Source organism: Pseudonaja textilis, chromosome 2, assembly GCF_049901715.1.
Source record: "Pseudonaja textilis isolate UNSWEBS1 chromosome 2, rPseTex1.2, whole genome shotgun sequence".
NCBI lineage: Eukaryota > Metazoa > Chordata > Lepidosauria > Squamata > Elapidae > Pseudonaja > Pseudonaja textilis.
Genome location: NC_141991.1, coordinates 198,683,589 through 198,827,767, shown reverse-complemented (window position 1 = coordinate 198,827,767; position 144,179 = coordinate 198,683,589). Strand labels below are relative to the sequence as shown.

Sequence of the window (144,179 nt, the reverse complement as noted above, 5' to 3'; positions counted from 1 at the left end):
TTTTTGAACTTAGATGTGACTGCAAAGGAAATTCTACAAACATGACAGAATTTCCCCTGAAATTGTCAAGTGGACAATTTCCCACTGCTGGGAACTCTGGTCCTACGTCCAGTTCCTCAGATCTTCCTCTTCTAGGCTCAGTGGCCTTTTTCTCTCTTGCTTTTTATTCTCTGCACAGACAATCACAATGAAATAAAAAGTAAGACAGGGTGGAGTGCTTATTTTCTGCCAATATTTGTACCTTGCCATGGGACTGCTGGAGGAAGAGCGGTCCGTGAAGAACTCCATGTGTCACAGGGACAGCAGTAGTGAGTAAGTGGAGATGGCTTCAAAAGATTTACAGATTCAAGCTGGTGGCAATGTAGAAGTTCCTTATATAATGTCTTCTTAATTGAGCTAGATGTCTTTCAAAGATAATGCAACATATTCATGTGGGAGAAATTACAAATGGCAACTAGTCCTCACAACCATGAGCACTTCCATTCTTAAACATATTAAAGGTGTCAGACACAGCAAGCCACTAACTGCTAGTTCCACCCGTAAAAAGTCTCAAATGAAGTCACAGTATGAAGTATGAAACATTAGATACATCTACTAAAGTTCCTATTTTATGTGGTTTTCATATTACTATAGCCTCCTTTCCAAAAAGCAGAAAATCAGCAAAAGGCAATAGTGAAATTTTACAAAATGTAGAAAACATTTTCACTGAACGAACATCAGAGTTGAACACTGCTATTTCATTTTAGTGGATTTTTAAAATGTTCCATTTAAATGAGTATGTGACAGTTTGATGGATATTTACTAGTATTTCATCATCTTGTAAAGACAGTATTCGTTTTGCTGTACATTTTAAAAACAGAACACTGGCAAATATGTTACAGGTAAATCCATACAAGAGTGATGAAATTGTTTTACAAAGTTGATGCTAGAATATACACAATTATATGATTCCAATTTATATTATTATGTTGTTCTACCTAAGCTAATCTGATGTCTTCAGGAGCAGAGAGCAAGCTGGCCCTCACCTGTGCTGAAGTGAAATCCCACTGCCCATGCAAGATAGGTACAATCTTGTTCTTTGGTTTACGTAGGCGAGGACCAAAAAGGTCACAATGGCGGGTGTTTCTGGACAGTACAATATCTCAGGCAACTCCTAATAATCAGCCAAAGCTCAGTGCCCTAAGGCATGGCTGAAAGAAAGATAGATGTAAATTAGCAATTTCCTTGGTATGAAGTAAATTCAGACTGAATATGAAATTCAAATGAGACAAAAATAAGGTTCAAGCACGGAGAGGTAACAGACTTCAAAGACAATAGGAATTTAGTGGGTGAAGAGAATCAACAATTGGTAAGTAAAGGAATTAAGTGCATGGGGAAGAGCCAAAGGCTGGTATGCATAGATATTGTTTGGATGAAAAAGAAATTAAAGCTAGGTATGCCAGTTTAATGGGTCTGTTTCAGCTGAACAACAGAAAATCTAGTTTATTTTAAAAGAAAAAAATTCTCAGAAAACACCGCAACAACCCTAATGTTTGTCTGCAGGGGTAGGCAACTATGGCCACTTTGTAACCTATGGACTCCAATTCACAGAAGTCCTGAGCCAGCTGTGCTCGAGATCGTAAAGTGGTCATAGCTGCCCACCCCTGTATTAGTGCTTTCCACCATATTCTGATGAAGTGGTGTCTTCTCTCTTCTCCTACTGCCCATGGTAGCTCAAACCCCAAGGTTTATTGTCCACCGTGGCTCTCTACCCTAAAGAAAAAGATGCAAGTAAATCACAAAAGATGTGATAGACCTCTACATGAAATCCTCGCTATTGCAGGCAGAGAGGGCAGACTAGTCTCTGTTGACATAAGGGAACTTTCCATGTTCCCCTACCACAGAAGTGCCTGTTGAATCAGGAACATAACTTGGAATCCATAATCTGTTTTAAAAAGTATTGTCTTGTCTATTTTAACTTGAGCTACTTTTAACAGTAGCATTGATTAATTTATTTTCACATTCCTTTTTTCACTTAATTAAGTATCCCTGAAGGGGAAAGAGGAAAAATAAATCTAACAGAAAAATAAGAATAGAATAAAATTTAATATTATTCTGTACCTGAGGAAAGTAGTACACAATTCCAGAAAACTCTCTTATTATCTCAAAGAAACATGTAGTTTGCCTTATTATAGATTATAGCATGTTTCAGATCTCCTGAAAAATAGCTGTATGATCTGGAAAGAAAACCCCCAGTTATCAAAAATTGGAAAATAAATAATTGCAGTCAACCTTAAAGTAGGGCACTAAAATAGAAAAATTGATAGCAAAATAAAAAATATATGAATTTTTGCATGGAATGATAATGGACCTCTGATTCTTAATAGAAATCTTTGGATTTACTCTACAATGGCTCAGATTCAATGACTCTTGGAGATCTATCAAAATTAAGTCTATATTTGTCTTCCTCTGGATTAAAAATATTAATGCAAAACAAATGTGGTAGACTGTGTGATGGGAATGGTAAAGACAAGATATCAGAATAAAACCTGCTGTTCCTTACTGTAAAAATATTAGTTTGAAGTCTTCTCAGAGGAAAGGCCATCAACATGTATATGGAACTATGGGGCATTGATCACACCACACAATTTTTCTATCAATTGTCTCCAGCTGTTCTAAAGCCATGCATTCCCCATGGGTCTCTTTCTAGCACGACTTATGCTAACTGATAAAACACAGGATAGCTAGTTCAGTGGTGGGATTCAAAAAATTTTAATACCTGTTCTGTGGGCATGGCTTGGTGGGGAAGGATGCTGTAAAATCTCCAGTCAGAGGTTGTATTTTCCGGTTTTTTGAACTACTCAAAATTTCCACTACCGGTTCTGCAAAACTAGTCAGAATCTGCTGAATACCACCTCTGAGCTAGTTGTTTTATGATCGCTATGGCAAGATTACTATATGTACAAAGATGGAATGATTTGACATTACCTACTATGGAAGAATGGTTGAGGAAGCTAATAGATTTTACTGAAACTGATAAATTGACTCATTGATTACAGAAAAGATTTTATCCAAATTTATTGGTGACTGGAATCCTTTTATGGACTTTTTTTGGTAAAAAATTAAAAGACACTGATTTACATTTTTGATGACTTCATCAAAAATGTAAATCAGTGTCTTTTAATTTTTAACCCCCCCCCCGAAATCTTCCTATTATTATAAAAAGAGGGATATAACTTTAGAGAGAGATGTATGTATAATGTGTATTTGCACTTATAATTGCTGTGAAGAATATTGGAAGCCATTTCTATATATCTTTTTTCTTTAATATTTTTCCCTTTTTTCCCTACCCTTTTTTCCTTTGATTTTTTTTCTTCCTTATTTTATAGGGAAATAAGGAGTTTTTATTAGTTTTTTTCATTAAAAATTTCAATAAAATTATATTAAAAGAGGATAACTTGTTATTATTTTTCTCATTTTTGATTTTATTATTGGCAGTTATCCTGTCTTTTCCTTTTTCTGAGGATCTTGGGAAACCAAATTGTAACTGAATCAGCTTCACAAAGTGTTGCCAAAAGGCTTCCATCTGATTTCCCAACAATCACACAAATGGCTACAATTTATTCTGGCACAATCCACTGCTTCTCCCAGCTTCACAAGTCAGGCATAGATGATAGCAAATGAGGTGATGGTCGGTAAGAAAAATAGAGGTAACTAAATACTTACATTTTACATTCTTAATGTTGTTTGGATAAGAATAAAGTGAAAAGCCTGTAGTCTAACTGGCACTTGTACATAGAAATAAACCATCAAATAGTTTGGCCCAATTCTGCATGATTTCCCCCACCTTTACCCCAGAATAAGACTAGGCAGTAATGCCTCAAGGGGGTTCTAAGAAATTTTACAGTATAATAGTTACTTTAGTGCAACAGAGCCAGACCTACCACCGGGCTGAAGGAAACAAGTGCCTCAAGCAATGCAACAGCCTGGGGAGAGTGGCTGATATAGTGAGTGGCTATATCATTCTGGTCAACTATTCTGTTCATGTTCCTATGAGGGTCACTGCCCCATAATTTAAGAATCAATTGACTTTTGTGCATGAGGGAAGGACGATTCTGTAATTTGCTTCAGGCAAGAAATATATTGGCCCAGCCTTACCAATCCCCATTTTGAAATGTTGGTAGTCTGTGGTCTGAAAAAAGGAATCCAAGTATTTTCACCTAGTTGTGATCACGGCACTGCTTAAAGCAATAGATTTCCTTGGATTTAAATTTTGGATACAGCTATGAAGCTACATGATGAATAATTAATTGCTATATTATTTACATGCTCCCAGATCTGTATTCAGATACAATTAGTCAAACATATGATCCAGGATGTACACATTAAATAAAACTGCAATGAGATATAGCATGATGTTATGGTTAAGGTGTCAAGAAAGGATTGGGGAGACCCATCCTCAGCTCTGACATCAGCCATTGGAATTAACTGAATTTGGGGCATTGTATTCTCTTAGTCCAACCTGCGTCACAGTGTTACTGTTATAATGGCAAAATGAAGAGAGATCCACATGTAGGCATCCTTGAGCTATACTAAGATATAATATAAATCTAACAGATTCATCAGTGGTAACTTGGACACTTGATATTTCCATCTCTTAAGCTTTGAATCAGTAGTGGGATTCCACTAATTTAACAACCGGTTCTTCCTAATGACCAAGTGGGCGTGGTTGGGGGTGTCATGTGACTGAGTGGGTGTGGCCAACTCAATGTCACTCATGGCAAGGTGGGGTGGTACAGACGGGCCGAAGGGGTGTTGGCAATGGCCGGAGCCTTAGACTTACCTCTGTGCAGCAACAACAACATTGATTCTCCAACACGTCATCTCTTGCTGTGTCTTGCTGCCCGACAGTCAGGGTTTCTAAAAATATTTTTGCAGCAGGAAATGGTGGGAAGCTACTTTCAGCCTTTGTTGGTACAGCTGGCATGACTCCACCCCAAAACACTGGCCAGCCACTTCTACCACCTCTTTGCCAGAGCAGACAGCCTGCAGCTGCTGCCTCTTTGCAAGCGCAAATGGCTTCCCATCACTGCCACTTTACAGATGCGCCAGTATGAATGGCCTGCAGCTGCTGCCTCTTTGCTGGTGTGAACAGCCTACAGCTGCATCCTCTTTGCCAGTGTGAATGGCCTGCAGCCTTTGCCTCTTCACCAGCACAAACAGCCTTCCGCTGCTACCTCTTTTCTGGCATGAATGACCTGCTGCTACTGCCTCTTTGCTTGTGTGAATGGCCTGCTGTTGCTGCTGCCTCGGTTTGAGCCATCAAAGAGGCAGTGGCAGTTTGGGCTGGCAAAGAGGCAATGGTGGCAGCCCATTTGCAGCAGCAAAGAGGCGGCAGTGGCAAGGCATTCATGTCAATAAAGAGGTGGGGGAGGCAGTTTGGGCTGGCAAAGAGGCAGCAGTGGAGGGCTGTGCTGGCAAAGAGGCAGCAGTGGTAGGCCATTCATTCTGTCAAAGATGCAGTGACAGGCCATTTGCAGAGGCAAAGAGGCAATGGCAGCAAGCCATTTGTGTTGGCAAAGAGGCAGTGGCAGTTTGGGCCAGCAAAGAGTCAGAGGTGGCAGGTCATTCTCAATGGCAAAGAGACAGTGGCGGAAAGCCATTCGTGTTGGCAAAGAGGTAGCGGTGGTGGTTTGGGCCAGCAAAGAAGTGGTGGCAGCAGGCCGTTCATGGTGGCAAAGAGGTGAAGGAAGACTCATCAGGCAGGCAGGTAGATGGGTCGCATGGGAGGCCAGGGCAAAGGCAGGCAAGTGGGCTGGGCTGCAGGCATGTGGTCAAGGCAAGCAAGCTTGCGAGCAAGGGAACCAGAGAGCAGCAGCTGCTATGTCGCAGCCAAGGTGGCGCGAGGTGAGATAGGGAGTGACTGGAAAGGGAGGGGAGGGTAGCCAGTGGTGTGATTAGCCAATTGTCTGAACTGCACAAAAATTTAACAACCTGTTCACATGAACCAGTCCGAACCGGCTGAATCCCACTTCTGCTTTGAATGGTAGTCCTATACTTGTTTGTACATAGTTGTGTCATGTAAAATGGATACTTACCAGGAAGAATACAGTATAAGCAAAGTTTCACCTGCTTCTTATGTGCACAACTTTTGTATGTAAAGGTGGTGCTTCGATCACATCTTTGCAGTCACCATTCTGACATTATTTTAACAACAACGTTGTCACAGACAAAGGTAATTATTCATTATTTGCATTTTATCTCTTTCTAGCCTGACTATTTCATCATTCCTCCTCTGGATAACAGTCCATGAATTAAATATAATGCACTGATCTATAAAAGTTTATGCCAGAATAAATGTCTTCAAGATTCCATTGGGTCCTTTTCTTTTTACTAGATGCTGGATTTAATTTATCCAGAACCAAAATAAAGATTGAGTTAATTGTACAATTAGACATCAAAGCCTGGATGAGACATCTTAACATCCTGACAAATGTCTGAGAAAGGTGATACTGAGAGATAAGGGCTGAGTAAATGTTATCTTTGAGACAAGATTAGAATAAACAGTCTTTCGGTCTGATGCTTATCACCTTGCAACTCCAATTTTTATATTATTTTCATTTATTATCCCCCCACTCCACCAACACCATCCAAATGAATATCTTGATAAGCTCCCTTTAATAGCTTTCATTCCAATTTCAGTGGTAACTTTCCACACTCTTCTATATATGGAGAAAAGCTTTCCTTTTTTTATTTATGGAGCAGCTTCTTTTTTCCTGTTCAAGATCTGCTTCTTTTACAAGTCCTTTTGAGAAACATTCCATTCTCCTTAAACCTGTTCTCCATTGTCAGCTGAGATGGCTGCCTCCTTTCCACTTTTTTCTCATTACTTACTGCTTTCCACCACCACATCAGTATTACAGTCTTATCTGGCTAAAGCATAGGTGCACAACCTTTTGGCTTGCCTGGGCCACATTGAGTGAAGATGAACTGTCTTGGGCTACACATAAAACATGTAGTTAATGTATATAATATAAATCACATAATGATGATAAAAGTTTGTCATCCTGTGGAGCCACATTGCTAGCTGTCCAGGGCCATGTGTGACCTGTGGACCAAGAATAGTACAGGACATGTCTGGGCTAAAGTTTTATTTCATTGTTTCTTTATTTAAAAATGCTTGCCCTGGCACAATACAGAAGGGAAAAGAATAAAACCACTACAACCAATTGATAGAATGGACAATGATACACAGTCAAGAACAGAGCAGTCTAAATAAATGTATTTTTATTGTCCATTGATATAGGTCAAGGGTAGCTTCCACTATTCTAACCAATATAATGTAGTAATAAGCAGTTGAGACTTGGAGTGAGAAAAGGAATAATTTAACCTCTATTTCAATGATCCCTACGTCAGAAATCTCCGAATGACTTTGGACAGTCATTTTTCTCTCTATGAAACTAACTTATTCTCTATTTTCACAACAACTTCACAAGGAAATAAAATTGTTGTGGACATAAAATTAGTGGTAGTCCTCAAGAAGCTGCCTTGAGGCCTCAAAGAAAAGTTGCATGTAAGTGCAATGCATTAATAAAATTGAGAGGTTCCCTTTGAAAATGTCTGTTTTAAAGTAATTTCTAATTGCATTACGGACATCAGATGATTCAAAACCTGAAAAAGAAGGGTGGATATCTGTTTTTCTAAACCCAGACTGTAAAAGGCCTTTTAACCAGGGGTGGGATGCTACCAGTTCTGTCCGGCTCTATAGAACCGGTAGCTCTGAAGAGCAGCAGGCACAGAACCGGTTCTGTGTCTGCTGCTGTTTTGGCACACCCACCCGCCTGGGCTCTTATGTGTCCTTTATTACCTGCTTTTTCAATCTCAGTTGTTTTGCACAGCACAGCTGAGATTGAAAAAGCAGTAAAAAAGTGGTTTTTCAAACACAGCACACCCGCACGCAACGCTTATCAGCAGTCTGGGCAGCACAGCTTTAGTTGTCTTACATACACACACACACACACACACACACAGCGCGTGTCTAGCGCACATGCACACGAAGCGTAATCACCAAACCGGTAGTAACACCGGTTGAATCCCACCCCTGCTTTTAACTTAACAAAAAGCAGTCCAGTGGGAGATTACCAAATATCATCCCATTGTCCAGATCCTGTTAGATCCAATCTTTGGCACATTGTTTACTTAATAAAAATGATTTTAAGAGGGGAGCCATTTGCTTGATTTAATATCTGACTATTATTGCCTATCCTGGTTCTTCATGTAATTCATCCTTGTACTAGCTATACTAGGAATAGGCTATACTACAATACAAATGAAGTCCTGTAGGAAAATCATTTTAGGACTGGATTTAGGAAAATATGAAGGAATCATACACATATTGAAAGCCACTGGGGAAAAAATTCAGCAGGAAAATACAGGGTAAATTAATTGCTATAGGTCTGAGTTCAGATGAAAGCCACAAATCCAGTTAACAAGAACTTTAGGTTCTCCTCTTCTCAGGCCAAGTAAGGTGTTAATGTGGTTGTTATGTATTGGTGGAGCCTTGTCATATTTTTGTGCTGTTTATTCTTCTCTTGTTTTAGTCTTGACTCTGTGTTTATGGCTGCGTGGGTTTTAATTGTTTTTACTGGGATTTCTTTCTTTGGATTTTGTGGGCTGAGCAGAAGTGGGCATCCATAGCCAATGTATTACTTTAAATTAAATTAATAAAGTCAGGCAGCAGATTCCGGGAGATGGCAGCCACAACTTGCTGTGTTCCAGAGAGCCTCTTCCATGGCTCTAAGCTTTTTGGTATATAAAAATTATTCTCTGAATCTTCAGAAATGTTGCTTTCAAGATAATGTCTCATTGTGCTTGTTTAAAAAATTTAGTTTCCATGATGTCCAGTTTTTGTTAAATAAACAGAGATGCAGAGACAAAGAGTGCCAGTGATGCAGTGCCCCCTAGTTAATAGGATGCAGATATCCTGTTGACATCAATTTGGTGACCATCTTGACTATTTTAATGGAGCCTGTGGATATCCTGAAATAAAGAATATGAAATAAAAAAAAGTTGTGTGCCTATGATACAGAAGTCTAATAGATCTGAATGAAAATGACTTGATTTTATGAAATAAAGTTAAATACATATAAGGAAGTGAATGTGGATCTTTGATTATGAATAGAAGGACTAAAATATACATCAGAAAGTATGAACCAAAATCATCTGCTTTATTGTGGTGCACATGAAAGTAAGAATCCATTGGTTGGGGATAACTGCATGTAATCTGGAGGATAATAGATTATGATTATGAGGTTAAGTTTAGGAGAAAAGTGTGTGACACCTGAATGGATGCCCTTCAGGGTAACAGAATTGCTTTCTTAGATAGCATGAATTGATGGACAAGAACAACGCAGAGGAATTCAGCGAAAAATAATTGGATCATTTGGAGATCCAGGGATAAATGCTGATTGTTTGTTCTAAGAGTATCCACTTAGAAAAACTTACAGTTGTTTTCAATACATGGTTTAAATATAAGTTTATCCAGGCATATGCATGGTAAAAGAATTAATGGCAATTTGTTTGTTTATAAGAAATGATTGAGAGATTTAGTGAAGGGTACACAATATTGAGTGTGAGACAGACTTTTTTGTTGTTGTTCTCTAAGGAATAGATCTTGGGGGTAAATGGACATGGAAGAAAGTAAATAAATAAAAGAAATTAGAGTGAAAGCAGATGGATTGCGGCAAGAGGACAAACAAGTCCTGTATGAAAAAAAATAGAATAAGCAAAGAGGATATAAAGAAAAAGATGTGGAAGCTGCTTGAAACAGAGTGGAAATTATTACGGAGTGCACAAGAATATGTGTGGATTTATCTAACTAGATGTATGAAATATTATGCTTAGTGAAATAATGAAGTGAAAGAATCTGCAGGTGAGAGTGTGAGAAAAATGAGGATGAGAGAAAAAGAATGTAAAATACACCTGGAGAGAAAAAGAATACTTCCAAAGAACACAGTCAAAAGTGCAATGAATTAAATGAGGCAAAAAGAATGCAGAGATTCTGATGGAAATTTAAAAAAAAAGTTTTTGAAAATGAGTGAAAAAAGCCAAACAAGGACTCTGCCACAGAGTGAATAGAATTAAAAAATAAAATAGAATGATAATTTAGAATGATATAGAAGTAAACTCACACTAGAAGGAATGTTTTAGAGATTTTTATGGGAATAATTGTGATATGTTGTAGAGTGAAACTGAAATAAATGCTATAGATGTTAAAGTCAAAGAAAATAAATGAAAAGTACCATAAATCCTAAGTGGTGTTACAATGAAAACTGGAAGGATGACATTATTGTTTCCCTATGCAAAGATAGCAATATCTGGCTCTCCCAAGTCTTTGGAAAGGATTCAATAGGTAGATAAAAAGGTCAAATCCAGTCTAAATATCTCGCTGATTGTGCCATCAAACATAATCTCATAATTGTTTTATATGTATGATCTGAAGCTTTGTGGGAAATCAGAAGCCAAAATCCAATCACTGACAAAAATTGTTAGCATAGATATAGCAATGAAATTTTCCCTAGAGAAATGTACTACAGTAGCAATAAATTGGGGTAAAATCCACAGTAATGGAATTGAAATGCCAAACTGACAACCCTCAGGAGCTATCAGGATGCAGCCGAAAATCTGAGTATTATGCAATTGGATAATATCAAGCATGGACAAGAAGGTCAGAAAATATCAAGATCTGAAAACTGAAGTTGAAAGATTGTTGCATAAACCCACTATGGGGCTCCCAGTGGCTATGAGCATACTGGGTACCATACCAAAAAATCTTGGATAGTATTTGGAAAATCTATACATTGACAAATTTTTCATCTGTCAATTGCGAAAGGCCGCACTGCTTGAATCCGTGCATATACTTCAGCAATACTGTACAGCATGACATCCTAAGTTCTTGAGAGGAACTCAACATGAAGGCCAACACCAGTTAAAGAACTGGCAGATGTGACTTCACATTGTTCTGTATCTAATAATAATAATGCAAAACCAACAAGGAAATTAGTTTGTTTGGTGTGCTTTGAAAAGTGTTTGGTAAAACTCTGATTCAAAGAGTAAAAGAGGTGACATAAGCAAAAAAATTTAGCGCAGCTTTATGACACGCGGTGCATATGTAGATCAGATTTTTTTGCTTTTCAGGATATCTATGCAAAATGCATGAATTTAAGAAAGAAAATTCATTAGATTTATGATTTAAACATAACATGGGATGTTAATAGACATGCTGTGGAATATTTATTCAAAGATGAAATTGAAGACTGGTTGCTAAATAAGATTAAAGAAGGCAAATGAAAGTAAATTTTGCATGAGGAAAAAAAGAATGCTTAGTTAATAATTCAATAATAATACAAGGATATGTAATTACTTTTTAGCTTTAATGTATTTATGGTAAAAGTGTAAGGAATGCTTGTGGTGAGAGTACAAGTGTGTTTGTTAATGCTATGAGTGATTCTCAGTAAATGCCAGGCAAATTGTATGATAAAGCAGGATGAGAAAACAAATGTAACAAAGACCAAGTTACAAATACAAATTAGTTGTATTTGGCAAGAAAAGTAGAATGAATGATTGCAAATATAAATATATAAATGACAAAAGTTTGAGCAAGCGGCTGTATTTGTATGGTAGAATGGTGAGAAGATTGATAAATAAACATTAACATGTGCAAATACCTGAAGTATAATGAGTTATATCTGGTTTGTTATGAGAAATAAATATATTAAATACATGAAAATGGCTTTGTGTACTAGTATGCTACTGACATTTTGTTACATGGAAGTGAGAGCTGTGTATCTCAGGAAAAAATAAAAATAAGTTTATTATGTACCATCAAATTGTTTTCAACTCCTAGATACCATATAGATATAATGAACAACGAGACTAGAGTATTTAGAAGAATGTGTAGTAAAAAAAGACAAAATCAAGAAAAGTATGAATGGGCAATGAATAAATATAGGGTTATTGCTAACTGAGTGAGAGATCCAGGCAAAATAAATAGGTTGAGATATTTGGCTATATAGAGAAGATAAATGGTAATCAAATCACAAAGCAAATATATGAATAAAGAGTGAATGGTTGAAAAGGAAGGGAAAATCAATAAAACTGGGTTTGGATGGATTCAATGAACTCTTCAAAAAGAGAAGCCGAGGTTAAAAAAAACAAAAGGCACTAATGGAATTAATGTATAGAAGTGAACAAAATAAAGATGGTTTGCAAGGGTAGAAAACAATCGAGAGGTATTGGTGTAAAATAGAATTATTTATATTTTCTCTTATTTCATGTCTTTAATTTCTTTTGCTTTTAATTCCTTACATCTCTTCTGTGCTTTGCATAAAGTTGAGTGGTGTGATAGATCTGCACATATGCATGTACTGTAAGTGGAAATATTTTATTCTTTGCTTCAGTCAAGCCTTGTGTTCCCCAGCCTCATTTTCCTCTCCAGAGATGGAACATGTAGATGGATGCAAAGTGACATCTTTATTAGAGAAATTTTTATACAGGATGGTTCCAAGATGTAGCTAAGACAAAAATAGGTTACTATAGCCTTCCAAAGTTGGTATTTTTCCAGATGTATTGGATCTGAGCCATGCAGGTTGGAGGCTGAGTAGAAGCTCAACGAAAAAAAAAAAAAAAGAGTCACAGAATCAAGATCATGTGAAGTGTTAATAACACTTTATAATTCCTTGGTAAGACCAGACTTGGAATACCGATGTAATCCATGATGTAAAAAAATGATGTTGAGAAAACAGCATTACAGAAAACAGCAACAAAGATAATTAGGAGACGGAAGGCTAAACATATGAAGAACAGTTGCTGGATTTGGGTATGTCCAATTTAATGAAAAGAAAAACTAGGGGTCCCGTGATAGTAGTGCTCCAATATCTAAGGGCTTGCCACAAAGAAGAGGGAATCAACCTCTTCTCCATAGAATCTGGGAAGACAAGAAACAACAGATGGAAATAATCAAGGAGAGAAGCAACTTAGAACTAAGGAGAAATTTCCTGACATTTAGAACAATTAATCAGTGGAATAACTTGCCTCCAAAAGTTGTGGATGTTCCAACACTGGAAGATTTTAAGAAGAGATTGGACAACCATTTGTCTTAAATGGTATAGGGTTTCCTGCCTAAGCAGGGGCTTATTCATCTTGACAACAACAGTTGAGAAAAGGTGGGGTATGCAACAGAGCACAAGTGTCAAACTCACCACTTTGCTGTCCTGTGACATTTCATGACGGTTTTCCCCATTCATGGAGCTGGGATGGGCATAGCCTGCACATGACATATCAGGCCCACAGCCCGCCAGTTTGACACACCTACAATAGGGGAAAGGGGAAGAGGGAAAGAGAGAAAGGGAGAGCAAGACAGAAGCAGAAGTATTATAAGAATCCAGTAAAGGGTACAGCTGTACATCATGCAGCAAAACAAATACAAACACTTGCAATATGATTCTTAAGGAGGCCTAAAGACTGCAATCTGGTCAGAAGATAAAGTATGAGGAAGTTAGAAATCAAATATCTATTTATTTTTTTAAACACCTTTTTTTTCCTTGTTAACATTTGTAAACAAAAGCAGAGGTGGATGGATGGATTGAAAGAAGGAAAGAAAAGAAGGAAAGAAAAAGAAAGAAAGAAAGAAAGAAAGAAAGAAAGAAAGAAAGAAAGAAAGAAAGAAAGAAAGAAAGAAAGAAAAAAAAGAAAGGAGGGAGGAAAGGAAGAAGGAAGGAAGAAAGGAAGGAAGGAAGGAAGAAGGAAGGAAGGAAGGAAGGAAGGAAGGAAGGAAGGAAACATATGAATGACCTTGAGGAAAGAGGGGAAGAGATGCTGCCTAGGAAACAATTAGACAAGAGAAGTAGGAGCCCCCAGGGACTTAACAGGCAGAGAAAGAAACTTAGGAAGGACCACCCTAATGGATCAAGTCGTGGCAGCAGGCAGTTTATTCCCTCACACTTGCAAGGTTACGTTAATGTAGCCTTACAATAAAGTAAAATTATTTTTCTAGTCAACTTCCTATTTAATTTACTTGGGAGAACTGACAAAGGCGAAAGAGAAAGGAAAGGATATATTTTCTGCACAGAGTAGAACAAGAAGGAAAAGAGTACCGACATTCTGTATTTTTTCCTCTTTGGTGATAAAAAGATTCCTTGGTTTATTTGCTCACAGTTCAGAAATCTAAGAGTTCCTGCAGATTCAGAATGCAACAGCTACACAAAGAATAATAGATTCTAATGAGTTCCTGCTTAGAGACCCAAATCAGTTGTTTGCATAATGTCAACTGTAAATATATTGCCTTCAGCTGTTTGTGAAGGATATCTTCAAAAGCATTTGATAATTTGTAATGCCAGCATGGGATTGGATAACAAGGGTTTTTTTTTCTCTCCCATAGCTACCATGCTTCCCTAACCTTCCTACTCTTTTTTTTTTTCCTTTTGTCAAAAAAAAAAAAGAGTAGTTAAGGAAGATGAAAGCATCTAGTGGCTCCAGGAAATGCTTGTGCAAAGTTTATTTATCTTTTATCTAACTTTTATTAACCTTGGATTAGAGGACCAGCTTCTTATAATTATGGGAACTGTTCTGATTGTGGCCATCAGCTCCATAGCTGGTGAAAGTTTCAATTACCGGATGACCACCCTGGAGCACATACAGTGATTATGCCGCATCTCTGGAGGCACCAGTTTTGCAAGATTATCCCACAAGATGACATTCAGGAAACCCTCATCATGTGCAAATGCACACACACACACACACACACACACACACACACACAAGATTTATGCTTGCAGCAGAATACACATTCATTTTTTGGCCCTGGAATGGTTTCAAAGTCAATAAAATCAGGGTGGCCTCAAGCATTATTTCAATCCATTAGAAAGTGGGTGGTTGGGAGAGGGTGACACTGTTAAATACCTATCATCCTGATGCCTATGGCAAATATGCCTCCCTTTGATCACACCAATCTGGCTGGACACACTTAATTTTGCATTTCTGCCTGGAGATGGAAAGGAACCCATTTCTGAGCCTGGCTAAGATGTGTGTTATAGATTCTCCGCTACATCTACCTCACCATCTGCCTTCTCAATTGTGTGATCCATTTACAGCAGAGAATGGTCTTAACCATCAGTGTTTTATTTGGCAGTAATTTTTCCATGGGCTTCATCTGCCAACAGGACTTTTCAATAACCCTAATCATTCTTTTGCTATTATTATTTGTAGGAATGTTGAGAACTAATGCTTATGACTTTGCAGAGAATAATGAAGGCAGGCTTTTTAAAAAAAAATATATCCACCTGAGCTTTCCATTCATTAACGTCGTGAAAATACTTGCTATGCACTTTCCCCTTTGCTGCCCTGTATAGTATGAATTAGGGATATGGACACCTCAAAATGCTATGAGGACACTCCCTTTTCTAATTCTGAAAAGGAAACTGAAATTTTCCTATTCAAACCAAAGTCAGAGGATGCAGTTCACCTTGGCTGTCTTGTCAAGCAGAATTTCTAATTGATAAAAAATTATTTGCAAGGGATATTTTCCTCCCTGTAAGAATTCTCAAAAGTTACTCCTAATGGCTCTGAGAGTTCAGACTTTAAAGTCTTCAAGGAAGCCAGTTGATAGGACAATGTTGGTTGAATATCTTCCAGATTTATACTTTGCAATTAACCAATTAACTGACAATTGTCTTATTATATATATAAAAGCTGTTTTTAGTGTAATAAATATTTATTCACCTGCCCTTTCATTATTTACCTGTGCACAGGGTCTCCCTGAGATCTCAGTCAAAGAATAGTCTTTCTGGAGGAGCATCTGTTACTGATACCTTTAAGAAGGAGATATCTGAAAAACCTTTCCAAGAAAACTGCAGGGACTTTTCCAGGCAGTCTCTGAGAATCAAACACTATGGGGGGAGGGATATCATTCACAAATTGAACTTCTTCTGCCCTGAACTATTATTTTGATTTGGTTTGGTGTTGCACTCTCTGACAAATGGCAGCAAACCTACAATAAACAAATAAAGTGCATGAGTGTGCTCATACAGGCACAGGCATGTCTCATGCGTGAACTTGTGTATACTCAGTTTGATAGTTCACAATTGGTGCTGGCTTGACCTTAAGGAACTCATTTTCCCACCCCTTATTGTGTTGGAAATAGATGGTTCTGCTTTCAAGTCTCCTCACAAGCTCTGCTACAATCAAATTCCTGCATGAGCCAATGATGAGATGGCTCACAAATATCACAGTTGTACCACATTCACAATTCACAACTCACTTTACATCATGCCTACAAACAAATAACTTCACCCCACCTCCCCACATTTGGATGGAATATCTAGCCAACTTACAGATTTATCCTAGGAAAGAGAAGGATGTCTGTCTGAGAACATTTTCTGACCATGAAAGGACCACACACAGGGTTCCATGTGGAATACACACTGGACCATCTGAAACATAAAAGACAATTTTTCTTCTATGTTCACAGGCTGGATTAATTAAATATAGGCACCAGGAATCAACATTTGGCTATTTCGACATTGAAATCCTATTGTACTATGAAAGTACTAAGCTGTAGCACGTAACTGTTTAAAAATATGTGCTTTTAATTCATATTCTACCTTCTGAACATTACTGCAGAATTAATTGTCGCTTCTATATGCTACTAAAATTCCCATTTCTGTAAACATTCACTTGGAAAAACAGTGCATTCTTAGGGTAACAATTTTTAAAACAGGGTTCCTCAAATGGTCTAACACTTACAGAATATAGAGCACTCATGACTCCCAAAAAATGAAATTTGGGTAAATTCTGGCTGTTTCAGTGTTCCCATGCTGCCAGGATGCAGCTGCTGTGGTCACGTGATCTTCATTTTTAATGTTTCAGGACACTTTTGCAATCCCCCCTCCCTCTCCCACCCAGCAGCAGTCCTTACCTGCCCACTGGTAAGGAAAGAGAAAAGGGACAGTAGAGAAGGGAGGGAGGGAGGAACCCCTTTGCACCCTTTCTAACCTATTCTCCCCACATGCCTTTCCCACCCCCACTGCCCACAGCACCTCTTGTGCACACCCACGCACTGTTTCCAACCCTCACCGTGCCCTTTGCATCTTCCCAAATCTATGCAGCATCTCTCGCGCATCCCCATAAATCCTCTTTCTAACCCAAAACCCAGGGGTGGGGATTCAAATTTCTTAACAACTGGTTCTGTGGGTGTGGCCTAATTTGTGGGGGGTGGTGGCTTGGTGGTCACGTGACTGGCTGGGCATGGCTTGTATGTAAATATTGTAAATATTTATGTAAATATTGAGTTTTTTATTAAAAAAAGAGAACAACTTTTATCCAAAGTCAGGCAAAGCAGGCAGGCAGATTGAGTTGCTTGCAGAATCACAGATTCACTCACAGATCTACCTTTTTGCAATCTCCTGCCTGAGTCTGTCACAAAAAATTTGCTTGCATAACGCAGGCGAGTTGGATGGCATGCATGTGAGATAAGGAGTGACTGGGTGGGGCAGGGAGAGAGTGGGCGGTGAGGGGCAGGGCCAGCTAGTGGCGCAATTTGCCAGTTCTCCAAACTGCACAGAATGGTAACAACTGGTTCTGTAGAACTGGTCCGAACTGGTAGAATCTCACCCCTGCCAAAAAACCCATGTGCCATCCTTTACCCATGCGGCATATCCTATGCACCTCGCACACCCTCCCTAATCTGCACTGCCCCTAAATATCCCCTTCCCAGCCCCCATGGCACTTCTTACATACACACCCCACACCCTTCCCAACTCATGCTGCCCAGCCCTGAACTGTCTCTTATCTGCATAGCACCTCTTGTGTACTCCAAAACACCTCCAGGCACCACTCCCAACCTGCACAGCACCTTTCATACACCCGTGATCTCCACATACCCTTCTTGACTTCCATCCATGTGTGTTGAGGTAATTCCCCGTTAGGAGAATGAGCACATACAGGGAAACATATTTGAGAGTAGTGTTTGAATAATACACATACACAGCATACAGATACACTGTACAGTAAAATGTAGGGTTTTACTTTCAATAAAGGTTTAAGCAAAGTTCAAAAATAGGCAGTCCAAAGTCATTCCCAGGTTAAATCAGTCAGTTTTCAATCCGGGGATAATCCAATAACAAATTCCAGTGTCAAAAACAGTTCAGTATCAGACTCACATCAAATCCATGAATATCAGTCAATTAGGAAAAAATGGAGGAACGGCAATACTTTCCAACAGAAGGAAACAGAGATACACTCACACTCTCTTCTGAGACTAAGACTAAACAACCCAGGTTTCTGGCTCCATCTTATGGCCATTTGAGAAACCACACCTAATTACAGTTTTGCATTTTCTTAAAGATACAGTTTTAAAATGTTTATCCTGGTTTATATATTTCTAACCCAAATAGCTGTTAGGTGACTCATATTCCTAAAATGTGTCTTACCCAAACCAGGTGGCATTTTTGTGCATACTCATGCAGCTTTCCTGACCTTTACAGCACCCCCATACACCCCAACTAAAAATAGCAAAGGAAGTGGAAAATAGATTCTTCCCTCTCTATTTCATCAAATTGAAATTCTGGGAATCCTCCCCTGGGAGAGTTTCTCAACTTGGGCCACTTTAAGATATGTGGACTGGCAGCTGAATTTCAAAGCTGACATTCCTGGCAGGGGAATTCTGGACGTTGTAGTCCATACATCCTAAAGTGGACCAGGTTAAGAAATCCTGCTCCCTGGCTTCAATTAATTCCCAAAATAACATGAGATAACATCACCCATGAGCTTTTCTTGATCAGGAAGAGGAGGGGAGGCAGTCAGGCCATGAGGAGCAGATGTGAATCAGAAGGGCAATTACATTAACAAGACCAACACTTTACCTCTCATTGCAGCCATCTGAGAAACAGAAGGAGAATTCAAAGTAAAATGTGAACTATCTTACAGAGAGAAAAACAGAAGACAAAAATACATTTTTTTTGAGAAACTGCTAGGAAGATTTTACATGCGCATTTCATAGTTAATCTTCTCAGCTATTGTTATGTGCAATTCCTTCATAACATGTATTAATTACTTTTTGTTTAGGCATAAAGATATAATAGCCAGCCAACAATAACAGGAACAGATTTTCCGGGTGACGGGTTGCCTGGAAGCTTGTTATTTCATTCTGTTTACAAACCAGGGAGTTCTGGACAACATATTGTTTTTAAAATATGGGTGTGATCAAAAGTGAAGCAAATTAAGTTCTCCTCAGTTCTTGACTGGTTCTTGTGTCAAGCTCATCATCCGTTATACTCATCAGATCCAAAAGTATAATCAAGGTACAAGAGTTGACTACTCTGGAGCTTTTAAGAAATGGGAGGTGAGAGATAAAAAGAGCAATAGGGAGACATACCAGGAAGTGGGAGCTATTGATTACTTTTCTCCATCCATAGTTTATCTCTACATAATTCTCTTTTTCTTGCCCCTCATCACTGAAACAAAAAGAAGTGCAGGGAGAGACAAGGATGACCATAAGATCACCTTTCCCTTCTCTTGGCATATAGGCTTCATTCCTTCATTCTTCATTACAGAGAAAGTTGGGTTGACTTGCACTCAGCTGGTTGATACAATATTGTCGTATGTATTCAGATCCTGAATGAGATTTCAGAATAACAGAATAATAGAATTGGAAGGGAACTTGGAAATCTTCTAATCCAACTCCCTGCTTAAGCAGGACACCTTATACCATTTCAGATAGTTAGCTATCCAATCTCTTAAAACCTCCTAGTGATTGAGCACCCACAAATTTTTGAAGACAAGCCATTCCATTGTTCTCGTTGCCAGGAAATTTCTTTTTAGTTCTAGTTTGGAATTTTCCTTTATAAGTTTCCATCTGCTACTTCTTGTCCTGCCTTCAGGTTTTTTGGAGAATAAGTTGTTTCCCCCACCCTCTTCTTTGTAAAGCCCCTTTATATATCAGAAGATTATCATCATAACATCCCAGTCCTTCTCTTCCTTAATCTAGAATTCTAGTTCCTGCAACTGTTTATCATATGTTTTAGCCTTCAGACCCCTAATCATCTCTGTTGATTTTCTCTGCATTTTTTAAAGGATCTCAACATCTTTTTTGTATTATGGTGGCCACTGGATGCAATATTCCAAGTGTGGTCTCACCAGTGCAGTATACAGTGGCATTAACACCTCATGTCATTGTGATATTATCTCTCTGTTGATGCACCCAGGACTGCATTGGCTTTTTTGAACTTTTATCAGATTTGACTTCAGATCTGAACAAAGAGCAAACCAAAAAACCAACTTCAGCCCACCAGTCTAACAATGGTGATGCTGGATAATTTCCCCTGTGATAGGTTCTCGCTGTCATGGTAGAAAGCAGATGGCAATAGGATGGGCTGAGAAGGTGATCTCACTGTCCAAGCAGATGTAAAACTAGATCTGGTGATATTTTTCCTAATACTGATAGTAAGCATTATACCAATGTAAATGTAATTTTGCAAAAGCATATGTGCCTAAGCAAAGATAGACTATGCAACAAAGTCAAAAGATTCAGAAACGAAAATAGACTTCAGCAGGTTAAAATTTGGATAGCAGTGTTTATTCAAGAGGTCTATCAAGGACACATTTTATCAAAGGAATTGGCTTCAAGGCAGCCAGGCTTTCCTTTCTAAAATTATAGGTGCTAGATATTCCACCTGTTTGGCAGGTAAGGTCTCTGACCTGGGAATCAGGGAGGTCTGGCCTAAATTAAGCCCCTAGGCAAAAGACAAGTATAAAGATGGGAAATCTGCTGATAGGAGACAGTGCCCCACAATTTGTATATCTATCTGAACACATGATGGCCTGCATCTCAGATCCATTCACTCACATGTCCTGGGGGAGGAGTGTTCATAAAATAGTTTTCTCCAATGTCTTCCCTCTGCAACTACAACTCCTAGAATTCCCAGACATGATGTACAATCTAGGATAAAATCACAGTGCCTGATCTAATACTCTACTTTTTAAAATTACTTTTTTCCATTCAAACACATTGGGCAATTGACATATTTATTAAAACACCCCAACTTCCTGTGTACTGTTTGGTTTTTTTGTACTTGGTTTTTTCCAGTAAGATCTGGTTTGCTTGTTTATTACTTAGCTTTCCTTCCTTCCTTCCTTCCTTCCTTCCTTCCTTCCTTCCTTCCTTCCTTCCTTCCTAATTTTAACAAGTGCCAAATATCCTTTATTACCTACACCCACATTAACATCACCCACTAATTACATTAGAAATTCAAGAATTGAGTTTGATGAGTTTTCATTCCTCACCTGTAGAGAATTGATTCTAATTTAACAGAACAACATTGCATAGAGCTAACTTTTAGGAGCAAAGTTTGGAAGACACTCTCTAGGGGTTGAGAAATTTTTTGGAATTCACAGGTTTTCAAAACTTTAAGTATAACTGCAAAGGATGCTAAACAAGAACACATTGTTTTTGGAAAAAGTCATTGCTTAGGAATACTCACATGTCCTAAAATTCAAATCTCTTTATTTGGAATAAAGTATAAGAAGATATTCTACTAAAAATAGCTAAAACTACTGTATCAACTTCATCTTCAGGACGAGGAGAAAAGAATGTAATAAAGAAATCGTCATAATGTGGTTCACAGGATTTTTGCTAAGATAGATATAGATCTGTAGATATACGGTATATTCATTATGTTTTCTTTTTTTAAAAAAGGCAACTTCTGGTCTTTTAAAAAGCTACATCCTGTCACTAGATTAGGATGTTTTTACATGCTAATTTCTTGAAATGTTCAATTTGGTCTCAATTTATTAATTTCTGAATATCTCCTATATTCTCAGACTGGCCAGTCTATCTTATGAAACCACCATGTGGCACGAGGGGAAGGAAGTTTTTGTTTAACAAGATGTAATTCTAGCCCTGGTGCCTTCTACATTATTGTTTATTTACTCTAGTTTTAATCATCTGTGGTATTTATGTTTTGCTGACTCTGCAAGGATTTCTGACAGTTTATGACATTTTCACATAAAATTAGTAAGAAATATACATACATATACATATACATGTATATGTATGTATATTTCTTACTGATATATATATATATATAATGGTTAAACAATGAAAAAATATTGGTCACCCTGATCCATGGCAGGATCTATTATCCCAACAGTAATTTTAAATTGCCTTCCTTAACACCATTAGAGGGGCAGCATCTGAGTGTCTTGGGGTAGCCTATTCCAGTAGGAGTGTGATCAGACTGCAAAAGTTCTTGTAAACTACAAGATGGCAGCAAAAGTGTTTTCTATCTCTTTGCTGCCATCTAGTGGTCAGCCAGGTTTTTTGCAGCTCCAATCTGATCTTAATAGTAACAATTCGAAAGGTTGGGTAGCCAGTACACAGAAGTTCTAAAGAATTCTAAATATAATTCTAAATAATCAGATTGATTAAATGCTAATTCTTCCAATCATTTGTCATAGTCATACTCATTTCATGACAGTTCTGGGATTCCTTGCCATAAAGTGCAATTTACAATGGATCTACAATGGATAGATAGAATAGACAGACAGACAGACAGATAGATAGATACACAGATACATAGATACATGTAGGTAGGTAAGTAGGTAGCAATCAGTAATTCTTCAATTTAGAAAAAATAACTTCTGCCATTAAAGCATTTTGAAAAGAAGAAAACCGGACATTGTACAGTTTATGTAACATTGAATAAAACACCCATTTATTGGAAGACAAAGATTGTCTCTTGATTGTGAGACTTTTTCCTGAAAATCTCCATAACTTCTACCATAACCCTTACATATCTTCCTGGATGGTCTATAGCATTGATTTCTTGATTTTTTTTTCAGGGCAGATAACAGACGCACTTCCAAAGAAAACATTGGACTTTGATTATTTATTTTTTATTTTTCAATAATGTTATTATGGGGCCTATTCTTGAGGCCAAAAGCACTATTGGAAAGAAAACAATGCAACATCTTTGCTCTTCTTGAGCTCTCAGTGACCTTTGCAAGCATCGACCATGGTATCCTTCTCGACTAGTTGTTTTAAGGCACATGTTTTTACAAGGTCCTATATTTACTAAGTTTGGGGATAAACTGATGGATTGTATAAATATGAATGTGCAACAAAAGCTAAATTTTTAGAGTGTAATATTCTCTTGAACTACATACGCAGTACATAGAATTTGACAGCCAGATAATGTAAATGGATTCTCTGTGTCATTACATGAAATGGCCCATTTCACTCAATGGATTGAAGACCTAACTGCACTTGTGACATAAGCAGATTGCCTACAGACAGACTCTGTATGAACAGAAATATGAAACTCATTTATACAAAATACATAGGTTTAAAAGATAGTGGTATTGCATTTTAACTTTGTGAGTTGCTCTGCATTCTACAGGAATACGTAATATTTAATAGACATGCTCAATGAATTAATGAAAATTTCAGCTGAATTGATGAGATCTGTTGGTAACTCAGATTGGCATAGAATACCCAGTTTCTTAACAGGAAGCAGCTTACCAAAATGAAACTGAAGTTAATAAAGTTCAGGACCCTTTCACGTTATCACTATGCCCCAAATTTTCTGAGTTTTAAGCCCAACCATAATTATTCTTTGCAGATGTTGATATCAAAAAACAGAGAACACCACAACTCCAAAAACTTTAACCTTAGACTGTCTACTATTGACCTCACCCCTTTCCTAAGAGGTCTGTAGGGGATGTGCATAAGCGCACCATCGTGCCTACCGTCCCTGTCCCATTGTTTCTTTTTTCTTATTTGTATCTGTTTCATGTATTCATGTTTATACTTATACCTATTATCTAATAATTGCTTTACAAAATAAATAAGTAAGTAAGCAAATAAATAAATAAATAAATAAATAAATAAATACATACATACATACATACATACATACATACATACATACATACATACATAAAATGTTCAGTGCACTGTTGCATGGAATCCCATCAGAATTTGACAAGAATTTATAAGGAAAAAAGGCAGGGGTGGGATTCAAATTTGTTAACAATCAGTTCTGTGGGCGTGCCTTAGTTGGTGGGTGTGGCTTGGTGGTCAAGTTATTGGCTGGGCGTAGCCAACTCAATATCACTCACATTGAGGCACGCATCTCCTCGCCTGGCCTCTCATGACTGTGTGGATGCTGCAACAGTTGTAAGTGTGAAAAATGGTCATAAGTCACTTTTTTTAGTGCCATTGTAACTTTAAATGATCACTGCACACAAGCAAAGTACCAACAAAAGAGGAAAAGAAAACTCCAGAGAGATTCCTGAGACAGGAAGTCTAGTCCTACCAAGAATGTAATAAGGGTTAACAGAGAGGCAGTTTCTGTAAGCAACACCAGAATGTTTCCTTCCTGCCTTCCTTACAGGATTAGGCCAGTAATTTCTTCTAAGAACCGGTTCTCTGAACTGCTTAGAATGTTAACAACCGGTTCTAGTGAATAGGTGCGAACTGGTAGAATCCCACCCCTGAACAAAGGGCAATAAACCCAAAATTTCACTCAAATAGAACCAGTCTCCTATCATGAGAAAGTTGCCTTTTCATCAGGATTTTGAGAATTTTTAGTTTAGTTTTAAGAAGTTACATAAGTTTGTTTCCCCCTGCAATAGGAGATTGGATAAACTATCTATGTTTGAACCTCCCCTCTCCCAATAATTGTTTTGTTTAACATTTAGTGCCTTTTAAACTATTAAAGTTTCACTCAAGGTACATAAACTGCAAAGCTGTTTGGTGCCACCCCACTACTCACCTTAAAATAGCAGAGAAATGATAGTGCCAGGTTACTTCTATCTAAGTGTCAGAAATGCAGGAGATGGGACACAGGGTAAGTCAACATTTCCTACAGATGGGAAAGTGACCAGTCTTTGAGCTCCAGAGAGCTGCAGTACCGTAACAGGAGTCAGTGTGTTTCTTGATAAACCACAGCTGGGCTAGAAATAAATTGGTTCAGCTGCCAAAAAGCAACTGTGTTGTGGCATCTCACAATGTGGAATTGATCCAGGAGAAGCACAAACATTGCACGTGAATATGTTCCAAGTCTACTACGTTTCTGTTTTCATAGACAGTTTATTCAAAATCCAGGAGAAGTTATAGGGTTCTGGAAAAACTGAGGCGCTCCAAATTTTAGAATTCCAATCCCAGTTGGAATGACCTGTGGAGGCAATGGATTGTGGGAGTTGCAGTTCAAAAGATCAGTAGGTACCAACTTCCTGCTCCACTGATTTCAAGTGGCACAAAAGAACAGATTCCAGCTTCAATTGCACCTGTCTGTACATGAACTTAACATCACATGAAAAAGTATGAATATGTACATAAGCACAATTCAATCTATATTGATCTAAGGTTTCATCCCTGGATTAAATGCATCTGGCCTGGAGGTTTACTGGAATTCTACATAAGAATGCAGATTTGAAAACTGATAGCTACTTATTAAATCTACGGCACACAATTTCATTAGTGACAAGGATCAGCTGCACAATTAATATATTAAATTAATGCCTTTTACTAAGTTGGACCACTGGCATTTTCTGTTCTAATAATGATTTTTATGCAAGAATTTTTGTTTCAGCTAGAGATAATTTTAAATAGGAAAAGAACAGGGATATAGAGTTTACTGTGGGATTTTCTGCGTGCAAAGTAATTTTGCAAAAAGAAGAAGCAGTGCACACTATTTTATTTCTATTTACTAATAACTTCTCATTTCATGTCATCTCTTTTTGATTTTAAAGCAGAGGAGACAATCTATTTTCCAACAAATCTTTGAGAAGTTGAAGCTGTTTTGGAAATTTTGTTTGCTTTCAGCTAAAAAATGGGAAACTCCTGTCTTAATTTATTTTCTTTTTTAATGATTCAATTTAAGCCACTCAATTCTTTCTCCTAAGAACACATATCCAAATTAAATTAAAGGAGTCAATCAACTCGCTTGTGCTTGAGTCCTTGATCTTGTTAATAAGGGTCAGCAATATGCCTAGTGGGGCCAGGGCAACCTTCCCAAATTGTAGAAAATCTTGCAACACTGCTGATACTGCAACAATCTCATAAGCTCTTCTTAAACAAAGTGACTGCATCTTAATGAAACTTCACAGAAAATGCCAAAATCTCAACTTTTATACAAGAGCACTGAAATTTCATAAAATCACAAGATCCACATTTTGCTGCCTAAAAGTGCTTTTTCAAAAGGCAACTTGTACTTTGTTTTTTCTTCTAAGACATTTTGTCTTCAACTCTTGGATGAGAAGCGAAATGCCTTCAAAAAGGAAAAAACCCAAAGAAAGTACAGTTGCCTTTTGAAAAAGTACTGCTGGGACAACCATGATCTGGATAACTGAGATAACTCCATAGATGCTTTTGCTATCCAGTGCCAGTAAAAGTTGCAGATTCCTTCCTATCAATGCTAAAAAGTCTGCAATAATTGTAAAAGTTGTCAGGGACAAACTGTTTTTGTTTCCCTGTTTTTGAATGTTTTTGCATTCAATGAGAGTTTGTTACAATAAAAATGCCACTTCTGTTTAAAGAACCACAGTATACTTGGTGGACTGGAGCGCCCTAACAGGAAATCTTTCTCACTTTTATTGCTGAAATAGAACTTCTGTTTTCCAACAGTACCTTCCAGGTTTCAGAATGATATATATATACTTAGTGTAGTTCTGCAAGAAGATGGTTCTGATTCCCATCTTCACATGAATTAAAGACACAGTTGTTAAGTGAATCACTGCAGTTGCTAAGTTAGTAACACGGTTGTTAAGTGAGTCTGGCTTCCCCACTGACTTTGCTTGTCAGAAGGTCACAAAAGGGGAATCACATGACCCTGGGACACTGCAACCGTCATAAATGAAAGTCAGTTGCCAACCAGCCAAATTTCTATCATATGACCATGGGAATGCTGCAACGTTTAGGTGAAAAACAGTCATACCTCACTTTTTCAGTGTCTTTGTAACTTCAAATGGTCACTAAATGAACAGTTGTAAGTCGAGGACTACCGGCATAAAAGTCCTGATCAGATATTTTTTACCATCTGGACTAGTCATTTGATTGTGCCTTTGCCACCTTGGAGGCAAATACCTTACTAATGAACTTTTTTTTTTTAATGGCCAGGATTAACATAAATCCTGCAGGGCCAAACATTTGTAAACCAAGCATGGGGTGGAATGGATAAACATTTCAGCACAAGGAAAACTCTAGTCCTGCTTTCACTTCATTTTACACTCAACCCTGTATTTATTTTAACAGGAGAACTGCATTCCAGCATCTGTTCCCCCTCACATCTTGCAAAACACACACACACACACACACACACACGGGGGGGCGGGGGGAGAACGACACAAATACACTTTATTTTTTTCCCCTGGGCCAAAAAGAGAGAAAAAGAACCAGGCTAAAACGCTTGTGCAAAATTGAAGGGGAACGCTTGTGAGCTCTGTTAAGATTTGCAACCGCCACCGAACGCGCGCCTGAAAAAACGGGAAGGGCCTGAAGCCAGCGAGGAGGCAGCGAGCCCTTCCTTCCAGCCACCTGGTCCATTTCAGATCTCAGGTCGGGCATCGCCGGAGCCGGGAGCTCCCTTGGACCCAAGTTGCCCGCCTGCCCTTGTTTACTCAAGAGGGCTGCGCTGACGGCGGCGCGTTCCTTTGCTTTACTTTGAGTTCCTTGAGTTTATTAAAAAAAAAAAAAAGAAAGAGGTTGGGCTTTTTTTTTTTGAAGGTTTTCGGATCCATCACGTGACCCCGACAGGTCCTGCCTATTGAGAAAGCCAGACCACCCACATGGAGAGGACGATGGAGCGCTTAATAGAAACAGGCAGGCAATTGTGCGCCTTCCCCGCACTCCGCCGATTGCCTGCAACCTAGGAGGATTATCCTGGGTTTCGGGTTGGGTGGTGCGCGCGTTGGGGTTTATTTTATTTGTGCCGGTTCGCCTCTTTTCGGATACGGAACGGGACGGCGGGCCCGAGGTTGGGTAGGGGGTGGGGGGGGAACCGCAACGAAGGGAGCCCGCCCAGGTAGGAAGGAGAGCGGAGGCCAACTGATGCGCCCCTGCCGAGCCGCCTGCCTCTGCGGCGGCAGCAGCGCGACGTGAAATCGACCCGTCCCTCCGGGGAGGCTCAACCTTTTTTTTTTTTTTTTTGCCTCGAGGGAACTTCGGGTGGTGGTGGAGGAGGAAATGGTAAGTAAAAGAGGTCCGGCACATGGGCTCTCGCGGGAGGGAGGGAGGGAGGGAGAAGGAAAGTCGGGAAGGGAAGCGGCTGCGAGGTGGAGACGGAGCTCACGGCCGGACGGGCAGAGCCTTCCGAGAGGTGGCGTCCCGGTCGCGGTGGGACGGGCGGAGGCCCCGGGGAGAGAGGACGGAACCAGAAGGAGAGGAAGTGAAGGACGGGTTATTGGCAGGAGGGACGGAGGGAGGGAGAGAGAGCGGGAAAGGGGCTGCCTCGCCTCGCGCTTGACGTTAGCGCGAGCGCCCCTGACGCGGCCAAGGTGTCCCTTTTCCGGCGGCGGTTAGGGCGGCTGCTTCTGCTGCTGCTGCTGCCTCTGAAAGAAAAGGGGTTGTTGGACCCGGTGGGAAACCCTTCTCTGCCTGAGAGGGGAGCTCTCCCGTTTTCACACTTGAAAGGATCGCCGCCTTCCTTTCTGCTAACTGGTCCTTCCCGGGGGCGCCGGAGCCCTGCCGAGGAAGAGAGTGTGTGTGTGTGTGTTGGTTGGTTGGTTGGTTAATTAGTTTTCTTTATTGTCATTGCCATCGAAATCAGACAGCATCTTCAGTGCACATCATGCCCATGAAAATAAACACAAACACGCATCCTTCACCCTCCACACATGGAATTGAAAACCTCACCAACACTGCACTATACAGTAGAATTCACAAGAGCTACTGCCCTGGGTTAGAAGCTGTTATTCAGCCTGTTTGGCCTTGTTTTTTATTGTGTGTGTGTGTGTGCGCGTGTTGGTTGGTTGGTTGGTTGGTTGGTTGGTTAATTAGTTTTCTTTATTGTCATTGCCATCGAAATCAGACAGCATCTTCAGTGCACATCATGCCCATGAAAATAAACACAAACACGCATCCTTCACTTTCCACACATTGAATTGAAAACCTCACCAACACTGCACTATACAGCAGAATTCACAAGAGCTACTGCCCTGGGTTAGAAGCTGTTGTTCAGCCTGTTTGTCCTTGTTTTTTATTATTCTGTACCGTCTGCCAGATGGTAATAGTTCAAAAGAGAGGGAGGGAGGGAGCGGGCAAGGTGAGAGGGGAAACCTCGAGGTCCTGAGAGAGTAAATGGTTGCAGAGCGCGCAGGACCTTGTTTTGCTGAGGGAAGGAGAAGGAGGAAGAAGAGGCATTTGGAAGGGTGCCTCGGGTTGCCTTTGCCCCGCCCCGCAAGACAGATAATGCTTCGCTGCAAACGCCGTTAAAAAGGGGAGGGCTGAGGCACAGAGAAAGAGTCCAAGGTCTGTTCTAAGGCAGAAAGGTGACAAGCTGTATCTTCTCCGCCTTCCTTGTGTCACTAGCTCTAAGACCCCCTCCTTGAAACAGCAGGGTCGCTATTCCGAGAGTAAATGACTCCCAAAGGCCAAGGATGCTGTCCTCTGCCTGGCTTTTCATTGAGAAATGCAATCCCTTTCAGATGTATATGGAGTTTGTCAGTCATCCAGGTCATGGTTGTCCCAAAGGTGATTTTTCAAGAGGCAACTGGATGAGAAGCCAAGAAAAGGAATCCCTTTCAAAGAGGAAGTGGCTTTGCTTTCAAACACACCTGTAGGGGGACCAGAGTGGTGCTGCTGATTAGCAAGGGGTGGATGTGAACCCACCTTGGAGGGGAATTCTGGGGTGGGGAACACAGCCAATGCAGCTGAGGCTGATCCAGAGTCACCTTTTCATACTGGAAGTGATCTTTTGAACTTCATCTTTAGGTTACAGCTTAATAGTTAGTCAGAGCCAACCACATCAATAGGAAACATGAAGCCAGACTTTGGGAGGTAATATAAAACCAGCAATTTCCTTTTTATTGTTATTACAGGTAGTCCTCGACTTACGACCACAATGAAGCCCAAAATTTTTGCCCCATTTTACGACCTTTCTAGCTACAGTTGTTAAGTGAATCACAGAAGTTGATAAGTTCGTAACTTGATTCTTAAGTGAATCTGGCTTCCCCATTGACTTGGCTTGTCAAAAGATTGCAAAAAGTGATCACGTGACCTTGGGACACAGCAATGGTCATAAGTATGAACCAGTCGCCAAGCATCTGAATTTTGATCATATGATCATAGAGATGCTACAAAGGTTGTAACTGAAAAATGGTCGTAAGTCATTTTTTTCAGTGTCATTGTAACTTTGAACGGTCACTAAATAAATTGTAAGTCGAGAATTACCTGTATTAGTCTGATCATTGTGATGCTATTATATAATATATGCTTCTATCATGTAGTATTTTCATCTGCATATTGTATTAAGTCTTGGGGTGGTTGATATGGTGTGGCTGTCCTTTTGGGATTTGAAAGTCGTGGTTTTCAGGTCTCTATGAAATATGAACTCAGCCAATTATGAGTTCATTCATGGATCTGCAGTATACATGAAGCATCTGATATGTGAAAAATCAGTTTTGAAGTAGTGAAGAAAAGGAGTTCCTTGTAATAGAAAGATAACAGTAGCAGCAACAGCTAACACTTTAAGCACTGTTCTGTTATTGCCCAGGTTAGAGAGACTTTAATTTTATGCATATTTTGTAAAGCTTGATCCATGAGGAGTAAGTCTTATTTGTTCAATAGGATCTACTTCCACATTAAAATCGTACAGTATCAATTTTAATTCCTTTGATTGTGGAAACTGTTTTACAAATATAATTCCCTGCAATCTTACAAATTGCTCTCATTTTACAGATGGAACATGGAGTTTAGGATTGGCCAGCTAACCATACTACTAAGCAGTTAAATGCTGTTTGAAACGAACTTGTGTATTTTCAAATAAGTATGGTTAGGGTGGAAGTTTGTAGACCAACTTTCCCAAACCTTAAATTCCATAACCATTATTATAAACCCAAACACACCTGAAAGGCAACAATTTTAACAGATTATTATTATACATGGTGTCTTTTTCTGGGCCACCCAGGGCATAATGTGTATGCCCTAAAGCTGTGGAACTGAGACATCCTTCTCCTGGGTCCTGTCCAATCTTCTGGATTTACTACTGTAAATAAGTGTGGTTAAGCAACCATCAAAGCATACTAAACACTGGAGCCTCATAACCAGACTTTGGCTTCAGTGCAATTTGTCTTCCTTTTTGGCTCCTGGCATCACTGTTAGAACAAGGGACTTTTCAACACCGCTTTTCATCCCAATTCATCCAGATTTCAACATCTTTATTTCTGCTTTCCTCATGCAAATGGGATGTCTACAATTTACAGGACATGATGTGTTCTGTGGATTTACCTGGATTCCAGATCCTTCAAAAATCAATAGAAGTTTTGTCTATATAGAACTTCCCATAGGACAAGCTGGGGTTTATTTCTGAGTTTTTAAAAACACATTTTTAAAAACATAGTTTAGACATTAAAGACTCAAAGTAGTTAAAAATAAAACTAGGTTGCTGGAACATCCCCCTCACCTTCAGTTAATGGGCAATAGGCCATGCCTAAGTAGAACCTGTTTAAATAAATATTTCTCCCTCTATTCATTCCATCCAATTTATGTGTTCATTTACTTGTGGCACAGGATCATGATAATTTTACTACATATGGTAAGAAGATTAATTTCCCTGGATCACAATGCTGAGAAGGAAGAGAAAGTACTCACTTCTCCCTCTATTTCTTTCTTTCTTTTTTACAATTCTCCTAATTGCTTTCAGACACACTAAATAGAAAACTGATGGAACAATTCCATCTGAATTAAAATGTCAGTCTTCTCTGATTTTATCCTAATCGCAAGTACGGACCTGCCTTTTATTTCCTCTCCTTGTACTAGTTGTACAAAATAATGAGAGGTGGACACACAACGCATTTAAAACAGATTAGCAACATAAAAAAAGAGTCTGAATGATTATTTCTCATGTCTATGTCTACTAAATGTGTTGATCCAGCAGTGGATCTGAAAAAGTCTATTGCTGTAATGTTCCCCTTCTTCCTCAAAGATTCAGTCAAACTACTTAAACAACAGGCTGGCTTCCACTGAATAGGCAGCAGTATGAGTGAACAAGAGCAATAACTCATCTTTGAGTAAGAAATCATCCATTGGGTGACAACACTCCGGTTTTCCTCTTAATGTAAGCACAAAATTAAATGTAGAGTTTAGCACCTCACCTAGAAGAACACAGGCCTAGAATTCTTCAATCTGAATTGTTTCAGATTGAAGTTAGGTTGAGTTTTAGGATGCCAGAATGGGGAACCCTTGGCATCTCCTAGTAGCCCTCTGCTGGCCAGGTCACAACATTTGGCAGTTTCCCACTAGTAATTGGGAGGGTTGCTTTCTGCTACTGTTTGACAGGAAAGAGAGGAAAGTAACTGAGCTGCTTCTTGTAGGTTTAAAATATTGAATCAACTTGAAAAGCACAGTCCCAGCGACTTCAATGATGAGCTTCATGGCTCCCTCCACTATGACCTCTGTACTCCTCCAATTTTTCTCCCAAAAGATGTATTCCCAAGCCTTGTACCAACTTGCTTTCATGTATTTCTTTGATATGCTTCAGTGGGGAATGCTAAGAAGAGGAGAGGGATTATTCTTTTCTTCTTGTTCTGATGGAGTTAAAAATACAGTTAATGTTCCATTCTTTCCCCCTTCACTCTGAGGTAGTATGCTTTTTCATTTTGTGTCACACACAGTTCAGCTCTTGGTATTGATTGGGGCTAGGAAAGATAAGTCAACCTGTCATGACCTCAGTCTGTATCAATCAATGAAAGCCAAGTTGGTTTACATGAAATATTTTCCTAGATCTGAAACCTCTTCTACCCCGGTTGAAAAAAAAGGAGGAAACACTTTTTCTACATTTAAAAAAAAAGTAGAAAACTGATATAAAAGCATGTCAAAAGATTTAATGTCTTTATCTACAAACTCTTCCATTAAAAGCATTGGAAATGTTATTTCCCAGCCCAAATATTTTCACTTTAAGTACTTCCTATTCTATTAGCTCTGTGGGTGGCAGACACCAGACTGTAGTTTTCAGAGCCACATTGCTTCCCTGGGCACTCATTCCTGTCCACTTATCTCTGCTTTCATTCCTGCAAAGCCAGGAGATAAGTGACAGTGAGATGTCAGCAAAGATCACCAACCGTCTAAAGCCAGGATGTTGGCAGGATGATAAAAAGATCAAAATGGTAGTCACAGTCCAATTGATGTCCTATCTATTTTTTAATGTGTGTCATTGGGTGATGCACATTAAAAGGGATGGAGCTTTGATGGCATGGTTATGGCCACACATTTTTTTTCTTTTTCACCTCCTTTTCTCCCATGGGCACCTCTGTCTGGACAGCAACAGTTTTAGGGAACACTGAGTTATGTTGTAAGTTCTTAAGTTCCATGGTAAACACTGATATTTATTATTTAAAGAGGCTCCTACTGTAGTTATAAAAATTTAACATTTCAAATATGCAGTGATAAAGTTCAAAATACTGACTTTGGCAGTTGACTAAAAGGATAAACCATGTGTCTATCCTAAAAATCTACACATTAATCAGTCACTCACGCATTAGTTATCTCCCATTTGGATTGCTGCAATGTACAACATGGGCTACCATTGAAGATTACCTGAGAACTTCAACTGGTCCAGGATGTAGCAGCATACATGGAAATGGGAGGCCCTGGACTTGCTCATGTAACACCTTAGTTACATGAGTTGCACTAGCTTCTGGTTTCTTTCCAGGTGCAATTCAAGATGCTGGCCATCACCTTTAAAACCCTGTAGGGCACAGAGCCAGGTTACCTGCAGGACTGTCTTTCTGTAAGGGCATCTACCCGTCCTACCAAGTAAAATGGGGTAGTCTCATTCCTTAAAGCCTTCCCCTAAATATTGCCATCTGATGGGAGCTAGGAAGCATGCCTTTTTTGTGGCACCCCTGGCTATATGGAGTACTCTGCCACCTAAAGTCTGGCAGAGCTTCTACCCTCCTAGCCTTCCATAAAACTTTGAAGACCTGGCTTTTCCCCCAAGTTCTGGGATAAGATTAGGTAACTGTACATCAGAAGTTTGACTTGGTGCCAGTTTGTTTTTGTTTTTAATGTTTTTAGTTTATAATTTTAGTGCAAATTTTATGCTGTTCTGACTTTTGATTGGGAGCCTCCCAGAGTTTGTTATAAGATGGATGGTTATAGAAATGTTTTACATAAATAAATAAAATTTCTATGAGTTTCTAGAGTATTTTTATGAAGATCATAGGAAAGTCTTTTTTTTTTAATCTGCATCTCTGGAAATGCAAAATTCGCAGTAAACAAAACCAAGCAACCAGAAAGCTCTTCCTGCCTTAGGTATAAGAAAAAGATGTTCCTAAGAAAAATGCCTGAGGTTTTAAAAGAAGAAAGAAGACAAAGCAAGAAAAAAACAAATACTTTTCTATTGCTTAATCTGCTCTCTTAATCCAGCCCTAAAAATTATCAGATGTATTTTTTCAAACACTTGTCATTATGACAAAACTATTTAGAGCAAGGTGGAATGGCTGTGAGAATTATCTATATCTAGGCAGAATCTTGCTAGCATTCTTTAAGAGGACAGATACACTCCTGTCTAAAACCCTGACATGTTACCTGCATTTTTGGCTAACCATGCTAGCAGGATGAGCCAATAAGCTCAGAGGTGGTATTCAGCAGGTTCTGACCAGTTCTGGAGAACTGCTAGCGGAAATTTTGAGTAGTTCGGATAACTGGCAAATACCACCTCTGACTGGAGATTTTACAGTATCCTTCCCCTGCCACGCCCACAAGCCATGCCCACAGAACCGGTAGCAAAAATTTTTGAATCCCACTACTGAATAAGCTGATTCAATATAGAGCAATTTTTTTCAAACTTCTAATTCAAAGTAGCCTTTTCTAACTTTCAGGTAGATTGGGTGACAACTCCCATCATCCCCAGCCTGAATGATCATGCTAGTTTGGGTGAGTGGATTCATAATTGAACATGTGGCTAACAAATTGGACAACTTCCTTCCCAGAGGAAGCTTTTATTCATCCGTTTGCTTTTATTTTTCCTAATGATTCTTTTCTTCCCCCTTCTTTTGTTACCACATACAAAAGATGACCATTTTTTCCATAGAAAGCATTATAAATCATACATTGTACATTATTCTGTACAATGCATCATGTATGATAGAACATCTGCAAGATGGGGGGAACCACATAATTTAATACAGGAGAGCCTGTTTTCCTTTTTTTTTTTTTTTACTGGTATTCTTTCTATTCTTATTTTAAATATCCTTGAAAATTTTGAGACTAGGAGTTTAGTCTTCTTTTTTAAAAAGAACACTCACCCGGATTGCATTAAACAAATGACAAAAGCTAATGAGAAATGTTCCAGGAAGTCTACCTTAGAAGAAGTTCTTCTTTGAAGTTTTTAGGGAAAAGTGCTACTCTCCACTGCATACTAGCGACCCAAAGCTATTCGTAACAGGATTCCCATGTTTCTTAGCAAAGGGACTATCCTTTTGGTGAATTTAAGGTTTTTAGGACTTGGGTTGGGCAGTCCCAACAGTCTCTTCGGGGGTTTTCTTCCTGTATGCTGTGTGTTGTAGAATTCTCATGTCTTCCTTTGTAGCATGAGAAGCAGCTTTCCATTAAAGGAGATCAGGAGTAATTAGCTGCATTATTTTGACAAGCTGGCTGGAGCAGTTCCTTTTCTTAGGCTCCTGAGGAAGGGACCACGAAGAAAGGCAAGAGGGGAGCCAGAGGAATGAGACTTGATTCATGTAATTGGAGGGCCTTTCCCAAACCCTGCTTGCTCCTTACAAAATGCCTCTCTTGAAACTTCATCTGCTACTGCAGTGGCAGCATGCAGAAGCATCCTTTCCCAACCAGACAGAGGTATGGAGAGGCCATCCAGCAGCAACAGGCACTGCAAATGTTTTGGAATGTGTTACTGATTTGCTTTACTCAATGTACAAAATCAACCATTTGGTTAGAAAGACAAATAGATGTACAGACATGAATATGTATGAATGAGATATACAGGCATACTGTCTAAATCTAATACATCCATATTTTGCTGTCTTCTGCCCTTGATATAAGCTTATTTGGAGAGATATCAGCCTATAGATGATAAAAAATAATCAAATGGACTAAAAGAAATCCTATTGATTGCCATGAAGCTGAATCATGTCAACAATCTGTTCTGGGAACAGATCTACTCTCTTCTAGTCTGATCTAAGTTCCATCTACCACTCTTCTGTCAGCCCCACTAGGTAAACCAGACAATTGACTTCATGGGAAAACTACAATTGTACTTGAGTTAGATTACAAAAGCAGAATCTTGCAAGCCTGACTCTGTTTCACATACATCTTCACCTTCTCATATTCCCAGCAGGGGAGAGATTGTTTTATTGCTTCTGAATATTATTTTGCTTGCCAAGACTTTAAGAATGCTTCAACCCTCTTTGCTTATGTAATGGTTCTTGAATATTTCTGCCAAGGTCATCTCTTTTGCTCTTAATATCCTCCACCCCAGATACAAAATCCCTGTTTTACTAGTACTATAGGATCACAAGCTGAGCTTCTAAATTAAACTTAACAGTAACTCTATTGGGAAATTTGGGGTTCATTCATTTCCACAGAAATATGCACAGGCATGAGCTACAAAAGTTACATGTTATAAGGCTATAACTTTATATATATAAAATATATAACTAGAATACTAGCTAATTGTCATCTGCTTTTTGGAAGAATCATGCTATAGTCTACTTATAAATAGTATAATGTTGTTTCACATAGAGGTAGTCCCTGACTAATACGTCAGGGACTACTGACATATTAATATGAGTACTGACTACTAATACGTCAGGGACAGTTCAGCCCAAAATTTCCATTGCTAAGCAAGGCAGTTGTTAAGTGAGTCATGCCCCCATTTTATGACCTTTTTGCCATGGTTGTTAAGCAAATCACTACAAATGTTAAATGAATCACATGGTCTTTAAGTGAATCTGGCTTCCTTCATTGATTTTGAAGCTCCCTAGAAAGATTGCAAATAACAAACACAGGACCCCAGGATGCTGCAATTGTTGTAAATACATGCTGGTGGCCAAGCACCCAAAGTTTGATCATGTGACTGGGGTTGCTGCAATGTTCATAAGTATGAGACTTGGTCATAAATCACTTTTTTCAGTTCTGTTGTACTTCAAATGGTCATTAAATGAAATCAAGGATTACCTATGAGTTATTTTAGCCAAATGTGGTTAAACCACAGACACTATTGTGTCCTGTCTAAAATGCATTATTGATTAAATTACTGAGGCTGGCTGAGGTGTTTTGGAAAACCCACCTATTTTTTGAAAAAACCTATCCTCTCAGCCTTACTTACCGATACTTGATCTCAGATTACAATCTGAAAGAACAAGATTCAGCGAACAATGTTTCTGAAAGATAATAATAATAATTTGTTAATATATAATAATTTATGCCATCAAATAACAACATCTGCCTATCCCAGGTCCTTGATGGATGGATAAAAATGTCAAATCCAGTCTAAACATCTGGCTGACTGCAACAAACCACAATAAGAATATATTAAATTAATATGCCACCCAACTCCTAGCAATTCTGGATAATTTACAAATTATTAAAAACATTTAAAAACAAAGAAACAAGACACAAGCAAGACAAATCAAAAGAACAGAAATGGCAGAGAGAACAAACATAATGGGAATAAGGAAAAAGAAGAAAAGGAGCATCAATCATGCTTCCCAGTGGCCTGGGCAAAGAGCCGCTCTTCAGAGTCCTTTGAAATCCCAGTAAGGCAAAGGCTGTTTGAATCTTGAGAGAACTTCATTCCAGAGGGCAGAGACCGCTAGAGAGAAGATGAGCTTTCAGAGTCCTGAGAACTGGCATTGAGTAAGGGATCACGGGACTTTGGGACCTGGAGTGTGCCAACCCTGCAAATTAAGCCGACCAGGCAGGTAACTATGGGAAATAGTGGTCCCACAAATAACTATATCCTGTCTCTGGATTTAGCCAGTGAAAAACTGAGATATTGATCAGATGCACATAGGCTGTAAGCTCTATTGTGGTTTGCTCGTTATGGGCTTGTTGTGTGAATGTAGCCAATTGTTGTTTGTTTCATCAATGAGGCATGACAAAGAAAACAGTGGCTTAGCATAATGTGTGAATTCAGGCACTGTCTGGGATGAAAAGCCATGTATTCCACCAGATTAAAATATAGAGCCATTAACAAGAAAATATACCTTGCATGGATTCAGAGAACCTAGCTTGTCCCTTATTGCTGTCATAGATTTGAGCAAGCTCCAGATTGAATTTAGACTAACCATGATAGAAATATCTTTTAAAGAGAAATAAAATAACAGACTAATACTATCCATAGAGTCATATTTGATTGTCTAAGATTAGTTTACCTCCATCTCTCTCAAGAACAAACAGATAATCCTTGTGTTACGACAATTGAGCCCAAAAATTATGCTGCTAAGTGAAACATTTGTTAAGTGAGGTTTACCCATTTTACAACTTTTCCTGTCACAGTTAAACAAATAATTGCTTTTGTTACATTAGTAACATGGTTGTTAAGTGAATCTGGCTTCCCCACTGACTTTGCTTGTTAGAAGGTCGCAAAAGCGGATCACATGACCCCAGGACACTGCAACCATCATAAATGAACCAGTTGCCAAACCTCTGAATTTTGATCATGTGACAGTGGGGATGCTGCAATTGTCATTCAGCCCGTTTTATCTTTGAACATCACTAAATCAAGTTCAGGACTATCTATATACAAAAACTTGTAACAATTGTATTTCTTAGCTGTCACCTTATCAAGACAGGACAATAACAGATATGTTTGCAAGGTGGGGATAAAGAAAGCCAAGATGCTGGCCATGATCATGTGACCAAGATCCCACCCCTTTTTATGCACAACATAAAAAAGATGGGGGCTTTGATACCCTATTTATGGCTGCCATTTGCCTTTTCTTAAAATCATATCATGATGAACATTCCTGAACACTGTTTTTCTTTCAATACTGCTGTGACCACAAGGACATTTTGGACTATACAAAGTTATTTTTTTTATTTTTTTTATTTTGTCAAGTGATTATAAGATAACAGATATAAGTATAAACATAGTTATGAATACATGAAATACATATAAGAAATGTATATAAGATACATATAAGAAAAATAAAAAGAAACAATAGGATAGAGATGATAGGCACATTGGTGTGCTTATGCATGCCCCCTACAGACCTCTTAGGAAAGGGGTGAGGTCAATAGTAGACAGTCTACTATTATTACGAGTAGAGAACTACTACAGTTCCACTGGAATAGTTCTTACTTTGTTACTGTAAAAACATCAAAGGCCTAAACACTCACTTAGCAACTAATCAGCTATCTACAACACCAACCACAGTTCTCAACCTATTGTCCACCAGGTGGCATTGGGAATACAGCTCTTCCCAGACCATAAAATTAATGGGAGTTGAAAACCCAACCATCTAGAAGAGGATATAATACGATATAGATTTCCTAGAGTTGAGCTCAACTCCTGGTTACCACACAGTCACATTCAGAATTGTATTTTTAATATCCTGCTCTATCCTACAGTCTTGAGATCTCCCGGTGTTAAACCATAAATAGATTAACAGGTTCAACCCAGCTGCTTCCAAACCCCCCATAAGGCAGTGCCACTTGCTGTGGGCATGAAAATGTAAACAAGAACTTCACCCACCCTCCTAGAAGAAGATTGCTGCCAGATGAAACCTTTTTGTGTAGTTTACACGCTGTTGTGGTTTTTCCCTAATGGCAGGGAAGCTAGATCAGGGGTCTCCAACCTTAGCAACTTTAAGTCTAGTGGACTTCAACTCCCAGGATTCCCCAGCCAGCAAAGCTGCTGGGGAATTCTGGGAGTTGAAGTCCTCCAGGCTTAAAGTTGCCAAGGTTAGAGACGCCTGAGCTAGATAACTTTGTAATCAATTTGCAACCTTATTTTTCCCTCCTATCTTTTTTTTACTATTGTTGATACTGGGAAGTTACTGATTGGTTTCAATAGGAAGCCTGTAAGGAAGCACTTGGAGACTTGCAGAATACAACAGGTCCAAGCTACTACACACATGCACTTGGATTAAGCTGCAACCCTCAGTAGGAACAGTGTGTGCAAGCATAGAAAATAGAGTATTGAAGCCCTCGAATATTGTTTCAAACTCTGAGCCTTGGTGCTCTACTCCCTTCCACCCATTAGGGCTATATCTGGGCTACAAAACCTGATAGCTACCAGAGGGCAGTCAATGTTTCTATGTCTCACATGCCCATCTAATGGTTGCCTGATTTTTGCTACTTGGGTAGGGCAATTTGAAGCAGACAGTTTATTGAAAGAGTGTTTCTTCAGTGTCTAAATAAGGGATGACATCCTTCTTTGTTGTCTGTATTCCAAAGCAGTTTTCTACAACTTTAGATGCCCTGAGACATCCAGCTGGGAATAAAGCTCTCAACATTTCTGGAAGAAACCAGACTGAGGGCAGCTGCTCCAAACTCAAGATCATCCAAAGTTGCTGCTGCCTAGGTCAGATCTAAAGTAGGGATAGGTGTTGGTACAGGTGAATGGTGGGGATTCTTTGGGTAGTTGTGGTGCCAGAGACAAGTGTAGATGATGCAAAGATCTAGGTGTACAGGAAGAGAAAATCCGGGGGGAGGGGAAGCAGCTGTGGGAGTAGAATTGGCTTGTTTGGCAGGGGCGCATTGGCTATTTTTTTCAATAGCTATGTTTTACAGTGTCTTTTGGCGATCACTGTGTCTCAATATCTTATACCGTACAGTTTTGCTTCCTCTCCACCATACTAGTGGCTAGGTGATCTGTAAACTAGGACTGCTTCTTCTCTCTGAACTACGTGGAGAGAGAAAGCCGCAGTGTAAATGCTAAGCCGTACAAGCCTTTCGCCCAGCCAGAGTATTTCATACGCCTCCCGTCTCACTGCTTCGAACCGTGTGGCCCAGACAGGCTACCAACACGGGGCATGCGCGCTATAGGCTGCCATGCCGTTAAATGTGAATGGGGAGAGTGGCTCGATCTGGAGCCACCTTGTAGCTTTGAAGCAAGTAGCCCACTTTCGCGTGCATTGCAATGGCTTTGACCACCCAAGTCGAGACGAGATGTTTACACTTAGACGCTTCATCCTTTAAGCGCGCACAGGGGTACACGCCCCTCCCCCCCCACACACGCTAATGAAACAAAGCCAATTAGAGATGTAATTCATCTCGTGTATGAAGTGAACCAGGCCACAGAGAGTGAGAGAGAGGCGGCGTCAGGGAGGAAGGATATTAAGATAGAGCTTGTTAAATTTGAGCCTCCAGATTAAGTTTTGGAAATAACGACGCAGCCAGAGGGTTGCAAAAGGAAAAGGGGAAAGAAAGTATTCTGCAATGTGAGTTTGGGAAATGAAATCAAGGAAAGTGTGAGCCATTTAGGTTGTGAAGCCCATTTGAAAACCTTACCTGTACCATACAAGAAAAGCTTACTGAGAAATGGGGCGGAGCACCAATAAATCGTGGGCAAAGGTGATGAATCCAGTCCATTAGGCAACTTCTGTTTCTCTCCCTCATCAGCCATACCATCCCTTATATTCGTAAATAACAGATTTTCCCCGGATTGGAGTCTGGGCTGAAAAGTCCTGTCATGAAAGGAATTTCATTCTAATACATCTGGAGGTTATCTACGTGGTGCTAAATTAATGTGTAAATTTATACTAAGATTGAGAAGACAGTAATACAGTTTAGAGTGCTTTTCGGGGCATGGAATGGAGATTTAAATAGAGTATTTAAAATGACAAAAAAATTGGACGCATGCAGATCATTTTAAAGGCTTCTCTTATCCATTTCCTAAGGCAACGTGCGTTGTCACGGTTAGTTTAACTGGATTTTACTCAATTAAGTCAATATTCGGATTCGCAGCAGGTTACCCTGAATATTAAACTAATCATAGCGGGTGGGATCGCACAGCGTGCTTGGCTAAAACATGACTAGCCAGTAAGTTCAGGGTTATTGTGCAACCGATGACTCGCTTTTCCCAACCTGGCGCCCACCTAACGTGGTCACCCTGCAGCTTTTTCCCAGACAGCGTGGCCAAGAACACCTCGCAGAGAAAGAAGGTTGAGGCTTCTCTACGCTATTGGTACGGAGGAACTGAGTATGACGAGACCGTTTATAGCAAAATATATATTTTATTAGAAGTTATATACTAAAAGCAGGAAGATGCTTTGGGTTCAAATACACAACTAAAGCCACTTATTCAGAAGCATAGCTAACAGTGCAGTCCTGTATATTTGTGTTTCGGTGTAGATTAGGTTCAGTATTCCCCATGTAGCGAGTGTGACAATAATTGATGATGATGTGCCATCAAGTCGATGTCGCCATTCCCAATTACGTGTCTTCCGCTGGTTAGGAATCTTGGTTAATTAGGAATCCAAGGTCATTCGGAGGATACCGTACGTTAGGGGAACACATGGAGTGAAGTACTGCGGCTAAAAGCCGAGAGATGTTTTCTCAAACATCTGAGTGCTGGTATCCACATCAGGCCAGCAAAAAAGATCGCGAGAATCATTTAGGCGGCCGAGTTCCCCACTTTGGCTTCTCGGGGTTGCCGATTGTTAACACGCCTGTCGGCATCGCAAGAGGGGGGAGGACAGGGGACTAGAAGTCCACACGTGCCTTTGGGAGGAACTGAAACTTCTTTGGATCAGAGCACACTTTGATGTCTTTGCCGGGGCTGCTAAAGTGGCTGAGGGATTAGAGTCCTTCACCAGGGACCCTCTCGGGTAAAACCTCAGCGGCCAGCCCCATGCAATGTTAAAAGACCCGCAGGAGTAAACTATTGGCGTTCAGGGCGCAGCAGGCAGTGGCGAGCGAAGAATCGGCTTCTCCAAGCCTTCCTAACACGGCTGCCATGGCAACGCCCCCCTCCTCCCTCCTTGTAGCACAGAGCTGAATGGAAACGTCCTTTGCTCTTCTGCCATTGGCCCACAGATACCGACGTAGACCGCTATTGGGCAGCGTAAAGGGGAGAGACCTCCTTTAGGAATGTACTATGGCTTGTCTGGTATTTTTCTCTCCTGGGGAGGGAGGGAAGAGCGGGTAGGAGCTTCCTTCTCTTGCTCTGCGAGGCTGAAGGCCGCACTCCTGTGGATGAGGAGACCCAACGTTTTAAACTTGATGGGCTAAGGCCCTGCGTGCCAAGCGACCCCGCCAGATCCGCGACGGAGGGAAGCCCAGCCTTGTGTGTGCATAATCCAGAGCCAGCCAGTCACGTGAAACCTGTAGCCCGCCTCCACGGCCTTCCCCCTCCCTTCTCTGAATGTGCGGTCTTTTCTAGTTCCCCTCCACTTTTTTTTCCCCTTCAATGAACACGCGCAAGTTCGTTCCTTAAAGCAACACTTCCCCGTTTCACGCTTTCCCTCGGGTAAGATTGGATAAGCGTACGTATATCGAGAACGTGGAAACAAATAGAAGCTTGTGCGTTCCTTGGACAAGAGTTCCCCGGTTTAAATTCTTCATGGCGGATCAAATAACCAAGATGGGCACGTGCGAAAGAGAGCTCGCCAAAATAATAGGCAATGGGGGGAGATCAGAAAAATAAGAAATCGGCCCTCTTGACGTCACTAGTGACGAATTACCAAAATTAAATTGTCGGAACACGAAACGTTAAATTAAGCGCACACAATGATCTGTGAGAAACTTCGTAACCTTTTTTTTTTAAGTCCAATGTTTTGAACGCGTTTTCTTCAAAGCTCTTAGTGGCAGTACTGTTGCGTGTAAGCGAGTAATCCGCCTACTCCAGTTTTTAAATTCACTATTTCAAGTACTAAGAGTTTGTGGTCTTTTTCTTAACTCGGCCGGTTGTTTTTGTAGGAACGCAGACTTTCCTTTGCTTGAAAAAAAAGTGGGGGGGGGGAGGGAGACCGCAGGATCCCCCACCCTGTCATTATTTGTGCAGCCCTGGGAATTCAGCTTGGACCTCCCAGGATTCGTGGCTGCTTGAGGCCAAGGCGTCTCCGAAAGGACTTTCTTGAAGGGCTCCGGATATCATTTAGTCTCTTTGGCGCGCTTCCCCCAAACCAATTCATGAAAGAAAGAAAACTGTATTTTAACAGTTCGCTCCGTGGAGTAATCCTGATGTGCTCTTTGTAAAAACGTCTTCCTTTTAAAAACTACAGCAGCAACGTCCTTTCCTTCTTAAAATCCAAAGCAAACCTTTCTTGAAAAGAACCGAGGGGGTAGGGAGAAAAAAGAAGCATTCCTTAATGGAAGTATTGCATGGAAAGAGGGCTGGATCTCTTTAAGGCTCCCCTGAAGTTGGAGATGCACACACACAAGGGTAGCCTGCCTGGGTGGTCTCTCTACTTTGGTGAGCTGTTGCTAAGCAGCTAATAATAGTCATGTTTGCTGAGTAATTTCTGCCCTCTTTGAGCCAATCGCAGCCCAGAAACCGAAGCCATCTGACAGCCCCAGGGGCGGGATTTCAGCTCTTTTTCCCTTTCTCTCCCCTCTCCCTTTCACCCCTCCTCCTCCTCCTCTTTATCCAAATGGAGAGAGTTCCTTTTTTCTCCCCCTTCTTCATCTCATCTATTGAAGCAAGGGAGCTGCTGCTTGCTGCCGCCGCCGCCGCCGCCGCTGCCGCTGCACACAGCAGAGGAAGAAAGAGAGCGCGACGCACGCATCGAGGAGAGAAAGAGCGGGGGGAAAGCAGCCGGGAGAGCCCTTAGAGACAGCTCTGCGCCCAGACAGAATGGTACAGCGCACCGAGAAAGAGCAGAAGCAACAGAAGCAACGGCGGCGGCGGCGGCTCCTCTTGTGAAATCAAGGCTTTCGCCAGGCTTAGCTGGTGTGGCGAGAAAGAGAGCTCGGGTCGAGTCCGGCTTGGCTTCCAGCAGCCGAGCGGCGAGGAGCCTGGAGAGCAACTCGAGCCGCAGGCGAAGCGGTCCGGGGAAGGAAGGCGAGCGCGCTGAGATTCCCTGCCTCCGCTCACCCGCGCACCCTGGATGTGGGAAGCAGCAGCGGCGAAGACCTCCGGATCCTCGCGAAATGTTGCAATGGAAGGCTCGGGGTCTGACTCGCCGGGAGCAGCTACAGCGGCAGCAGCGGCAGCCAACGCCGTATGAAGCGGTCTGTCAGCAGCAGCAGCAGCAGCAGCGAATCTCAGCCAACCCAGCCAGTCCCCGGTTCCTCCGGATCGTCCCGCAGCAGCAGCAGCAGCGCGCTGGGGGGAACCTCAGAAGACCCAGCCTTTGGGTCGCCAAAACAACAGCAGCAGCCGCGGCGGCGGCGGCTCTTTGGCGGCAACATGGCCTCAGCTGTTAATGCCTCGGAGCCGGAGAGCAGCGGCGACTGTGGTGGTGGCGGCGGCTGCGGTGGAGGAGGCGGCGGCGGCGGCGGCGGCGGGTGCAGAGTGCCAGATCGGCTGGGGAGAAGCGGCAGCAGAAGGCGGAGAAGGATAGTGGAGAACAGACGCGCCGCGCCGCCCGATCTGGAATATCTGCAGCGGCCGAGCTACTGCGATGCAGGGTTCGCCTTGGAGCAGATAGCAAAGGTGCTTTGTCGAGGTTTCTCTTTTTTCTCCTTTCCAAATCTCGTTTTCTCATAAGCGGCGGGAAGAATCGCCAATGAAATGCTGGAGAGTGGGATTTGGGGGTGAGGGGAAGGATGTTCTTGACTCCCGAAAGGTAGAAAGGCAGCCAGCCCTTCGTCCCTCCTACTGTGCTCGTTTTTCCAGCGTGTTGGTGGGTTTACCAGTCATCTAATCGCGTTTCCCCGGGTAGCGTGTGTGAATGTATGAATGGGACTTTTCTCTCTCTCTTCTGTCTACCCCAAGAAAACTTTCAAAGGCTTTGATTTTCTATCCAACCCCTGAAAAAAAAAAGTTTTGCCCAAGAAAATGAATTATAACGTTTTCCAAACCAGCACTGCTCCCCTCTCTGCCCCCCCCGCCCCGCTCCTGTTATCCGGTTTGAGTGTAGAAGTGTGATTTCCCTCCAAGAAGGCTCTCTCTCTTTTTTTCCAGTGAATGTCGCATTTCTTCTTTAGCGGTAGGGCAAGAGAGTGAAAATTGTAAGCAAATTGCTAACTTCCACCTTTCCCGTCCTGGTGGAGATAACTTACTCCTCCCCTTCAGTACCCGAGGGAGATAACAGGTTTGGTAGCGCCTTCACTTCACTTCGCCGGACGGGAAGAACAGCAGCAGCAGCAGCAGCAACAACAACAAAAAAGCAAAGGCAGCAGTAGTATGTGGATTAAAAGATGGATTTGTTGGTTGATTTAAATAGAAAGCATCCACGTGGCTGGTGCCTTCCATTCCCTAATATTGTGGCAATTTATCGACGGCTGCTCGGTTTCCAAAGTCCAGGTCATCCCGGCGACGCCCAAACGGCAATTGTAGACTGTAATTCTTCAATTTAGGAGGTTGCCAGCGCGGTCGGTAACCACGTGGGTCCAGGCAGTTGCTGCGAAGCAGGAGCCTAGGGAAGCAAGGCGGGGAAAGGGATGACAAGATTTGCAGGGAAGCGGGCTTCAGCTCTTCCAGAAGGGGGTAGGTGGGGGTAGGGAAGGGAGAGCCTTCTTCCTCCTCTTCTCCAGACCATCCCAGGATTGTTTGACAGGTCGATTTATATTCCGGTGCTGGGGCGATCGTTCCGGGCTATGTAGCGCTATCCCAGCTTGAAGGGTCCCAGAAGCGGCGGTGTGTTGAGAAGGAGCGGATCGGGCGGTCGGAGGATTCCTCGTTGCAAGCCTGAGGGGAGGCGGATGTGGGAGGCGGCGGGGCGTCTGCCACGCTTTGCAGGTTGGCCGGCCTGCTCGGCTGCCCCCGTGTGTCCCATTCCTGCCACGAACTGCCCGGCCGGGACCCTTCTGGAGCCGCTTTCTTGCCGGCACATGGTGCTTTTCTTTGGGGGGGGGGCGGTTCTTTCCCGACCTTAATTTCTCCCCTTGCTTTTCCTTGCTTTTCTAGGGGAGAGCTACTGGAAGAAAAGCGCCGCTGTGGCTGAGAGCGAAATTTCAGAGACTGCTATTTAAACTGGGCTGTTACATTCAAAAAAACTGCGGAAAATTTTTAGTGGTTGGCCTTCTGATCTTCGGGGCTTTTGCGGTGGGATTAAGAGCTGCCAATCTGGAGACCAATGTGGAGGAACTTTGGGTAGAAGGTAAGGATTGATCCCTCGCCTGGCTTCTTCTCGTCCTCCTCCCAAATGGCAGTGAGGGTGGGGGGTGGCTGAGGGAACTTTCCTCTTTCTCAGGGGCAGAGCCTGGTGGTTTATTGGTGTTGGCTGAAGGCCAGATGGATGTAATCCGTTTCTGGAAGCAATACCTTATGAGATGGTCTGGGGATGGAAGGGAAGGGTGGCTGCTTGGGTGGTGGGAAAGAAGAAAAGGGGGGATCCTTTGGACCCTGCAGATGCCAACCTTTCTCTTGGCCCCTCTCCCCGATTCTGCTTGTGTGTCCAAGGAGCAGGGGCTGCTCGCAGAGCATGAAAGGAAAGTCTGTGTTCAAAGCGGCTTACCTCCTCCGCCATTTTGTGTGTGCGTGTGTGAGTGAGTGTAGGGGTGTATGTACGTGTGTCCTGTTAGCAGCAGCAGCAGCAGCAGCCGCCGCCGCAGGAACAGGCTGAACGTGATCTGCACAGCTCGCAGTAGGGCTGTGCTTGTGTGTGGTCCTGTTTTTTTGGACAGCTTTCAGCTTTGAGGGGAAAAAACATTTGTTTCGAGGTAAAAAAAAATGGAAAAGTGAAGCACAGACTGGACACATGTTGGAATGTTTGCAAAGTAGATTCCTGGTCTCCCTCAGTTCAAGAGGGAGGCTGGTTAGCTGGAAGCAGGGATGGCTGCTTTTATTTATTTATATACATACATACTTACATACATATAATACATTTACCAGTGGTAAAATAATGGTTCTTAAGTTTAAAAAGAATCTCACCGTTGATCGTTTCTTAAGATGGTAAATTATGGATATTCTTTTTTTAATTCTCTGGGAGATGTATTGGCCAATCTGTTAATAGTCATTTTTTTAAAAAAATATCTGACTCTTTAGGTTGGGTGCCTAGCCTAGGTTGGGTTAATCCCCTGAAGTTTTTGCTAGTAACATTCATTAAAGGGGCCTCACAACTCCAAAGTCACAGTGCATTGCACAAAATAGTCATTTGGGAGAAGGGGTTCTACTTCACAGAAAAGGACTACAGAGACTTACAGTGCCGTAATATATTTATTTAGAAGTAGATCCAAGTGGGTTGAATGGGACTTAATCCAAAGAAAATGGATAGCAGTAAAATGGTTTAAAGTTGCAGTGCAGTTTTCCTACAGTGCAGACACTGGTTAGAGAAAGTCATAATGATTCAAAGTCTTCCCCACTTATATATTATTTCAGCCCATTCATGTCCTCACAATATCGGTATTTTCCCTTTGCTGTAAGTTGTCATGAGTGAAACAGCTTAAGTGTAGTTTTCCCTCTTAAGCTGACATGATCTCATTACAGTTTCAAAGTGTGTAAATTCTGCAATGCTTTCTTGTGTATCAACCTTGGAGGCAGTCAGGTGATTTTCTTTTAGCTGGGGGTGCTGAGCTTGAGGGGCTCAGTGAGCATGTCCTCTTTGCCACCTCATTAAAGTAGTCATATTTCCTCCCAGTATTTGTATTGTGGGTTAGCAGTTTCTCATCTGAGTTTACCATCTTGTCCCTATTTCTCTCCAGAACATCAGAGAAAAGAGCAGATACCAAATAGTTTATATTGGGAAATAGAGGGAGGTATTTGTGCCACTCCAATTTAAGAGTAGTATCTAATGACCATAGGGCCCACACTTTTATGTGAGAAATGGGACATCGCTTTCACAATATTTTGAATGGTAGCTGTGGGGATGTTTATCTTTAATGCAGCAGACCTGTATTTCCTTAGTATGGTATCCAGAAATCAGTGAGAGATGTTGAACCAGATTTCTGCCCCCACCTCCTTTGATCAGCCCTTTATATTTCCTAGGTTTAATCACTTCACCACCACTCACTCTTCTATAAGAGAAGTGGTGGCTTAGAAAGTAGTCATTTTCAAGGATTCCTCTTTACATCACTTGGCCTTCATGCTGGTTGTGGCTATGTGCCCTACCATTTTCTCATACTTTGCTTTTCTTTGTATAATTTTAAACTTGAGAGAGATCCAAATGGAATTGGGAGTGGAGGAGAAGGGCAATCAAACTAAATAAGACCAGGCTAAGTCCTGAAGTCATATCCCACCCTGTTTCTGCTTCAGGGCCCTGATTCGTAGTCATTTTCTTGCTTCTAAAGATGTGTTAAAAGGGCATGGCAGCATAGCCAGAAGGAAAACCAATCAGCCTGCCTGTAATAACTGGCATAGTCTGTTGGGAATTGGCTAACCAAGCTGGGGGGAGGGCTCAAGTGGGGAATTAGCCTAGAATCATTGGGCTGCTGTAAGAGATCCAGGAGTGCCTCTTCCCCCTCCCCCCCACCCATTAAGCTCCATGGAACCTTATCCATCTGTTCCCAAGGTAAGGCAAGCAGTCTGGGGAAATTCCTGTATTGTAGGCAGAATACAGTAAAGTAGCTAGTTTGAATCCTACATGTGTGGATCTGGTTGCTTATGTATGATACACTCACAAGTCAGGAGAATAGCATTCAGCAGTGATTGAGAACACTGAGGCAAGTTAAAGACTGGCACCTGGATGCAAAGTTTACATCAGGCTTGTTGTATGGCAACTCAGTAGATAACACTTCAACATGGTAATGATACGATGGACACTTCTGCTGCCAAAGATTTGGCTCCAGAGAACTGCCATCCTGACTTGCTCTATAGGCCAAGATATGCCAGCGAAGCTACTGGGAAGGAATGGAGTTATTAACCATATCTAATTCTCTCTCATTGCCCCCAGAATTGGTACAGAATTAGGTCAAGCTGAGAACAGTCACAGCTAACTTCTTACTAACTGAATCCATTTGTCTATGGAGATTCTCAGTCATAGAGATCAGAGTTGTCCTAAAGGTGCTTTTTTCAAGAGGCAACTGGACTTTCTGATTTTTCTTTGAAGAAGAGCTGAAGAAACTTCTTGGATGAGAAGTAAAACGTCTTCAAAGAAAAACCAGAAAGTCCACTTGCCTCTTGAAAAAAGCTCCTTTGGGACAACTGAATGCATTGGAAATTCAAACATTTCATTAAAAACTGTCCTAATATTTTTCCATTTATTGTCTTAACACCTCCCCACCCCCAGAATGTTGTCTTAGCCATTGAAGAAATGTAGGTGGTGCATTGATGTTAACTAGCTTCTATTAAAATGATGAAACAATTCAGTCTCAAATGAACATGGTTTTCATAATGATGGTTAAAGAAAAAGAATAAGGATGTTTGCTCAGCTGGATGCAGAGGAGGATGGTAGACTAAGTGTTGTGATTAATTCACCATGTCGGGCGCAGCCATGTAGGAATTTGAGAAATAATAACCAAATTATTAGATTAGTATATTCTGAACTCCAATGACTAACAAATACATCTCCCTCTTTTTAGAAAGAGGAATTAAGAAGTGTTAGATCTATAGTTGACTGGGTACTGTAAAAGACCATTCTAGTCTGGCAAGATGCATGGAGGCTATCCTTTCTAGCTACAGTTTATTTATTTACTTACTTATGTAAACTATTTGCAAATAATCCAAATAATTAAATGTCCACATCCACAAAGATTAGTTCAAAGTTAAACCATATCTGCCAGATTAATGTCCTTGGCCAAATGCCTGGGGGATAATTCTTTAATGTCTTGTGAAAGGCTAGCAAGGTTGGAGTTATCTGCCTCTCCAGAGGGAGGATGTTCCACAGGGTTGTCACTGTAACAGAGATGGTATGATTCCTGGGTCCACCAAAGTGATATTTTTTCATGGAAGGGACTCAGAATATGCCCTTCGTGCTAGGTTTGTTGGGGGTCTTCCCTTGACTGCCATATAACCATAAGTGTGATTGGTAGTTGATCAAACAGAGGCATCCTAGAACAGGGGTCTCCAATCTTGGCAACATTAAGACTTGTGGACTTCAACTCCCAGAATTCCTCAGCAAAGCTGGCTGAGGAATTCTGGGAGTTGAAGTCCACAAGTCTTAATGTTGCCAAGGTTGGAGACCCCTGTTCTAGGGAGATCTTTGCACAGACAGTATCCATAACTACTCTGTTAAACCTTATGTAGACTTAACCTCATAAGTCTTTGACCTTGAATCTTTTTGAAGCATTTGGAGGCTATAACTGCTACAAATTGATGGCACTGCTATAAACTGTTTGTGTCATATTAAGTTACAGCTTAGATACAGGCATATTATACTTACATGGCAATTCTTTCCCCCATTTGACACCCCAATTGTACTATTTATGTTTAATAATTTATAATTATTTGGTTTATAAATGTACAATGAAGCAGCCACATTTGAGCTAGCAAGAAGTTATGCAAGGTGACAATTCAGAAGTCATGCTAGCTGGGGAATGCTGGCAGTTGAAGTTCACAAATTTTAAAATTGCCAAGATCGGATGCTCCTGGTCTAAATTAATGGTCATTATTTCAATCAATATGTTAATTTGCAGGACTATAAAAAGTACATTCATGACTATTAAGAAAGAATAAATAATAAAACTGTCAGCATCAGAATCTCATTACATAGATCTGTGAAATGGCTTGACTTGTTAGAATATTCTGGTTGTCACAGCTAAAAAATGGTTGTCACAGCTAAAAAATGCAATGATTCCCCAAAAGACAACCAAATGGTCAAGGAATAGGAGCATTTCTCTAACATTTGAAACCAGTATGAAATGTCTCGTCACAAGATGAAATTTTGGGACACAAATCATTGAGGATAAACAAATTAAGCAAGGTGGTCCTTGCTTAATGATCACTCTTTCAACAACTGTTTGAACCTTTGATAGTCCTGAATGGATAACATGTTCTAGTCATCAGAATGATTCCATGGCTGTATGATCCCAATCCAGGCACTTGGTAATTAGCTTGGATTTCCAACTGTAACAGCATCCTAAGGTAATTTGATTGTAATTTGCAAGTTTTCCTGCTGGCTTCCCCAAAGCAAAGAGAATGCGGAAGCTGGCAGGAATTCGAAAGTTACTGTCAGATGAGGTCCCAGTTTAACAGGTGGCAGTGATTCACTTAATGATGATAACCAGAGTTTGCTGGAATTGCTGTTGCTAAGGTGGGCAGTCATGTGATAGCTTTATGGCTGCATCTCTTAGTGACAGAAATTTCTATGCTGGTTATCATTGATAGGAGCCGGTTACTGGTGTCCATTTTTGAGGTTTAGCAGTAGTGCATGTGTTTGAATACAATTCATGTGAAATGTCACTTTTTGAAAAAGACTGGGTGAAAAAAACCCGAATGCTGATTTACATAGAGCATTTATGTGATATAGCACATTTCTTCACAAGTTCTTCTGACTGATAAGACTGGGTAGAGACAGTACTGATGTTTTTTATTTGGAATTCTTCAGTAGAGGTTGTATAGTCAATTCATTGAGTTCTTAATTTACTGTGGGTTAATAGTTACCAATCAAGTATTAAAATTTTGTTTCTGGCAATTTGAATTGTGGTCCTGAACTCATCTGCATGTTCATATATCAAGCTGATGGCACCCAGCTTACACAAATGGCATTGGATCTGTTCCTACCCTCCTGACAAATCCTGAAAATCTGGCTCTGTCAGCTGGCTTGGGGGAGTATCAGGCTGAAGGTAATTGATAGATTAAGAGAAAATCCTACCTTTCTTACCTGTGCATTCTGCTCTCTCTCTCCCCATATTTTCACTATAATCTTACTTTTTATTGTAATGCTATTTTTATTGTTTTTATCAATATTTATGTCTTATGCTTTTATAGCTTTGAATGTTATAAGCTGCCCAGAATCACCCTGAGATGAGATGGGCAACAAACAAATGAGAGAGAGAGAGAGAGAGAGAGATTTAGGCCTGAAATCATGACTTGGCTGATTAATCTTCATCCAAGACTGATAGTTCCATCTTATGCCACCACCAGTTTCTCTTGAAAGTTCAGTGGCCATTTCTTTTTGACATAATGAATCATTTATTGTTTTATTTATAATAGGAAATTAAAAAATACTGATCAACAAACAGCAGCATCCACTGAGGAGGCAAATGATAAAAGTAGCACTTTCCTGATATGATCCAAGCTCCTCCCTCCTTTATATATGCTTGTGACATCACAGGCATGTATGAAGGAGTGGCTCTTGCATTGCAATTGCATTTCCATCATTTTGACAAAGGCAGTGAATCATGGCAGTTTCTCTTGTAACAAATTACTTGGCTTGCCAATATTCTGTCCTCTTCAGTTTTTACACATTGTTTTTTTCCCTACCATCAAAATCCAACACTGACTTCAGTATTTTTTGACTTTTCAAATACATTTGGCTGCCATGGTTTATAGTGTATATGAAACATTATATTACACCAAGACATAGAACATAAAAATTGTAACTCTGCCCTGAAAAGTCACTGTGCTTCTATTAGAGTTAATTAAAATACACAGGGACTTCATTTGGTCCTCTTTTGATTACTCTTCCAATGCAGCAGCAGGGGAAAAATGCCACTGGCAATCATGTATGTTTGTCTTTAGTAGAGACTCCTATGTAAATATTATGGCCATGAACAGATGAGGAGCAGTTGCATTTTTCCATGAGTAAAAGTATAAACAGAAAAGAGCACACAGAGTAAAGGACAAAGGAGGAGAAGTTTCCCTTACTGATATTCTTTGAAAAAGAGAAAAATCATGTTTTTCATTTTTTTCTGCATGAGCTCAGATTATTTAATCCACTGAAATGCTTTGAATGAAGGTTCTACTTAGCTGACTGGATTTCCTTGCACAGATATATTTTTTTTTCCTGGCAAGGCTATGATTGGAGATCTTCCCAAAATATTGACTTATTATCTAGTAAATGACTATGTAATAGGAAGGAAAAAAAGATATCCTGTATTCTCCTCCATGCTGCAGCGAGAGCCCAGGATAGGATGGGTAGACTCCTTCTTATGATGTCATTAAGCTTAATTTTTATATAAAAAGCCAGCCCCCGGGAGAATCCCCAGCTTTGACTCAGCTTCTTTAAGTCACAAGCTGTGTCTCTGAAAGCATTAGCGTTTTATTCAGCGATTTTCTACAGAAGCTACCCTTGCTTCAATCAGCTCCCAGGGATCTGGGCAGCTGCAGCTTCAGGAGAGTGGGGGTCCGTTCTCCTGCAACGTTGGGATAAACATTTTCCCAAGCGCTGCTAGGCAAGCAGGGAAGCGTCTGAGACCTTCCCCATAGCGCAGTTTGTCCGATCGTAAAACTGATCATCAAACTGATAACAGAGCCAGCCAGCTGATCATATGGGAGGCGATCTCTTCCTTCTCTAGCTGATCTGATCGCTCAGGGCTTGCAATAGTCTAAGGAGCGAAATTCACTTCTTGGAGCCATCGATGAGCAGCGGCCATCTTTGAGTGCAGTCTCTTCAGACATGAGGTGAGCGGCCATTTTAAGTGGCCTGGCGGTCATTTTCAGGGTTCCAAAGACCCAATTCCACCCTCTGCCATCCTTAAGCACTATTGAGAACCTTTCTCTCAGTGCTTGAGCCTTGCTTATTTTAAAATGGATCAGGACAGTGCTCATGCAGAGCTTTTCTCTCCAGTGGAACAGGCCCTCCAACCCACTAAAAGGAAAAGACGGAGACAACGTACTGCTCAGAGGGAAGTGGCTGCAAAAATCAGAGCTAAGGCTCTAGCCCCTAAGAAGACAACTCAGGCTGAGTTGAAGGCAGAGAAATGCAGACATGTGGCTCGAGAGAGACAATTTAACAGCTTCCCAGCCAGCCGAATATCAGGGTTTCCAGAGAAGCCCCCCCCCCCCAGGGGAGGGGAAGTTGTTCATGGAGCCTTTGGACACCCCCCCCCCCGGTCTGGTCCCCTGAGGCATTTGAGGAACAACCTTTGATAACAGGCCCAGGGAGATCCAAGATGTTGTTTCCTTAGCCATTAGACAGGGATTGGCTGAAGGTTTTCAACAGATTCTTCGGCCTCTGGAAAGGGTTCAGGCCCTTCTCCCTTCTCAGTCTATAGCTTTCTTTCCTCTGCAACAAGATTTCCACAGACCCCAAGACCTCAGGGTCCATTCTTCACAGGCAGAATGGGAGGAGTATGAAGGGGAAGAAGGTACCTCTCCATCTGAACACAGTTGCTCCTCTCGTTCAGAGCACAAAGAGGGCGAAATCTGTGATCGCAGTCTTTCAGAGGAAGAAGACTCTCGTCCAGATCAGTCCTCCTCAGCATTAGTCTTTAAACCAGCCCTCTTTAAACCCCTACTTAACAAGGCCCTGGTCACTGCCAAGCTGTCACCTGAGGAAGCAGCACCTGAACCACAAGGGGAACCCTCCGAGCAAGGAGATTTGCTCTTCCCAAGCCAGTAGGAGGTTTTGCCTTTTCCCCTTTTGTTTCTCGACATGGTCAAGGAACAGTGCACTTCCCCTTCGGCAGGTCCTTGTCCATCATCTTTGGACAAGTGGTTCTACAATGTCAGCACATCCCTAGCCAACGCCCTTGCAGTGCCCTCAGTAGACACTCCAGTTGTGGCATCATTCTCCTCTTCTGGCACTCCCACCAAGCCAGAGGATGTCTTTAAACCAGAGGACAAGTGTTCAGAACAGACCCTCAAGCGCAACCACCAAGCAGCTGGGTGGGCTGTTCGGCTTCGACTGCTGCATCGTTTTTCACAAGGGCATCTCTACGATGGCTGTACCAACTGCAGGACCGATTGCCTGCCTTTGACCTCAGGTCTCATCAGGACCTTAACTAAATTATAGCAGCGGCGGAATTCACTGGGGATGCCACCCTCAATTCTGCCAAATTTGCATCAAGGGCCATGGCATCTGTGGTGACAGCAAGAAGGCTTCTGTGGTTCTGAAATTGGCAGGCGGAGTCACGCCGCAAATGGAAGCTGGCCTCTGCCCCCTGCACAAGAGACAAGCTTTTCAGCGAGGCTCTAGAGCTGAATCTCATCGAGACCAGAGATAAATGTAAAATTCTTTCCTCCTTGGGGAAAAAAAGCTGACTATCACCCACCTGCCTTTCGGGCGGAGTCCACCTCCCACTTTCCTTGGCCACAGAGGGCGTATTCTCAATGCCAAGACCAACGTCAAGAACCACCTGGAAGACAACAACCTTTTGCTGGTAAACAGCCCTTTTGGAGGGGAAGGGGTCATGCCTTCCGTCGCTCTAAGTAATACCTCGTTCTCCCCACCCATCGGAGGTTGCTTAGCCTTCTTTGCCTCCAAATGGGAGGAGTCAAGGACGGATGCCTGGGTACTCAACACTGTTAGGTCAGGGCTACAATTGGAATTTCTGTTGTCACCCCCAGAAATTTTTTTGATTTGTCCCATTTCACGGGACACTTCAAAGAGAGCCCTTATGAATTGGGCCATTCAACACCACCTTGACATAAGGGCTATTCAACCAGTTCCCACCTTACAATGGGGACATGGATTTTACTCTTGTCTTTTTGTTGTTCCCAAAGCCTCGGGGGTGGGGTGGCGAGCCATCCTTGACCTAAAATTTCTCAACCAATTTGTCAAATGCAGGCAATTTAAAATGCAGACACCGCATTCTATCTTAGAGAGTGTTTGGGAGGGCGAACTTCCATTGATCCTCTCTTCCATTGAACTCACGGAGGCTTACCTCCACATCCCCATCTGGCCTCATCATCGCCAGTTTCTCTGTTTCTGTTACCAGAACACCCACTTCCAGTATCGAGCCCTTCCCTTCGGCCTCTCATTGGCTCCAAGGGTCTTCACAAAGATTCTAGCAGCATTGGTGGCTTCACTCCGTTCTGTTCCAGTGAGGATCCAATGCTACTTGGACAACATGTTGATACTGTCCTCCTCCATCCACTTGGCCCATTGGGACTTTCAAATTACCCCATCTTGCCTCCAAAGCCACAGGTTTTCCATCAACACCAAGAAGAGCCATCTCTTACCCACAACCAAACTGCTACACTTGGGAGCAGTCATCGCCACAACTTTGTGCCAGGGTTTCCTGTCTCCAGATCGTGGAAAAAACCTTGCAGAGATCATCAGCCAGATTCAACAACAACAGACTGTTCCACTGTCGCTGCTGTCCAAACTACTGGGGAAGATGGTCTCCTGTATTGGCATTGTCCCATGGGCACATCTTCACTCCCGATTGCTCCAATGGTTCCTGCTCCCCTTCCAGTGATCAGGAAACAACCACTCGTCAGTCAAGGTCCTGTTCTCTCAACAGGCCCGGTGGTCCCTCAATTGGTGGCTCTCCCTGTCCCTCTGGAAGGGGCTCCAATTCAAGGAACCAGACAGGCTAGTAATCACCACAGATGGCATCCTTCTGGGTTGGGGCTCCCATATGGAGGGTCAGATAGCTCAAGGGGTTTGGTCCAGATCAGACAGCACCCATCCCATAAATTGGTTAGAGCTCAGAGCTGTCTCTCTGGCTCTCAAGCATTGCAGAGCCTCGGTGACCGGCTCCCATGTTCTCGTTTTGACGGACAATATGGCCTCAAAGGCACACATCAACAGACAGGGGGGAACGAGATCCAAGGCACTTATGAGGGAGGCAGAACGTTTGGGGTTATGGGCTGAGAAACACCCACTGTCGATCTCAGCGGATCACATTTCCGGAGTCGACAATTCCCAAGCCGACTGGCTGAGCAGGAGTTTAGTCGACCAGGCAGAATGGTCCATTTTTCCATCCCTATTCAGGGATCTTTCCCTCAGATTCAGAACTCCAGAGATGGATCACTCCTCAAAATGTCCAAGTCAACAGATTCTTCACCAGGTTTCCTTGTCAGGGAGCGGAGGGGACCAATGCTCTTTGTTGCAAATGGCCCGTGGGTCTTCTCTACACCTTTCCCCCTCTTCCCATCATTCCGGCGGTCATACGGAAGCTGTTGGCGGAACGAGCCGAGCTAATTCTCCTGGTACCCTATTGGCCAAGGAGGCCCTGGTTTGCGGACCTGGTCAACCTGTCTGTGGCTTCTCCTTGGAGGCCCATCTCATCTCCCTGCACCAAGGGGCCCTGATCCATCTGGAGCCCCAGTGGCTGAAGCTGACTGTGTGGCGCTTGAGCAGCTGCAGCTAAGGGAGGCTAATCTCTCAGAGGGGGTTATCCTCACCATCCAGGCATCTCGCAAACCTTCTACGAGGCGCCTCTATGATGCCACCTGGAGTGTTTTTTACCAATGGTGCCTCAAGGAGTGTCTCTCTCCTTCCTCAGCCCAGTTGGCAGAGGTTCATAGATTCCTTCAGGATGGCTTGGAGAAAGGTTTAGCCCCCAATACCTTACGTCACCAGGTAGCGGCTCTCTCAGTTCTTTCATGGGGTTCGCTTCCTTCCTTGTCCGCCCTCGGTCAGGAGATAGCTAAGGGGCTTCCAACCTACACCCTCCTGTAGTGCACAGGTATCCTTCATGGGACCTTCACTTGGTTCTTAATGCCCTTATGAAGCCCTCCTTTGAACCCCTTAGAACAGTGTCTCTCCAATTCCTAACTCTAAAGGTAGTTTTCCTCGTTTCTATCACTTCGGCCAGAAGGGTATCAGAACTGGCTGCCCTTTCTATCAGGATCTTTGCATCTTTCACAATGATAGGGTTGTTCTCCGTCTGGACCCCTCCTTTATCCCAAAGGTTAACACTTGGTTCCACCAGTCCCAAGACATTGTGTTACCTGACTTCTGCCCCCTTCTACACCATGTCTTAGAGCGCAAGTGGTATCTAGATGTCAGAAGGGCTCTTAGAATTTACATCAAGCGCATTTCCACTTTTAGAAAGACAAAAGCCATGTTTGTCTCCTTTTCACCTTCTCACTTGGGGAGCAAGGCCTCTTCCACTACTATTAGCAGGTGGGTCAGGACGTGTATCTCACAAGCCTACAAAGCAGTGGCTCTTCCGGTACCCCATGGTCTAACAGCACACTGTACCAGAAGTGCGGCCACTTCAGCCACCTGGGCCACCCAGGCATCCTTGGAAGAGATTTGCAGAGTGGCCACGTGGACATCCCCATCTCCCTTCATCAGACATTACCCTCTGGATTCCTTTGCCTCGGCGACAGCGGCCTTCAGCGAGTGGTTCCACTGTTGGAGTGATTGGCCGGACGAGGACCCGCCCGTGGACATGCAAGCTTTGGTATGTCCCATCCTGGGCTCTCGCTGCAGCATGGAGTAGAATGGGCATTGGTAAATTTACCTGTAAACGCCCTTTCTATCTATGCTGCGAGAGAGCCCAGCCCGTTCCTTGGTTCGTCCGGAGATGGTAAGGCATGTTAATGTATTGGATTGTTTGCTTTCAGAGACACTTCTTCAGTCTGTCAAGTATCTTCGCCAAAGCTGGGGATTCTCCCAGGCTTTTTATATACAATACAGACTCAGCTTAATGATGTCATAAGAAGGACTCTACCCATCCTATCCTGGGCTCTCTCACAGCATAGATAGAAAGGGCAGGGCGTTCACAGGTAAATTTACCAACGCCCATTTCCAAAGACCGATCAACTTTCTTTTAATTGAAATTTTGTACATGCCATAAAAAATAAGGTATTGGCTCTCCCACATACATTACTCTGAGTCTGCAAACAGGTTATCCCACCAAGAGGAAATAAGTCATTTCTCTAAACCTCTTTTAACCAAAATCTGAGAAAGAGGAAATCTATTTTAATTTTGATTCTCTTTTCTATCTGTATTATGTGTAGGGTTCTGGGATTTTTTTAGATGAGGCTCATAATAGTGTTTTACAGTATTCATAGGACAGCTAAAATAGTTTGTTGAGTAAGCTAGTGATGCTAATATTCATGATTGAGAATTCAACTAAAGGGTGTAGGATTCTTGCATCTTAGAGCATATCAAATATGCTCTGCTCTAGAAAAAGCCCTCAAAAGTGCATTAGTACAAGCAAAAACAATAAAGTGGTTTCGCACATCTCAGAAGAATTGTGTTAAGCTAAAATCCCATTCATTTTAATAGGACTAAGTCAAAAAGAGCTTTCACGGGTGTATATTATGAATAGTTTAACCTTGTGATTATTCTGCAGACACAATCTGATTTTATCTGTAATCCTTGAGTCACTTTCTAGATGGGGTGGTCTTAGAGAAGATAATGTAAAGTAAGGAAGAAGACCCCAAAGCTCCTCTTTCCCATTTATCAACAAATGCTTTTCAGCAAGCCTATTAAAGAGAGGATTTTCTCTCTCTCCAAATATAACATACAGTGCCCTCTGTAACTCTCTTTGTGTTCATTTACTCTCAGTCTTCTCCAATAGTGAAGTTTTCTGGGTATGCTGTGTAACAACTCCCCTTTTCATCACCCAGAAAGACCAATAATGAGTGGGGGATGACAAGACGTGGTGGTGGCAAGCATCCATTTGGAAAAGGGTGCTACTGAGTGTTGCATTAATGGGAAGGAAGGAAGGAAGGAATCCAAACCAGAGCTGATTACAAGTGTTGTATCATGCTGCTGAATAATAGATACAACAACATTGTAATAATAAATGTTGCTATATTTATAGCTAAGGAGCAAGTTGCCACTTGTTTTACAATCTTAAAAAATAGTATTATCAAAGGATTTATGAAATAGTAATATTCCTTCTTCGTAGATATAATTTTTCATCTGAGTCACTGAGGGTGTGTGTTGTTCTCTTCAAGTTGCCAGCTTTATCCCCTGAGACTGGCAGTTCATGATGGCCTCTTAACTTGGAAGGAGCATCCTTCATGTGCAATTGCCCAGAATTCTGACCAGCCAGGCCTTTGGCATATTGTGCATAGCAGCCCATCTCTCCCTTCTACCTCCCCCAATGTTTGAAAGTTTGAATATACTGAACAGAATTGGCCAAATAAGGTGAATGCTTCAAATGTCTTAAAATAGATCTCCGTGGCTGTTGCAATAAAGGCACTTTATTTTTTGTTGTTAAAACTTTTGGAAAATTATTGCCTCTCAAGAAGTTGTCAGTATTTACATTTGAGACCAGTCTGCTTCGTGTAATGTCATCTGGAGTGGGAGAGAACTGGGTGTCAGAAGATACCGTGCTCTTAAAGGCTCAAGCAAGTGAAGGATCAACTTACAAAATCCCAGCTTATCCTGAGAAGAAAGTTTGAATGAGTTTTAAGATCATCCAGACTCCAAGATGAATGATTAGTAGTGTATGTTTAAAACTATTAGAGCTTGAAATATTTATATAAAGATTGTAAAAACCCACCTGGTAGGCAGAATCTCAGGAAAAAAAGGCAAGACAAGATGAGAAATCAGAGATCTAAAGAAACAATACTGTATTTGAAAACCATTCTCCTTTCCAACTCACCATTTTGTGCCAATGCTCATAACTTTTTGTAAACACAATGAGTCACTTACTCTTGAATCACTTTTTATCAGTGTCTTAGATGAACTATAAATTATCTTTCCTTTATATACCAATTTTAAGAATTATTTAAATCTTAAAGCTTTATGGCATGTTTCTTGTCTCTTTTTTTAAGGCCCTGAGATGGTGTGATACAGTCCTTTAACATGCTAGTTTAGAAAGTAACCAATTTCATTAGATATAGTATAACCAAAGTTAGAGGAAAATATGCATTCTTTGTTGTCCCCTGTTGCATGGAGGTTTTAATGCAGCATTCACAGATCCCTCATACTAGAGAATCATTTTATTTTTCAATCTCCTCTCATATCATAACAGGTAGTCCTCAACTTACAGCAGTTCATTTAGTGACTGTTCAGAGTTACAACATCACTGAAAAAAGTGACTTATGACCATTTTTCACAGTTACGATCTATAGCATCCCCGTGATCACGTGATCAAAACCAGCTTGGTAACTGGTTCATACGTATGACCATAGTTGTGCCCCAAAGTCTTTTGCAATCTTTTGACAAGCGAAGTCAATGAGGATGCCAAATGTTGCTAACTCCACAGCAAAGGTATCACAAACTTGAGTATGGTCCTTAGGTAATGACTGTGATGAAGCCTGACCATCATGGTTGTATCTCAATGTAAAGCAGGTCAATCACTATTTTTGCAGTAATTTTTAAGTGATTGCTGTGGTAGTTAAACCACTGGTTCGCTATGAACCAGTTTTGCCAAAAACCTGTCAGTAAATACTGTTTTTTGACAAAAACCATTATAAATTGCAGTCATGTGACCTCGGAGTGCTGTAAATGACTGTAAATGCAATCCAGTTGCTGAGTGCCTGAAGTGCAATCACAGGATTGCATGGAGAGGCACCATTAGAACTTAGAATCCATCATAAGTACCCTCCAGGTATGTCTATTGGAACTTTAAATGGTCACTAAGCAACCGGTTGTAAGTTGTGGGTTACTTGTACCATAGTCTGCTGTAACTACAATGACCCATTGATTTGATCTCAGTGTTAATGTGCCTTCTGGAGTTTTCTACTAAAAGCAAGTCACACATTGGAACTTAAAGTCTTTCCAAAATGTCAGTTGGTTCAAATAAAACCAGAGAAAAATTGCTGGCTAGCATGACATTTTAGACCGTCCACATCTTAAAATTTGATTTGCTTAGACAAGCACATGGGGATTAGGTGCTAGAATTCTCTTCAAGGAGTGGCTATCTGTGACTGTCATACATATGTCTCACCTCTGGATGTATGGCATGGATGCTTAGTTTTTTCTGATGTCAAAATAAAAATCAATTTGTATTTCCTTGGCTTTCTATGTATTGTATACTTTGCTTTTATTTCCCAGTGATCTGCATCTTTCTGTGATTTTGTTCCCCGATTGCAAAGTTATATGTACATTAATATTGAAATGATTGTTAGCTTTCAACAACATCATACTATTTTTTGGATTCACTTTGGCTCCTAGGGACTTCACTAAGCTCCTCATGCCTATAATGACTCATTTGAGACAGTTGCTTTGCTACTGGACAAGGAGTAGACTAGGATGCTGTCCGAGTCTACTCCTTATATTGTCTGTATTGGCTATGAATTCTAGGAATTGTCATCACAGCACATCTGAAGTTAAGAAACCATGAATGCCTTACCACTGGTTATGAATTGGGGTAGGCATTGAATCACGTTAGACATGAAAGAAATTGTGTGCCTAGAAATATTAAGCTGATGGTCAGGCCTCATACAAGCCCTTTCATTTTCCATTAGATGATTCTCACAAGGAAAAGATGGAAGATGAAAAGATGGTTAGTAGAAATGGAGTTTACAGAAAATGTTACTTCTGTCCTAGATGGAGGATAGTGACCCATCACCATTGCACCAATATCTGGGTTTCTGATAGCATGTTAATGTTGGATAGGAGTGAGTTGGGGCTTGTAACCAACAATGGCAACATCGATTTGGGGAAAGCTGCTACAAAACACTGCATAAATAAATAGTTCCAAAGCAAAGCTAACTATAATAATGCCTAAATAATGGATATAATAATAAATGCTATTTTTCATATTTCATGCCTAAATAGTAAATTATGTCTTTCATTTTAGGATCATAAAAGATAACGACTAAGGATTTAATTTTTAAAAAGCGTCATATCCCAAAATCTAGATGGGGAGATGGCAGGTCCTTCCACTTATGTAATTTGTAGAGTTTTGATAAGGCCATTGGCTACCATCCAGTCTCCCCCATCAGATCCAATGACCATCAACTCAGTGCAGAAACCAAAGTACAGGTAGTAATTGACTTACAATAGTTCACTTAGTGACCGTTCAAAGTTACAACAATATTGAAAAAAGTAACGTATGACCTTTTTTTCACACTTATAACCGTTGCAGCATTCCCACTGTCACACGATCAAAATTCAGATGCTTGGCAACTGGTTCATATTTATGACAGTTGCAGTGTCCTGGGTTCATATGATCAGCTTTTGCGACCTTCTGACAGGCAGACATGTTACTAAATGAACAATTCCAATGATTCACTTAACAATGGTGGCAAGAAAAGTCGTAAAATGGAGCAAAACTCACTTAACAAATGTTTCACTTAACACATAAATTTCAGACTTAATTGTGGTTGTAAGTCATGGACTACCTGTATGCAGTTTTATAGATTTCATTCTGTAGTTGCTGGACTGCAGCATTGATAAGTAAGTAATAAGAGGAAGTTTTAACTTTCCATCCTTGTACGCTCAAATACACTGTACTTTCTAAAGAGGACAGATTCCTGTCTGGGTGGGTTGATGAACACGCAAAGGTACATATGTAGGTTCTCCTCCCTTTTTGCCACCCAACTTCACATCTGTCCTTCTAGTCCGAACCCCTGCTCTAAATCCTAGTTGAATTGTACACTAAAATAAATGAAGGTGAATAAAAGTTGGCATTTGTTGAATTAATGATTGATACAGATCTTGGTTTATTGATGCACTTTTCATTAACGACTTTAGCTGGTATTTTCATAAAGCATAGGCTCTGCCATTGTCCCATACTATCTATACTACATAAACCTGAAGTGCGCAATTGGTACAACCAGAGAAATGCTGCCATAGCACAAAAATGCTGGGTTTCATGTATAATTTTCTTTACTGGCTACTGTTTATTACTCAGTGGCTTAATTAGCACCCAAAAAGCAGCCACAGGTAGTCCTTGCCTACCCACCATTTACTCAGCCACCCTGTCATGCCCCTGGTGGAGATTGACTCTGAGGGAGAGGAGGAACAGCCCACAGGGAGTGGAAGTGTGGCTCTGGAGGTTGTGGAGGAGGCTGGAGAAGGGCAGAGGCCGGCTGAGCATTCAGAGGGGAGGAACCAGGTCCATCCCCTCTCCATCCTAGGGCATGCAGGGAGGAGAGGATAAGGGAAAGATATGATCTGCTCGGGAGGAGAAGGCCTTGATCCTCTTCATGGGTTGCAGCTGTGACAACTGAATAAGAGGACGGACATGCCTGCACGGGCGAGCACTGGAAACAAAGCATGGAAATATCTCTATGGTTCCTCTCTTAGTTTGGCGTCCTTCCCAGTGTGTGTTCTGTTATCTGTGGACGTCCTCCAGCCCTTATCTTGCCTGATTTGTGTTGTTTTTCCCTCCTTGTAGCTGTTTGTATGGGAGTTCTTTGTCTTCCGTGAAGGATATTTGGAGCTTGGAAGCAAAGTAAAGGAATAAAAGGGGCTTCACCTGTTTTTTTGTGATTGTGTTTGTTTTGTATCACACCCTAGGTCATCACACCACCATTCAAACTTGTGATGGTGCTTTACGAGTGGTACTTATGATGGAGCCTTGAAGTTTTGGCCTCATATTACCCTGCTGTCATGTGGTTGCTGTCTGGTTGTTTGGCAACCAACTTGCACTTACAACAGTTGCAGCGCCCCATGGCCATGTCATCACCATGTTCAATTTCCCTACTGCCTTTCCACAAGCAAAGTCAATGGGAAAACTGGCAGGGAAGGTTGCAAGTCACTGAGGTAATGAATGCGTGTGTATGCCACTGTAACTGCCTGCACACCTTTTTCCATCTGGCAATAGCCACCTCTTAAGCCTGAAACATGCATTCTTGCTTGCTTGGCAGGGGCCTACTTGCAAGTTGCCTGGGACTTGCAACTTATTGCCAGCTTCTCCATTGACTTTTATTTTTTGGAAGCTGGCAGGAAGTTGTGAGGAGATCCTCATTCAATGATCTGTGATTCTTGCTCAGCAGTGACAATAGGGACTGATCAGGATTCCTGCCACTAGACGATGCAGCCATATGACTTGTGAAGGAATTAAATTTTGCAATGTAATAGCTGAGTGTGATGGATAAACCCAACTAGTGATCAATATGGACTCAAAGTCTGCATTTTGTATTTGCTTTTTGGATGTGTTGGATTTCACTATCCATCATCTAGGCCAGGGGTTCCCAACCTGGGGTGCTCGCACCCCCTGGGGGTGCGTGACGATATTCCAGGGGGTGCGAGAAAAGTCCAGGTAAATAATAGGATATTGGCTATATGTTGGCATTTTTATTTATTATTTATTTCAGGGGGTGCGAGGTTCGAGTGAAATTTCTTTAGGAGTGCGGGGCGAAAAAAAGGTTGGGAACCGCTGATCTAGGTTGTGATCATGCTACCTAGGAATTACAAGAATAGAAAACCAGCATCTCAGCTGGACATTGGAAAAGTGTGCTAAGTTGAGAACAACTGTACTGCACATTCATTCCCAGGCAGAAATCGGTGGTCTATTTGCTTGGAGCAGAAGTGAAGCATAGGTCTGCATTTCATATACGTGATTTAGTAAGTTACCATTTAAGATCACAATAGATGCAACAGTATTAAAAAGCTGGAATCTGCCACAAGTTATCTGTTATCTCAGAGAGTTGTTAATTTACATCTTACTATACAGATGTTCCTTCTCAGAGCCTTAAAACAACTAACATTCCTTTTTGAATGCAAGTTAGATGCCTTCTTTATGGTATAGCCTTAAGTTTAGTTGCTATGCTTTTTTATCTATAGTTATTATTTCTATGAAATCATTTCTGTATTGAAGCAGAATATGGTTATATATTTATTCCTCCCTTAATATCACACCGCCTGACACCTCCAAGAATGTGGTTTTCTCCAAGGAAACCCCAAAGTGGGAGCATCCACATGCAATTATTGAAGGAAGAAGGCATGATTTCAAAGACATGGTCTTACTCCTGCTTCATCTTGGAAATGTATGAATATGCATCACCTTCTACAGAAACTGAAGTGGTTAAACATTCAGATGTTGAATCTTGCCATTATTAATTATGATTATCATTGGTTCAGGCACAACAGGGTAAATACTGGGAGTTAAACACTGGAGAAAAGGGAAAGAGAACATAATTCTATGGCCAGTCTTGACCCAGGTCAACCTTTGGACAACTTTTTCAGAAGCAGAGCACCTCCTCTGGGCAGATGGTGATATAAGGATTTCACCAGATATCTGTTGTTTTCCTCTTATTGTTGCATTTTCTAAAACATGTAAGTTTAACCAGTTGTGTGAATCATCATTGCCTAGTGTTGTCTGTAAACCAGGCCAATATGATCTGTTCAACAAATCATTGTTTAGTCACTTTTGTCATACATGAAAAACATATTTTTGTTAAGTTTCCACAAAGTTGGAGGACAATTCCGGTACAGTTTAAAAGAATCAAAGGCTATAAAAAACAGAAGTGATGAGAAAGGGAATTTAAAGCAGCATTAATTTTTCAATCTCTACTTTAACTATGGGGATGAAAGTAAGTACTGTAGAGAATATAATGTTTATACAGAAGATCAATTCCTAACCCTTTTATTTAAACATTCTTGGGCAAAAGGATTTGGTTTTGTGAAGTTGGGTTGGAGAAAGCATTGGCTCAATTTCTTAAAAAAGTTGATGTCCTTCCAAATACTATAGGTGAAATATAGTTTGATGTTGTGTAAGTACACTGTGTAGATGCAAATGCTAGTTTAGTAGCTTTTGCTGCATATCAGCCATTGGTAAATGATTTGCATTCATCCAACTTCAACATTTTCAGATGTTGGAAGAGTTTCTACCTCCTTGGATGAATTATTTGCTTGCAGTTTAAGCATCTGTTTCAGGAAATTTCTTAACAATGGGAACTGAATTGTGAGATAATATATCATTAAAAGAGAAAACCTGAATTGATTATATTTTTGTGTCTTTATTTCGGGGTAATTTCTAGATAATCCATGCATTAATTTACTGTTGCAGATCAAAATGACTTTCTTGCTGATACATTATTTTTCAGCACCTTTCTTCATGCTTTTAAATGTTAGTTTTTGTACTCAGCAGTATGTTTAATATGTAAGAATAAAGTTTGAAAGGATTCTTTTCATTGCATGTTTGCTACAGAAAGGGGTATCACTTAAAGTCTAATAAAATGTTAAAAGTGTGCTTTCTGTTTTTGAGAAATTAGCTGGCTTCACTATCTGCTTTGAGTTTATAAGGTCCTTTGTCCCCATTCTTGTTTTTTCTAAGAGGTTTACTATGGTAAAGGTTAGCAGCCTACTTTCAGAGCAGCGTTTTGCAAACCTGGTTCAAACTGATTATAGCTTGCATATTGGTATGATGCAACAATCGCTGGAAAAAAAGAGAAAGTAGAGTGGGTGGGAAATCTTACATGTAAAAGAATCTGCAGTTTGTTTCCAACTTCTAGACTACAGTAGGAGCTGGTTATTTTGTGGAACTGATGTTTAATAGCCAAAACATATTTCTTGGTGTGGTCCTAAGTCCTATAGCAATGTCCTCCCATGAGTTCTTTCATGAGGACTCTGAAAAGCTTGGTACTCAACTCTAGCCAGTTCATCCTCATCTTTTTCTCCCTTCTGTTATTTAACTTTGCTTTTGATGACATCATTGATTTTGGTAGTTCTCTGTTCCTGCTGGTTCTTTGACCACTAGGTTTGAAAGTGCAATTGGATCCTTTGGTTACGTGCTCCACTGTTAGGAGACTCCAAAATATGACAACTTCCAGATGTCTGAACTGACTGATCCTTTTGTTTAGATTATGCTCCAAAGCTGATGCTTAGATTAGTGCTGGCTGATGAAGCTATGGGAGATTTGTCTGGTTTTCACAATGCCATGTTTATATTTCACATAGATTTCTCGTTCAAAGTTGACCTTGCTGTGACCTACTAAAACCATGTCCACTAGGATGCCAGGTTTAGCTTGCCCACAATAGCATTCTTTTTCATATCCTTGGGTAAACTGTGAATGCATCATCCAGAACATGTCAGTCCTTTCATCTGAGTCATATTTCTAAACTCTTGTCCATCCAGTTTGAGTTTGTGATGCTGTCAGCAATGGCCGTGTTTCTACAACAACATCTATTGAAAATTCTGATGAATGTTGGCTTATTTGGAAAAAGCAGTGGCTAGTGCAAACTGGCCAGCTGCAAGTCTCACTTTTTCTGCTGGCAGGGATATCTAACCAAGTCAAGTCAGTTCCTTCCATGGTAAACCAAAAGTTTGGCTTTTCCCCTGATAACAAACTAGAATAGTAAACCAAGAATAAAAGAGGGAAGAAGCAAGTAAGTGTTCCCACAGTAGATTAACAAGAAAAACTTCCATTTTTTTGTTCAGCTCCTGGCTGCAAGGATTGTGTGTGGTTAGGGGAATGATAACACACTAACTATTCAGGGTAAGCCCAAAGTCCTGAAAATGTTGGCTTAGTATGATGTGCAAACATGGCTAGTCTCCTTCTTTCTTCCTTAGGTTCTACATTATACCAAGAGGCTGAAAACTCTTGATGTAATATAAAGTTGCATTTATTATAAAATTATCAAAAAACATTAGAACATATTTTTAATACTTGGCTCTATTCAGCCACATATCAGGTAGTAGTAGCAACCTCCAAAGTTTGGGTGAATTTAGGTAATTAGGAGGTATAATGGAGAGCTACATATTAATATTGTTTGGGTGTTAACGTTCTGCTTTAGATTGGTTCCCTTGTTGTAAAATAATATTCTTGTATAACTGTTTCTATTTCGTACATGTGGCACAAATTGCTTTATCAGGAAAAATTATCTAAGTAAAGTATATTTCTTTAATGTGTAGGGTTTCTGTATCAAGAATAGAAAACTTCTTGTTTAAATGATGGGCTTGATTCAGACAAAACTGCTTGTGTCGAAGTCTTACTGAGTTTAGTAGGTGCCTAAAGCTCATGTTTTAAGTACTGTATGTCTCATTCAAATAAATCATTTGAAATAAATATTTGAATAAATATTTGAAATCATTCAAATAATCATTCAAATTGTTCTACAAATAATTTTATTTGTCGGAAAAAAAAGAGCTGTCATGTCATGCATAAGTTTTCTTTTAAAAAAATCAAATTAATCTTTTCGGTGTCTTTTGTTCTTTATGCATTCTGACAGGAAAAAGTGATCTAGCTTTTGTAAACAATAGAAGGTTAGGGTGGTGTAGGAGGAAATATAGCATGGGTTAACAAATTAATTAAAAATCTATTTAGTTGGGGGAAAATACTTGTTTTTAAAAGTCCTTTGTTTTTGTAATTTCAAAATAGTTAACAACAGTGCTTCAGTGTTCCCCTTCATTCACAGCCCCAATGAAAAAAAAAGGGGGGGACTACAGTGTTCCAGGCATATGAATTCTGAACACTATTATAGCCTTGGGGAAAAAAATGTCATGATGTCTGACACTTATGCTTCAGAAACAGGTGTCCACAAGTAAAGATTTATGTTTTTAAGTTGCATATTGAGTAGCTTGTGTCCAAATCTTGATTCCACATTTACAAAAAAAGAAATTTGAAAGAAATGGATTGTTGGTTCCTTTTTCTGTTTAATGGATCAGCTTATTTGAACCTTTTCCACCAATAATTAAAAGTGAAGTGCTGCACATCACAAACTAACTCTGTTTGGGTCAATTTGTTGAGTATGCCTCTGCCCCCCAAATCATTGCTTAAGGGCTTCTGGCCTCTAGCTCAGGAATCCTGCCCAAAAATGCCAGATGTATTACACAGTCAAGTCTTGCAATGTAAACAGTGCTCTGTGCCATGAGAACAGGGTGGTCCATCTCCTCTCTCTTTTTCTCTTGCTCTCTCTCTCTCTCTCTTTTTAGAGAGAGGGGGTGGAATCTCTCTGCTCTGAAAAGAGCACAGTAGTTGTAGTGTTGTTTGAGTTCTTGGCTGCACAGCTACATTTCTGTAGCTGCCAAAGCCCAGATAAGTTAATACTTTGGACTAGCAAGGAATGTCAATTGAAACTGAGATGCTGGAAAGCAAAACGTGGCATTGATTGGGTTCAGTTAATTAAAACAAGGATATTAATTTTAAAAAGATAATGACTCATAAATTAATTATCTACACTTATAGCCGTAGGACATGGTAAAATAAATGTGAATATCCCTTTAACTGTGTATCATTAATAAAAAGACAAGAACAGTACTGACCATTTTAGGAGAGAACATACATGAATGAGCTTTTGTGTATGCGGGACAGATTATCCCATTTCCAAATATTGAGAAGTATAGGTCAGTTAAACATAAAATATGTATTTTTCTGGATTGGACCCAAAGGTTTATATTGTTTGGTACTGTGCTGTTCTCCCCTCTGTGGTTAGTTTAAGTGTATTTAGGCAGCACTAAAGAAGGATATGAAGGCAATGGCCCATTCTTGTTCTTCACTGGCAATTAGCATCAACTGACAAGTTGCGTTCGATTATTAAGGTAATATATAATTAGAGAATCGGTATCTATTTATCACCCTACATTATGAATGTGTCCAGCCTTCTGTAAAGCCATTTCCGTTGGTAGGCATCTTGCAGAAATTAGAAGATTTTCCTAAGATTTTTAATATTATTTTATACTGTGAAGCTCTTTTTAAAAAAGAAATATAAGGTGTAATTTCAAGAATATTTCTTTTGTGCTTTAGTCAACTAGATTGGGTTTTTTTTTAGATTCTTCTACAATAATAAAATGTGGGAAATTTGGAATCGAAATCTTGAATGATCACTCTGTGTTACAAATCTTACAATTTAGAAGTCTGAAGAGTTCTGCCACTTATACTGATTGACTGTTTCAAACAATATTCAGCATGCACAAATCCAAGACCCCAAGATTATGACAAAAAACAATTATATGAATTCTCACATTGGACATTTCAAATAGAAATAATCTTTTAAGAACAACTCTGTTGCTGTCCTCTACAAAGGAGAAATAGATTTATCCTCCCAAACTCTTGATCAGTAAGCATATATAACAACTCTGCTCTTCTGAAAATGATAAAATTGAGGGTGGGGACGAAGAAGCTGCAGTGTAGAAGAAAGTATAATAGAGCAAATGTCATTAAAAAAAGAATAAATTCACAGAGACAAATCTTCGAAATGCTTTACAAAAGACCCATGATTTAAGTGCTTTCTGAAAGAGCATCAGAGATGGACCAATAGCTCAAGGGCTCTGGGCAAGGTTTTGGAATCCCACTGGGAACATGCCCTTGATACTGACCAAAAGAAGGGAAAGCAACATTTTTCTTTTTTTTTAACTCCAGAGGCCATGATTGACTGACAGATTGATTTTACCCAAAACTTGCCTCTGATACTATCAGGGGTTCAAATGAGTACTTAAGGGTGAGACCAAACCCTTAATGACTTTTGTTTTCTTTTGTTCTGGAGAAGGAATTATAGAGGTCTAAAGGTGTGAAATCAATATGTCAATCTACAGCACGGGTGTCAAACTTGCCACGTCACATTGCCATCATATGACATTTCATGACATTTTCCCCATTCGCGGAGCTGGGGTGGATGTGGCCTGTGTGTGGCGCATCCAGTCCGCAGGCCACTAGTTTGACACCCCTGATCTACAGGGAAGGTTGACTACATGGCCTTGTTCCTGGGAGTAAGGAAATAAAAAATTAAATTTGCAAGAATCAACATTTTGCAGTGCACATCGATAACTGCAAAATGGGAAAATGTCTTCCAGTCTACAAGTTGTCCACTTTACATCCGAAGCAGGAATTGACAACCATGAGGACTTTCAAATCTGTGGACTTCAACTCCCAGAATTCCTAGCTACCAATGCTGGCTTGAATTCTGGGATTTGAAATCCACAGGTTATAAAGTTGCTATTGTTGCCCATTCCTGGTCTAAACATTCAGTGAATTTGTACAAAAAGAAGAGGAGGTGTCTTTGATTCTCTCTGAGTTTGGTTGTTTTCTTGCAGACATTTAAGTAACGTCATCAGATGATGCTACCTAGTTTGAGTTATGAAACAGCCAAGCTCAGAGAGCACCATGTCCCCCCATTTCAACCCTCAGCTGCAAATATTCTTCTTTATTGGAAGAAGATACTAAACAACTAAGAAGCAATTGTCAATTGTTAAGAGATAATGCTAATTCAACTCTATTCCTCATTCCAGATAATGGTCTTATGACTGGTTATAAACTATTTGGAGTTTCAGCGCACTTTTCAAAAGTACAGATAGTCCTTAACTTAGAACAGTTCATTTAGTGACCATTCAAAGTTACAACAGCACTGAAAAAAGTGACATGACTGTTTTTCACATTTATGACCATTGCAGCATCCCCATAGTCATGGGATCAAAATTCAGATCCTTGGCAACTGACTCATGTTTATGACTATTGAAGTTTCCCAGTGTCATGTGATTACCCTTTGTGACCTTCTTATAAGGAAAGTCAACGGGAAGCCAAATTCATTTAACAACGATGTTATTAACTTAACAATTGAAGTGATTCACTTAACAACTGTGGCATGAAAAGACATAAAATGGGGCAAAATTCACTTAACAAATGTTTCACTTAGCAACAAAAATTTTGGGCTCAACTGTGGTCATAAGTCGAGGACTACCTGTATAGATTGTATGCATTTGGACATTTGTAGAATATCTTATGAAATGGCTGCTGATAGCAACTGAGTGCCCAGTATATGTGTCTTGGTGAAAATATCCAACTAATCACTCTCAGTAGTGGGTTATCTAATGAGAGATCACTAGTTATATGAAAGATTCCTTTTGATGAGTAAAAATGTTGGCGATACAAGACACAATTATATGTAATTAATTGCACTCACCCCTGTACCAGCCATCTCAGTTTTAAAAGAAAAAAATGATCAAAATTTAAATTAAGTAAATTTTACCTGCCATTTCTCCTGACCTAGTAATTACAATATTACCCATGTTTCAGTTTAAAATTATGTTACGACTCAGCAATAAAACTGTATTTCAGAAGATGGAGGAGCAAAATCACCACTGTTAGTTTATAGTAGGCCCATATAATAAAATTAATAAATTTCACATTCCATTTTTATTTTTACATTTAATTCTGCATTTGCTATATATTTGATGTATGTATGTATGTAGTGTGTGTGTGTGTGTGTGTGTGTGTGTATGTGTGTGTGTATTTGCACCAACTCTAACCGTTTATCAAAAGGGTTTTTTATGGTTTTAGGTTGCCTTGCTTCAAGGAAATAAATCCATGAGAAATTCTAACATGGTGCCAGTTTTCAAGTTTGTGTAATCTTTGAAAATAACTCAGAATGCTCTCAGTTTTGATATCTGTAGCTAAAGTCTTGTAAAACAGAATTAAACTTAGGAGAATTTTGATCTGGCTTAACTATTCTCTGTTTTTTTTTTCCTAGAGATTTGAGAAACTAGAATGACCTTTCTTTCTTGCTTTCTTTCTCTCTCTGTCTCTCTCTCTCTCTCTCTCTCTTTTTAAATAGGCTACAGTTTCACATGGCTTGCAAAAGAAATCTCTCCCGTTTTGTTTCCCACACCAATTGATTTATCATTTTGCTTGCAAGCAGACTTAGAATGTTAGGGCAGGAACACACTCACTTTTTTCCCCTAACTTTTTTGTTGCAGACCGAAACCAGTTGACTTGAATAAATTTTTCTGTGCCCTGAATGAAGCCAGTAACGTGGAAAAATCTTGCCGTTCAGAGCTGTCTGAATGTACATTTCAGCCACACAGTAAGCTGCATTTGTAGGCAGTGGACTGCTAAATACAACCATTTTTTCGCAGCAGAGAGTTAGACAGGTGATTAGCATAATTAGCACAGAGTAGGCTATACATATGGTAATGCTAAGTGTGTAAATGCCAGCTGCGGTGTAAAATTTATGTCAGGGGTCGACAGGGCTGTGCGAAAGTATTGTGTTACAGCTGCAGGTCAAAGCTCCATTGCACAGCTCCTTTTCTCTTGTGGGTGAATGTGCTAAACAGAGGAGAAAGATAGGCAGGAATATAACAGATAAGGCTTTGATTGAACAGCCTAGTTCAGTGCAAGTAGAGAGTGCTCTTTAAAATATATGTGCACACTCTTGTGTCATTTTATTTTTCTGTTTCTAGCAGCATTTCTCTCTTTCGTGCCTAGAGCTTCTACTGGCTTGAGTGGATCGTCCTTGAGGGGAGGGGGAAGACAAATTAAAATTTCATAATTGTAAATCTAGAGCTTCATGTTCATCTTCCTCCTCTGGCCCCCACTTTCTTACTTCACTTAAAAAAGAAGAATCCTATGATTCTGCACTTAAATGGCTTAGTCTGGTCAGGAAGGTAACAATATTGTATGCAATAATATCTCATCAGCCTTCAAAGTCCATGACTAGTTTTAGAAGAGGTACCAAAAATGTTTCTCTATAGTTTATTCCCTAGCAACAAAATCATCATTTTTTTTTCTAAATTAAAAATGACTCTTGCATTTTTAGGGCTGAGGTTAATGGGGAAATCTGGCGGTCAACTATTCCATTCACCTTTTCTTTTCCTTTCTTCTTTTTACATATGCAACTTTCTTCTCTTGTGGTATGTGTGTGCGTGCGTGTGTGTGCATGTAAGTATCTGCTTGCATGCGTGGTTGGGTATAAGGAGTGGTGGTGTTGACAGAATATAGTTCACACCACACTGACCTTGTGATGAAACTTCCTCACAGCCACAGGGGGTCCTTATGACTCGGCCCCTAATCCAGCTAATCCTGATGGCAACAAAATCATGGAAGTGGCTCCCAGTGATGTGTGTTTCCCTGCACAGATGCAAAGAGAAGGGAACTGTGCTGAAAAGAGATCGGTCTGGTGTGGTGATCTTCACAGGCCGGGGGAGCCTGGGTGTGAAGCTGGAGGCAGCTATTGTGTTCTGCCCCATGTGGCCTCAAGTGGAAAGCCAATGAAAAGGGAACTTGGCTGTATAATAGAGGGAAGAGGGCTTAGAGCTAAGAGGTGATGTCAGCTCCAAGTTGCTGAGAAGGGAGCTGAGGTTAATGTTATGCAACAAGCTTAAGAGTCTTGGCAAAATGCTGTGTGAGCACTCGGCTTGCATGCAGTCCTAGAGATTGCAAGTAAGAAATCTGGCTTCGTGCAAGTCCCCTGAACAGAGCCCTGTACTAGGTTGCAAGCTTTATTTTCATGGAGAAAAAGGAACTTTCTCTACCCCACCCCACCAGCCCGATTAAAGTTGTGTGGTCAGAACAAATCTGTCCCTGAAGGCAAATGAAGCCAAAGTGTGTTTGAAATTTGCTGATGATACTTTGGAGAAGAGCTTCCAAAATATCACCCATTTCTAGTTTTTGATTGGCTAGTGAACATATGAAAAACGAGTCCTTTGATGAAAGCAGCTCCACCTGGGAGCTCATGCCAAAAGCAGAAATAGCAAGATGGAGGAAGCTATGACAAACTACAGGTTTGGGGGTGGAGGATGGGGAGGGACTGCTGACCTGACCCGATTGTATCCCACAGTGAGAGCAGTTCTGCTTCAAAGCTATTCAAAAAGAAGCTGCTCAGGAAACAACAGATGGTACAGCAAGCAGCTGGTATAGCAAATACTTGAAAGAAACTGTACCTTGTAGAATGTGAAGATTCTTACTTGTTTAACTTTCCTAAGTTTATAAATGCTTGAAAATAATTAACCCTCCAATGAATAAAATCATTTTCCAATATGGACATACACATTTTCAGAATGTCATCATCTCTGCTGTGTATGTCCCAGTAAGGACAGCTTAAAGTACTGATTTTAACCACTAAAGAAAACAACTACATATTCATAAAAAGGCCATGTTGAGGTTCACTGAAGAGAATTTAACTGCTAAGGGAAAAAGTTGCATTTTTATCCTGTTAAGGGGGTGTTTTTTATATGTTTTTTATATGAATGAACCATACAAAGATAATGGAATTTTGAATGTGTGTTAAAGGATAGTTTAATAATGTCAACAATAGATCTTGGGAAAAATTGAAAGAAAGTAGAATGTAGATAGACTGCAGAAAGAAGAGAAAGTGTAAAATATATGAAATATGTAGGTAGGTCTAGGTGTGTTCGGATCTTTTCCCGTGTAAGATTAAGAGTATCTTGGCGACGTTTCGGTGAGGTCCCACTCACCATCCTCAGGCTATATAGAGAGAGATGGCAGCTCCAATCACACACTGCTTGCACTAGCACGAAGCCGAAAGCACCAGCCTGAAGATGGCGAGTGGGACCTCGCCAAAACATCGCCAAGATACTCTTAATCTTACACGGGAAAAGACCCGAACACACTGACACCTACATACCTGTACCCGTGAAAATCTACGAAAACAAACATACATACGTATGTATGTATGTATGTATGTATGGTATTCAGCTTTGTTCGGGTATTTTCCCACGTCATTATAGTTGTGCTTTTAAAGCCAGGCGAACACCTGGGCACAAACAGATCCCCCCTGATACCTCCAGCTCAAACAGGCACCCAGATGAAACCTAGCTTCCTAATAAATGATAGCCGTCCATTTACTCAGAGCCAAGCCACGCTAAAAGCTTCCAATACAGAAAACACAATGTTGCCAGCCAATCAAGACAAAAAAAAGCCACAAAACAGTCAGAAGATATTAGAAACACCAATCAAGCAGAACACACCAAACTCCTAGACCAATAAACACAGACCAAGACTCCCAACCAATCAGGATGAAGAAAAAAACATTCTGGCACAGCAGTAGATTAGCCCCAAATTTAAAACAGAAACGGCTGTGAAAGTCTGACTCACAGATGAACACTATACAGAAGCCTGATGATGGCAGATGAGATTCTGCCGAAATGTTGCTACAACTTTAAGAGCACAACTATAATGATGTGGGAAAATACCCGAACAAAGCTGAATACCATACATACATACATACATACATACATACATACATACATACATACATTCTTTTGCAATAGTGAAAAAAATTCTGGGTGAAGGTGCAATTTTTATGTGTTAATGGTTCTACTCACAGCCTTAATAAATATAATTAGCATTTTTTTTTAAAAAAAGAAGTGCCATTGATTCAAGAATTTATAACAGCATATAAATTTATAACACCATCCAGGTGTGTTGAGACTGCAACTTTCAGAATATCAAGACAGCCAAATTCTGCTGCTTTACAACCAAAAAAAATTACCTTCCAACTTATGCAATGGAAAAATGAAGGCCTGCCATGAGTGGTGCTTGATTCTTGGTGACTTCATGGAGGTGCCAATGAAGGTTTTTTTGGAATAAATATAGAAATGAGTTTTCATTGATCTCTTCTGGTCTAAAGCTCTGGTATTTAGTGATGATGTCTGAGTATGTGCTTTGCTAATAGCAATCGCACTTAGACTTATATAGTGCTTCGCAGTGCTTTACAGCCCTCTCTAAGCGGTTTACAGAGTCAGCATATTGGCCCCAACAATTTGGGTCCTCATTTTACTCACCTTGGAAGGATAGGAGGCTGAGTCAACCTTGAGCCTGGTGAGATTTGAACTGCCAAACTGCAGGCAGCTGACAGTCAGCAGAAGTAGCCTGCAGTACTGCACTCTAACCACTGCACCACCATGGACTGAAGTCCCTGATTTTCCCATTCCAGGCAGCTTACAGTAACATGCAAGACAACTAATTAAATTAGAGTATTAAAATTCATCAACTAAAAAGTCACGGATAAAACTCCATTAGCAACAGTATCCAGTTTAAAACTTAGTTCAACAACAAAACAATTTAAATATCAAAAGCCGCTCTGAACAAAAATGCATTTTTGCTTTTAGGTGGAAGGACAACAGATGTCTTTGTCAGGGAGTTTGGTAGCCAAACAGTGGCCAAGCATGTCTCTGGCGATATTAAGGGGGTGGGGAAATAAGCTATCTTCTGCGGATCTGAAAAATTGGTATGTAGCTTTTCCTTGGGATGAGATGATCACTTGGGAGGATACATTGGATAGTAAAATGCTTTCTGTCTGTGCCTTTCATACATTCATTTAATTTTCTGGCTGACTGGAATTTGGTCCCAGATCCATCAACTGAAGGCTAAGATTAAAGCATAGATCTGTTTTTATTCTGGCCATCTGAGCTTCATGTGCACAAAACGCTCTGATTCAGGATCTTCATTTTGTAACAACTATACCATATTGTGGGATACACTGAACTCCAGTGTAATATTGTACTTGACCTTTTGGATTAATATTTGGAACTCCAGTGTAATATTGTACTTGACCTTTTGGATTAATATTTGGATCATGGCATTAACCTTTGGAAAATCCAATTTATCTGCATTTAGGTTTGACAGGTTGAAATAGGAGGAATAATAAACCTTTGAAACTTGTCTTGGAATGTCAGATATTAGCTTTTCGATCCTGTTAGAAATTTGATCTAGTTACGTTTTATGTTTGTTTTAGGTACCTCATAAACATCCATTTAATTATCTATTCTCCTGTGAAAATAAAGTGAACAAATCATTTAGTGGTACTGCATATTGTTGTTACTCCTCATGTCATTCAGGATTAAGATCTAATCTTATATAAGGAATGCTTTTTCCCATTCCCGATGCTTTTTGTACATGGTTACTTGATGTACTTTATGGCTTACGATGTACCCTGTATGATATAGGTGTGAGTGTAGAATTATTTGCAGATTAAATTCCTGTCACGCATATAACATTGCACACTAATAATAAGTATAGTACCTGTCCCTTTTGACACATTTTGACCAATATGCCAGCAATATTCCTTCTTATACTCTTATAACAACACTGTTGTTGGGTTCTTACTGGATGTTCCTAGTGCCAATCATGAGGGTTTTGTTTGTTCATTTGTTTTTAAGAAATCCTATTGTCAAAGCAGAAATTATATCTGTAGATTATGTTTTGTTGGATTGTGTTGCTTGGAATGATGTGTGTGATCATTGGAAGTAGTGCGTGGTTCAGTCCTTCTCCAAGCTCCTGTTCTCTTGATGTTAGGGTGGACATAAACACTAATGAAGAGGCCAAAACACACAAGAGTAAGGAGTTTGGCAGCTTTCATTTTTTAATTGATTGGTAGGGAGGGAGACTAGCACAAACCAACTATTAACCAAGTAGAATAATAAAAGCTAACTGGTTGCCTAAATATATAGGCATATTTATTATTGGGGGGAAGTTTTGATTTTACTGTTAATTCACTTTGAATGCTATAAACTTGGAAATAAATAAATATGCCTGTTTCTATAACTTTTTGGTCTTCTAATAGATCTAGAAGTCTTTAAAAAGAAATTATATCCCCAGCATGTCAATGTACCTTCTACTTGGTAGGATGCAAGCCACAGTATACTGGCTCATAAGTTTGTAGAATAGATAAGGCATGCTAAGGATAAATTAAGCTTGGGTTGCTGGCGCATTGGCCAACATTTGTCAAAACAGACAGGTACTAAACTTACTGATAGCAGGCAATGTTGCATGTGACACAGGAATGATTAAGATTAGTAACCTAGTCTGTATCTTTTGTAACTTACTGGAAAGTGTTTTGGGAAAGCCTTAACAAATCAACACCATAATTAGCAATAGAGGCCAGTATCAGTAGGCTCATCTAGTGATGATTAGATGACATGAATGGTTGTGTAAGAACTAATGCGAGAATACAGAAAAGACGAATGGGTCATTTAAAAATTAAGAAACAATGCTATTGGTGAAGTTCTGCATAAAATGTCAGTGACCATTGGTTTGAAGAAAATCATTAAACTACATATATGTAGTTTAAGCATATCTGGTTCAAATAGTATAAAAGGATGAAATACAGTAATGAATGAAGCATACAAAGATAATGACATTTTTAATGTGTGTTAAAGGATAGTTTAATAATGTCAACAATAGATCTTGGGAAAAATTGAAAGAAAGTAGAAAATAGATCGACTGCAGAAAGAAGAGAAAGTGTAAAACATATGAAAAAGTATGAAGAAGAAAAGAGGTTGCAGAAGTTAAAATTTATGGAATACAGTTAAAATTTATGTTACAGCGTGAAGGAAGTGTTGGGAATAACACTGTTTAAAAAGAGGTACTTGGTGGTATGATGAACTGAAAAGGCTGTGGTTGAAAAAATGAGAATTAGTGTTTAAAATGATGAGAGAAAGAGTAATGCAATCTTGATAGAGAGAAAAGATAATTCCAAAAATGTAATCAAAGAGAGCAAGGAAACAGTTAAGAGTAAAGGAAGCAGAGAACACACAGAGCAATTTTGGTAGAAATTAAAAATTGTTTTGAAACGGGGGATGACAGCTAAACAAGTTGCCTCCAGCAGAGTGAATGGAATTACAAATAGCAGTGATGAAATGCTTTGAAATGAGACTGAAGGGAAGGAATTTTGGGATTGTTATTTTAGAGATTTGCAAGGAAATGCAAGAGATGTGTCAAAGACTGAGTTGGAAACAAATGCTAGTTAGGGAAGAACATAATAAATTCATTAAGAATGTTCAAAAATGGTGACATTGCAGGGCAGATGATGTAACTAGAGAAATGTTATTATTTACGTATTTATTTGATCTATTTATAAGTCACTTCAGTTGCCCAAACAATTGTGAATTAAATAGGAATGAGGTTTGCTTATGGGATGGCTGGTGAGCTGGAGAAGTGCTGCGTATGTAATCATAATTGATTGGATTCGGACCAACAAACATAATTTAAAAGTGTCATTTCTGACACGTATGTCTGTATGAGTGATAGGCAATTTATGATTGGGAGGTTTGTAGTTTCCAAATCTAATGTATAGATTTTGATAATCTGAAGAAAGTTTTATCAGAGGCACATGATATTTTTACCAGTTTTGCATGGGCTGATAGTTCTGCATTCAGCAATGTTCTGATTACCCAGACCCACAAAGAAGTACATTAAATGTCCCAGTTTCCAAAACCTGCTGAAACAGTCCAATTTTAATGATTTCCTAAAAACCAAAAGGTTAGGAGCTATTCAAATTTTCAGAGAAACAATCACTTCTGGTGATTGTTGTTGTTGACATTTCTTGAGAAATGGGATACACCACGAGATCTTATCATATGGGCAGATACAATTGAATGTATACAGTTTCAAAAGTACTAAGATCCAACCCATGTAAGGGTTTTAAAGTCAGGTATTGCCTTGAATTGTACCCAGAAGGTAACTGGTAACCAGTACATATCTTGAGGTTGTGGTGTTACATGGGGCAAATTGAGATGTGCTCATGGCTACTAGAGCTATATCATTTTGGACCTTCCACTTGCTCTTATAGAGCCAACTCTGTTTTGAACTATGTATAATTGTCCAAGAGAAACATGATTGAATTTTGATTGAAGCAAATTGTGAATGAAGGGATGATCTCTATATTTCAAGCCAGTTATGTCAGGGGAGCATGATCCCATCTTAGAACCAAAACTCAAATTTCTCTGCTCTACCTTGCTGGGGTATTTACTCAACTTGTTCTCCATTCAGACCCTAACAGGCGGCAGGATCAGAGCAGTACCTTTCCGGCCTAGGTCTGAGATGTAAAGTTGCATATCATCTGCATACTGATGATAGCATATCATCTGCATACTGATGATACCTGACCATATTGATTGAAGAGGTCACCTGTTGGCTTCATATGGATATTAAATAAGAGTTGAGAAAGCAAAAAGTCCTATAGCTCCCTATAATACTGCCAACTCTGATTGCTTCTTTAGGTAAATGAGAAGTACCATAAAACAGAGACACCTCACCCCTTGGAAAGCTGTCAGAAAATATACCATGATTAATGGTATCAAAAGTCTGCCTCGAGGCAAACATCTGATCTAGTATGTTCTTTCCTACATAAGTTAAGCTCTGAATGGTCTAGAACAGGGGTGTCAAACTGGACTTCTTCAGGGGCCAATCAGCATTGTAGTTCTCCTCTGTGGGCGGTCAACTGAGGAGAGTGGGACAGATGTCTCCTGCAGCACCCTGCCAGCCAAAATGGGGTGTGGGGGGTCTGCACATGGCCCCCCTGTGCCTCATTTTTGCCTTCCATGACCTCCTGTGGCCTCCTGGGCCATCTTGGGGCTGTTTTGGGCCCATTTTTTGGCCCATTTTGGGCCCAGTTTTAGGCCTGTTTTGAGCCCAGTTTCAGCTGGCAGAGTGTTGCAGGAGGCTATGGAGGGTGAAAACAAGGTGCATGTGGCCCGTTTTAGCCACCAGAGGCACTGGGGCTGGTCCCTTGATATTTCCAGGCTGCCCCCGTGGGCTGGATTTAACCACCCCGTGGGCCAGATCCAGCCTGTGAGCCTTGAGCTTGACATCTCTGGTCTAGAACAATGGTTCCTGTGGCAAAGAAAACTGGTAGAAATTCCCTAGGGAAACTGTAGGAAAATCCACTGCTTGCAATGAGTTTAAACAACTCCCATGCTGTAGGAAAGGCAATACAACAGTGGTGTAGCTCCAACTTAATTTCTAGAAGTCAATTTCCCCAGTGAAGCTTAATGTATTGTTAACCGAAAAAACAGTGCCCCCTGGCACCATCAGAATCTCTTGGCTACAATTGCTAGGCAACCTCCCCTAACCTAGGCTTGCCACTGATACCAAACCTGAGATCTAGATAGGCACATCTCCCATAAGATGTGTTGCAGTATGGTGCTGGCTGAAATTATGCTCAAAAATATTTGGAAGATGGACATTGTATAATATGTGAGACTTTTTAAGACTCATGCTTGTCACATTTGACTGTTGAAGAAAAAGGAAAGAAATGGAAGGTCAGAAGATAATTTTAGGGTGATCTTTTTTGCATGTTCTACACAGAAGATTACATATAGTAAATGATTTTAACATAGTGCATAGGCTTTCATGCCATTTTATGGCATTATTTTGTATTCGATATAACATGGAGTATAGTTGCAATTTTTGATTCAAAGAATTAATTTGCCATGATAATTTGAGACAGGAAAACACATTGTTATGTTATATCCAGACAGACTAATAATCTATAGTAGTAAGCTATAGATGGGTTGTTCTGAAACAGAGATGGGCAGTTTCTAAATATCATAAATTTAAAAAAAATGTGTAGAATTAGAAATTAGTCTAGAGATTAGTTCCTTTCATTTTCAGAAACCATTTTGACATTCTCTTAGTACTGAGGCAGGCCTGCATAACATATAGCACACAAGCTACCTGTGTTTTAGAAAAATAATCATTTCACTGCCCCCAATCAATGCCATCACTAGGTAAGATCTGCCATTGTCACCTTGATTTTTACGTCACTTCCATCCCCAAAGACACACTGAAGAACATCTCTAAGCCTCACTAACACTGCCACTCTATCGCTGTCACCACTCTGCTAGTTGCAAACAACTGATTGGCGCATCAGCTATTCCTTGTAATCTGCAATTATTTTTAAAGTATTAATCTGGTCCTTTCTTCTCTACCAATTGTGGTGTCCTGGACAAAGTTATGATGTTAGTTTGGTACATGAATAAGACGTTTGCAAAAGTAGTATTAAGATTGTGACATTTTTGCTTCTTAATGATAAGGTTTGGGACATGCTTGAATTTTTGAGATGATACCTGTGGAATCATCTGTCAGTAAAAAAGATTTGTTGAATAATTTGAAATTTTTCATCTGCTTCTTTTCTCCACTTCTTCTCTTACCAATATATGAAATATTATTTTGTAACTGCTATCTGAATATACTATTTTTAAAATGCATTAAAGCTGTTAATATGTCTCAAAATAAGTTGCCACAATTATTTTCCTTCATAACTGACCAGTATTAAAAGATCTGCTGTCAACATAATTTTCTTAGATTTATAAAACCATCTGTTGATTTATTATTATTTTCTCTATGACTTGATGTAAGGTTGGAAAAGTTCACTTTTCTTGCTGTTATAATGCTGATTGGTTGAATTTTCCTTGTTAAGTGAGATTAATAGAGTTTGACAGCATCTTGAGTCTGGGGCAATCATGTCCATTGATATTAAACAGTTGGTCCTGTTAATTGAAATAAGAAATTCTGATGAGTCTAGAAATAAATCAGTGTATGAACTTGAATATGGATGACAAAGCATGTATTTTACAAACAAGATAGTAATAAGTATCATTCGAATCTACAGATTGTTTATTCTGCACATTGTAAAATAAAATTGGACATGATTTACTGAAAGCAGAAAGGATTTGTTGGGAAGTCCGATTTTTTGAAATGGAGTTTAAAATCAAACTTAACACTTCTGCAATATTTTGATGGATTTGCATACACACAAATTTTGCATTCTGTCTTAATAAATGAAATGACACATTTACACATTTCATTTAACTATGACACAGTTTCTTTGTAATGTGAAATATTGTTTTCATTCAAAGCAGTCATGAACTTGTATGTTTGCTTGAAATTCAATAATCGCTTTTACAGGATTATAGTTTAACAATAATTTCACTGAATATTACCAAATATCAAAATAATTAGTTGCAATTACAAATGAGAAGAGTGAATAATTCATATTTTTATTTGTTGTGTCTAAAACATGAACCCAAGTATTTAGAGGCAAAAATTGCAGTTGTTGGAAAAAATACGTTTACAATTCATTGCACTGCAGTTCCTAATTCTTATTATTGCCATTGATTTTATTCTTTTTTTAAAATGGAGATTACTGTGATTCTGCAATTGTTCACCATTCTACATTTTTATCTTGTTCCTTGGAAATAGCCTAAAAAGCTACTTTTTCACATATTAACTTTTTTTGGCCATGGTCACGGTGCTCACAATCATTTTTCCTTTGTCTTTCTGTTCCCCTCTTATCTATGTCAAAAAAAGGAGGTACAGTTCACCAGCTCCACTCTAAGGCAGATGTGCTGCTGTGTTTTTCTGCCTAATCTTGTATGTAGACTCTGAAATTAGTTAGAATTCTACATGGTGTACCAAAACTGTGGTCACCCAGAAAAAAAGGGAAAAATGAAATACTGAAATAGATAAGAGGAAGAGAATTGATTGGGCTGAGGGCCTCATTAGTATATCAGGAAACAAGTTGAAACAGATAACACGTGTAAATTGATTCCTCATGAGCCCAAGGGTGATTCCATGTTTCTTTAGGAGATTGTGCTTATTTGTTTGTACACATGTTAGATGCATGTGCTCTAAATGCATTGTAAGGATATAGTGCTGAGAATCCTATCAAACACTATAACATTAGCAATAGCACTTAGACTTATATACCACCCCGATAGTGCTTTACAGCATCCCTCTGGGCAGTTTACAATGTCAGCATATTGCCCTTAGCAATCTGTACCTTGGAAGGATGGAAGGCCTTCAGCTGGTCAGAATCAAATTTCTAGTTGTGGGCAGAGTTTGCCTGCAATATTGCATTCTAGCCACTGCTCCACTGGGGCTCATCACTCCCACATTTGATCAGCAAATACATTAAAAAAGGAGACAGTATGCAAAACCAAATGCAGTTTAGCTCCAACTTAAAATATTATACAGCAGTATTTAAAGGATAAACATTCATGGTTAAAAATGCTGTTGAAATAATTAGTGTTCTGTCAATTTGAACACATCTGTGAAAAACACAGGCTTAATGAAGACTGTAACAGATGAAGTGCAGGTAGTCATTGATTTACCACAACAATTGAGACTGGAATTTTGGTCACTAAGTGATGTGGTCATTAAGTGAGTCATTAAGTGACCAGACCTGATTTTACTACCTTTTTTACTGCTATTGTTAAGTGAATCACACAGCCGTTAAGTGAATCCAGTTTCTCCAATTGACTTCGTTTGTCAGAAACTGACTGGGAAGGTTACAAATCACAATCATGTGACTGCGGGATGCTGAAATTGTGTCTTGTCATGACATGATCGCAGGATTGGTGCAACAGTCATAGGCCACTTTTTCCCAGGCTGTTGTAACTTTGAACCATCATTAAATGAACAATCATAAATCAAGGACAACCTGAAAGTCCCTACATGTTTAGAAAAATGTGAAAGATAGGACCTAATATTTATATGTCTTCAAGTACTGAAAGGTTACTTTGACAATGATCTTGACGATTGTGAAGCCTCAAGGTATGGCCATTGGTGAGAATTCTGGGTATTAAAGTCCATTTAACATTTGGAAGGCATCCAGGTTGGGAAACTGCTTTCCCAAGCTTATTGCCATTTAATTTGTCAGGACATCCATATTCTGATACACCAAAGTTCACTATGGAAATGCTAGACTCTCCCTATAGTTTACTAAATGTATGTTGGCTCTCTTCTGAATCTGCACTGTTAAGTGACCTTCACAGTTAAGTGACCTGCACTTAACAGTATTTTTATATTTTAACTAGCAGCAGCAAGATATACTAATGTTCATTTACTCTTTTCCTCCTAGCTGCTTTTATTTCCTTTCTGCTTTTGCCAAATTATTTAGGAGAAGAGTGTAAATTGAAGCTATTTATCTTGAAATATGCCATTGCAGCAGACTGTTTATACAAGTGTAAGAAATTATAACATAGAAATATTTGGTCTGGTCTGAAAGGAAAAAGGAATTTTTAAAACAAATTTGAACATGCAGAATTTTTGATATGATACTGAAAATGCATGTGTTTAGCAAAAATGGACTTGTGACTTGCCTTTGCAGTATGGAAACTTTTTTTTTTTTTAAGGAAAATGTATGTGGCTTTTTCTGCACTGTACACAAAATTAGCTCTCTTAAATTTGCTTCAGCTCTGAATAAACTATAGAATATTCCATGCATATGGAAGAATTTATTGGGGAGCCTGTGGGCTTTTTGAATGTGTATAAAGAGTCAATTCTTGCTGGCTAATCCCAGGTTGTAAATATTTGTCTGTCAGTTGGTGGGCGAGTAAGTCTGGAGTTAAGTTACACACGGCAGAAGATTGGAGAAGAGGCCATGTTTAATCCTCAACTGATGATTCAAACACCACAAGAAGAGACTGCTAATGTACTAACAACAGAAGCACTCAGACAGCACCTTGATTCTACACTACAAGCCAGCAAGATACATGTATATATGTACAACAGGTAAGATGGGGGGAAAAAGCTCTCTTCTTGCTTCAAATCTCAGAGCAATTGTGGGAATCATGTGTTCCAACCTGATCATTTTCTGCAGTAACATACTAATCAGAACTCATTCAGAAGAAATTCAGAAGCTCCCTAGAAGTTTATTTTATTGTAGGAAGAGAGCTTCCTTGAACATTTGCTTTTCAACATTTGCAAAGTTATTAGTTTTCCTAGAGGGCTACTTTGGATGAAGCCAGATGAGTGAGACATTGTTAAGTGACTTTTGTCCCACTTTATGACCTTTCTTGCTACAGTTGTTAAGTGAATTACTGCAGTTGTTAAGTTAGTAATACGTCTGTTAAGTGGATCTGGCCTTCCCATTGACTTTGCTTGCAAAAACGTCACAAAAGGTGATTATGTGACCCTGGGACACTGCAATCATCATAAATATGAGTCAATTGCCGAGTATCTGAATTTTGATCACATTACCATGGGGATGCTGCGACATTTGGAAATGTGGAAAACAGTCATGTTACTTTTTTCAGTGCTGTTGTAACTTTGGGTAGTCACTAAACAAACTGTTGTAAGTCAAGGACTATGTGTAGTGTTTGCCTGTTTCAGGCTTCATTTTTCAATTCAGGGGCAGTTAAAAAATGTCAGCATGGCAGCTTTCAGATGGTTTCAGCTACCATCTTGATTTTGTTGAGCCCAACTGCCTCTGACCCTGTTTCTTTTGGCAAGTGGGAGTTGGGGGAAATCTTGATTTAGCCACATCTCTAGATGTTCATCATAGTTTACAATGTCTGAAACCATTGTGCTTCAGCTATTAAGTTAAAAAAATAATCTTTTCTTTTTGACATAAAACATATTCAAAGTATAACTTCGGACTGTGTTGGGTTGCTGACATATCTAGTATAAACAGGTCCCTGTTGTGGGAGTCAGTAATATTAAACAATGGTTTAATCTAGTATTAAAGCACAAATTTCAGCTTATTTTGAAGGAATCGTACAGTGAGTTTGTTTTGCAAAGTTCAGAACTGTTTTTGATCCAATGTAGATAAACGCTCAGCATAAATTTTCTCTGACATACTGGAAGGATTCAACGCAGCAGGGATTCCTTTGCATTCACCAAGTGGTAAAGAGAATGGGCATTTTCTCTACAGTATCCTTCTGCAGCCTAATACCCTCCAGATGTGCCAGAGTTCTATGCTCTTTAGCAGACATGAGATGTAGCTTACATCTGGAGCATACAGTTTGGGAAAGGCTGACCTACAATATTGCAAATTTAATTTCCATTAATCTTGCCTGGTGGTTTCTGAGAAATATGAATTGCATGGTTACAATCATGAAGTATCCTCCAAACTAGAGGCTAAAAGGCCACCTAAACCTAACTATTATTGCTGTCATAAGGAGATTATACCCACACAGGTGAACTAATTTAATTCAAATGACAGCATGTCCTAAGAGAAGCAAAAAAGAAACTTTGAAAATGAAGGTAGTTCTCAACTTACAACCATTTGTTAATGTAATTTTGCTATTCATTTTTGCAGACAATGGAAATTGGAACACTTATGTCACAAATCAGGAGAACCCATCACAGAAACAGGTTACATGGACAAGGTAAAGACTATTATATTATATTGTATTCTGCCTTTATTATTTTTACAAATAACTCAAGACAGTGAACATATCCAACACACCTTCCTCCTTATATTTTATACACAATAATCCTGTGAGGTGAGTTGGGCTGAGAGAGAATGATCAAGTCACCCAGTTGCCTTTCATGACTAAGACAGGATTTGAACTCACGGTCTCCTGCTTTCTAGCTAGGTGCCTTAAGCACTAGACCAAATTGGCCCTCATACATTTTTATGTATATTTCTGTAGACTTATAACAATATTCGGAGGGGTTTTCTTCTGTCTCTTTTACAGATTATAGAACACCTTTACCCTTGTTTAATTATCACACCACTGGACTGCTTCTGGGAGGGTGCAAAGCTACAGTCTGGGACTGCATATCTACCGTGAGTAATATCTACCATGCAGGGGTGGGATTCAAATTTTTTAATAACCTGTTCTGTGGGCATGGCTCAGGTGGTGGGCGTGGCTCGGTGGTCATCTGACTGGGTGGACATGGCTTGGTGGTCATGTTATTGGCTGGATGTGGCCAACTCAATGTCATTCACATCGAGGCACGCATCTCCTCGCCTGGCCTCTCATGACTTTGAGGATGCTGCAACAGTCATAAGTGTGAAAAATGGTCATAAGTCACTTTTTTCAGTGCCATTGTAACTTTGAATGGTCACTCCACACAAGCAAAGAACCAGCAAAAATGGGGGGAAAAACTCCAGAGAAGTTCCAGAGACAGGAAGTCTTGTCCTGCCAAGAATATAATCAGGGTTAACGGAGAGGCAGTTTCTGTAAGCAACACCAGAATGTTTCCTTCCTGCCTTCCTTACAGGATTAGGGCAGTAATTTCTTCCAACAACTGGTTCTCCGAACTGCTTAGAATGTTAACAACCGGTTCTAGAGAATAGGTGCAAACTGGTAGAATCCCACCCCTGCTACCATGCATATCTACTGTGTATTGATTTCTAGCTTTTTTTTACCAGTTTGATGGGGCGTCACTTAGCTAGAATTTATTCTGATGTTGGACTGAACACAAAATGAGACCTTCCAGACAAATATGCATACAGATATCTATTTAGTGTGTGTTTCTCTTTAAAAGAGATGTTTAATTACAAAATTAACATCCCATCGAATTATTTTATCTGTTTGGAATGCAAAAATTGACATCTGAACCAGCACGCTTGCAAGTATAGGTGCAGCAATTTCCTGTAGGATGATATGATGGCTTTTTATTTTTAGCTTCCCTTCAAAGTGTATCATCACACAGATGTTGCTTCTTCGCAGGTGCCCCATATATGATTTTATTTGTAGGAATAACCTGATGGTTTCATCGGGATCAACATGAACAACAGATGCGAGACAAACTAAGTTACTTCAGTTTTATTCTCAGTGAATTCTATCACTGTCGGTGATTTAATTTGGACTGAGGTAGGGACATGAAATTGGGTTAAAAAAAAATCAAGATGCCATTCACAATCATATGATTGAAGTTGTATCACATTTTTCATGCAGGTCACAATACATGTAAAAGGACAGGGACATTGATCACACTGCTGCAGTTACCAGCTTGATTTTTTGACACTTTTTCCTACACCATCTCTGGTCCTTGGCTATCCTGGGTTTCAGTCCTGTATCTGAACTAGATTGTAATTAGAGTTGATACTGACATGATCATCTCAGTATCAACTTTCATTGAGAGTAAAACAAACCATTTAAACAATGTGTTTTAAGGGGTGTTGAGGACTTTTAGTTAACTCAGTCATGGGAGTTTACATAGATCTTAGAGATTACAATAACAGGTTCTCAGTTTTTCACGAGTTGAAGTGTATATGATAAGGATGTCCAAGTTTGGTATATGATCTGCTTATGATTTTCACATACAATAGTTTAAAAAAAAACATTAACTAAATAAAGAACAAAAATAAAAGGTTTGGCTTATTACAAGAGAACTCCTAAATCAATCACTGTGTTTTCTGGCAACTTCCATCATATTTTAGAATGCTTCTATTAATGACAGAAGAGACATTTGCTATAATTTGATCCCTCTGTGATGGAAATGATCTATAGCACGGGTGTCAAACTGGATTTATTCGTTGGTTGGATCAGCATTGTAGTTCTCTGCGGGCCGACCAGGACAGTGGGTGGGTGAGATGGACACCTCCTGCAGTACCCTGCTGGCCAAAAGGGGGCACAGGAAGGCGCTTGAGGGCCCCTGCCCCCATTTTCAGCCTGGATGGCCTCCTGCAGCACCCTACCGGCCAAAACGGGGCACGGGGGGTCCACGTGTGGCCCACCAATGCCCTGTTTTGGCTTCCAGAGGCACCGCAGGCTGGTCCTTCACTATTTTCAGACTGGCCCCATGGGCCAGTTTTAAGCATCCCGCATGCCGGATCCAGCCCATGGGCCTTGAGTTTGACAACCCTGAATGCAAAGATCCTGCAGAGGCCATGATTACATTTAAATATATCATAAATGTATTGTGACATAGTAGTGGTACATGCAATTCATAGCTGAATTCCAAGAATTGGAAGAAATCTGTGAGTTGAAGTCCACCGGTCTCAAAGTTGTCAAGGTTGGAAACTCCTGCTTTAAGCTGTGGGGGAATCTGTAATGATTGCTGTGACCTTTTCAAGGGATTGGATGGAATTACTGACTTTTTTTAAAAAAAAATCTGGCTTCAATACTTTTATTTAAGAGAAATTGGAATATCAATCTTCTCAGAACATTTTTATTTTATCACTTAAAACTGGAGCAGAAATCCTATTGGCTAGTCATTGTTTTGTCACCAAATTTGGGGCAGAATCTTGGGTCCACAAAAAGAACCAGTAATTTGACTATTTAAGTTTTTTTTAATGTTTGTACTATACTGTCAACATGATTATCAGAAAAAGGGCAAGGGTCCCAAATAACTTCAGAGTTTTTTCCTTTCCCAAAGGCAACATTCTTACTGTTTTACAATGGTATTTGTGATTGTTTTGGAGGAAATAAAATGTACAATGAAAAATATGATGGCTGCAGGTAGACTAACAATAGGTTTAAAATAAAAATATGGAAGTTGTTTGTTTCAATTAATACTGTAATAGAGAACTTGAGCAGAAGCTATGCTTTCTTTGTCAGGCCTTATAGTGGCATGAAATCTCTCTTTTGGATATTGTTACTTTCAACATGTTCTATATTTTAAAATGTTTACATTCATTTAGGTTAATTGCATAGCTTATTTATATGGTGTAGCCTTTGTCTTTATTTGTCTGCCTTTGTAAAGGCAACATGCAATGGCTATTGCTTAACTTTCAGTGTGGACTTTTTAAAATCGGACAATGAAGGAGCTTGTGTTTTCTGGTTGGGAGAGTCTGAATAATATCTTAAGCCTGGTTAAGCAGATACAGTAGTCTGAACAGAAAAAAGTCAGGCAAAAGCCTTTATGGTCTGGCAACATCACAAAATCAAAAGTGGAAATGAAAAAAAAAATAGCAGCAGAGGCACAGTTTTTTTTAAAGGTTACCATGTCTGAAAGTTGTTTTAATTTTTTATGTGTTTTTGATTAATGTATGGCAAATATTTTAAAGAAAGACAGCTCTTAATATCATATGAACTTCTCTCTGATACTTGAATATTTCCTTTATTTGTGACTGCTGAATTCCTTATTTTTTCTGAGTCATTTAGTTAATAAATTATTCATCTAAAATTTAACTATTCTTCAAATACTAGTTCAAGTACTAATTTTCTTGCTCATTTGATTATCAGTTCAGTAAATGATAAATAGGGGTGAAATGTAATAGTTGAGTTAAGAATAAAGACTTTTAACTACAACATCTAAAATCCCCTGAAACCATTGATTCAAGAAGTTCTGTTTACTAGCATTTACTTAGGCACGATCCTCATGTGAAGAAGAATTTTTGTGGGTGAAAAACAGCTTTAAGATAAAAATTTTCAGCAACTTTTTCCAAAAGACAAATCTTGTGGCAATGTTTTAAGTGCCCATTTCAGTAAACTTCATTTCAAAAAAATATGAATGTAAGTAGGAGTAAGGGAAGTAATCAATAAATATTTACAAAGGTCTGGCAACTCTTGGTAACCTTTTCATTTTTCTCTTCATGGGACAGAGGAAAACCCCATTTGCAGTGGACCAACTTTGACCCCTTAGAATTCTTAGAAGAGCTGAAGAAGATAAATTCCCAAGTAGATACCTGGGAGGAGATGCTGAATAAGGCTGAAGTTGGCCATGGTTATATGGATCGACCTTGCCTAAACCCTGATGATCCTGATTGTCCTATAACTGCCCCCAACAAAAATTCAACTAAAGTAAGTTAATCCTTCTTTTTTTTCGGCCAAATGAGAAAAAATGTATTGAAAAAGCAGATTCTAATACCATATTCTAAAATCATTGTCAAGAATATGATGCAGTTTCAGCATAGCAAGATGCAAGATACAGCCTTAAATTCAGGGTTGGTAAAATGATGGTTGGTCACACCGACTTGAATTGTTCTAACAGAAGAAAATAAGGCAATGATAAGGAAAGCATGACCATTTGTATGGCTTACTTAGCAGGAGCTCCAGACCAAGATACCTACTTATTCCTAATTTAACAAACAAGCTTCAAGGACTTAAGAACAACCAATAGCTTTGAAATGAATTTCAATATAGTATTATATTTTAAATTTTGTACTACAGAGAAAGCAATATTGGAATATTAATGTAGTTAGATTTGCTACCAATCAGGTTCTATATACAAATGCTGTAGTATCAAAGAATGGGAAATTTTGTAGTTAACTTTATAATTTTCCAAAAGAATATCTTTTTTTTAATTTCAGGATACAAATACTAATATCTGAAATTGGTATATTAGCATTTTATCCGAGGTCATCTAAAGAACTTTATTCTAGCATTTAAAATTCCACCAAACATTGAGATTGAGAGAGGCTAAAGTATTTAGGGGTGTTGCTTTAGGATACCAAGCAATGTTTATTTTTAAACTTGTTTTCTAAAATTGTTTTTGAGATGAATCTATTATTGTTGCTGTTAGCCACCCAGAATTATGGTATATAAGACAAATAGCCTATGTTTTCTTAATAAAACAAATAAATATTTATCTAGATTTATCTGAACCATCTAGATTTCTATTACGAGAAATTAGACACTCAAATTGAAGTACAGGTCTTTTTTGTTCCTTCAAATATTTAATGGACTATGCTATACTTATTTTTAAAGATTACTTATCTTATAGTCAAAGCAAAATAAAAAAATTCAAAATGTTCATAGTTTGGAGCTCCTTTAGTGGTAGAGAGGAAGTATATGAGGATATGAATGACTTCTCTAAAGATTTTATTATGTTGGTGGAGTGAAGTTTCCTTTTTTCTCTCTTAATTTTCTGCATTTATTAATGTTGCTGTTGTTGCTTAATACGTTTTCTAGGGACAACTCAGGGCAGCTGAAGTTTATTTGCTGCTCAAGTTAGAAAAATAAATGGCTTCTTTTCATACAGACTGCAGTTACCCCAAATAATCATGTTGTTTTACCACATGAATCAGACAATCCCTCAAATGCTGCATCCTTAGCAATAAAAGTACAAGAGCAGACTAAATCAGCCTTCGCTAGCTTTTCGTGACAACCAAAATCTATTCCCTAAGGCAGCTATTTCTTTCTACTTAGAGGTGAAACAACCCGGAAAAAGATAAAAATGTACAGCTACCAACCTGAGAGAAAAGCCAAAGCTACATCTGCCAGAATCAATCCTGGTAGCATGAAAATACTAAAGAGCATTCTTATTCTGTCCCCACCCGTATTCTGCATTTACAACCAGAGCAGGATTTGCAGGATTTATGCATATTAAAACACTTACCTTCAGGGGTAGCCAAAGTGGTATCAGTGATTCTCCAAAAATGTGAACTTTCCTGTCTTTGATTCTGCAACACCTTTTTTTTTCTTTTTTCTTTCTTTCTTTTTAAAAAAAATATTTTCAGCCTCTTGATGTCGCCCTTGCTTTAAGCGGTGGATGCTATGGGCTGTCAAAAAAATACATGCATTGGCAAGAAGAACTGATTATTGGTGGCACTGTTAAAAATGGTACTGGAAAACTTGTCAGGTAAGCACTCCTAGTCCAGTAATTCTTGCCTGAGACATCCTGGTTTGGGTCTGCACATTCTCTAGGCTGCTCTACGGTTTGGATGTTCTTGACGTAGACTCTTGTGTCAACCTAGCCATTTGTCTCCCTATATCATGGCTTATAACTTAGTGCTATATTTGAACCTAGTCAACTGTTCTTAGTCAACAGATCTTGCTTTGAACAAACTATGGCTTAAAGTGAAGTATAAATCCAGCTGTTGTTTTCTTTTGAGTGAAAACTTTACTGTTGGTAATGTGAGACTTTTTTTTTTCCATTCAGTCATATCCAGTTCTTGGAGACTGCCTGGACAAGTCCTTGAAGTTTTCTTAGCAAGGTTTTTCAGACGTAGTTTGCCATTGTCTCTTTCCTATGAGAGAAATTGACTTGCCAAAGGTCACCCAGCTGGCTTTGTGCCTAAGGCAGGATTAGAACTCACAGTCTCCTAGTTTTTAGCCTGACACCTTAGTTAGATAAGACAACTTTTATTGTCATTTTTCAGCATACACAATGGCACACATTAAAATGAAATCCAATGCCCGCTCTCAAAAGGAAAAAAAGATAAAGAACAATTTGGTTTTAATATGACCTACCATGAATTAGATAAGATTTGGCGTGAAGAGGAAAGGAAATTGATTAGTAAAATATATAAATATCTTTTGGATTACAAATTAAAAGAAGAAATAGTCAAGGAATGTATGATAATTTGGGCAAAAAATGTGGGCCATAGTATTGAATTAGACAAGTGGGAACACATTTGGGAAATAAATTACAAACTAACTATGTCAGCCTCGTGCAAAGAGAATTTCTATAAAATGGTGCATTGTTGGCACTTGTCACCTGCGAGACTAGCTAAGATGTTTCCGAACCTCCCCCCAAATTGTTGGAAGTGTAACTGCGTCCAGGGAACATACTTTCATCTGTGGTGGACATGTCCATATATGCCCAGAAGTTTTGGAGAAATATTAAAAATTGGATTCTAAATATAACTAAACAAGATGTAAAACTTGAACCCAAAACCTTTTTGCTGGGTATGATAGATTCAAAAATAGAAAAAAAAATATCAATATTTAATCTTGCACATTATAACGGCAGCCAGAATAAGCTATGCACAAAATTGGAAACTGTCTATTGTCCCTTCAGAGGAGATGGTCATTAAAAAAATTCACGAGCTTGCAGAGATGGATAGCCTTACCAAATTACTAAAAAACAATAGATAGTGAATACTATAAAGTTTGGAATTGTTGGTATGAATGGTTAAAGAAAAACATTTGACAACTGAATAAGTTGTGAAACTATGAAGAACGTGCGTTTAATCATAAAGTATTCTGTGAAATTAAAACATTAAAAGAACGAGGAAGGTATTGTAACAAGGTGGATCACGTCAATGTTATGGGGGTAAAAGAAAAAAAGAAAAGAAAAGTGTAACCAATGCTCAAAAGCTGCTGCAAAATGTATATATGTACATATATTTGTTTATGTTTGTTTGTTTTTTAAATGTTTTAAATATATGAAACGTAAATAAACTTTATTTTAAAAAATAAAATAAATTTTTTAAAAAATGAAATTCCAATGCTTGCTCTCGAAAGGAAAAAATGCCACCCATCAAGCAATGTCACCATCCCAAGGATAACAATAATAATATACCAAATTGACTCTGAATGAGAGTTTTACTATTTATGATACCTATAAAATGCATTTTTGTTTATGAGATAGTGGGGATAATATTCAGTAACAATATTAAAACTGAAGTCCTTCAAAACACATATAATCCAAAGAAAAAAAGAACATGTAGCATACGATTTAAATCAGAGAGCAACAGCTTTAAGCAAAGTATATCTCCATTTGAGCCCTAGTAGTTTTACTCTTTTTCCAGTTGTACATTTGGAGGCCAGGATACCTATGTAAGCCTAGTGGGGGTTATCTTCTGGTGACTAATGATTATTTGATCCATTGGAGATTTTGGTCTCTGGAATAGGATGGAGATGACTTCGTTACTTCTCCCCCATGTCCCATCACATGCTGTTACAAAGGATCGCCCATCCCCCCCTTTTGGGCTGAAGATAAGAATCCTATTCACTGATAAAAACTGTTGGATCTTATTGCATAAGGAAGCATCTCATCTGATGCAATTGTATTAATTTGTGTATTTTTTATGCTTCTTGAAAAAAAAAAGTTTAAGACTTTCATTTTCTTCAGATTGTTGGCCATCAAAACCATTTCTTTGATAGGTGTGACTGTTGGTTCTGCTAGCTTGTGAATGGCTCCTTATTTAATTTATACAGAGAGATTGGACGTACGAATACTGAATCAGATTAGCTCTTTAATAGAGAAACTGGGCAATAGCTCATAGACTTTCTATATTCCATAGACTTTCTGTATGTCTCTGCATCGGTTTTATATCTTCCTGATAGGATCAGCTTTTTTTTATCAAGATACAAGAAGATAAAGAGGTTTTATAACCGGCATGTCTGACCTTGACAACTTTAAGATGTGTGGACTTCAACTCCCAGAAACTGGAGAATTCTGGGAGGTGAAGTCCACAAATCTTAAAGTTGTCAAGCTTGGAAAGATTTCCCCCCTCCATTTTAAACAACACCGTAAATGGTTCTTAGTTAAATAGAATGTGTAGAGCAATTATAAAATATATATATTGAAAAAATGGCTTTCTGCTCAGTTCAACCATTAATCACTCTGGCCTTCTGCTGCCCATAAGAGCAGCCCTCCATAAAAATCCAGCAAAGATCATTCCCATCCCGTAAGCAAAGATTATACACTTGGTGACACCATGTAGTGAAACCAGCTTTGTTTTGGAGGGGGAAGGTTTTTTGGTTGTCCCTTTCACCTTCTAAGTCCCCAATGCTTTCTTGCAGTGCTCAGGCTTTACAGACCATGTTTCAGCTAATGACTCCAAAGCAAATGTATGAGCACTTCAAGGGTTATGACTACGTTTCGCACATCAACTGGAATGAGGACAAGGCAGCTGCAATCCTGGAAGCATGGCAGAGGATGTATGTTGAGGTAAAATGGACGTTTAATTGGAGAACAGTTTCTTTCCAACTTTCATTGTAAACCCTACTAGGTCTTGTCACTGCAGTCCCTCAGGGATGTCCCTTGAGGTAGTGGATCTTGTTAGGATTGATACATTCTTCCATTATAGTCAGCCTTCTCCCCAAGCTAGAGACTGGAGATACTACTGTGTGTTGGAATTCCACCCCTGTCATTACCAGCCAGTATGCTGGCTAGAAAACACGCAAGTGGAAATCCAACATTTCTGGTTCTTAAAGTTCTTAAGACTAAGGACTTTAAAAAAAAGATGAAGAAAATATATTAAATAATCTGCCACTCACAGCAGGATTTGAATGAAACGTTACAGGTTCTTCTGATGGTAAAATAAAAGAGAAATGTGTTTTTGTTAGAATTCATGGCTTTTAAAAATCATTGTCTTGAGCTGCTGATCGGACTCTGGGCTGCCAAAGCTTATGGAGAAAAAGTGAGCATTTGGTTAGGATGATTCTTTCTTTTTTTCCTTTTTCCCCTCAGCAAAGGTGTCTGGAAAACATTAGCCCGCCACAGAATCTATTCACAGCTGCAGTCCCCTTGGTGAGGTCATGTGACATTATCTGGCCTTTGTTTCCCAGGCATTGACCTTTGCTGAGCTGCTTGTGACCTCTTTGAAGTGTCCAGCCAATGAAAAAAGAGAGGGCTACTCTTAAGAATTTGTTGTTTTTAGATTGGGTATAACAACAAATCAGTTTTGGCTTCTGGATGGAATGCAGAAAAGGGTGCAGGAGGGGCTGAGTGAGCTATGAGCCTTCTTCAGTTTCACTATTTTAAATAAATGGCCATTTTCCTCTCTTTCAAGGTGTTGCCTTCTTATTTGATCTGTAGCAGCCTGCTGTGGCTCCGCATTGAGTATGGCAATTATGTTAACAAAGGGTGAAGGATGCAACTGTACTGTTTGTAGATGAGAGTGCCTTGTGTGTGAGTGAGAAGGGAGAGCAACAGATAAAGTGAGGGTGACAACTAAAAAGTTAGTGCTCAGTAGAAATCTGTTCCAGAAAGACAGGTGGTCCTCGAGTTACAACCACAACTCAGCCCAAAATTTATGTTGCTAAGTGAAACATTTGTTAAGTGAGTTTGCCCCATTTCACAGTTTTTCTTGCCATGGTTGTTAAGTGAACCACTGCAGTTGATAAGTTAGTAACCTGGTTGTTAAGTGAATCTGGATTCCCCATTGGCTTTGCTTGCCAGAAGGTCGCAAAAGCTGATCACATGAGCACAGGACATTGCAAACCATTATAAATATGAACCAGTTGCCAAGCATCTGAATTTTGATCTTGGGACATTGGCGATGCTGCAACGGTTGTGTGAAAAATGGTCATAAATCACCTTTTTTAAGTGCTGTTGTAACTTTGAACGGTCACTAAACGAATTGTTGTAAGTCGAGGACTAGCTGTATATCATGGTGATTTCCTTTCTGTAATTACAACCCCTGTCTTCTTTTCATAGGTTGCTCATCAAAGTCTTGCAAAAAACTCTACTCAGAAGGTGCTTTCATTTACGACAACAACTCTGGAGGACATCCTAAAGTCATTTTCTGATGTCAGCGTCATCCGAGTTGCTAGCGGCTATCTATTAATGGTAAATTAGATTTAATATTCATTTTATTCTTCCTCAGTTTTCTTCAAGAACCTGCCATCCAGATCTGGAAAGGAGACCAGGCTGGAGAAATCTGTAATTCATGATGTATCACTATATGAGTCTTTTATGCTAAGCTGTCATAGAAATCATCCTTACAATGTTTTTAACAGCCTTAAAATCTGAATTTTTATGCCACTTGCTCACTTATGTCTCCGATCCTTGGAAGATCTGTGGCTCATTAGCGTGAGCACAAAGTTGGCTTGGGATGGGGCCACGGGGTTGTTCTTTGTGGTTTCCCCTTAAATGGTTACAGAGCTGAAGAGATGTCTGTTTGAGATGTGTGGAGGTGGGATTCAGACCTAATGACAGGATCAGACAAGCAAAGCCATTGCTCTATCTCACTGTTGAGCGGTGCCTTCCAATATCTGTGTTTCATTAAAATTATATTTTGTTGTTGAAAATTTTGGTCAGGAAAAGGAAACATAAAACTGGCTTTCTCTGATGTCAGGCCTCATTTGGGGGGATAAAAATGTTCTTTTGTTCTGCTTACAGCTTGCCTACGCCTGCTTAACCATGCTGAGGTGGGACTGTGCTAAATCCCAGGGTGCTGTGGGTCTGGCAGGAGTCTTGTTGGTTGCGCTCTCAGTAGCTGCCGGATTGGGACTGTGTTCCTTGATTGGGATTTCCTTTAATGCTGCCACAACTCAGGTATTAAACAAACCATTTTCAAAATGATGCATTGGGATGTCTCCTATTGAGGGGCTGGGAGAGCAGGATGGACTTTAAGAGGCCAACCCTCAGAAGTTTGAATTAATATGTTTACCTAAAACCAGTCATAGCTGTGATTATTTAAGCCCCGAAGACTTCTAAATAAGGCATATGGTTCTATGGGATATATATTTACATTTCACACACACAACAGAATTGCAGGTTTTGGCATGGCATGTCAGAGGAAACCAGGGACAAAAAGGGCTTTATAATTTGCACTGAAATTTTTGAAAGGAACTCGTTGTTAACTGCAGAGTAAAGAGGGAAAGGCTGAATATTCGAGACCTACGCTGAAATTTTCAGTGACCCGGGAAATTCAAATTGTCCTTGAATAAGCCCTGTTTCCAAGGGCAGGGTGTGCAAACATACGTGCTGTGAAAACGCATACCGTGACACAATTGGCTAAAATCTTCTCTCCAGGAAATTATTATAATGTGTGGGTAATCAACAATTAGATTCATAGTCTAAGACTATGGAAGCTTAATAATTAAAGTCCTAACCATAGACCTACGAATTATTAAGATAATGTCTAAGAATGTACATAGCATTAAGCTGGGTGGGTATTTGGGACTGAATATTTCCAGATATTGAAAAGTGCTTTAGATATCACTCTAAGGGCTCCAATCACAATTGGTGTAACAAAGGATTTCTTTTTCCATAAAATTCAACTGCAATCTGCAAGTCCTGGTATTTTGAATTTTTTTCCAATTGTTTTTCCTCAATCCTAGCATTATTTGGGATAGCAACATCAATGAACCTGCTTTTCTTCTTTTCAATAACTCTTATACATGAGGCATGTTATGAACAAGATGCCTGTCTATTTGGATCTTAAACTTCAATAATATCTTAATCCTGCTCATTTCCCAAAACCTTTTCAATATGAAGGTCCCAGTATTTTTTACTACATTCAAATCCAAACCTCTGGCAAAGTTTCCAGGAATAATTCTGGCAACTTGGTCATAAGGCTGCTTGTAGTCAGTTTGTGAATTTTCGCTACAGCCACTGATCAGATGGTCAGTTGTTTCATCCCTTTAACTGCAAAGGAGACATTTGCTGTTATTTGGTACATGTTGATATTTGCCTTTATGCAATTAGATGGCAAAGCTTGTTATTGAGCTGCTAAAATAAAGCTTTCAGTTTCTGACAGCAGCAAAACTAAAGTGAGAAAAAAAAGAGACACTGCAATACATATCCTTCAATATTAGTTGCTCAAAGCAAGTGGCTCATTTAACTGGATTGTAAAAATAGCTTTTTGTTCTCATGAATCCACATGAAAATCTGTTACTTTCCACTGGGCATAACAATATAATGGAGATCAGTATCTGAAGAGAAACACTCAATGGTATAAATAATTATGTGCATAAAGAATTGTGACCTCCTAACTACAATGCCTTAAGATTTCTGCTTATGCCTAAAGTGAAGTGCCTAAGATTGCATTTCCTTGTCCTACTTCATTAACTTGTTCTTTGGTTGGTTATATAAAATAGTTGTTGCTGACTGTCTCCTTTTATGCAGGTTTTACCCTTTCTTGCTCTTGGAGTTGGGGTAGATGATGTCTTCCTTTTGGCACATGCATTTAGTGAAACTGGGCAGAATAAGAGAATTCCATTTGAGGTAAATTCAGATATTTATTACGTTACATTAAGCATTCAGAAAGCTCACTAAATCTACACTTTAGTTTTTCAATTAGCAGCTGACAACATAAATCATTTCTTATGTTACTCCAGTTTATTTATCTTAGAACTATGCAGAGTAAACTAATAGTACTATAGATGACCAGAGACTGTCAAATAGTTTTCCAAATTTTCTCAAACTTTTGGACAATCAGTAACTCAATTGGCATTATCAGCAGAGATGTGTGTGTGTATATATATATATGATTAATGCCTCCCCCCCCCCAGCAGAATAATCTGGAAATATTATTGGTATGTTATTTTAGAGGAATGAAATGATGATTATATTATATAGTTTGTGATTATTTGCCAAAGTAGATGTTATTCTTCAAATAAGTTATTTGAATTTGAATCAAAATCTCAATCATTCTCCCAAGTTTTTTGAGAACTGTTTACATACCGAAATCAGGCTATTTCTTCTACAGTCTGTTTTGGAAATTAAGAAGAAAGTTGTTTGTAGAAACTTTCCATTTAGTTTTCCACTTCTATTATGCAGTCGAGTTAGATGCGAAAGTATCTATATACTATTAAAACTCTCATTTCCATAACCTTTAACTGGGCAAAACGGCATACGTTTTGGACCTGACACCCTTTCTCAGGCCAATCCACCTCACATGATTGTAGTTGTGAGGAAAATAGGAAGTGGATGGAGCATTATGTATGTTCCCTGCCTTGAGTTACTTAAAAAGTAATAAAGGTGGGAATAAAAATCTAATAAAAATATTTTAAACCAAGATACCTTACCTGGATTAACTTACAGAATGTGTCCAAAATCTGAGACCCATGACTCCTGTGGAATTGAAATTTGACAAATTTTATAAAACAGTTTATGTATGACATAAAAATTATATGACTTTTTCCCCCCCAAAAAAAAAACACCCAAAGAAAAGCCTCCCTGCTAATCATTAAAAATGGCTAGTTCTCTTCTGTCAAATTTGTAGAACGTAGAGGATACAAGGTTGTTGCTAAATGGGTAATTTTGAGCCTTAAAGTGTGATGTTCTTATGGTTATTTTTGCTATATTTGTTTTTATTTGCTTTGAACCACCCAGAGCAGCCTGTAAATTCTGTTCAATATCTATTTCTCTATTACACTGTAATTTTGTAGATTATGCGCTATGTAATTGCAAATTAATTCCACATATGTCTGTATATTTCAGGATAGAACAGGGGAATGTCTGAAACGCACGGGTGCAAGCGTGGCCCTTACGTCTATTAGCAATGTTACTGCATTCTTCATGGCTGCCTTAATTCCCATTCCAGCTCTACGGGCATTTTCACTCCAAGTAAGTTCTTCAAGTAAAATTAAACAACATTTAATTCATTATTTCTCGATAAGGTCCAGAGATGAAGCTCTTCACATTTAACACAACTGGGGAGGGCTGGTGGGGAAAGCTGGCCCAGGGCATAGTGTTTGGATTGGGTGAGGGCACAAATTCCCAATTAGAAAATGGTTCTTCAGGGAACAAAGTGATATGTTGACAACAAGGTCTGCACTGACTTTCCTATCTGAAGCATATAAAGCACATTTTCAGAGGGCAACAGTTTGGGGAAAGTTTGCTTGCTTAATTTTAGATGTACTTCTTTTCATGAGTATGGTTGACTTGAAACTGCAGTTATCTTCATGTGATTTTTGATTCCTAATTCTCAAAAAATCTGATACACAGAGTAGAAACTGTGAGTTGAACATGGACATGTTAGCAAACTTTTGCTGTATGGTTGCCTTGTGGCTGCGAATTCCTAGCCACAATATTTGGAAATATGTATTGGACTAAAAAAGGAAAATAGCATTAATTTGATGGAATGCAACTGGAAATTGTAGAATTATTGTTATAACACAAATGACAGGCAAAGTAGGACAAAGACACTATATTTTGATAAATTCTCTAAATGTGTTTCTGTTGTGTATGTATCCTGCATGACAAATTCAGATGCACAGTCCACATCTCTGTAAGTGAAAGGTTTTTGTGCATCATGTATACTTTTATATTGAACTTAGTCTGATTCTTTTTTCCTCTTTATTAAAAAGGCTTTGTTTTATTAAAATAAAGAACTCTGTGGCAGAATTCCATAGACCAGGGGTGTCAAACTCATGTTGTCATGGTGTCGTCATGTGACGTATCATGACTTTTTCACCCTTTGCTAAACTGGGCATGGGCGTGGCCAGCGCGTGATGTATCTGGCCTGTGGGCCACAAGTTTGACAGCCCTGCTTTAGATTCACTGAAAGTGGGGGTTTCTTTCTCCCCAGTATCTTCTGATTAATTAATTGGAATCTCCAAAAGCTGAGAAATGTAGCTAATTAAAGCAGAGGAATAATTATTTCAGGAGTCTTTGGATTTTGTAGAAATAGCTATAATATTTATTTGTTTATTTTATTCAATTTCTATAGCCACCCATCTCAATCAATGATTCTTGGTGTCCAGCCAGGGATTTGTGCAAGATTTATGCTTACTTCTGTATGTTGAGTTTTGTTAAATCTCGGGTTTTCTATGTCTCTATACCAACTGCAAAATGGAATGTTTAATCTGAATTCTCAATCAGATCTCAGGCTGTGTTCATAAAGATAGAAATTCTATTTAGAATTTCTTGTGGTCTCTGATAATAATTTGAAAACTCTGCTATCTTGTCAGAGATTTTGGTAGTGAGTATCGCATTTGTGGCAGATTCCCTCAGTGGTCTATAAAAAGCATTATATTTTATTTTAAATCTTCCTCCTTTTTCTTTTGCTGATTGATAAATCAGTGTGTGACCAGTTCTCTTCACTTGAATGTTTGCATTTTAAAATTTAATAAAAATTAAAGGGGTAATTATTTTGCATTTTCTTTTTTTAAATAAAATTTTGTTTTGTTTATCCGATGAGATTGCTATGTCTCTGATGAGATGGAAAGTAGCACCAGATACTCTAATCACCATGCCACTATACTACATAGCCAGAAGGTGGCAGAGGTTATTTTTGTATTTTGAGATTTAATCATCAGAAGACCAGCATGAGATGTGAGAGGATATGAGATATGCATCAGATGAGGCCACCTGCAAAAGATAAGTGGTGGCAAAAGCAAATATTAATCAAATACCCCAACTCAGGACAGGAAATGATGTGTGTGAAGATCCAGAGGATTTCTATGAAAGCAGTGTCAAAACCTCCAGCTTTCTACCCTGAAGGCCTCGGCGGTATTTTACAATTAAAAAACAAATTGAATAACATTACTTACATATAAAAGACATGAAGAATATGTGTACATATTTTTCACTATTTTTATTTATGTCAAAGATCCCTGCTCAAATATTTGAAAGGATAGAAACGATGGAGATTATGTGCAATAAAGCTCATTTCTTCCCTTTGATTTAGTCTAGTGAGTAGGATACAAATCAGTAGTTGCAAATCCAAATTCCTTGAATTAAGGAAACAAGATTTTGACCTAACCTTTGAAATGAGTGTTTTAACAGGAAAAAAGACTGCCTCAGAAGGAAATGCCTTTTTCTACATAGATAGACTAGTTAGGAAACTGTTGGAAAGGTGGTAGCAGTAGATTTCCTAAATGGGCAAAGGGTCTGTCTAAAGACCTTTGAGAGCCATTTACTTATATGATTTAATTGTGTCTATATTCAGTAACAATACTTTCAGATGTGGCTTTTGTTTTCTGCTTAGATCCCGAGTGGTAGGTAGATACACAAAAGGGCAAAATGGTGTATCATAGAGCAACAATGTTTGATTCAATGTACTTCAAACTTAAATAATGCATCCAAAATCCAGGACTCTTAACTCCCGTGGGACTGGAATTCGGCAAAGTTGTGGCAGCTTCAAGGCTGCCATGCTGCCACATTGCCGTGGACAGCTGTAGTCATAGGATCATCATTTCTAATCCTAACCCTAACAGCTTCCCACAAGTAAAGCCAATGGGAAGCCAGCTGGAATTCACTCCCACTCATATTGTTTTTGTTAAAAAAAACTTGGTCATTCTGTTTCTCTGCTTAGGTAAGGAAATGTGTAGTGAGTATGCTGATGATATCCAATTCTACATCTGAGCCCCTAGTGAATTAAATGATATATTTTGTACTTCTTATCTCAGTGTCTAGAACAGAGGTCCCCGAGCTGTGGGCCATGGCCATGACCTATTTGCAACCAGGCCACGTGGGCTGGCAGGCACACATTGTGACTCATGCAAGCAGCATGCGTTGGTGCAAGCACCCTCGCTTGTGTGAGTGGTGGGGGTGCCAGATTCACAACCCAACTTGTGTGAGCAGCGGGCACCAGGCTCGCAGCCCCACTCATGCAAGCAGCTAGGCATTGGCGCACTCACACAAGAGCTGGAACTCATAGCCCCACTCATGAGAGCAGCAGGTACTGGGACTTGCAGTTCTGCTTGTGTGAGCAGCAGGTCTACGCACCCCCGCTTGCACAAATAAAGCTGTGAGTGCACACAAACCCATTGCCTCTTCCCTCACCCCCCTCATGCCAGGCTACCAATCCAATTTTAACCTGTAAGCAGCCAAGAGTTGCTTATTCTATCAGATGGGCCGCTATATAAATTAAGATAGATAAATACAAGAATAAATAAATAAAACATCTCTGAAATGATGACCTAAGGGGTTCCAGGTTGTCTAGTTACTTACTATAAATGGCAGCTCATATTTTACTCTGTTCTTGTCAGAGGGATTTTGCTCACCCAGGCCACTCTCTTCTCTTGTGGTTCTCCTCATATTTGTATAAGTAGGATAGGCTGGGAAAACACATGTGCACTCACATAACTTTCTATTCATACTTTTCTTCCATATCTCTCTACAGTGACAACTGACATAAGACTTAATTATAATCAGATGAACAGTCTCTGATTTGGCATTTATGACATAAAAGCAGGGGTGGGGGAAGGCCTTCCATTGGGGCTTTCTCCTTTCTGGGATTAGATTAATTCCCTGGTGCTGTGGATAACCTTGTAATTCTTGATTAAAAATGCATTTAGTTTCATAACCCATATCTGTTTTCTGTGACTTATATAGACTGATATCCATGAGCTAACAAAATTGTTTTTCTTACATGAACTGATAATATAGAGCCCAGCTTATGTGGATTTAATATTCTGGATCATAACCAATATCTTTGCAAAATGCTATCACATGCACCCTGCTCTCATTTTCCCTCCCTCCCTCCTCCTTCTCTCTCTCTCTCTCTCTGCACCTACATTACTTTTTCTATTTTATAGTTAAAATTGTGATTTCCACCCCAAAGATAATGCTGTAGCACAGGAGTGTCAAACCCAAGGCCTGTGGGCCGGCTTTGACCCACGGAGTGCTTAGATCTGGTTAGGTGCCCCTGACACGAATGATGTCGAGCTGGCCACACCCACCCTGTCCCCCCACCCCACCCGAGGTCAAACACAACCCTGATGTGGCCCTCAATGAAATCGAGTTTCACACCTCTGCTCTAGCAGAAAGACAGTTGATAGCAGATTCCAACCTTAGTAGAGATTTGGCACTTGCATTTTCTCAGGAGTCACTTTTCTCTTGCTTGATTCATCAGTCATTAAAAATATGCTTATTGCAACTCTTGTGGAATTTTCAGGTGAGGCGGATTTGAATACAGCATTTTTTTTCTTATGATCACTTCTGAACCAGATTTATTCACTCAAATGTTTTGTCTACCAATCGTGCAATTTCATAAGAGAAACCAGTTTCAGTGCTGTCCACTAAATATATATTTTGTATTGCACAAGGAAAGGAAAGCTATTTTTTTCCTTGTTAGCAGTTGCTATTTATTTTCTTGTATACATTTGGTGTTTGTTTTACTTCATATTTTACTAGCTATGGTAAAATTCAGATGGTGCATACTGTGGCATTCAGAATCAAAGGGCAGTGCAAGTTACTTTTGGGTGGTCTGTTTAAAAATGTGGAATTTTCTGCTCTTAAACAGTTCTCCACCCTGCCTTTGGTCATTTAAAGACAAAAATTTATTTTATGAAGAATTCCTGTCTGTCCAGGAAATCCTCCACAGCCAAGTTAAGAAAGCATAGCAATGTAACAACACTGTTGCTTTTCTTTTCAGTAATGTTTATAGCTGTTTCTCTATATAAAAGTTCTATATCAGATGGGCTTAAACAGAAAGTTTCTTTAACCTTCTTCTCTCTTTTTTCGCTTTCCCCGAGACACTAAAAGATAACAATCAAAGCCTCTTGGTTTGTGAGGCTCAATATTGGTAAAATAACCCAAATGCTGAGAAAGGAATACATGACTTCTTGATAGGGTAAGAACCTAAGTCAAGCCTGAAGATTAATTCTCTCTGTAGTTTTATTTTTATTTTGTTCATATTTATTTGTCACCCATGGAGGGGTGTGTGTGTGTGTGTGTGTGGTATGAGGCAACACACATTAAAAGAGACAGGGCTTCAAACACAAATGCAACCACAATCTTAATTTTTTTATCTTTCCTGTGTTACTTGAATATCTTTGTCAGATTAAATTTCTTTGTAGCTATATGATATTATACTCATAAGTCTTAAGTCAGGGGTGGGCAACTATAACAACCTTACAACCTGTGGACTTCAATTCCCAGAATTCTTGAGCCCATAGTATTGCTTCTTGGAACTTGGCCCCCATCCCATCCCATCCCATTGCAGAACCTCAACGCAACTTCAAGAATATGTCTCCCTATACTGGGAGCTATAGGGTTACAGGTAGTCCTTGACTTACAATCATTCATTTAGTGACCAATCAAAGTTATAACAACACTGAAAAAAGTGACTTGTGCCTATTTTACACACTTAAAACCGTTGCAACATTCCCTGGCTATGTGATCAAACTTCAGACATTTTGGCAACTGGTTCAAATTTTTGACAGAAAACCTGGGGTCATGTGATCACCTTTTTCAGCCTCTGATAAGCAAAGTCAATGTGGAAGACAGATTCACTTAACAACCATTTTCCTAACTGAACAGTTGGAGTGATTCACTTATCAACTGTGGCAAGAAAAGTCATAAAATGGGGCAAAATTCACTTAACAACTGACTTGCTTAGCAACTGAAGTTTTGGTCTCAATTATGATCATAAGTCAAGGACTACCTGTATTTCATTGATCTGTATATGAATGGGGTATTCCTGATCATGGAGATCAATTGACCTTAACATAGTAATGAAAACATGAGCAGTGGCTTTACTTGTTTGTTTTTGAAGGGTAAGATGATGGAAAATGGCTTGGATTTGGGTATCTGTTTTTTTATGCAGTGAATTAATTTAGTGGTTAAAACATCAGGCTTGAAACTGGGAGAATGTGAATTCTAGCTCTCCTACACAGGCACAAAGTCAGCGAGGTAACTTTGGGACAATCACTTTCTCTAAGCCTTGGGAAAGAGGCAGTGAAAAACTTTGCCAAAAAAACCCTGCAGGGACTTATAGAATAGAACAGAATAGAATAGAATTCTTTACTGGCCAAGTGTGATTGGACACACGAGGGATTTGTCTTGGTGCAAATGCTCTCAGTGTACATAAAAGAAAAAATACATTCATCAAGAGTCAAGAATCATAATAACAATAAGCAATCAAATCATACTAGGAAACAGTCAATATAAATCATAAAGATACAAGCGACAAAGTTACAGCCAGACAGTCACAAGTGGGAGGCGATGGGTGATAAGGAGTGATGAGAAGATTAATAGTAATAGTAGTGCAGACTTTGTAAATAGTTGGACAGTGTTGAAGGAATTATTTGTTTAGCAGAGTGATGGCGTTAAGGAAAAAACTGTCCTTGTGTCTAGTTGTTCTGGTGTGCAGTGCTCCAGGCAGTCTCCAAGAATCAGACATCAGGGGAGTACAGCATCTGTGTGCTTTTTCTCCCAAATCATAAGAAACCACACTATCAATTTTTAACACTAGTGATTGGAAGTAGTTCTGGAAGCCATAAAAGAAGGTTTGGCTTACATAAGGCTCTTGGATCTGAGACTGTCAACTCTTGCCCAACATTTTTATTTTCACAGGTATTTTATTACCATACTCATCATTTATGGCAAGTCTTAAAGACTTAATTAAAGTTTCAGTGACCTACCCTGTGTTCCACTTCACTTATTCTTAAGTTCTACCTGTGATATGGATACCATCAATTAAGAGCCCTTAATTTACACCATGCAGTTTCTTCCGTCATAAGCTTCTCTACTCACAAAAAAAACTGATGGCATGATCTTTTTCCTATAGCGAGAGCCTTTGAGAGAAGCAAAAAGATATCCTTTTCACTTGCTTAATGATGCACAGTGCCCTCTTAAGTACATGTACATAGTGGGAGTAACAGTGCCAGCTGCACTGACTCATTTATCATTTTACTCCCAGCTTAGGCTGGAACAGTTGCATCTATCTACATCTAGTTCCTTAAGTTCTTTTTTCCCAGTCATAATACCTTTAATTTTGGTTGCAAATGCTGGGCAGGAAGACAGAGGAAGAAAATATAAAATTGTGAATTTCATTAGGAAGGAGATGCATGTGATTAGCAATAAGGTGCAAAACTGATCTCTTCATTGGTAATACCTCTTATCAAACAATACACCCACTTACTCTGGGTGGCCTGAAAGGGATAGTATATTGGAATATATAGTCAGGACCTCACTTTACTTCTCTCAATAACTTCAACTCAGATCTTATTTTATTTCAGAGAATTCATAGGGCAGCAGCCACCATGTTTTAAAGCAGAAGATTTTTGAAAAAATGATTTGTAGATGGTGTGTCAGTGTGGAACCTATACATAAAATAGTCTAAATATTTCTTACATATTTATTATACTTGGATGGTACCCAGTTCCTGAAGATTCTGGGCAATTAATCTCAAAAATAGGAACAAAAACAATACGGGAATGGTAATTGGATTAGGTGGCTCTATTGTTTATAATTTGATGCCCTCTTTTAGCTTTTTATTATAATATTACATTTTTGTATTCTTAGAATGTTTTTGAAATTGTTTTTATAGTTTGTTTGCACAGCACCTAAAATCATGCTGCATGAGAAAAGTGGCCAAAGAACCAATATGTCGTCGTCCCCCCCGTCCCCCCCAATTTTCAATCATAACATAACATTGCAAGATGGAACAGATGGGACTTCACAGTTTGCTAAAGCCCAAAAGGGATGAATATTCTATGCATATTAAAGCTGTCGAGGACAACTGAGCCTTCCTTTCTTTGTGAGCAGTGGAGCCAGAACACTTTAGGATTAAGAAATATAGTTGCTCTCTAGGCCTGTGGAACTCCATAGGGAAAATGAGACTTTCGGATTTACCTTTTTACCGATGGGTGACTTGAAGAAACTTTGCTATTCCTGTTACACAAGGGTGAGGTAGTTTTTAGTCAATTCTGTAAAAAAAAAAAAAGTGGTTCATAAACTGCTGTAACTACCTGAGGAAGGGGTGCTGGTGGTAATTTGAGCCTATCATGAGATAATGGAACAACTTCTTTTTAGGCTTAGGGATCCCCTTTTATGGGACTCCGTTCTGGGAGTGCTTCAGTCTGGTATAAACTACCTTTGTATTTTCCCCACAGCATCCCGGATAAATTGTAAGAACCTCATTCTTTCATTCTTTTTAGCTAAGTGATTTGTAAATGCAGCCAAATGTGGTTTATATAATAAATGGTGTTTTAAGCAAACGATGACTTAATGAGATTGGTGAAAGCAGCATAAATTAGAGGTAGTGTGGGTTACTGAAATATAGTCTTAGCCAATATCTTATTAGACACCAAGACATGAACTGAAAAACAATGTAATGCATTTCCAAAAATCAAAAATATTTAGTCTGATCAATGCTGGGACCGGAGACTTCCTAGAAACTGTATACACATACATATAACAAATAAATGAAAAGAACCATCTTTTTTCTATCTACTATGCATATCATCCTAAGCAAGTCTGTCTTCTTTTTATTTTCCTGAGCAAATTCCAGTAAAGGAATTCTGTAGGGGAAAGGGTACATATTGGATAGTGATATATATACTGTATGCATGTTTGAAATTGAATTGATATTCATAACTAGTGAACCTTCATTAATTGTTAATCATTTGTTTGAAGGCTGTACCAAAATATGGTCTGACATACTGCTTTCCTTGGTAATTTAGAATCAATCTGGAGAGACAAAAATTATAGTGCAAAGTATCTATAAAACTTCAGGGAAAGAGTGTGATAAAATACAAAAAAATACTAATGTGGTGAAGGACCTCGTTAACCTTTGCAAAATCTTTCTTTCTATATTTTAAATAAAAAAACCAGGCTGCTGTCAATATCAATCTTGCCTAAATAGCCGTTTGTTTCTCTGACAGTTCTTCCTAGTAAGGTACAAAAGAGAATACTGAAGTCCTGACTCATGTACCTTATGTGGTAAATCAAGAGCTGTTTAAATGAATGGATCACTGATTTGAAACACTAAGTAGTGGCTAATTGGTCTCATAAGCAGCTTCCACTGAAGAACACTTCTGTGGTTACATTGTGGGTCTTGACTTGGAGCCTAATTTCTCTCTCTCTACTCTACTCTTTTTTGACACAAAAAATATACTAAAATTAAATTAATATGCACATCAGAGATTTTCACATTTTGGGGGGTCAATTATTTTTTATTTGTTCTAGTTTATCCCATGAGAAATGGATTTGAGATCTGGTAACACAGACAATGATGCTTATTAGGACAATATCTAATTCTTAATATTTCATTGCTATATTTAAGTTTACCATATGGAAACCTAATTATAACCTGACTTCCAGTGTTGAAATAACAATAGTTACATACAACTTTAAATAAAAATAAACCTTCCTTCCTTCCTTCCTTCCTTCCTTCCTTCCTTCCTTCCTTCCTTCCTTCCTTCCTTCCTATTGCTGATGTTCTTCTTTCTCTCTTTAATTATACAGGCTGCTGTGGTTGTAGTATTTAACTTTGCCATGGTTCTGTTAATTTTTCCTGCTATTTTGAGTATGGACCTATACCGCCGGGAAGATCGGAGGCTGGATATATTCTGCTGCTTTACAAGGTGAGATGGAAGGAATATTACAAAGATTACATCATTTTAAATGGACACTTTACCACTGACTACTTTAGCCAGAGATACTAATTCCTATAGTTCTATGGTAGAATTTGAGGTCAGTTTCAAATCTCTTATATTCCAGCTGAATGGAAAACTAGGGCTATAATGTCTGGAGCAGCAATAATGTCTGGAGCATTATTGTACCTTTGGTTGCCACGAACTGCTCTATGGTTGGAAGAGATTGGTTGACCAGTTTCTTATGATTATATCAATGTCATTAAGGAAGATATAATAGCAGCCACAAAATGCACTTCACACATCACTAAACTATAATGTGTTTTGGCTTTGAGAGGGTCTAGTATGTTTTCTTTATTCTGCGGGTGAACTGGTATAATTGAATACTAATCAATATACCAGTAACTCCTCCTCTCTAATCATTTTGTGTGGTTTCAAAACAGAACAGTGGTGGTTTTGCTAATTCAGTAATATTTTCAGAAACACAGAGAGTATTAAGGAACTTAAACACTAGGTTGTGTTTCTTTGTACAGAAACACTTTATTAAATGTTAACAAATAATACGTCATAGAACAATTCTGGTCACAACCACAGTGCATTAATCTACTTTTGCTCTTTTTCTTTTAGCCCCTGTGTCAGCAGAGTCATTCAGATTGAACCCCAGCCATATGCAGAGGCCAGTGATAACTTACGCTACAGCCCTCCGCCGCCCTACGGCAGTCCCAGTTTTGCCCACGAAACTCAAATCACCATGCAGTCTACAGTCCAGCTGCGCACTGAATACGACCCCCACACTCAGGTTTATTATACCACAGCAGAACCTCGGTCAGAAATATCGGTACAACCAGTCACCGTGCCACAAGATAACCTCAGCTGCCAGAGCCCAGAAAGCACCAGTTCAACCAGGGATCTTCTTTCTCAGTTCTCTGAAACTACACTGCATTGTCTTGAACCTCCCTGTACTAAATGGACATTCTCCTCTTTTGCTGAAAAGCAGTATGCGCCACTCCTGTTAAAACCAAAAGCAAAGGTAATGTTGGTTGATTAGTCTTATTTTTTGTGGTCACAATTAAAATATATTGGCCATCCTTGAAAATCTAGAGAGACCTCTAAGTATCTAACATTAATGCTGGATTCTGCCTTCATATACAGATCCTTCAGTTTTAAAAATGGCACTGGATTACCTCTGGAAATAGCTTTTATATAAGCTTACCCCCTTCTCCTTCAGATACAGGTAGTCCTTGACTTATGACCACAATCAAACCCAAAATTCCTGTTGCTAAACAAGGTAGTTGAGTTTTACCCCATTTTATGACTATTCTTGCCACAGTTTATTTATTTATTTAGAAAATATATATTGCCATCTAGTTGGACATGGTGACCAAGGCGGCTTACAAAGGTATAAAAATAGCATATAAAAGAAATAAAAATACTAAAAAGAAAAATAATAAAAGAACAACTCCCCACCCTGGCGAGAACTATGTTCATACTAGCCATTTAATGGGCTTCATCCTTCTCTGGGTTCTGCAGGCCCACTGACAGAACCATGTCTTTAGGGCCTTCCGAAAGAGTGTTAGAATGGAGACCAGTCTAATCTCTGGGATGATGTTCCAGAGAGAGGAAGCCACCACAGAGAAGGCCCTTCTTCTGGGTCCCACTAGGTGTATCACCTTAGGGGGCGGGACCCACAACATTCCTTGCTTCCCCACTCTAGGAGGTTGGGTAGATGTGACCAGCAAGAGACTGTCTCTCAGATAACCTGTTGTTAAGTGAATCACCACAGTTGTCAAGTTAGTAACATGGTTGTTAAGTGAATCTGGCTTCCCCATTGACTTCACTTGTGAGAAGGTCACAAAAAGTGATCACACAACCCGGGACACCAACCTTCATAAATATGAGTCAGTTGCCAAGTGGCCAAATTTTGATCATGTGATCATGGGGATGCTACAACGGTCATAAGTGTGAAAAATGGTCATAAGTCACTTTTTCCAGTGCTGGTGTAGTCAAACGGTCGCTAAAAGAACTGTTGTAAGTCAAGGACTACCTGTACAGTATGTGTAGATGTCAGACACATGGCTTGATCATTTGTGGTTCTAGATCCTTAGGATGCTTTTCCTTCCTAGGAAGTTGTATCTCAACTTTCGCATTATTGTTGCCATTTCAATTTCTCCTGTCGAAACATTTGACCAAACCATTAAGATTCCTTAAGGCTCTGGATTGAAAATGAGTAACTATAGGAGCAGGAGGAACACCTGAAGGCAAGGAATCAAAGTCAAAATTGAGACCATGATAATGTTATGAAAACCTTGTTCCCTTTTTATATATCTTGTTCACACAATGCATGTAAAGGAGGCAGGGATTTGATTGTGCAGTTGTGACTGCCATTCTGATGTCTCTGGTACTGTATTGATAAGGATTTGGGCATGTAAATGAAGCAGTTGTCCCAGGTGTTGCTGAATCTTAGCTCAGTTTGAATACTTTTACAAACAACATGGCTGCCATTAGGCTATTAAAAATACGCAGAGACTATTAATTAGGTCAACATATGTGAGTGGCACTAGATTAAGAATGCTATGCTAAACATTGGTGGAATCATGCATCACGTTGAACCATTGTTCTAACTATGGTTTGTTAAATAACCCATTAATTGCTGGGCTCACATATTGGGCTGATGCATGATTTATAATCTACCACAGCTAGCTGCATGCAACATGCTAAGCCTAAACTCAGCAAACTACAATTTGCTTGTTGGTACAATTTTGTCAGCTCAGTCAATGAATATATTGGCTCTGCTGAAAATAGTTTATGAAACCTGAGAAACCACATAGTCCTTATAGAAGTCATAGGTTATAACGTTAAATGGTTCCATATGCATCCTTTTGTAGCTTTTGTAGACCATGGTTTTTAAATGTTAAAAGCCATTTACTTATACATGCTTTTTTTCCTGCGTTTTTCCCCCCACAGATTATGGTCATTTGTCTTTTTCTGGGCTTACTTGGCCTCAGTCTTTATGGAACGACTCGTGTGAGAGATGGATTGGATCTCACAGACATTGTACCACGGGAAACTCGAGAGTATGAATTCATTGCAGCCCAGTTCAAATACTTCTCATTTTACCACATGTATATTGTTACCCAGAAAGCGGATTATCCCAACATCCAACAGTTACTTTATGAACTTCACAGAAGCTTCAGCAATGTGACCTACGTCTTATTGGAGGAAAACAAGCAACTTCCTAAAATGTGGTTGCATTATTTTAGAGATTGGCTGCAAGGTAAAACCAAACAGCAATAAATATATCTTTCTTGCTAATGTACTTGGCTATGGATGGATCATAACCAGGGGTGGGATGCTACTGGTTCGGCCCGATTTTATAGAACCTGTAGCTGCGAAGAACAGCTGACACCGAATTGGTTTGGTGTTTGGCCCACCCGCCTGCCCAGGCTCTAGGCTGTCCTTTATTCTCTGCTTTTCCTTCCTCGGTTGCTTTGCTTGGCACAGCTGAGGTTGAAAAAGCAGAAAACAAGAGGATTTTCAAACGCTGCGCACTGGAGCAGAGTGCTTGTCAGCTGTCCAGGCAGCAGAGCTAATGATTTCTTGCAAACACTGCACACACGATTGTCCCCAGTTCGAAGAACCAGCAAATCGCTCCACTGGCTGGCCCAGCCCCTCCCTGTCCACTCATTCCTTACCTGGCATGCGAACCCCCCAACCATTAGTTGTTCTGCTCTGCCAGGAGATTTAGATTAGCTAGAAACCAGGAAATCCTTGGATTTCTTGCTTTCTGGCTAATCTAAAAGCTGAGCCGAACCTTCTTCAGGACTGAATCTTTTCAGTGCAGACTCAAGTAGCCGATTGCAGATAGATAGATCTCTTAGTTAATCTGTGATTCTGTGAGCAACTCAATCTGCCTGCCTGCTTTGGGGTAAAAGTTGCTCTTTTTTTAGTAAAAAATTCAATATGTACATACATGGTATGTTCTGAGTTAATTTTGTGAGTTTGCTTGCTAGCAAATTTTATGTGACAGACTCAGATAACCGATTGCAGATAGATAGATCTCTAAGTGATTCTGTGAGCAACTCAATCTGCCTGCCTGCTTTGCCTGTTTTGGGTAAAAGTTGCTCTTTTTAAATAAAATAAATAAATATTTACATAAATATTTATAATAATTATATACAAGCCATGCCCACCAAGTCACATGATCACCAAGCCTTGCCCAGTCAACAAGCCACGCCCACCCAGTCACATGACCACCAAGCCACACCCACAAATTAGGCCATATTCACAGAACCGGTTGTTAAGAAATTTGAATCCCACCCCTGATCGTAACAATAATTGATGCTTTTCTCCTGTGTAATTTTTATGAAAATTGAGTTTTTTACCAATTATACAGATAGTCCTGTATAATTTATTTGCCAACAAGTCCTCACATTTATGAGGAGTTCTTTTTGAGGTCTGCAAAGCAAAGCAAAGCAAAAATAAAATCATGTGCAAAGTTGCAGTTTCATTTCGAGATCACTTTGCTTAATAACTGAGTTGGAGATCCCAGTTATAGTCACTCAACAAGGACTACTCATATTCTTTTTGAGACACCTACACTAATTTTATGCAGATAACTCAGTTATTTCTTTCTTTTAACTAAGAAAAGAAACGATTAATCTGCATTGAAATACAGTATATATATTCTCTCTGACCAACATTTCAGGGAATGCCAGATGGATATTCTACACACTAATCGGATAAATTCATATTATGCAATATATATCTATATCTATATCAGTATTTTTTTTTGGGGGGGGTGCAGCTTTGTAAATTAATTTCAAATAACTAGGGTCAATAGCCGTTCTCTCTTTCTCTAGCCAAGTTGTATGTGTTGTGTCTGGTTAGGTGTGCACCCTCTCAGTGTTTTTATTCCGAATGTCAAAGAGAAAGTTTTATTATAAATTTCTGCATGTGGAAAACTCTAAAGCAGAGGTGTCCAACCTCGGCAACTTTAAGACTTGTGGTCTTCAACTCTCAGAATTCCCTAGCCAGCTTGACTGGCTGTAGAATTCTGGGAGTTGAAGTCCACAAGTCTTAAAGTTGTCAAGGTTGGACACCCTTCTCTACAGGAAACAGAGAAAGAGATTGCAAACAAGAATGAGTACCCATGGTTGTGTCATTCAGACTCTGTTCTTCTTTCAGAGTTTCTTCCCTCTTTGTAGCTATGGCTAACCTATCAGTTCTGTAAGGATGGTTTTGATAACAGCCTCCCAGTGCAGCTGTGAGGTGGGTTGGTGGATCCCTCCCACCCTTCCCTTCTCTGCTTTAGACATGCGGTTGGTTCATCTGTTCTCACATAGCCTCCTTGCGCCGGGCTGTGGCTTCCTATTCTAAATCTGATCCAAATTTGCTCTGTGAGGTATTTTTTTCCCCTCAACCTCTCCCTTGGAAGGGGTGGCAAAGAGGAAAAGAACAGTTGAGAGTGAATAGGTGTTGGCTGTGATCTTTACACGTGCTGGCAGCAGATCCCACAACTTGTATTAGCTCCACAAGTTGAACAGATGGAACAAATTGACAAAATCATGTTCACTCATGCTGTGCTCAAGCAGGAGCTGGGTTGCTGTTTGAAGTTTGAATGGTGCGGTGTGAGTTTCTTTTTCCTCCAGCTTCGCGGTGGAATTTCTGGTCATGTTGTTGTATAACCTATGGCTTCAGCATCTAGTGGTAGCCGAAACAACTAAAGTCCTTTGTGTCTCCTCCCCGTTGTGTAATTCCTTTTAGGGTTATGAATGGATAAAACTTTTTTTTCAGATAATGGCCCCATTTCTGATTTTGTTATTACAGTTTTTTGGCTCAGTACCTGGATTGTATTTAAATGAAGCAATGAATTTTCCCTCTTAGCGTTTTGTTTGCAAGTTACTTGCTGCTTACGTCTTTCATTGTAGTTTTCAAGTCCGGTTCTTTACTGTGTGTGTGTTCTCATTTCTTATTAGCACACCGTACAGATAGTAACCCTGCTCATCGGAGTTCTGTCACAAAACATGGAGACTTTTTTTAAGTTTAAAAGAAATGTTTTACCAAACCTGTATTGGTTGTATACATTCTCTTCCTCTACGCATAAACATTAAGACTGAGCAGTCCTTCATATCTGATCTCCAAGAAATGTTTTGGAGAAGATAGGTACATGAACATAACACCTATTGCAACACATTAAAGCATCTGGCTGGTTTGGGGGCTGCTGCATTTTTGCATTCCCATATGCTCTGAAGTGCCTTTTACAGATCAAATTTGAAATACTGCATAGCTGAAGTGAGCTCGAGTGCCAGAGTAAATCTTGCACGCATGAAGTGCCTGCAAAGCTTGTTTTGTTATATACAAGCCATGTGTTCAGCCACACACACACACACAGTAGTGTTATGATGTCAATGTTTTCACGTGTGGAGAAGTTTAGCTAAGTGGGTGTGGGAGAATTGGGCTAGTTTTGAGACAGCAGGAGGTCTGTCTGGAACCCTGGCCTGGCAGCCTTCCATAGACAAGTTGGAAGATGGCGAAGGCAAGCTATGCAAGGCCTGCACTTCTGGGAGGCCAGTGTCTCAAGTTTAGGGCTCCCTCCCAAACATCTGCTTGGGAGGCAGGTGACAGTTCTCCAGCCAGACTCTTCTTGTTACAGGGCTATGGGGAGATACTGGAACAGACAGAACTAAGAGGCAAAAAGAACACTAGGAAAGTAATGGCAACGTTTCACAAGTCTTGTCAGCACTTACTCAAGAGCCGAAAACCTTGGAGTCCTGAAACCCTTTCTTTATTAGTTGGGAAAAAAAGTCTTGTTAGTCTCCTGTCTCTCTTCCATTTTGAGCTGGGTAGATGAGGATTTATTAACCAGTGGGAGTGTTGCCTTCCAACAGGTCTTCAAGAAGCTTTTGACAAAGACTGGAAATCTGGGAAGATCACCCTTCAGAGTTACAAAAATGGATCTGAAGACGCTGTTTTGGCTTACAAACTTCTAGTTCAGACTATTTCAAACATCCGAGATAAACCCCTTAACATGAGCCAGGTATGTTCAAAAATACAGTCGTATGTCTGTGGTTTCAAATGGGACAGTGCAAATGTTTCTTTATTCATGAACTCATTTACTCTTAAAACTTTAATGAACTTGGAAGACAATAGCTCTGAGCTGCTCCCATTTTTATAAGATCCCTGTATTTGCTCGGTAATTTTAACACACCAAAAGCAAAAGAAGTAATGAACAATGGTAGAAATAAGCTTAAGATAAATTGGCTGTTTAACCAATGTCAATATGCATGTGCTCACAACTAGCAATTGCTAGAATGAGTTCCAGTTGATTTCAGTTGACTATACTGAGCTGAAAATGTGCTCAGAATTGTTGAAAACATCCGGCTGATGACTGGTATGCTTGCTTCTTGACCTTTGGGATTGGCTGTATTCAGCTTCAGGCTCTGGGCAGCCTCCCAGGAACCACAGTGGAGCAATAAATACTATTCCCCCTCCTGGATGTTATGTTATATTGGCAATGAACCACATTACCTTCTCCCTCGTTTTCTTCCTTTCACCATATAAAATCTTATTCTATCCTTTGCCTAAGTGGTATGCAGCTACCTTAAACGGACTAGTTTGATGATGAGTTAATAGCATTTGTGCTATTTGTTATTGCCTCCTGAAGGAAAGCAAATTTGAAATCTCTGAAAAAAATGCACACAGGAATCCTTTCACCCTGAATAATGACTGCACAGGTTTTGGATATATTTTTCTAGAAAGTAGATTGGAGCTGTGGAGCTCTAGAGTTTCTTAAGTTATCAGCAATAGCATGGATCCTAGCCTGCTCATCACTTAATAGGAATCAGAATATAATTCTAATATTTCTCTACATTTTTTAGTTGTCTTGGGTGCTAGGATAGCCTTTTTTGAGGCCTTCACTAGGCCAAGAGCCATAGCTACTCTGTTATGGTGAGTTTGCTCCTAACTGTTGGGAAAAATCCAAAGAAAATGTTTCTCTTGTCTTAAATGACTTGATTCTGGAGTTTTGCACAGTGTGATTTAGACTTGTGTGCTTTTCATAATATTCATGAAGATATTGGGTATTGTCTAACGTTCTCTGATTATGAGTACACCAAGGATACAGATCTGTTTCTTCTTTAGACCGGAATCATGTAAAGCTCTGAAAGTTCTGAACAGATGCTTGGGAATTGAAGTCCACAAGTCTTTAAAGTTGCCAAGGTTAGACAACCCTGTTTTAAAGACAGGAACCCAACCAAAAGGTGTACTTCTTTTGTTGAGGATGAGTCACATTCTCCAAGAAGCAGAGCACAGCTGCTGTGGGAAGATTTATTGTTGGGACTCAGGATAGTTGCCATAGCTAGACTTGCTTGTTGGCAGCTTAGGCTGATTTACTGGCTAGCTAGAGCATTTCTTAAGGGGAGTAACTTCTAAGGTAGATTCCTGGGGTGCATTTTATATTTGTTTTCCTTTGCAAATCTGTTCAGAAATTACAATTAGTTCAGAATGTAGCTGCGCAATTATTGGAATGATTCAATGTGTACATTTTACATCAAACCCAAAAGTTTTTCCTAAGTTTGCTTTTTTGGGCAGGACCCAAAGGTGCTTTTTCAAGAGGTAACTGGACTTCCTTGTTTTTCTTTTTCTTTCTTTTTTCTTCTCTGGGCAGGAGTTGTAATTTTCAACCTTGAAAGGCTAGGCTCAGATTATCCAAAGTATATCTCTTGTCAAGTAGTGCTAGAGGTGGAGCTCTTGCCTCACAATCAGGAGGCTGTGAGTTCGATCCTTGGTAGAGGCAGCTATTTCTCTTTCTGGGCAGACTGAGAATATATCTGCTGGAAAAAAACCTCCACATTGGCAACAGGAAGGGCATCTGGCCAGTAAACACTCAGCTCCATTCAGTTGCCCAGACTCCACCCTGCAAGGGATTATAGGGTCGTTAAAAAAAGGATTATCTTTCTCTTGTCAGTCTTCCCACACACTGAAATAGGTTAGTTCTTATTGTCCCTTTCTCCTCTGAGTTCCCAGTAAACAGTGGAAAGCAGAATTCTGCCAATAAGGACAGTATATTTTACTGCATAGGATAAAATTAAATCTTTCCTGCCACAAATTAGATGATGATGATAATGATGATTGGCATCTGACATTTTTAAAATGGGCATTTTGTATATTTATGTTATTAGTGTGTCAGCCTTCATCAAGAAATCCATCAGAAGAAGGAGGCAGAACGGGGACATAAAATGAAATTAAAGAATTCCAAATGACTCTTAAAACTTAAAATACCAGTATAACAAATTTGGTAGGCCTGTGGCTCGCGATATAATTTCCTCTGCCTGAGAGAGATAAAATTGTTCTATGAGAACCTCAGGACCCATGAATTTTATTCTGCAAGTCTAGAAACAATTTGAAGACATAAAGTTGGTGGGTTAATTGATTCTAGATTCTAACTTTTTTAAAAAGCATTGTTGCCACTATTCTTTCAAATAATTAGAAAGCCTTAAAAATGAAAGTTGTGGCAGAATGAAGAACAAACCAAAAAGCCCCTTTCTTTTCTAGCACTACTGAATATCACAATTTTTGTAGTTTAACAAAGTAGATTTTGGTCAATTCATTTGCCTATTTGTCCCCCTGAAGAGAATATTCAGGATACATTCATCTGGTTTTTGATGCTGGGTATCTTCTAAATATGTAGGTCATAGGAGACAAGCGTTAGCAAAATTTGTACAGATGTTGTTTTATTTTTATAGCTCTCCTCCATTTACTGGGTGGCATTTCCTTCAGTGTTAACAACAGAGGTTAACTGCACACAGACGTCTGCAGGACTCTTGCCAGATTTTTTTTTCCTTCCCTTTTCTCAAAACCACCTTTAAATATATTTCTTGGCAGTTTGGTCATTTGCCCCTCTTGGCTGCAGACTGTGTATGAGAATTTAGGCTTAATTGGCTCAGTATTCATCTGGAACCTTCTTTTGATTTAATGTTTCTGACGAATTGCACGCAAAGCGTTTTACACCATTCCAAGCAGTTTGAAAAATCTGGATACAAAATATCTCCCATGCTGGGAATAATATGCTTGTGGTCTCTCTATAAAAATATGTTTCTCACAAACATATGTTCTGTGTGCTCTCATCTGCTGTGTGCCTCAGCCTTTTTGTGTTAAAGATTTGAGCAAGAGTGATTCTGAAAGACTTTGCATTTTTCAGTTGGCTAAACAGCGCTTGGTGGATGCAGATGGAATCATTAACCCAAAGGCCTTCTACATGTACCTAACAGCCTGGGTTAGCAATGATCCTGTGGCCTATGCCGCCTCTCAAGCCAACATCCGGCCCCACCGTCCAGAATGGGTCCATGATAAAGCAGACTATATGCCAGTAACCAGTAAGGAACCTTTTATTATAATATCTTGCTATTTATTCAAATGTCTCTGCTTTTCCTTCCAGGCTTAGCAGCTTTTAAGTCCACTGACATTTTCCAGGACTCTGATTATAAACAAAATAATATATATTGCTTTATTCTGTAAAAACTCAGGAGATAGATGTGGTTGTGTAATGTAGTAGAAGAATGCTGTACTGTAGTAGCATTTTGGAAAAAAATATTTAACAGTTTATATCAAAGTTTAAATCTTGCATTAAGTATTTCATTTCAGTAGGGCAAGCTCATTTTATAAGTAAGGGAAACCACCTAGTTCCATGCAGATTTTTTGTCATTGGGAATGATTGTAGGTTTGTTTGGAATCTGTCAGCAAGCAAAGAATTTCTGGAAAACTAGATTATTCTCTAACACCTACCTTGTATCTGTGAACTATAAGGGTGGGGATGAGAAGACATCTAAAAGAACTATATCCATTTTCCTTGCATTTTTCCTCAACCCTCTCTAAATAGCAATACTAATTTAATGTTGTTTTGACACTTGATTTATTGGTTGGGCTGCTCGCTAGTTATTGGGTGGCAGGCGTGAAGGAAGAAGTGAAGGGGTATTTACGGCAATACAACTGGATAACAAGGAAATTGTCCTTCTATCTCAATCCTAAAGCTCTTGGGCACCCAGCCAAATCGTGTCTTAATGAAAATTTATAGTTGAGATTATAATAGGGCAAACCATGTTTAGCAAGTCAAGGGAATGACCCTGCAGAGTCAGGAACACACAGCTAGTTTGCTCCAAAGCTAGTTATAAAAAGCTTTCTTTAGTGGGAGAAAAGAATGGGTTGTATGGTGGACTTAGCATTGCTTTCAAAAAGAGCATGAAAAATGTAGATATGCCATGTCATTAAAGGATAAAAAATTATGTATTTCCTGAATTAACTACTTGAAGTATTTAATCTTTCTTTGACTGACTCTCAAGGTTATTTTCAATAGCCAGAGAAAATGTAACAAATGTACAGTACTGGCTAATTTTAGCATTCAAAATATTTAACTGATAATCCTGGCCCTATTCACTGCTTCGTTGTAAATTGTTGGGATTATAGTGCTGTCAGCAATACAAGGATTTCAGAAGTATTACCCTTATATCAGAATGGTATAAAGGTACTTGAGATTTTGTAATTCCCTCAGTCCAAATATTAAACATAATTTAATCTGCAAATACTTGTGAGGTTGCTACTTAACGTGGCTTAATGTTGGCTGATAGCAAATTGTGAAACAAAATAGATTAAGTTGGATATTTTCAAATCCTTTCCATCCTAGTAGTTCGGCTTCCTATCTAAAATACTTTAAATAGAAGTATTTTATGCTTTGACAGTTTGTAAACAATGTGGGTACTTTTATAATATAACTTGTTCCAGGTTAATAGGAGAAGTTTAGAATATGGGTACAGAATTAATTAGTTAAAACAATGACAGACAATCTTATAGAATCATAAAGGCCAAAATGCATTAGAGCATCAACTTTCATGATCTGGTTCACATAAAATTAACCCACGGAAAATATGTTAGTTTATCTTTGCTTTTACGATGGACAAACTTACCAACTACTCTGAAATTCCCTACAATGTGCAGTAATGTTACAAAAATCTACTGTGTGATAATAAAAAAAAGTCAATTCTGAAGGATTTTTTTTTCTGTTTTGAGACAACGAGGACTCCAGCCCAAAAAAATTAGTGGTTTTAGAATACCGCTGCTATTTTCTCTTTAGAATGTTTTTTTCAGGATTTCTTTGTAGCATTCAAATATACACTGCATAGAATCCAATGGAGGCATGCATGAATGAAATCTGACATACCCTGTGCCTTTTTGTTATTCAGAGAACTGTATGTGTGGCATTTCACGGTGTATCCAAAGTCATATTTAAATGTAAATTACTACACTATGCTACTACGCACTACTATGCTAACACAGGACATCTAAACAATCACACTCATCTTTTTCCTTCTACATTCAGATTCTTTCCATGTGTATGTATAAAATATTTATATTTATTGTCCTTTTCCCTCCTTTCCTTAGTCCCAGAAGCTGAGCCTATTGAATATGCTCAATTTCCTTTCTACCTCAATGGACTGCGCGATACTTCTGATTTTGTGGAAGCAATAGAGAAAGTGAGAGCAATCTGCAATAATTATACTAGCCTTGGCATTCCCAGTTATCCAAATGGATATCCATTTCTCTTTTGGGAACAATATATAAGCCTTCGTCATTGGCTCCTCTTATCCATTAGCGTGGTTCTGGCCTGCACATTTCTGGTGTGTGCCCTCATTCTTCTGAACCCCTGGACAGCTGGGATCATTGTAAGTATTTGTTGAAGTCAAATTCCTTTTAGCCTAGCTCTAACTCAGGAAGGTTTTGTTTATGTCTGAGCTACTAGTGGAGTGTGTATATTGCATCATTCATGATATATTTATTCTACTTCTTGAGGGGGCAGGTTTTCTTGCTAAAGGTATATGCTGTAATAGCCTTAATATTTTGACCCAGTATTAAGTGGAAGTTTTAGAAATAAAGATGGCTAAAACATTTAGCTTTATCTAAATACCCTAGAAAATAAGGTAAAAATTATAACTTTTGTTTTTAAGTATGTACAGTATGTATTTGTAATGGACAATTTTGGCTTTGGGAATCATTTTCTTGTTTGAAACATCTTCATTTAAACCTATACAGCCTTTGCTGTTAGTTCGCAAGGTTTCAGGGATTCCAGATGAGAAATGCAAGCTAATCCCCAAAGCATGGCTCTCCTTAAACTGCACAGACTCTCTGAGCATCTGAGCACCCATTGACCTCTAATGCTAGTATAACTCATTATTTATAACATTTATAGGTTGCTCATTTTACCTCAAGGTAACTATAATCCTAGACTGTGGTGGGTATTATGCGACTCTTTCACTGTTGAGGAGTCTGGTTGTCGTTAACAATGTTCAACTCCAACGGGAGAGAAGAATGTGGCATAGTGCTGCTGAGTGTAAAATAAATAAATAAAATGGTGAATATAAACTGAACAGACAGACTACTTTTGTATATGTTCTGCGAAGCACCAAATGTCTTTCAGTACACTAGTATTCTTTTCAAGCAGAATGTTTGATGTTATTCTGCCTAAACTTTATGAACTTCTCTGCAACTTATAAAATGGTAGAGGTAAAAAATGATTACTGGGTTTCAGCCTATAGATTAGTATAACAGGTATGTAAAAAGGTAAATGTTTAGTCTAGAAGAGCTGTCTAAAGACTTGGCTGTGTATGTTATCAGTCATGAGTCATTAGCTTATAAAATAATTTATTGTGATTCCAACAGAAGTGGTTTTGGGTTATAGAAAGGAATTCTATCATTTGTACAGAATGTTTTGACCTCCTCCTACAGTTATCTACTTAGTCAAAATCTTGTATCTTTTTATATATCTATCTCAGTACTAGGACTGAATTAAGTAGAGGGTGAAACATTGCAAAAAAAATGAAGACTAACAAAGTTTTAGATTGCAGTGCCAAATTATAAACTTACCTTCAGAGGAAATTACTATATGACATTTCTAAGGATATAGACACTTAATATAATAACTTAAGGGTTTTAAAAAAAATAAGCTAGTTGTGCTTTGCATCTGTGCTTTTGTTTCTGCAACCTGATAAATCATTAACCACCATCCAAAATCTTTTAGGTGGTTGTACTGGCTCTTATGACGGTGGAACTCTTTGGCATGATGGGTCTAATTGGAATAAAACTAAGTGCAGTTCCTGTTGTCATCCTGATTGCATCTGTTGGAATTGGAGTGGAATTCACAGTTCATATTGCTTTGGTAGGTGGCAACATTGCTTCTAATTTCTGACATGAAATGTGTGTGTGTGTGGGGGGGGAATTGTTGTGCAGTTGTTCTAAAATCAAGTACAAATTTGCATACCACAATATGACCATATAAATAAATTGCAAATACTTTGCATGCAATAGCAAAACATTAAAATGTTTACGTATTTCTTAGTTATTTGTTTTCTTATGTTTTCTCAGTTAATTCATATAAACTAGAAGTATAAAAGTATGTCACATGCATGTTTAAATGTATGCGTTTTCCTTGTTTTGGGGTTGTTGTTTTTTTGAGAAGTTATCAAGAGGTGATACACACACACACACACACACACACACACAATTATTTTTCCAGATGAATTCATAAACTTTATCTCAGGCATTTGGGATATGTATACAATATTCTAATCAAATTGGTTTGTCTATTACCCCCATAATGTTGAAGATTTTTTTGAAAATATATTTAATGGGATGAGGAACTTCTACTTTGGGGTGTGTGTGCTTTTATATGTTTGCACAAATTCTCACATATTTATATTTACACTGGTACAAAGCAAATACCAAGGCTTTAAATTAGGAGTAATTTTATAGCATAATCAATTATGCCTATTTCCCAAAACAGATGGTTCTACGTACTCATATTAGTGTATGTGGAAACATAATTTTCTAGGTGTTAGTTTTCCCATCTGTGCCATTTGAGTGATGAAAATTTAAGCTATTACGTGAATTTCACTATCTCCTTGGCACCTACAGGAGGGTGTTTTAAACAGCACTAATTGTAGATTTTTGTTGTAGGAATTATAGTTGAAGATGTAACAGGTTAAATATCCTCTCCCATGCATTGCAGATTTATGTCTGTCATTCCCTCTCTGTCTCTGTCTCTCTCATACACAAACACACCCTAAAACTAGCACCAGGTACTATTTTTTAAAATGCTGACATACCTCAAGGTGATTAGTTTACATCTCATCTACTTATGCCTTTTATCTCCATGCCCCTAGTCATTTGCTACCAAAATACTTCAGGCAGCTGTCATGTAAGAATTAGAATAAAGCTACCAGATTTCTTTTAGAGTATTTTTCTTCCAGTTTGTGTCTTTATTTATTTTTTAATTGGATGGCAGAATTGAGGATGGGTTGAAAAAAACAAAACAAAAAAAGGTATAGAAAGCCCTAACTGCTACCTTTGTTTGTTTGGTTTTTTTGTAGCCCTGTTAAGTTAATATTTTTTGCCACTTGCCTTCTACCCCTTTTTAAAATTAAAAAACTGCCTGCTGATCTAGCACTTGGATGTCAGCTTTCTAATATCACGATGGAGCTTTACTTAAAATAGAAGACATATTTTAAAAGCATTCTTCCAGAATCACAACTGGAAATGAAAAGCATTACCAGAAGTCTAACAGGGGAACTACAAAAGTGTGAGGATAGCGGGCTGAACATAAAAAATAAAGTCATACAGAATATAAAATATTCAGTATTTAGCTATCAATAAATTGCAGTATGTAGTACTTAAAATGAATTTTTGCAAATGAATATTTCATTCATATCTACTCTCCTTTCTCTTGTTTTTCCCCCACATCTCACAGATGCATTCATTTTAGTGTGCTAAAACCTACACTGCATGTTTTTGTAACTCAGAACTTATAAAATGCAGTGACTATTGATCCATCCATTATTTGCATGTACAAATCCCAATTTCTGTCTCTTTAATTTTTCTATGAGCACAACTACAATGTACATTAATTCAGTGCTGTCCAGATGTTCGGAACTACAACTCCCACATGTCATTGTCATTGTCCATGCTTCCTAAGGTCAAGGGAAGTTGAAATCCAAACCATTATGTATAAGGGCTCTGTATATATAACATCAGAAATACATTGTTTTATCTAGCTGATGTTTTGCTGTATTATATTGATATATAACAATCTGTGATATAACACCTTTTCCGACCTTAGATGGTCAAAAAGTACAATTAAGGGAGTGATTACACATTTTAAGAACATAGGGGTGAGAGGAACTCCAGTATAAATATTAATGTAATTAATACTGTAATGTAATATATTAAATCATTGTCATCAAGTTTTAAATGGAAGAAAGATAAGACGTGTTAAATGTTAGGAAGAACAATACACAGCATCAGTGATACCCTAGTTCTTCTTGTTAGGTGAAATGAATGGAATTTTAATAAAACATAAAACAGGAAGAAAGAATAATGAATATATTTTATAGATGTGCATACTAATTAATTTTTTTTTCTAGGCATTTCTAACAGCGATAGGAGACAAAAATCGTAGGACTATCCTTGCATTAGAACACATGTTTGCACCTGTATTGGATGGTGCTGTGTCTACACTACTTGGCGTGTTAATGCTTGCAGGATCTGAATTTGACTTTATTGTCAGGTAGAACTTGCTTATTTTCATTTTTCCCTTTTGTTTTATGAGAACAAAATGAACCTCACTTATCCAATTACTTAAATGTCCTTAATAATTAAATAATAAGACATGTGGATAAGAGAAGCAATATTCTGTTGGGCTGTATATCAGTGTTACACTAATGAAGAGCAGTTTTATCCAAATTCGTCAATGAAATAAAATCCAAACTACATGGCTGGACACCAAAAAATGTCACAACCTTTCAAGTACTCCAGAACTCTTCTTCAAGCAAAAAGCAAGGAGGATATAAGAAGCAAAACCCCCAACAATTGGCTTTAAATTTTACAATACACTTTTTTTCTTCTCTATACTTTATTTTATAACTTCTTGCTTGATAAAGAGTTCAGAACTATCTGCCCCTGCTTGTTATAAAATGTTGTTTTATTATAATAAAAGCACCACCCAATTATGGATTGTAGGCAATATTGTTAGCAGAACTTGCTTTGTAACTGTTTTTCTCTCTTTTGTCTCCTGTCTCGTCTAAAGGTAGAAACAGACTTCTCCTGTTTCTTTATTTCTGAACAAGGAGATCCAGTTATTTGCTTCCTTTTTTCCCAGCAAGCTTTGGATGGTCTCAATTTGAGTTTGGGAATTTCAATATTGAACTGGGTTAAGGCGGAGAGAAAGGGAGAGATGCAGCCGCCCTAATGGGTGTGGCTTCTCACAATTCCTAATTTATTTTGCCTATTTCTGCTTTGGAAACTTGGACATTTCTATCTGCCTGCTGTTGTAATAACGTAACATGCCTGCAATCTTGTGGCTCCACTTTTACTGTACTGTGTGACTAGTTATTTTAACCCTGCTTGCATTGCAGGTGCTGAGAAAAACTCAGAAAGGCTCTTTAGCAGCCGAGACTTTAATAAAAACATTATGTTAATCTCAAAGATTACGTACTGCCAGTGGTTAACCAGAGATGGCCTTTCACCAAAACATTGTTTACAACAATTTATATAGAAAATAATTTTGAGTTGAAAATCCTATAAAACTATAAGCACCCTGGACCTTTCTCTCCCCGCCCCTTCTTTTTCCAAACTAAAGGTTATAAAAAGCTTTTTCTGACCAAAATTAAAAAAGAAAATTAGAAATGAATGTTCAGTTAGCAAGATTATAGGATGTCCTGTAAAATCCATAAAACCTCCTGTTGGCCTTTCGGTTGGACCCTAAAGAAAGCTGGTGGATTTAATTAAGGGCATTTATTTCTCAGATAAAAAGAATCAAACCAATTCTTGCTTTAGGAAACTCTCTGGAGAGATGCTGGAAATGGATCCTATCTGCCTCGTAGGCAGAGTTTTTGAGCAGAAAAGCAACTCTCTACGGTATAGCATTGCAGACAAACTAGAATAAGATGAATGGATATTATGGAAACAGCCTATTGTTAGTATTAGATTGCTAAACATATAAAAGTCAAAAGAACACCACAGAAATGTAATTTCTCAAAACATTTTGAAATCATATCTCTCTTATATCTCCAAATTCGAAGCTAGTTTACACCTAGCTTCCCATAAGCTTCCTCTTACTTCTCCCCTCTGTTCAGTTCTTCATTACATTCCTGCATCATTTCTCTCCTCAGTGTTTACATAAGGTATTCCAGATGTGATTTCATCATGAAGTAATTAGGATTTTGAGTGCTCAGCCTCAGCAATTGGGCAACTCTGAGCCTTACGGTGTTTATACTGGGTAGAAGAAAATAGCAGAGCAGAATAGTAAGTGGTAGAAAGATGTTGAAGAGCAAGTTGTCTGCGCCACATGGTTTACCTTCCCCTGTTTGCCTCCCAATTGCTAATCTGCTTCCATTGATTGTGGTAAGAGATGTGTTTCTATCTTATCTGTTGGAGTAAATATTAATCGCCTCTCAATAGCTTCTACCTATAGAACACAGGGAAGGGCATTGCCATCTTATTCTTTACTTCAGGAAAGAGATTGCTAGTGATATGCATTCTTCATTTTTACCAGTGGGGCTTCTGTTCATATTTTATTGTGAGAACAGAACACCACACAACTAGTGGTCAGTACTGCCCCTTAGGTCTCCATCCTTGAAAAATTACTTTTTCAAAAAAATATTTTTAGTGTCTTAAAATTGAGCTTGGCTTTTGTTATTTTCTAGCACAACCTGGGTTTGGTTTAGTTTATTTTCTCTCTCTCTCTCTCTCTCCCTTTCTCCGTCTCTCTCTCTCTCTCTCTTTCTCTCTCTCTCTCTTTTGAAGATGGATGGAAAGTAAATAAGCAAAGCTTATTTGGGCATTGTTTCAAGACCCGAGAAAGGCTGCATTTTCCCCTTAAGGAATAGAGTTTAAGCTCAACAGCACATCTGGGTAGAGGTTTTATACACTCAGTGGTCAGATCTGTAATCACCCTGTTTATTCTAGAGCAAGACTGATGAGATGCAGTTGACTCCAGCAACTCTTATATGAAGTTGCTTATGAACTCTAGAATAAAGTTGTATTCATTTACATTAGTGTAGGAAATTGGTTGCTTGTTTTCCCCTCCCCTTTCCACTAATTAAGACCAGAAACTTACAGATGTAATACTTCCATAACGGGAGGATAGCTGTAGTCTCCCCCGGTTTAAATGACATCATGACCAAAACTATTGACAAAAGATTTGGCTCATCTCTTCCTTCTGTTCCTTTCACTTTCAAACAGTTGCCTAAAATCTGCACCATAAATGCATCTTTGGGTTTAGCCTTTTTCTCCCTGCTCTCTCTCTCCCCCTCCCTCTCTTTTTCCTGCTCCCTATCCCATCCCCACTTTCCCCCATGCTGGATATTTTCTAGCCCAGCTTTCCTCTTGGCTGGCAGGTTTGCCATGTTATTCATAAAGGATGCCAGACCTTAGCCCTCAATGGTGGGAAAGGACAAGCACTTGTGCACTCTCCTCTTCTTCCATAGTCCTTCAGCCTTTATGTTTGAATTGGGTGACACAAAACAAGAGCGTTCAGAGATGCTAAATTGTTCAACAAAAGATTAGCTTGCAATGTAGCTTGGCTATTGAAGAGGGCTCTTATGCAATACAATGCTCTGGCTTACCACAGAATGGCTTGCATTTTCTTTGCAAAAGCGGGTTCCTGTGTTTAAAAAGGTTGCAATTTGAGCTATTTGGTAAAAGTGGAGCTCACAGAATTCAAGGCGGAAAGTTATGATTAATGAATGACAAGGAAAAGCCTTACCTGATACACTAGAGATTTAATTAGAGATTCTGCTGTTAGAGCAGGAGCATTTCACACTGGATTAGTTGCTGGGAGAAGTGGACTTCTTTCTCCTTCTAGGCTAAATTGTTTAAATTCTACACCCTTCACTTCATTTGTTTGCTTCTGCTGGATTTTCACTAATGGAGGGCCTCTTTCATTGTATTTGTGCTTTCAATCCTTTCAGTCATTCAGTTTGCATTCCATATTTTTATGTTTGTGTAACACGTTCATAAATAACATTACATGCTGAAAGATTCTGGCAAATTAACAAACTTTTTTTCTTTCCTTTTTTGAACTAACACTTTGGTTGTGGAATGTAGAACTCTCTAATCCAAAAGGTAAAAAAAGAAAACAAAATTGCATGCTGAGTTTATTCATTAAATAGAAAAAAAAGAATGTTATGTTAGCATGCTTGCTTGAATATTTAATGAAAGTACTGTGTATTTGTCTTGTTTTCTATGTTTAGTATTGAACACACTTTCTGATTGTAACTGTTTATATCTTTAAATGTTTCAGGTATTTCTTTGCTGTTTTGGCGATTTTAACTATCTTAGGTGCTTTGAATGGATTGGTGCTGCTTCCTGTTCTCCTTTCCCTATTTGGACCGTATCCTGAGGTCAGTATTATGCTCAATAGAAATCCCCCCCAAGTTCTGTTATAATGATACATATTTTGTGCTTTACTATTTTACATTATATTGCTTTATAATATTTATTACTTCGATAACATAATTCAAAATCCAAAACTTAAATTTATTTTACAGATCTAGCTTTTCTGATGTAGATTCTGAAGTAGAATTTTTATCAACAGTTGGAATTGGATATGTATTATTTTATGGTCCAACTATGGTTATCTTTCATTTGTCTTGTGCCTTGTGAACATTGAACATTGAAAAAAGGGGAAAAGGCAGATAATACAAAAATTCACAAAGCTTAAACATATATCTATTAAAGTCCTCTATACATCATAGCTAGTGCCCCCAATTGATTACTATTAATCAGGGTTGACTTCATTCCAGTACTTGCAGCTACCTCTGAGGCAGGTCATCTTCCCTTTTTTCCTTTCTCCTGAAACAATTTTGGGGGGGAAGAGAAGAACAGATGATGACATCAAGTTTGGTCGGTTGCAGACCCAGAAGAGAGCTGCCTGTTTGAAAAATAATGTACTACATGCAGTATCCATAGAGAAGATGTTACAGATAACATTCTTCTAAACACAAATTATGTACTTAAACATAGTACTTGAAACAGCAGATTTTTTTAAAAAAGCATGAACTCATGAAAGAATCGTCATCCTAATTAATTCTTAGGTCTGTTAATGCTCTAATAGCCATTTTTTTACTATCTTGTCTCATTCCCATTCATCCCTTCATAACACCAACAGAACTTTTCTCCTCAAATCTCATTCTTTCAGAATTTCTTCACAATTCATCCTTTGTTGTTTTATTGTTACTGTTCATTAGAATGTTATAATAAAGATCCCCAATCTCTGAATTCCTTTTTTCATACTCACCCGGAATCACCATATGGTGGCAATTCATACTTTTTGACGTATATTTTAGCCCTTTTTTCATAATGAACCCACATCTACATGTGTTCATCAGCTCCAGTCTAAAAGATGAGACCATCCTTATTCAGATTGTTTCCCCTTTCTTTGTTTCATAGACACGCCCTTCCTGCCTTTCTCCTTCCCTCCCTCCATATTCCAAAACACAATCTTTCACATGTCATATCAATCCATGTGTTGTTGCTGTGGTGAGGAATGGGGGCTATTATTATATTATTATATTAATTTATTATTTGATTGTTTTCTTTCATTAGTTTTATTTTTTATATGTGATGTTTTATATCCTTGAAAGCTACCTTGAGTTTCCATGTGTGAAAAGCGGGCAATATAAATTTTCACTTTCACTTTCTTTTATAGCTTTAGTCAATTGAGACTTTTACATAGTTCCCTACTTAATGGCAAAGACAGTTTGAGTGAATTCTGGTAGATTTTGATCAGAATGCCACAAGTGCAATCAATAGCCAGTTTTACCCCAAGCATACTTATACTACTCTATTAAATTAGGAACCTAAACTGCTGCTTACCTTCCAAACTGGCATATCTTTGGTATCCTACCAACTAGCAGGTTCAGGTTCCTCCCAACTAGCAGAGACAGTGAAAAATTAGTTGTTGTTTTTCTTTGGGGTTTTTTTTTGTTTTTCATTTTTTATCTTTTTTTCTTATTTACTGTGAAAAATTAGTGAATGATGGGAGAAAAGGAAAGGAATGAGTGAATGTGGAAAAATATAGGGAGAAAATAAGTTCTGTATTAAAAATATATTAGAAGATTGATCAGTTGATTTTTCAGTATCCTGAACAGGAGGTGAATGTAAGATGGGTAAAGTGGAGGATGCTTCAGTGAAAAGAATTATGCTACAGACTGTCAGAGAACTGGGTGGGGTAACAATACTTGGAGGTATGAAATAATTGGAGCCCTTTTACTTCATAACAACAGCAACCCATGTATCATGCAGTAACACAGTTTAAATAACAGTGTATCAAATCTTAATACATATTATCTTCCTGCACTGTTCATCAAGGTTTGTTAGGTGAAAAATGGAAACAATTTGTCTGTAATTTTTCAAAGACTGATGGTGGGTATTTCTCTAATCTTGAGAAAATGCCCCAAACTTTCATTGATTTATTAAGAGCTGTAAAAATGTTATTCTCAGGTTTCTCCAGCTGATGGAAGGAGCAGACTACCTACCCCTTCTTCTGAACTTCCTCCAAGCATTGTGAGGTTTGCTGTTCCACCAACTCATGGTCAAAATGGCTCAGATACATCTGATTCCGAATACAGTTCTCAGACAACAGTATCAGGAATCAGTGAGGAGCTACATCAGTATGAGGGTCCACAGAGAACTGGAGGCCCAGCCCATCAAGTAATTGTTGAAGCAACTGAAAACCCAGTGTTTGCCAAATCCACGGTGAGTAACTGAAATCCCATTTGATATTTAAATTATAGTACCAGTGATCCCACATTCCTATTGTTAAAAATAATCCTGAAGCAGGGAATCAGTTCATTTCAGGAAAGAATATTTATAATAAATTAAAATGGAAAATGGCTACAGTTAAAAATGCTAAATTATAATTCTTTGAACAAGGGACATTGTTAGGTAATATCTGTTTAGAAATTTCATGTGACTATAAGTGTACGGAAAACAGTAATTCAGGGGTGGGATTCTACCAGTTCGCACCTATTCACTAGAACCGGTTTTTAACATTCTAAGCAGTTCGGAGAACCGGTTGTTAGAAGTTATTACTGGCCTAATCCTGTAAGGAAGGCAGGAAGGAAACATTCTGGTGTTGCTTACAGAAACTGCCTCTCCGTTAACCCTTATTACATTCTTGGCAGGCCTAGACTTCCTGTCTCAGGAATTTCTCTGGAGTTTTTTCCCCCATCTTTGCTGGCACTTTGCTTGTGTGGAGTGACCATTCAAAGTTACAATGGCATTGAAAAAAGTGACTTATGACCATTTTTCACACTTATGACTGTTGCAGCATCCCCATAGTCTTGAGAGGCCAGGCGAGGAGATGCGTGCCTCGATGTGAGTGATATTGAGTTGGCCACACTCAGCCAATAACATGACCACCAAGCCATGTCCACCCAGTCACATGACCACCAAGCCATGCCCACCACCTAAGCCACACCCACAGAACCGGTTGTTAAAAAATTTGAATCCCACCCCTGCAGTAATTGTTTGTAAGTGAAGGAGATGATTAATGAGCAAGGCATGTGTTCATAATCTTATCTCAAGAACACAAAAAGGGGTAATAATACAAAGTCTACTTTCACCTGTCCTTTAATTGTATTTTTAAACTTTACTTATTACAAAATTCAACTTCAGTAATGAAAAAACACTGAAATGTTAGAATCAGTCCACTGCTAAATGAATATAGGTGGGTTTAATTTGTATCTTTTTTTTTCTGACAGAGATTTGAGGAGAGAAGTGGTTTGGTTGAGATAATTTCCAAGTCAGAAATTGAGTTTTTCCAGGTTCTCTTTCATTAGTATTAAGTAGCCTTTGAATATAAGCAATCAGGAACAAAAAGAAAAACTTCTAGCTGGAAGTTGACACAAGTGATGAATATTTATCAAAGTATTTTTTCCAAACCATGTCCAATTCAAATTTATTTTTGAACAAGCTAAAGTAGGAGATAAAAAGGGATTCTTTTCTTCTGCTTCGCTTCCAGTGCTGCTTCTGAGATGAAGAATAGGTAATTAGAGCCATAAAAAACAAGTAGAGTCAGGGGCATCCATGGTGGTGAAGAGGAAATCAACAGGACCAAAATGGCAGGCGTGACTGGGCAATTGAAGGCTCGTCCTGTTACATGAGAACAACATACATTAAAAGGGGGCAGGAGTTTGAGCGTCTGGTTGTGCCAGGTATTTTTGTATTATTGACCCCACCTGTGGATGCCCCTGAGCAGAGGTACACTTCTGGATCAAAAGTATTTGATTTAAAAAGATGCTATACTGTACATATTTTGAAGTTTGATTAGTTAAATGTGCCATCTCATTAGTATTTTCTACTTGAACTCTATCTCTTGCCAAAAACCAAGAGTGTTTGCTTATAGAGCCACACGAGAAAATGTTTCCATTCCACTTTTTTGCAAAAGGAGAAACTACTTAAATGGATTAATGAGAACACACCTGAGTGACGTTGTGGAAAGTGATTTTGTGGATGGAGGCATGATCTTTTGTTTTGCTGCTATGAAGCTTTGTTGCTCTTTATGAAATAAAAGGGCTATAGAGCAACAATAAATGGAGGCTTCCAAGTAACTTAGCTGTGGCAAAGTAAATTTAATTAATGCAACAAAAAACTGTTTTATAAACCAGATAATAACATTTGGTTCCACAGTATGGCTCAAAGGTTTCCCTGCCCTTTTTTTTTTCAGGTGATCCAACCAGAAGCAAGCTATTATCCATCAAGCCCAAAGCTACAATCTAATCAAGACCCCGGAACCCAACAAACATGGCATAAAAGCAAGAAATTGAAAAGAGAACTAAGGGAAGGACTTCAACCACCCCCTTACCGGCCACGTAGAGATGCCTTTGAAACTTTTACTAAAGGGCATTCCTGTTCTAATAACAGGGATTGCTCTGGTCAGAGAACTCATTCTCAGAACATCAGAAATCCAGCCTTCACTGCCACAGGCTCTTCTGTGCCATCATGCTGCCAGCCTATCACTACTGTGACTGCCTCAGCTTCAGTTACTGTAGCTGTACATCCTGCTGGGCATAGCCACAATCCTCATGGAGGGAGCTGTCCAGCCTATGAGAGACACCATGAAGCTGAGCATGAACAATTTGAGGATCCTCATGTGCCATTTAATGTCCGGTGTGAGAGGAGGAACTCTAAAATAGAAATCATAGAACTGCAAGATGTTGAATGTGAAGAAAGGACTCATGGCAAGGGCTCAGATTAAGGTAAAGCTTTCCATCTCCAGTGGGTAGCATTACTCACACCATCTGCCAGAGCATGCATAATTGCTTTCAGCGCATTTCTTACCCACCTCTTAGCATTGAGCCATGATTGCCCAGTGGTTAGAATGCAGTATTTCAGGCTAATTCAGCTCACTGTCAGGAGTTTGATCCTCACAGGTTCAAGGGTGACTCAGCCTTCCAGCCTTCCAAGGTTGGTAAAATGAGGAGCCAGATTATTGAGGGGAATATGAAAAGGTATATAAATAAGTCTAAGTACTATTGCTATAGCCTGCTGTAGCTTTAAGCAATTTCTTATTGTATTGAGGAATTTCTAAAACATACAAATGAGATGGGCAATTATATGAATTTAATAAATAAAAAGGGGCTTGAGTCTAGACTCAAATGTAAGAGACAATATCTGTTTTCTGGGATCACTTTTGATGGCAGCCAGGATGGTTGTGGGCTAAGAAGGAAAAAGCTTCTTGCTCTTACTGGTGATTGATTTAGCTAACTCAGTTTGAATATGTTGATAAATTAATTGAAAAGAAGAAAAACAAGTCATTATTTTCTATTTCCCCTTTAATGCTACTCTGAAGCACAGGAGGGGTAAGAGGAAATCTGTGAGTGAAGCCATAGACACATAGCCCTGGCTCAGCATTATGTATAGGCACAGCCTGTGCTCATTGGAGCCAATGAAGGAAGTTATGGAATATAAGATGACAGTACAATATGAGGGGAAATTACAATATCTTAATAAGGGAACAACTAAACAACAGAGGTGGTTAAATTGTTTTTCTTAGAATTTACTACGTCCACATTAAAGCACTCAGAAAAAGTCCAGATCATATATATAGCTTGAGTGTTTTACACACACACACACACACACAAACACACACATCTTGTGATTTTTAATTGCAGCCTTGCTGAATGGCTTCGGCTGAGATGATTTATTTATCTTTGCTGAACTTTAAGTGAACAGGGGGGACTCCTTTTTTTGTCTTTATTTGTACAGGGAAATAACTGAAGCAAAGAAGAGGCCAAAGATGGGAGACCTCGTTTTTCCAGAAACGCTTGAAGAGAAACTACTTCAAGTTATGGGGGGGAAAGGACAATGCTGCACCAGGACAAATATTCCCCTTTACTGTAATCTTTTGTAAATTTTTGTGAATTATTTCTATAAATATTTAAAAGATGTACACATCTGTAACATACGAGAGAATCGCTATAATGTAGTATAATCTGGAGTTGTGTTAAACTCCTGTTTAACAGAGTGGGGACTGTTGTTTGTGCTCTGTACTTACTGTACGTTGATTTCTATGCCACAATTAAGCTTAAACTAGTCATAAATTTCAGCATATGTTGCTGCTGCTTAAATATTGTATGATTTACATGTATAATTCTATGCAAATATTGCTAATGTATTAGGATATTTTTGTGTAAAGGTTCATAAATATATATATTTGTGTGTGAGAGAGAGAGAGAGAATGTTAAACTATTTTAAAAATTTTCATATCACAGCCCTGTGGTAGTATGAAATATTTCGGTTAACTTTCAAACACGCTATGCGTGATAATTTTTCTTTTGTTTTTTCCTTAATGAGCAGATATGAAGAGCAGTGTATTTAACGCTGATGACTGAAGTAGGCATAGCTGTGTGGTTTGTGTACTGTAACTGTTTTGTGGAGAACAGATTATTGTGAACATCTAACATATGCCCTGCTGAAATGAATGTAGCACTGAAAGTATGTGATGTACCTATAATTCTCATCTCTTATTAATGGCTCACATGTAAGAGTTTTGGCCAGAACATTACCTGTTGTATACCTTTTGCCTTTAATAACCTACCAATGTTGGCTAAAGCTACAGATTTGTACTTTTCAGTTCAATCAGCATTAATGCAAATTTTCATGGGTGAGCAAATGTTTGTAAGATTGCAATCAGTCAATAATTAATTAATAAAATTCCACATCCAGTCTAAACAGCTGGCTCTGTGACAAACCACCAATAATAGTAATAATAATATTATAATGATGATGATGATGATGATGATTGAGATGGAGCTTAACAATTGTTAATACCACCATTAAAAAAAAAGGAGTGGAATGATTGGGAGCCAGCATTTGTAGGTTCTAGGCTTCTGGTGTATTGTACTTGGCCATGAACAAACTACAGAAACTGCCTCTGCTGACAGCACCGTGGCTATATCTCCAGTGAGAACAAAATAGCCTCTTGTCCTCACTGCATCATCCCACATATTCAAAACAGAATCAGGAAGAGATGCTGGAAGCTAAATAGTAAAAAGTTTGGTGTATTTTAGAACTGCACTTGATTGTCATGATCATAGACGGTCATGGCTGCAATATGCAATACAATTGATGTAGTTCATCTTTTTTGTCCCAACATTTTATGAAACTTTCAAGTTAGCCAAACAACATTTTCATTAGGTTATCAGATCTGAAAACACATCCCTTTTAATGTTGTCTTCAAGCTGGCAACCCTGGTGTGTTGTACTATAGGCCCTTTAATCAGGAAGATACCAGGTTGAGAAACACTAGCTTAATACATCTTAAGTATTAATAATTTAGATGTTTAAATAAGCATCAGTATTTTTCAAATTTGTAATAATTAAAAACTTACCATATTAGGCAAAGCCCAGCAAGAAGTAAGATGGTTCATTTAATACTATTTTTATGGCTTTCATTTCTCAAAGTAAAAGAGTAACAAATGTATAAAAGAAAATATAGTAAAATAGGAACGAATTACTTGAAGCAATCAAGTAAGAAAGGCAAAGCCAGAAGACGTAAGCTACACAAATTATCGATACGTGCCCTGTATTCCATATAAAACTACATGAAGTTGAAGGTTTTCATCAAAAATGTAAAAGTTTTATCCTTTAATTAAATGTTCTTTGCATTTTCAATTCTAAACATCATTTCTACATTTCAAAGAAAAAACATTTTTGTGTAACTATATGTAACTATATGAAAAGCGCAGAGTCAGCATGGCTTCCCTACCATCTTTGTTAACATTTAGCATTTTAGTTTAAAATAGTAATAGAGGCTGAAAAATATGAGGTCAATTTTCTCTGCTGTGTCCTGATCTCATGAAAAGAGAGATATTCCTGCGTTTCTTCCACATGTTGCATGAGCTGCCCTTACAACATCATCATATCCACCAAGAGAATTCTCCTTTTCAACAAAACTCTAAGAAGCATGAGAGACAACATGCAAATTGATCTCCTACATATAATTTGAGTTAAAAGTAGGATTATATGCACAGTGATAAAATACACTCTGATAGCATTTGAAAGCAGTTTCTTGCTGGCACATAGCTCAGCAAATACTCTTCTGAACACACCTCAGTGAATGAAAGCTAATGCTTTTACACAATGCCTGTTAAATTTGAGACTTGTGCTTATCCATCAGCACTCATCAGTATTTGTTAAGAGGTTCTGGAGCAATTACTTTTATCTAATTAGCCAAGAGAAGCTATGTCTAAAAAACGCTCAAATATTTAAGTGATTTTGCATCAAGCAATGTAACACCTAAATTCAGCTTGATTTAACTTTAGTAGGAAGCAGTGTTGTACAAACCTTGGTAGCCTGTATTGCATGAGCCTGATATGATTATTTCAGTAATCAATCTCCTTATTTAGTCACTGTTTGAATAGAGTAATACTTGTCTTTTGCTCACAGCTTCTCATTCCTCCCTGCTATATATCTGTCATTGTAATACATTAACTAATGTACCCCTTTCAGCTCCAACATTAGTAATACATTGACGCAAAGTGGTTGTGGATATCAGTCTAATCTGAATTTTCTGAAGAACAACCGGGTATCTCATTGTCTCAGTGGTACGAAAGGCAGGAAATATCACTAGGCCTATTTTGCCACAGAAGCATCTAAATACTCAAATCTTGGTAAAATCAGATTATAAAGAGAAAGAATGAAACAATCTTTCAAAGTTGGTACCAATTGTAAGCTATATTCTCTATCTTGTACTGGTGACTCAAAAGTTATGACAGTTGCTTACTTGCTTCCTATTATTTTTTAAGAAAGGGAGAAAGTGAGCAAGTACAAGAATATAGTTTTCAGTAGTTTTCACCTTAACTTTCCTCTGTATGTGTGTTTGTGTGTCAGAGACACACCTTTTTATTTTATGGGACTGCCTACTCCTTGGTGCATAATATAGACCATATTCTCTTGTCACATTGGCAAAAGATTTCAGTGATCAGCTCTTCTATGTTTTTAAATGATAAATGGTTGATATTTATATTTTTGTATCATAAGAATGTTTTCTTACAGTATTTGTCATGCCAGTTAATAAACAAAATGCAGGGATTTTATTTCTATTGGAAACACTATTACAGCTATGTTTTTACTTTTTAATTGAAATTTTTATTTGTATAGAATGCTTACTAATGTTAAATAGGAAGATATATATAACATTTACATTAAGAACTCATTCAGTAGGTTTTTTTATAGTGAGAAGTCGAAAGGAAAAAATATTCAGACTGGTTCTCATTGCCTGTTTTTAGCAGGAATGGGTTTGTATTTTCAGTTACAAAGATAAAAGTATGCCATATAATTTATTTATATGAAAATTTATTTTTGTAGTGTACATAGTAGTCCTCAATTCTTTTGACAGAATTATATTTTTAAAAGAGTTTATATGTGACAATGATACCATTATGTTTTGGAACAATGCTGAGACATAAAATACAATGCACATTTTTCATCTATCCCATTTGCAAACAAAATCAAGGTCAACAGTATTAAGGAGAGAGTGGAATATTGCATGTCATTCTGAACTGTTTAGGGTTACCATTTTGTGATCTAGTGTGGTTCTCAATTTTAAATCATAAATGAAAATTTGTACAAACTCTAAACATTAATGTTCAAACACTGATAGAAATTCTAACAAGAATAAAAATATTATAACTTATTGTTTACGTATTTTGCTTGTGGAACATTTATTAAAAATGGTGGCTTGTATCTTCTTTGATTCATACAGACTAACTGAAACAATATTTTGGACAACCTTTTTAATGACAGTAATGACCTTAATTGTTTAACGTGAAATGTTTATGGTGGGATCTCAGAGTTGCAACAGATCTTTGGTGTGCAGCCACAGATCTATAATTCTGACAAATTGTGGACTGAGACTGCTTTGCTGCCTAGACAATAAAGGGAGTCCTTCATTGAATTCTCAAGAACCAGATCTAATGGATTAGCAGTGTTAGTCGGTTATAACAAGCAATAGTCTTGTGGTAGGATGGGCAACCTTTCAGGACCAAGGACTGA

The 144,179-nt window shown here is 39.0% G+C and overlaps 1 protein-coding gene across 2 annotated transcripts; it reads left to right on the top strand.

Annotated features, from left to right (window-relative positions):
- The first annotated feature begins 44,713 nt into the window (after positions 1 to 44,713).
- PTCH1 (patched 1) lies at positions 44,714 to 143,820 on the top strand. Of its 2 annotated transcripts, XM_087926819.1 has the most exons (24): positions 44,718 to 45,752; positions 47,169 to 47,361; positions 87,613 to 87,802; positions 89,331 to 89,400; positions 89,713 to 89,804; positions 93,513 to 93,711; positions 95,370 to 95,491; positions 98,383 to 98,530; positions 100,022 to 100,153; positions 100,706 to 100,861; positions 102,437 to 102,535; positions 103,754 to 103,879; positions 113,453 to 113,571; positions 114,208 to 114,610; positions 116,545 to 116,854; positions 120,468 to 120,616; positions 123,779 to 123,953; positions 126,013 to 126,293; positions 127,646 to 127,783; positions 130,044 to 130,186; positions 133,922 to 134,021; positions 136,123 to 136,377; positions 138,350 to 138,881; positions 139,891 to 143,820. In XM_087926819.1, exons 1-23 carry the CDS (start codon positions 45,321 to 45,323, stop codon positions 138,878 to 138,880), a joined length of 4,563 nt encoding a protein of 1,520 aa, XP_087782945.1. In that variant the 5' UTR covers positions 44,718 to 45,320; the 3' UTR covers position 138,881; positions 139,891 to 143,820. The 2 variants fall into 2 exon arrangements, with proteins under 2 accessions (XP_087782946.1, XP_087782945.1); XM_087926820.1 differs by lacking the exons at positions 136,123 to 136,377; positions 138,350 to 138,881; positions 139,891 to 143,820 and adding an exon at positions 133,726 to 133,743 and having other exon boundaries at positions 44,714 to 45,752; positions 133,922 to 134,007.
- The last annotated feature ends 359 nt before the right edge of the window (positions 143,821 to 144,179 follow it).

Excerpts from the sequence above, each read along its gene's own strand:
- PTCH1 (XM_087926819.1), top strand. The coding sequence starts at position 45,321 with ATGAAGCGGTCTGTCAGCAGCAGCAGCAGCAGCAGCGAATCTCAGCCA. Across the intron at positions 47,362-87,612 it reads GGAGGAACTTTGGGTAGAAG|TTGGTGGGCGAGTAAGTCTG; the intron begins GTAAGGATTGAT and ends TTTGTCTGTCAG. Across the intron at positions 136,378-138,349 it reads CAGTGTTTGCCAAATCCACG|GTGATCCAACCAGAAGCAAG; the intron begins GTGAGTAACTGA and ends TTTTTTTTTCAG.